The sequence below is a fragment of the Miscanthus floridulus genome, chromosome 8 (genome assembly GCF_019320115.1).
Source record: "Miscanthus floridulus cultivar M001 chromosome 8, ASM1932011v1, whole genome shotgun sequence".
Lineage (NCBI taxonomy): Eukaryota > Viridiplantae > Streptophyta > Magnoliopsida > Poales > Poaceae > Miscanthus > Miscanthus floridulus.
Window position 1 is genome coordinate 112,262,526 of NC_089587.1, and position 144,179 is coordinate 112,406,704.

The window sequence follows — 144,179 nt, forward strand, 5'->3', positions numbered from 1 at the left end:
GTCTCGTAATTTTTCATCAAACTGTGCAATTAGTTTTTCTTTTCGTCTACATTTAATGCTTCATGCATGGGCTGTAAACATTCGATGTGACAGGTATTGTAGCAACTTTTTGAATTTTGGGGTCCTACTAAACAAGGCAGGTGTAGAAGCATGAGGGGAGGGACTGACAGCCTAGCTAAGCCAGTAGATGGAATAGCCGAGTATACGTTCCTTTTCAGTTGTCCTTCAACACCTTATTACTCGGGAGCTCCCAGTTGTGTGTGTGAGCGCGCGCGTCTTGGCATATGTGTGTGATGTAATGCGTCGATGATGATTGCCGTACCTTTTTAGAATTGTTGCATTATTTTAGTAATTATATATAACCTCTCAAAACCGAGTAAATTCAAGATTTCAATCACCACATTTTAAAATTGCAACGTTTCGTTAGTGTTGTTGCATGATGTACTAGAAAAAAAAATCCTACAAACTTTTATTAAAATTGAAAACATATGGGTATCAAATCAGTATAAGTCAATCAACATTGGCAATAACAGTGGCAGCCATGGATCTTAGTAGGTTTTCTTAGAAATCAACCACCACGATTATTATTATTAGAATAGTTTAATATATAGTGCCCTCAATCTGCATCTGAACTATCTATTTATCTATATCTCTTATAAACATAATCCCACTAATTTAGCAACCTCTTAATACAAGCTATCCACGTTATTTTTATTTAATTTCATTCTAAATTCTTCGCGATCCCTGCAGCAACGTGCAAAGTATCTACTAGTTCACATTATAAAAAAATACCCTTAACAAACATCTTATGTTTTCTTCTAAATTACCCATCTATGCCACTATGAAAAGTAATATGAAGTAACAAATTAAATCTTCATTTAAATTACTTACCTATGTCATTATTAAAAAGATAATAAAAAGTAACCTACTAAATTTGCATATGTAAAATGCTCGCACATGCCATTACCAAACATGACCTCAAAAGTGGATTCTTTCATTGCCTTGTCCAATTTTAATAAGAGTGGATGTAAAAACCATGTAGGTTTAACTCATACATGCAACGGTTTTATTTTTAAAAAAGTTCCGCAGCAACGTGTGGTATCTTCTAGTATATATTACTTAAAAACGAAGACATCGTATTGCTACTGCTACACACTTAATAAGCAGTAAACCTCCCAGGAAAAGAGGGCATTAGGAGTAGTATTATAGAGTCAGAAGATTCTCTGGTATTCCACAGAATATTGATAGCATGTGAGGTTTTTTCCACGACAGTAATATCGAGTTTCATTACGACAGTAACGGAATTACAGAGTTCAACATTTTGAAAGTGCTAGAAATCTAAAACTAGAATCCAATTCTACGATTCTGATGACCAGAGGATCGGCGGCCTGTTCAGTTAGCTGATTCGTATCGTTGCTAGTTTATAAAAAAGTATTGCTGATTAATTTGTGTGAAAAAAAATACTATTCTGATTAAAAATTTACGATTATTTATGACAAACCACAGCTAAACGAACATGCTGCCGATCAGCCATCAAGGAAACAAAAACAAGTTACCAAATCAGACACGCCACCCCGCATCCAGCGTTGTCACCTAGTAGCAAAATTGATAAGAGGATCCAGATACAATGTGGTAGTACTACTAGATCAGTAGATCACTGATAAAGCTGATGCACCTAGTATTGGCTATGTTGACTAAGGTACTGTTTAGTTTCCAAAATTTTTATTCCCTATCATATTAAATTTTTGGATCATGCATGAAGCATTAAATATAAATAAAAAATAAAACTAATTATATAGTTTAAACAAAATTCACGAGACGAATCTTTTAAGCTTAATTAAATTATAATTGGACACTAATTATCAAATAACAGCGAAAATGTTACAATACTATTTCACCAAAAATTTTGCTAGCTAAACAAGCCACCTGTTCGCTTCACTGTCTCACGATGAGTGACGCACAATTAATCCTAGCTAAACTAGGGCTGGCCAGCTTCTCGTTGTACTGCGACTACATCTACAGTACATGGTGCTTTGTAATCATAACTACGGCCGGTTTTTGTGTGTATGCTACTTGTCCGTCCGTGGCCTGTTACGTACTAGGCTATCATCAGCGAGCGCGAAACTAGGAGCTAGTGGCCACCTCGCATGCATGGCATGGCAGTAGGTAAAAGATGGGAATGCAGTCCGATAACGCTGAGCGTTCCGATGAGTCGGCATTCAAGAGGCTCCAGTCGAAGCGGGCGGCCATGAGAGAGCTATTCCCCGGCCGCCGCGGTCACGCCGCTATCGCCTAAGGCGTGCGCGTTGTCTGCAAGCCGCTCAACCCGTGTGCCATGCAGCCTGTTCGGCTAGACTTATACGACCGTATACAATTATGGATTATAAGTTAAAATAATGTTTTTTTCTCATATCAAACCAACCAACAATAAATAATCCATGATCGTTTACCACGAAACGAAAGGCTCATGAAATCTAACACCGCGCGCGCAGCACCCGGATGCGCATGAATACATACGCCGCGCGAGCTGAGGGTGGCTCGTGGCCGGGAGCCGGGAGGAGGGTGTCGCCGTCGCGGCCGCGCGCGTACGTCGATCAGCTTGCGTGCTGCCTGCCGGCCGGGAGGGTCGCCGCGCCGAGCCCGCCGGGGGCGCGGTCGGCCGCGGGGGTCCTGGCGTAGTGGCTTATTCGTGTTTTTCGTGCTCGCAGCTGTTGTCCTGATCATGCACGCTTGCTCGGTGGATGTGAAAGGTCCACGATCGCACGGACCACTCGCAGCTCTGCCGTACGTGTATACTCTGACTAAAAATACTGTTTCAGCTAAATTATTATAAGAAAAAAATATTATTTGCAGGACCTACCTAGTACTACAACAGCAACTACCGGCCCACCGAGTCTCATGGATGGCTCATGGCGACGGCGAGCGACAAGATTCTTCTTTGCGCCGCGCGGCTACATGTGGAAAGGGCAGCGGAAGGACTGGGCTCGCTCAGGCAAGCCGGCGGGCTCCGTCCGCCGCTCTGGGGCCCGATCCAGCTGACCAGCTGTATCACCGCCGTGTCAGCGGCAACCGGCAGGCCGTCTGCCGTCTGCCGTCTGCGTCTGTCCGCCAGAGGAAGAGAGGATTCTCCCCGCCCTCGTGCAACACCCGCACGCACGCAGGCAGGCGCAGGCCACAGTGCTGGTGGTGAGTCTGCCGAGGCGGACGTGACGGGCAGGCGCCGCGGGGCCCGCCCGGCCCGGGCCTGGCCTCCCGGAATCCACTGCGACGGCCTGTTCATCCACGCAGTTCTTCCAACCCCGTTCTTCCAAGGGTCGTCGGTCCACTCCACTCCACTTGCTTGTTGCTTTGCTCCCCCGCCCGGGGTTCGAGAGTGCCCGTGCGTCCCTGTTGGGCCCAGCAGGCCGGTGAGAGGGAACCGGGAAGGAAGGCGTTATGCCACCTTTCGTTTCGTCCACTGGCGCTGCCTGCGTCGCCTGGCCGTACCAGTGTCCAGTACGTGTCGACCACCACCGGTGGCCGGTGGGTGGGTGAGTGTTGGGCTGGTCTGCGTGCTTGCCCGCCGGTATCGTACCATACATACGTACGCGGACCCGCACAGACGCCACTGTAGCCGCGTTCGTGCATGACGCCGCGCCTGGCACCCGCCCGGTGTCCGTCACCCACGGACCACCGCCGCGTTCCTGTGCCAGCGTCATGGAACACGAGCGCCGGTGTCCGTTCCCATTATGGCCCATGGGGACGGCGTGCCTCCCACTGTCCGGACTCCGGAGGCGGTGCCGCGGTAAAAAATGTTGTAAAATACCTGGACTCTTTCACGGAAGGAGAAGAGAGTGTGGAATTCTAATCTTGGTCTATTTATAGTAGGTTTTTATTAAACTTTTAGGTCTTGAGAGGACAATATATATGTGGGAGCTCTATGGTATAATTACCAATATTCAGAGGAATAAAGAATAGCATCTCTATATTGTGTCTACTTGTTCTTCTATTTTTATCTACTATGTTGACCATGAGAGATGAAGAGAGAAAGATTCTAACCGCTGGTGACATGGTTTATAACACCACACGTCATGAATCATATACCATGTACTTGTAAGAATAAATCTTGAATGATTACACTAATATGAGCTTTCTATAAATCTTGCAGACCTCAGACTTATCACCTTTGAGAGGCTTATATTTGTTTTTTCTAGCATAATGATTTTTTTGGGATGAATGAATGGTTGGTATTAATTCTGAAAATTTGCATATACCATAATCCTGAAAAATGCTAGGATGCTTCTAAAAGTATTTTGTATAACTATCCGCTATCTTTTTGCACTTTGCCACATGTTTACATGCAGTAAACTCATACGCACATGATGATTCCGGTAATAATAATATATGCATACCTTTATGAAGAAAGAATATCCTGGATTTATCCTGAATGACAAAATTATATAGCATGGTCATTTATTAAATCCTAGTAGGATATTCTACTGTCACTGAAGTGGAGTGGACCTTAAGCATTATAGTTCTTTATATTACTCTCAACGAATGAGTACGTGAACAAGCTAAATCCTGAAGGTCTTATGGGACTCACTGAATGAGAAATTCTAGAAGATATCCTACATTATGATTGCATAAAGCCAGAAATATTGAAAATTAAATTTTCAAGCTATCTGACCATATGGGATATAATGCTGCTCTATAAATAAATACAATAAGCTTGAAGCTTTGTGTTGACACTAAATTCGGCATACCTAAAAATGTGTGAAAACATTTATACCATATTAAATAAAATGGTATAGATGATCAAGTTTTATATGGATATGATATAGGCAAATAAAAAATAATATAACATCGCTAAAGAGGAAAAGGAGATGGAGCAAAAAGAAAAAGGGTACACACACGTACATATATGCATGAGCGTGTTCAATGAAACTAATATATATATATATATATATATATATATATATATATATATATATATATATATATATATATATATATATATATATATATATGAGGTTGGCAAATCATCCGAAGAGCACATATGAAAATAAAATACTTTGTTGATTGACTAAAATAATCAATCATTTTCAATGTCAAAAGATGATGTGGTGATTAGTGGAAAATTAAGAAAAAGAAAAGAAAGCTAGAATAAAGAAAGGAGGATATATACGCATATATGCATGAGCGTGACTATACCTTGGCAAAGTCATATACGCATATATGCATGAGCATGACTATACCTTGCCAAAGTCATATACACATATATGCATGAGCATGACTATACCTTGGCAAAGTATATGTTGGATTTATTATGGGCTAGGCCCATTTATATATTCAATAAATCAATAACTCTATGGCTTGTAATTGTAGGTATTATTATTTGTACCGGATTGAAAGTTAAAAGGACGTTGACTCAACTTAAATGATTGAAATTAATTCGTTTAATTTGAGAGGTTGAGAAACGGACAAAGGCGTGCCACACGCGCGCGCGCCGCCGCCGCCGGCCAGGCCGGGCTCGGGGCGTGGCGTGGCGTGGTGAGGCAGGCAGGCAGGCGGGCGTGGTGTGTTAATTTTTGCACCCACTAACTCGACTTGACGCTTGATCTCCCTGAGTCTCTCGGTCTTCCCGGCGCATGTCTCCGAGGCTTCTCGGCTTCCCTTGCGATTCTTCCAACTCCAGTTAAAAGAGAGAACACATTCCATATGGCTTTCCTCATCTCGTAACTCTGCGCGCACGGAGGAGCGAGAGGGCAGGTGCCTCCGAAGCCCTTGTCGTTCGGGACCTTGCACGGGGGATCGGCAATTAGGTTTTTGGGGAGCGTCTACGCGACTGCCCAAGAGTCTCCGTTTCCGTACGTCGTCTTCTTCCCGATCACCGGCGTCTCCTTCCTCGAGGAAACATTTTCTTCTCCTACAGCATGTCGACTTCGGAATTGCGGACGGGAGGGTATGATCGTTTCATCTTCTCTCAGTTTGTTCCATATGTCCAGTCTTGCCGTTTTATAAGATGTCTTATGTCTGTTTCTGCCAAATATATGCTCTGCGTATGTGCTTTATTGTTACAGTCATGTTGCTTCATATGTAGCCTTATGCTTGTTGCAAATATGAGATGTATATCATGCCAGTTTCTCTCTGTTATGATTTATGAATCAAGTTCACATGTTTTTGATTTTCGTATGTTTCACATGATACATGATCTAGCATGTATTTTCACCATGGATATAATCGATATCATGATTTCAATGATTAATATATATTTATATGTCATCATCATGCTGGTAAATTATAGAATTAAAATGACATGGAAATTGCCTATTATTCTAACAATTCAAAAACCTAATTTTAGGCATTTTTCTATCAGAGGTTTTGCTGCTGTGTTAAAGCTTGATCCTTTTGATGGTAAAAACTTCTTGGTTTGGAAAGCTAAGATGGAATTGTGGCTCACTGGAATGTCGTGTTATCATATCTCTGATGGCAAACCTGCTAACTTGCCTCCTGAGGATGAGGCTAAGTTTAAGGCTAATGACAACCTCTTTCGAGGTGCAGTGATTAGCGCACTTGATCCAAAATTCCAGAAAAGCTATATCATCCTTCCTACAGGGAAAGAGCTGTGGGATGCACTTGTGGGAAAGTTTGGAGTTACTGATGCTGGTAGCGAGCTGTATCTCATGGAACAGCTGTATGACTACAAGATGGTTGAGAATTGATCTATAGTGGAACAGGCTCATGAGATTCAGGCACTAGCTAAGGAACTTGAGCTCTTTCCATGTGTCTTACCTGACAAGTTTGTGGCTGGCGGTATAATCGCCAAGTTACCACCTTCTTGGAAAGACTTTGCTACCTCACTCAAACATAAGAGACATGAGTTCAATGTTGAAGAGCTCATTGGTACTCTTGATGTTGAGGAGAGAGCGAGAGCAAAAGACAATAGAAATAATGTTGAGACCTCTACTGCCAATGTGGTACAGAAGAGAATCTGGATTCCGCAAGTATAAAAAGAAGAAAAACCAGAACAAGCAAGAGAACACAACTAAGCTTGTTCAAACAGCACAGTTTAAAAAGAAGAACAACAACAAGAGAGATGGAGGCTGCTTTGTTTGTGGCAGTGAACAACACTGGGCAAGTGAGTGTCCTGAGCGTAAGTTCAAGCAGGAAAAGAAATCAGCAAATGTTGTCACTACTGATACTAGAGAAGGAGCAACTGGGTTTGGTAATTCTTTACCATTTGTTCTTTCAGTATGTAATTCACCTGAGTGGTGGATGGATAGTGGTGCAAACATTTATGTATGTGCTGATGTTTCTCTATTTTCTTCCTACCAGGTCAAGAGGTCTGGCGCCTTGTTGATGGGAAATGGGTCACGTGCTTATGTTCTTGGTGTTGGTACAGTCATTCTAAAGTTTACTTCGGACAAGACGGTTCCATTGAAGAGCGTGCAGCATGTGCCCTCCATCAAGAAGAATCTTGTTAGTGCGTCTATGCTATGTCGAGATGGCTACAAAATTGTTCTAGAGTCGAATAAATGTGTTGTGTCGAAACATGGTTCTTTTGTTGGTAAAGGATATAATTGCGGAGGCTTGTTTCGCTTATCACTGCATGATGTGTGTAATAAAATGGTGAATTATATTAATATTTCTGATGAATCGGATTTATGGCATTAACGTTTCTGTCATGCAAGTTTTGGTTGTCTTATGCGGTTAGCAAATCTAAATTTAATTCCTAAATTCAATTTGGTCAAAAAGTCTAAGTGCCATGTATGTGTTGAATCAAAATAACCCCGCAAGCCTGACAAGGCTGCTGAGGCGAGGAATTTAGCACCTCTAGAACTTGTCCATTCTGATTTGTGCGAAATGAATGGAATTTTGACTAAAGGCAGTAAAAGATACTTCCTCACGCTTATAGATGACTCCACCAGGTTTTGCTATGTGTATCTCTTAAAAACAAAAGATGAAGCGTTTAATTATTTTAAGACCTATAAAGCTGAAGTTGAGAACCAACTTGAGAGGAAAATAAAGCGGTTAAGGTCCGATCAAGGTGGAGAATATTTCTCTAATGTCTTTGATGAGTTTTGTGTGGAATATGGTATTGTTCATGAGAGGACACCGCCATTCTCACCACAATCCAATGGGATTGCTGAAAGGAAAAACCGCACTCTAACAGAGTTAGTGAATGCCATGTTGAGTACAGCGGGATTATCTAAGGAATGGTGGGGTGAGGCGATTTTGACAGCATGTCATGTCCTGAACAGAGTTCCAATAAAGAACAAAGAGATCACACCATTTGAGGAATGGGAAAAGAGAAGATTAAATCTCTCATATTTGCGCACTTGGGGTTGCTTGGCTAAAGTAAACGTGCCAATCAACAAAAAGCGTAAACTTGGGCCTAAAACTGTTGATTTTATTTTCCTTGGTTATGTATTTCATAGCGTTGGTTATAGGTTCTTAATTATAAAATCTGAAGTTCCTGATATGTATGTTGATACAATTATGGAATCTAGAGACGCTACATTCTTTGAGAATGAATTTCCAATGAAGAATACACCTAGTGAAACAAGTCATGAGACTATAATTCCCCATGAACACGAACTGTCTATTCCAATAGATCATGCTGAAGATTCTCATGTGCACATCCCTGAGGAGGATGACACTATAGTCACTCGAAAGAGTAAGAGATAGAGGGTTGCAAAATCCTTTGGTGATGACTATTTAGTGTACCTTGTGGAAGATATACCAACCACCATTAGAGATGCATATTCTTCTCCTGATGCTGACTTGTGGAAGGAAGCAGTAAGGAGTGAGATGAATTCTATTATGTCTAATGGAACTTGGGAGGTCGTTGACCATCCTTATGGTTGTCAACCTATAGGTTGCAAATGGATTTTCAAGAAAAAGCTTAGGTCTGATGGTACAATTGAGAGGTACAAGGCAAGACTTGTGGCCAAAGGATATACCCAAAAAGAGGGTGAAGATTTCTTTGACACCTATTCACCAGTTGCTCGATTGACTACAATTCGTACTTTAATTGCCGTGGCTGCCTCTTATGGCCTTATCATTCATTAGATAGATGTTAAGATAGCTTTCCTGAATGGAGAGTTAGAAGAGGAGATCTATATGGATCAGCCAGAAGGGTTCATTACGGATGATGAGAACAAGGTGTGCAGGTTGTTAAAATCATTATATGGCCTAAAACAATCACCTAAGTAATGGCATGAAAGGTTTGATAATACTTTAACATCTAACGGTTTCTCTATGAATGAAGCTGACACATGTGTGTATTATCGATATGGTGAGGGTGAAGCTATTATGCTGTGCCTATATGTTGATGACATCCTGATCTTTGGATCAAATCTCAATGTGATTAAGGAAGTAAAGAAACTTCTGTCGAGCAATTTTGAAATGAAAGATTTGGAAGAAGCTAATGTTATTTTAAACATCAAGCTTATTAGAGAAGGTGATGGTGGGGTAACTCTGTTACAGTCCCACTATGTGGAAAAGGTATTAAGTTGCTTTGGTTTTAGTGACTGTGATCCTGCTCCCACGCCTTATGATCCTAGCGTGCTACTGAGGAAAAATCGAAGAATAGCAAGGGATCAACTGACATACTCCTAGATCATTGGCTCACTCATGTACCTTATGAGTGCGATAAGGCCTGACATCTCATATGCTGTGAGCAAGCTGAGCCGGTTTGTGTCAAACCCGGGAGATAATCACTGGCGTGCTCTTGAGAGAGTGTTGCGTTATCTGAAAGGTACTATGACTTATGGTATTTATTATACTGGACATCCAAAAGTGCTAGAAGGCTATTGTGATGCCAACTAGATTTCTGATGCTGATGAGCTGTATACCACGAGCAGATATGTGAGTCTGCTTGCAGGTGGCGCTGTTTCCTAGAAGTCTTGCAAGCAGACTATCTTAACAAAGTCTACAATGAAAGCAGAACTCGCTGCATTAGACAATGCTGGTGCTGAGGCCGAGTGGCTTCGTGATTTCCTGTTGGACTTACCGGTAGTTGAAAAACCGATACCGGCTATTTCAATGAACTGTGACAACCAGACTGTGATCACAAAGGTCAACAGTTCTAGGAATAATATGAAGTCCACAAGGCATGTTAAAAGAAGATTAAAGACTGTCAGAAAGTTGAAAACCTCTGGAGTTATAACGTTGGACTATGTTCACACGTCGAATAATCTGGCAGATCAATTCACTAAGGGACTGTCACGAAATGTGATAGAAAGTGCATCGAGAGAGATGGGTATGATACCCACGTGAAAGTCTACTATAGTGGTAACCTGCTCTATGTGATCGGAGATCCCGTGAAGTAGAGTAGTGAAACAAGCTATAAGTAGATTGAGAGGAAAGTTCCCTATGAACCTATCTCTGATGCATATCTTTCTTTCTGTAAGGCAGGATGGTGTTTACCTTAATGTATTTCGAGAGTCTTATAAAGATGAGAAGTTGTCCTATAGAACATCTTTTGAGAAGTACACCTATATGAGTCAGACTGCTGGTCACATTCTATGGGACTAGGTTATCCCTAAACACTCATGAAAGGCATAGAAGTGTGACTTATATGCTTCAAACAGCGGGGATGCTTATTGCAACCTAGTACCAGCAAAGAATTTGAGTGAATCTCACCTCACACAAAACTGTCAATTCAAGGCATAGTCCATTGTTCAGTTATGACTGAGTGAAACTCTTGTTCTAGGTGGATGTTCAACTTAACAGTCTCCATCGAAACACTGATATATCAAAGAATTGTGATTCTGGAATTATACAGTTACAAACCCTAGAGTTTGGTGGGGATTGTTGGATTTATTATGGGCTAGGCCCATTTATATATTCAATAAATCAATAACTCTATGGCTTGTAATTGTAGGTATTATTATTTGTACCGGATTGGAAGTTAAAAGGACGTTGACTCAACTTAAATAATTGGAATTAATCCGTTTAATTTGAGAGGTTGAGAAACGGACAAAGGCGTGCCACACGCGCGCGCGTCGCCGTCGCCGCCGCCGGCCGGGCCGGGCTCGGGCCGTGGCGAGGGCGAGGCGAGGCAGGCAGGCAGGCAGGCGTGGTGTGGTGTGTTAATTTTTGCACCCACTAACTCGACCTGACGCTTGATCTCCCTGAGCTTCTCGGCTTCCCTTACGATTCTTCCAACTCCAGTTAAAAGAGAGAACACATTCTAGAAACAAAGTTCAGTTGCTCGATGGCTTTCCTCATCTCGTAACTCTGCGCGCACGGAGGAGCGAGAGGGCAGGTGCCTCTGAAGCCCTTGTCGTTCGGGACCTTGCACGGGGGATCGGCAATTATGTTTTTGGGGAGCGTCTACGCGACTGCCCAAGAGTCTCCGTCTCTGTACGTCGTCTTCTTCCCGATCACCGGCGTCTCCTTCCTCGAGGAAACATTTTCTTCTCCTACAGCATGTCGACTTCGGAATTGCGGACGGGAGGGTATGATCGTTTCATCTTCTCTCAGTTTATTCCATATGTCCAGTCTTGCCGTTTTATAAGATGTATTATGTCTGTTTTTGCCAAATATATGCTCTGCGTATGTGCTTTATTGTTACAGTCATGTTGTTTCATATGTAGCCTTATGCTTGTTGCAAATATGAGATGTATATCATGCCAGTTTCTCTCTGTTATGATTTATGAATCAAGTTCACATGTTTTTTATTTTCGTATGTTTCACATGATACATGATCTAGCATGTATTTTCACCATGGATATAATCGATATCATGATTTCAATGATTAATATATATTTATATGTCATCATCATGCTGGTAAATTATGGAATTAAAATGACATGAAAATTGCCTATTATTCTAACAGTATAGTGACAAAAGCATGACTATTACGTGTCATATTAAAAACGCTCGACCGTAAATACATATACGCTTCCATACGCATGGATTAAAAAAAGAGACCATACAAGTACGTACGTGTGTGTACATACACAGCAAACATATAGCACGTATGTGCACGCCGTTACCAGGCAAGGAAGAAACTGTTATGCGCGCTTGGCATATTCAAACATAGTCAAAGGCTCCAAATCGCTGCCGCAAGACCAAGTCATACAACTCCCATGCACGAACTCACGTTCAACGAACACTCGCGCTCTCGTTCAAAAAATCATAGCGCGCCAGGGTCATTAAAAAATACAAAATTAAACTCAAGAGTGTTGGCTACCATTCCCGCCGCTTTACCTTGACATGATTTCAAATCAAGAGAACCGCTGGTTGCTCGGCTCTATAAGTAGCAGGCTAGTGCAAACGTTCGAGCTCTCTCCCACACATACACATACACATACACATACACATACACATACACATACACATACACATACACATACACATACACATACACATACACATACACATACACATACACATACACATACACATACACATACACATACACATACACATACACATACACATACACATACACATACACATATACGCCTGGCTCTCCAATCAAAAGTGCCGCCAGGCTGCTGCCACACACACACATACACTCCCGTAGCATCGGTGCCCGGAACACAACACGTCCGTTCATCGGTGCCCGGAACAAGGTGGGAACCCTAGTTCTTTTTGGACTCTCGGTCTGATCTTCAGAGACGAATCAAGAAGCCCCGCTCCTGTCTCTCTACTTCTCTTTCTGATCTGCGGCAACTTCATCGACAAGCTTCTCATACTCCTCCATTCTGGTAAACAGGGCCAATGAGGGTGGTGCTCCATACATGGACGTCATGTCCTGGTGAAAGGTAAAAGAGCTGGTGACGACCAGCTGCACTGCATGCATGGGCTACACGCCTCAGTTAAAAATGAATGCATTGTGCATATGGGTCTCGTGCCCTGGTAAAGAGTTGGCCAGCAATGCCACGGCCACGCGATGCGTGTGGGTCTCATGCCCCACTAAAGATGTAAGAGGTCCACAAATGTGCCTCGGTGAAATTCGGGTTTGGACACGTGTTGGCTCCATCCCCGTGGTTGAAATTTGGGAACGACGCGTTTTGGCTCCGCCTGGTCGTTCATGGTCAAATTGGTATGGACACGATTTGGCTCCATACCCAAACAAATATGCATATGTTTTGGCCACGACCCCGCCGGCCTATTTTCTTATCGTGCATCAAAGAAAACAAATAAATTACATGCTACGGCCATAAAGAAAGTTTGTGTGCTAATTTATATCAAATCAAAGAAATAGCTATCTGTGCACTAGAAATTATGCCAAAAGAAAAGACAACCATGTACTGCATGTAGAAATCTTCAGTCCATACATATGCAATACGCCGGAAGTACTGCTAGCTGCCAGGCAATTTTTGGCACAAAATCAATCATCATTTCCATGTTAAATATTTTAAACAAAAGAAAGATCAAACACATTGCATGGTTCATCTCCAAACAAACCCTTTTGCAACTTAAGGTTGTATCCTAGTATACTTCATGGCTAGCACCTGCTTGCACGTAATAAAGTATCCCAGTATACTCCCTCCTGCATGCATGTGTGCTATTGTTTGCCGGGGCAACTGCACAAAATATAATATGATGCCAAATTAGTTATCACATCCATGAAAAATAATTCTAGCAATAAATCAAATTAAATAGCATTGTATATATGCTAATCCATTGCCAAAATCCATTGCCATGAGCATTTGCACCTTCTCTTGATAAAATAAATCAACCACATCAACCACGGCCAATCCAGGGCTGCATTAACCCCAAATAAAATACTGCAACACATGATGAGTGCATCATACATGTCAAAACATGCGAATCCATAATCTTGCATGATATAATGACTATGTCAAATTTAGTCTTTAAGATGAATTGCTTGCATACATACATGATACTATGCACCAAAGAAATGTCCGACATACAAATAAATTATTTCTTCCTGGTCGTATATGAATATGTGGTATGGTCAAGATGTCCCATGCTGAGTTAGCTAAATTTAGCGCCATATCATGATCTGAACAAATGACAATATATTCACAAATGCTTTGCATAGATTAACTACATGCATATCATGGGTTGCTGAAAAGCTTAACAAGCTAGCGACCAATCATATAAGGAGTATATGTTAGCTCCTCAATAAATGAAAATGTCATGTTTAAATAAAATAATATGCATCAAGTTCAAGCCTATGCCAAGCATGCATATTCATCCATCCAAGACTACAAGACTGAAGACTTTGTTTTCTTTTTGTAGTTTGTAATAGGAAGCCATATGATGTAATTTTATTCTTTATGTACTCATGTTGGAACTCTTAATTAGGGGTGTTATCTTCGAAGATGTAATTAACATAATTTTTATGCAAATATAAGAATTATGGAAGTATGGACTCGCAATACCTGTTCTTTCTCTTTTGTCCCAATTAAATTTAACCAAAACCAAATTTGTCTCTGCTGACACAGAGACGGGTCATAGCCGCCCGTTTCCCTGCCATCACTTTGTGATTAAAAGTCATAGAAGACGAGATGGTAAATAAGACTTTATCTAATTCTAGAAGAAATATTTCTTGAAATAGAAAGACTGTGAGCATTGAAGTACTAGAAGTATTCAAATTTATCATCCATAATTACTCAATTTCAAGTAGAAATTGAGTTAGAATTTTTGGACAGCATTGTGAATTAGGATATATATGACTTGCATATGTTGTACTCCTAGAAGGATCATGATTACATATCACAACTATAAAGTAGAGCATGCATGAAGCTGCTAAATGTCAAGCATAGAAGCTAAGACATGTAAGAATGGATAAGAATTAGAATATTTAAATGTTCTCTTAAATAAGAGCTTAGCTATGTGCTTATAGACTTGTATGTCTTTAAACTTACTATCCTGAAGTATTAGTAGTAGTGGTGATGGTGCTTCAAGTTTTAGTTCCTGTTGAATTAAGTGGATTATGTAAACTCATAGAAGAGTTAATTGTTACCTTATTAGCTTGAAGACTAATATGAAGCATTTATATATTCTTAGTTGCAATTCTTACTTGCAGTAACATGTGTCAATCTTGTATGAAATAAATAAATTTTATATGTTTCACATATAAATTATTATCTATTTTTGCCTATCTAAATAAGTTTGCAATGATTTATCCACAAAGAAGCCTCAATTAACCATGAAGGTTATAGTTCTTTTTGCACTACTACCATGTAGGTAGAAGGAAAATTGAATTTTCTAGAAGCACATGAACAATTGGACTATATTAGCATATAAACTGATCTTAGAAGGATCAATTTAGCCAAAAATAGTATAATCCATAAACTAAGTATTTAATACTTAAGCCCAGAAACTAGAAGTTTATATCCTACCCTGAATCTGTTGTTGTATATTGAATAGTATATTGGATATGCGAATTTCATGCTAGAACTATTAAATACTAGAAGTATGATTGAATTTTATGCAACATTTGAAATGATTATTCATAAATGCATGAAGCTTATTACTACTTGAAGTAATTATGGCATGAAATGGGGGAGAAATTTTAGGTAAATGCTTAAGAAAATGTGGGTAATATATATTTAATAGGTATAGCCTTCCTAAATCTATCTTTAAGTGCATGTATCAGGACTTAAAGTCCTAGTCGCATCCTTTCAGCTGCGTTAACTTTCTCTACATTGCACTAATTGCAAGTAAGCTTGTAGCTTTGTATTTTATTGTTATCTATTATGTTAGATAGAATATCAACATTCCACATTAAACACGAATGTGTATCACTATGCTATGCTCTTGTTGAGCTTCAACTATCTTCACTCCTGTATGAATATAAGCATAGAAGCTATATTCGTAGCTTGTAGCTACTACCTTTTCCTCTCATAATTTTAAATTGGCTAGCTAGCATGCTAGTTTTCGTTGAACTAAGAAATATTTTGCTTTCAATGCGTTGCATGTATAAGCAATACATTGGTCTATGGCCAAGTAGCCTAAGATCAGGGGGAGTCGGTTAGTCTAAAATTAGCTAAATGGAGAAGTGACCCAATTGATGGGATGAATAATTGTGGAATTAAGATGGTGGATAACACACTTAGATGATTTAGGATTTTTGAAGAAAAGGCATTTCGGGAATTCGGCATTAATGGCAGTTGAAATTTCTAGAAGAAATTCCATGTGATTTTGAATGTTGCGTATTTTATACATTTGAAGTATATGGTCCATTTTTTATGTATGAGTAATTGGATCGATTTTTGGCTAAACAATAAAAAAGTTAGACAATGAAATAGTTTTCTAAGCCATGATATGTGCAAAACAGGGGGAGAACATCCCTGAGTTTGTAGGAATGCTAAACATTCTTAAGTGCACTATATGTATTCTAGCTCGCTGTATTTAGTGAATAATAACCCCTGTGTTAAAATATGTGCGTGAATATTTTCCATAAAACTACATCATAGCATACATGAATGGGCCTCCACTTATAGTTGGAGATATATGAATTTGAATTATTTTAAGCCCATGATAGATATCATTTGAAGTATGCTATTAAAGATCTAATAATGGTATTAGGGGAGAGAAAGCCTATGTTGAATGCCAAATATTATTTTCATAGAAGGAAAATGGTCTTAAGAGAAAAATATTCCTTGAAACTTGAAGCAGGAATAGTATCACGCACTAAATCAAACAATAGTTTGACTAATGCTCTTGTGAAGCATGAAGCGGAGCATATGCCAGATATTTTAGAAAAATGAGAGGAGTAACTTGAAGTTATAAACCAAAAGTTGTGTTTACTAGTAGTAAACTAAATGTTGTATACTATCAAGCTAAAATCTAAGGGGACACCTATGGGTTCTAGTTTAGTGTATACTTGTTAAATGAAATAAGAACAAACTCATCCATTCTCATGAAGAGAACACCTCATGAAGAAGGTTAAGCACCTCATGAACAAGATCATCATGAAGATGAAATCCAACACACTAGGCGTGCACATTATGAGTGTTGGATATGCAGAACAACAAATCATCTCTTGTTTGAGAAATGACAAAGAGATAGAATAATATCACATTGTGAGAATATTGGGAGAAAATAATAGTTGTCAACAACGCTGTCTCTATAAGTGCAAATGTTTTTCTTACGAGAACCTAGATCCGGAAAACAAAGTCCATGGCAAAGTCGCCTATAGCGATTATATCGGGTCAATGAAGAAATCAATTGATGTTGAATCTTCAACTAAGAAGAAATAAATGTTCTGCTATATCTCTGGTAAATGAAATGAATGAATATGAAATATGTAGTTAATAAGTGGATTACGAAGATCCATATAGTTCCTCAACATATGGAAATTAAATCTCATACCAAATATTACGAAGTCTAAGGTATAATATATTTCTGAATGAATATTAAAGTCTCAAGAAGAGCATGTCCTAGAGAGAATAGTAATCGAGTGACTTTGTAAGTGAATAGCACTATCACATTATGTATATCACATAATAATCTTTCATGTAGTTGAGATTATATCTCATAGAAGAGAAATGTTATTCACTAAGAATGAGAATATCCTTGAAAGATTTAATCCATGAAGGATTTACCAGTCAATTCTTGAAAAAAAACACCATTAATACCTGAAGTGGATGTAGACCCGAGAGAAATAAAATGAGAAATGCTAAATACCATGAAGGTGTCATACAAACACTCAGAAAAGTGTATATTGTAAAGCTAGCAACAAATTGTTGATATCCTCTAAAATACCATAGAAGGTATAAGAATAATGGTGACTTTGGCAATTGAATTATCCCCTAAATGCCAAATGCAAGACTAGATTTATTATTTAGTGGTATAATCAAAATCCTGAAGATTTGTATAATATATAATTAAAAAAATCCACTAAGGAAGAATTATAAGTATTCAAACTCATAGTATAAGTTTGATGCACTATCTAGAAGATATTGAATATTGTAAATTATTTAACCCCATAATCCTCTGAAAGGATTTATTATTCTGAAGGATAATTTTTTTTGCTTTGCACAACTAATAAGTGGTCATTTATGCATGAAACATATTGTGCTTGTTTACTTATATTATAATTCATAGAAGAAATGCGAGATAATATTTTGAAAGATATAGTATTGTGGTGTTGCATACCATTATTAAACACACATTTATAAAAAAGTGTGGTTTGAACAATGATGTTCAAATGATGGCTTTATAAGGGGGAGCAATTTGATTGAATATACCTTAAAGGTAATTAAAACCACTAGAATTGCAAAGATTAAGTAGATCATATTTGCTAAAACATTAAAGTTTATGCATAGATCATGAAGATCAATATCTATTCATGAAGAATACATGACCAAGAAGGTTAAATGTTGTACTCTTTTTTTCTATGTGAGTTTTTACTTGAAGGTTTCTCACACAAAGTTTTTAATGAGACAACATGTGCAATGCAATTAACGAATGCGATGTACTCTTTTCTCCAAGAACTGTTTTTTCCTACTGGGTTTTCGGTTGGAATTTTTAATGAGGCATGGGCATATCGTGGTAATTGTCCAAGGGGAGTGTTGTAAAACATCCAGACTCTTTTCTAGAAGGAAAGGAGAAGGTGAAATCCTAATCCTGGTCTGTTTGTATATATGTGCTCTTACTAAACTTTTAGGCCTTAACATAACTATATATATGTTGAAACTCTATGTTGTAATTACCAATATTCAGAGGAATAAAGAATAGTCTCAATATTTTATATGTATTTGTTCTTTTACTTTTATCTACTACGTTGATCACGAGAGACGAAGAGAGAAAGGTCTAACTACTGGTGACATATTTTATAAAAAAAATACCAGAGGCGGCCGCGGCGGGGCCGCAATCGGAACCGGACAGGCTTGTGCGTATATATGGTTCACTCGCGCTTTAGGAACGGTGCATTTCTAGCCAGGCAGCCGTCGGTACATTTTTTTATATATATTTTAACGAACCAACGGCCCCAATGTGCTCACCCTAACTATTGCTAGGAGGATGTTCGGAATGCATGAATTTCACACGAATTATATAAGAATTTCACAAAAATCAGTTTAATTTCATAGGAAAAAAACTTAGGAACATAATTTTTTTCCCATGTTTCAAATAGGCACTAAACCAAATCAATTTTTATAATTGATTGCTAAGGCATGATCCATTGTCAAATAGGCCCTAAACCAAATCTGTCCTAAAGTTGCTTGGAATCAATTCTTTCATGGACAGAGGGATTATTACAACAAATGAATCTTTTGTGTTGTCAAATTACGATCTCCAAAGCACAGCTTTGAATAGTCCATTTTGTTGTGCAATGTCTAAAATATACGACAATGATTTTCTATGAAACTTGCTTTCATGAAACTAATCCACTCATCATTCTCAAGTACCAAAACTTAATCCATACTTAATGTCAAAAGAGAAAGTACTCTTTCTCCAAATTTTGATTTGTTTTCTCTGTGTCTCAACACGTCTGTTCCTTCACTCCCCTAGCATAAGAATCATGACCGATTTTATTAAGAGCATTAATACATGATGAATAAGGATAAGACTTATAATAGGTTTATTGTCCCATAATCCGTGCCCCAAACTCATGACCCGTACCTATAACTTAGAATAGCGCGTAGCCAGCCATGATACAAATTTCAATTTAAAAATGTGTTGGAATAGATGAGTCAAGCTATACATCACGCTCTAATGCATAGGTATATATGCGTTAATACAATCAAAACATTACTATTTATGACTAAAGAGAGTACAAGCAATGGATATTCAAGATTGGAAATGGATACACATATTTTCCTGATTTATTCTTCTAATATTCTTTCAACGCAACAGCATATAAATGCACAAAAATGTTTTGACAAAGTACTAAGATGTCAGTGGTTGCGAATTGAGTGTAACTCAGTAAAGTTTCTTGTGGTGAAGTCTATTTTTCTGGGTTTAAGTATTTGGCTTAGCATGAACGTTTGTATTTTCTTGTATTTATTCCAGAATTCAACAATGTCATTTTTCAGTGTCTATCAACAGCAAAGCCTACAAGACTATCAAGTTCGAAATTTGTGAGTCCAGCTCAGGCCTTGTTTAGATCCCATCAAAGTTCCAAGTTTTTTCGCTCTCTCTCCATCACATTAATTTTTAGCCGCTTGCATGGAGTATTAAATGTAGGTAAAAAAAATAACTAATTACACAGTTTAGTTGGAAATCACGAGATGAATCTTTTGAGCCTAGTTGGTCTACGATTGGATAATATTTACCAAATAAGACGAAAGTGATACTATTCATCAGGTTGAAAAAGTTTTAATCTAAACAAGGCCTCAGTGCTCATAGGAATATGATGCGCATGCGTGTATGTGAGGATCTTCATATGTACTGGGTTAAAAAAAACAATGTCAGTGGTTCAGTGACCATAATGTTGGACTTGAAGTTGAATAAATTCACAGCTCGCCGATAATTGCTCAGATTTCACAACAAAAAACAACAATCATGGTCATACTTCGACTTTCTATACTCTAAGGGATTCTTTGGAGGAAACAATGTCCTGTAGGTCTTGTTGTGACAGCAGCTTTGTAGAAGGCACAAATTCTTCATCACTGGAAAGAATTGCTTGTAGACCCATGGGCTGAACGGAGAAGTGTTCTCCCAGGGCCGCAATGACCCCATCGGTGAAAACTGAACGCGAAGGTATATACTCCTTCATGTGGCACAAGAAATCTGTGTGGTTTCTTGCCTGCAAAGAACATGAGAAATCAACATCAATGATGAGCATTTTAAGTTGGCAATCACCTTTCGTAAATCTAAACTGTAAAAAATGAGTGATACCATATATCTGAAAAGGCTCAGTTCAAGTGTAAAACATACACAACCAGGAACATGAGTGGTACTGTCACAGAAATAAGTACAGTTCAACTGCAAGATTTCCAAAGCTGAAGGTATTTTGAGTACAAATGAAAAATAATGCATTAATGGAGTGTTTCGTTTGGGGAATCAATCCATACTATGACGTGATGCATCATTAGTCTATTCCTCAAATTTAGTCGAATGACCTCATTCCTAATGCTAGTACTAATTATTAGCTCATGGTAATGGGTCTCATTCTATTCCACAAAATAAACCAAAAACTAGAGAGTGAGATGATGATGGACCACTTCATTCTACAAACCAAACACCCCCTAAGTTTCTATATATAAAGAATCGGGCCCATTCCCCGCCATAATCCACGGAACCATTTCCACGCAAAAACTGGATCAAGAATCAAGATAGTTCAGACCTAAGAGCCCGTGGTGAAACCAATATCATTTGCAGCATATGTACCCAGAAAGTTCCAAATGACAGCTCTAACTCTACAGACATATCAATGAAGGTTATATGATAACAACAATAGTCCTCAACTCTGGTCTAGGCCCAAGTCCAACAGTTTGCCCTTAAAAACTTTGCACTCTATCTTCAGTCCTTCACATCACAAACTCAATGATTATTCAGTTACAGCTCGTTCTTGTGTAAAGTGGGTCAATGATTGCACTGAGTTTTGGCAATCCATGCCATTACTAGGCAATACTTCCACAGTCGAAGTTCCACCAGAAATCAACTAGCCAAGCCAAGCTGCTGTCGAAGTTCATCATTGCATCCAATAATTGATCAAATACCAAACTGCTTTATTTCTACCCAGCACTTTTCATCTCATCTAGGTTATCATTCAAGTACAACAACAAAGCACTTACAGTAAAACCATCTAACTTTTTCAGGTTTCAGTATAATGTCCGACCGAGAGAAATCCACAATAGAGCGTACAGAGTCTTGTCTGGAGATAGAATTTAATCCCCTAACATTAGGCTCAGATGTGGTTATGTTCCTTCGTCCAGAAGCTGGTGACATTGCTGTAACTTTGGGTATCCTCAATTTGTTTGGTGAAGCAACTGGGCTCAAGACAAACTTACAAAAAAGCAATGTGCTGCCCATCAGATGTGGTGCCACAGAGCTAGCAGCAATGCAAAACCTGCTGCCCTGTGCACTCACAGACTTCCCATGCAAATATTTGGGGCTGCCTCTATCTTTAAAGAAGCTCACCAAGGAACAAATCCAGCCTATTATTGACCGCATTGCAGATCAACTTCCTGGCTGGAAAGCGGATTTGATGACCAAGGTTGGAAGAAAGGTTCAGGTTCAGTTTGTGCTCACTGGTATGCTCATCTATCTAGTTATGGCATTCGATTTACCACCTTGGGTTATCAGAGCAGTGGATAAAATTCGGCGTGGGTTCCTTTGGAGAGGCCGCAGAGATGCGAAAGGAGGGCATTGTCATGTTGCTTGGGGTAAGGTCTGTCTCCCTAAAGAACTTGGGGGTTTGGGAATTTCAGATCTCAAATCTCTTGGCTGGGCACTAAGTATGAGATGGGTCTGGTTACAAAAAACAGAGCCACATCGTCCATGGGCTAATCTTCCAATTCAAGTGCCTGAACATGTTAGAGCCTTCTTCGCAGTGGCTGTTTATTCTGAAGTCGGAGATGGAACAAAAACCCTTTTCTGGACAGATCGATGGCTTCATGGCCAATGTATCACAGATCTTGCACCTCGTCTTTTCGCCGTCATTCCTAAAAGGAGGCTGAAACAGCGAACTGTCCAGGACACCCTCACCAACCGGACATGGACTTCTGACATAAAAGGGGCTCTTACTGTTGGTGTAATGGTTGATTACTTCCACCTATGGGACATCCTAGCTGATTTCCACTTGCAACCAGATGTTATATTTGGCGGTTTTCTTCAGATGGATAGTATTCGGCGAAGACTGCATACAAGGGATTTTCTGTGGGGTCTATATCTTTTGAGCCATGGGAAAGAGTTTGGAAGACTTGGGCACCACCCAAATGCCGTTTCTTTGTTTGTTTGGTCGCTCATAACCGATGTTGGACAGCGGATCGCCTTGCATGCTGTGGACTCCCTCATCCTGAGCATTGCCCTTTGTGTGACCAGGCTGCGGAGACTATTGATCATCTCTTAGTCCTTTGTGTCTTTGCAATAGAGTTCTGGTTCCGGCTATTTTCTCAGATTGGGCTCCAAGCCTTTTCCCCGCAGCCCACAGAAACATCCTTCCATAATTGGTGGGAAAGAGTGAGCAATGTTGCTAGTGAGATGTTAAGGAAAGGAATTAACTCTCTCATAATTCTGGGAGAATGGACCTTATGGACACCGCAACAAATGTGTGTTCGATGGTGCAGCTCCAAGTGTTACAGGCGCACTTGCTGTAGCTGAAGATGAAAGAAGGTCGGGGTCTTTGGCGGGGGCTCGAGGTCTATCCCTCTTGGCTGCCTTCGCTTCGCGTGGTTAGCGCCCTGCTTCTTTTAGGTCATGTTTAGTTACTGTAACAGGCACTTTGTTTCCCTAGCAGCAGCAGTGAAGTGTGTGTGTGGGTTTAGAGTTGTGTGTGGGGTTTTGTGTTGTTTTGTATGGGTTCTTGTTCCATTTTTATCTTCTTAATATAATGATGCGCAGCTCTCCTACGTTTTCGAGAAAAAAAGGGTTTCAGTATAAGCATTTACAGTAAAACCCATTTAACTCTCCAGGCTTCAGTATTAGTACTGCTCAACTCTTTGGTCTGGCAATCACTGTTAAATTTTTTTCTTAAACAATATATACACGTCGAGTAATCACTAATGCTGGTAAAGTAAGCCATGATTAACCAACTTCAACCTGTTCTTGGACCTTACCAGATCAGGGTGAAAGGGTCGAGATGGCGACTAGAGGGGGGAGGGGGGTGAATAGTCCTTTCTAAAATTAATTGCGTTGGCTAACGAAACAAGTACGGAATTAAAACTATCGGTCTAGCCAAGACTACACCCCTCTATCTATGTTCTATAGCACATTCCAAAAATACTAATTAAGCAACTAAGGTGCAGGGCTAGCTAGAGCTCTCCTAACCAATTCTAGGAGCAAGGTCACACAAACCTATATCACTAGTACTTTAAGCAAAAACAGAGCTCCTACACATGCTAGTAAGCAAAAGCACAAAGCCACCTACGCTCACTAGCAATGCTCAATAACAAGGCAACTAATGCCAAATTAGAGAGCGCAATTACTTAGCTACACAAACTAAGCAATATGACTAACAAGGTTACACAAACCAAATTAGCCACGCAAGGGAGCTACTTCTACGCTACACAAGCAAGAAGGTAACTAGTAAGCTACACAAGCTAACTAATTACACGAGCAACTACACAAGCACAATATATGCAAAAGTAATTACAAGCTTGTGTAATGATGATGCAAACCAACGGAAAGAACAAGGTTGACACGGTGATTTTTCTCCCGAGGTTCACGTGTTTGCCAACACGCTAGTCCCCGTTGTGTCGACCGCTCACTTGGTGGTTCGGTGGCTAATTGGCATCACCCGCCAAGCCCACACGTCGGGCACCGCAAGAACCTACCCCGAAAGTGAGGGTAGCTCAATGACACGCTCAACTAGAGTTGCTCTTCACGGCTCCTGCGGGGCGAGCACAATGCCCCCCACAAAGCACTTCTCCGGAGCGCCGCACAAGCTTCTTGCGGGCTTCGACGGAGACCACCACCAAGTCATCTAGGAGGTGGCAACCTCCAAGAGTAACAAGCACCACCGGCTTGCAACTCGATTACCTAGTGCCACTCGATGCAACCTCACGATGCAATCGCACTAGAATCGCTCACTCACACAATCGAATGATCACTATCAAGTATGTGTGAGATGTAGGGCTCCCAAGCACTACCACACAAACCACCAAGGCTCTAGTGTGCTCAGCTCTCGGCCAAAGGCTGACCACCACTTCAATTTATAGCCCCATGGGCTAAACTAGCCGTTACCCCTTCACTGGGCATTTTTCGGGTCGACCGGACGCAGCACCGGACGCTGCACCGGACGCACCGATCGTAAATACCGGACGTGTCCGGTCGCTATACCGGACGTGTGAAAGGTCCTAATATGGCTAGAGGGGGGGTGAATAGCCTATTTAAAAATCTAAAAATCAACTAGAGCAATTTGATTAGTATGACAAATAGCGTAATGCAAACTTGCTCTAACTCTACAAGGGTTGCAAGCCACCTATCCAATAATTCTAGTTGCAATGATTACTTAGACACACAAACTTGTTATATAATTACTCACTAAGAGCTCTCAACCTTGCTACTCTAAAGAGCTCAACTAGATGAATGTAAATAATAAGGCAAGCTCTCAATTCTAATTACACTTAAGAGCTTGTATCAACTAGTTTGCAAGAATGTCAATAAGTGAGTAGGGTGATTATACCGACGCGTAGGGGATGAACCAATCACAAGATGAATATATAGCCAATCACCGGGAGAATGCCAAAGACAAGAGACAATCGATTTTCTCCCGAGGTTCACGTGCTTGCCAACACGCTACGTCCCCGTTGTGTCGACCAACACTTGATGGTTCGGCGGTTAAGAGGTGTTTCAAAAACCTCGTCCACACGATAGGACACCGCAAAAACCGACCCACAAGTGAGGTAACTCAATGACACGAGCAATTTACTAGAGTTACCTTTCAGCGCTCCGCCGGGGAAGGTACAACTCCCCTCACAATCACCGGAGACGGCCACGAACAATCACCAACTCGTGCCGATTCTCCACCGCTGCACTGAGCCGTCTAGGTGGTGGCAACCACCAAGAGTAACAAGCGAAATCCGCAGCGCAACACGAATATCAAGTGCCTCTGGATGCAATCACTCAAGCAATGCACTTGGATTCTCTCCCAATCTCACAAAAATGATGAATCAATAATGGAGATGAGTGGGAGGACTTTGGCTAAGCTCACAAGGTTACTATGTTAATGAAAATATGCAAGAGAGAGCTTGAGCCGGCCATAGGGCTTAAATAGAAGCCCCCACGAAATAGAGCCGTTGTACCCCTTCACTGGGTAAAACGCGCTCTGACCAGACGCTCCGGTCATACTGACCGGACCCTGGACACAGCGTCTGGTCCACAGACGTAAGCCACGTGTCATTCTGAGTTAAACTTGAGCCGCCAGATCACAAACGGCTATTAACTGACCGGACGCTCCGGCAAAACTGACCGGACCCTGAACCACCAGCGTCCGGTCGTTTACAGTAAGGGTCCAAATCCGGTTTTCTTCGATCGGACGCGTCCGGTCCACCTTGACCGGACACAGACTAGCGTCCGGTGCTAAACCCTAGTCACTGTGTTGCTATGTCAGTTTGACCGGACGCAGAAACCAGCGTCCGATGCATCTCAGGTCCAGCATCCGGTGCAACACCGAAACTGACGATCTCTCTGCCACACCTGACCGGACGCGCCGGTCCACCCAAGATCAGCGTCCGGTCACTCACAGTGACCTCCAATTTTTCTGTCTAGGGTGCCGGTGGCACCGTCGGACTGTCCGCACACTACGGGCGGACACTCCGCCGGTGGAGTTTCTTGCCCTTGCACCTAAACTTCACCACCCTTGATCAAATGTGCCAACCACCAAGTGTATCACCTTGTGCACATGTGTTAGCGTATTTTCATAAACATTTTCAAGGGTGTTAGCACTCCACTAGATCCTAAATACATATGCAATGAGTTAGAGCATCTAGTGGCACTTTGATAACCGCATTCCGATACGAGTTTCACCCCTCTTAATAGTACGGCTATTAATTCTAAATGTGATCACACTCGCTAAGTGTCTTGATCACCAAAACAAAATGGCTCCTACATTTTATACCTTTGCCTTGAGCCTTTTATTTTTCTCTTTCTTCTTTTCCAAGTTTAAGCATTTGACCATCACCATTGTCATGATCTTCGTCATTGCTTCACCACTTGGAGTAGTGCTACCTATCTCATAATCATCTTGATAAACTAGGTTAGCACTTAGGGTTTCATCAATTAATCAAAACCAAACTAGAGCTTTCAACGTGTTCGGTAGCTGCCAGACAGCCACATGTCCCACTGTTGCCTCCAACGGCTCTCTGACAAGACGACCGGACGCACAGTTCAAAATGACCGGACGCTCAGCCGCTGCGTCCGGTCGAGTCCAGTAAGCCTCCAGGGCCGACCGGACGCGTCTGTTAGAAGCTGACCGGACGCTGAGCCTCAGTGTCCGGTCGAGTACAGTAAGCACCCATGCTCGACCGGACGCGTCCGGTCACTCCGGACCGGACGCTGCCAGCGTCCGATCAACAGATCTACCGAACACCGTCTTTGCTGATTCACACCGGACGCGTCCGGTCGCACTGTGCAGTTCAGTCCTGAGCCACATACCGGACGCGTCCGGTCACTCTGTGACCAGCGCGACTAACTCGTTTTCACCTCCAACTTCTTCACCCTTGCTCAAATGTGCCGACCACCAAGTGTATCATCTTGTGCACATGTGTTAGCATATTTTCACAAACATTGTCAAGGATGTTAGCCACTCAACTTGTCACGCCACTTGATCCTAGCGACGATGCAAAGTTAGATCACTCGAGTGGCACTAGATGACCGATATGCAAACAAGTTTGCCCCTCTTGATAGTACGGCCATCTATCCTAAACCCGGTCATAAACTTCTCTACACACCTATGACCGGTGAAATGAAATGCCCTAGGTTATACATTTGGCTTGCGCATTCCATTCCATCTCCTCCAATGTCGATGCAACACATGCACCAACACGATCAAAAATGATATGATCCACTTCATATCATCACGTGATCATATTGGTTCATCGATCTTGACTTCACTTGCTTTTCACCGTTGCCTTCGTCCATCGGCGCCAAGTCTTGCTCAAGCTTCACCGCCACGCGGTCCATCGCTCCAAAGCCTCCGACTTGCCCTTCACGCTTGCAACCAGTCCATCAAGCCAAGTCATGTCTTGATCTTCTCCACCTTGATCACATGACTCAATGTCATGTCTCACGTGCAATGAGCTCCTTCATCATCACATGTGTGAGCTTTGCAACATCTCCAAGCCATTTTCACCTTCATGGCATATGTTGCTCACACATATGTATCTGTGGACTAATTACCTGTATATCTCACATAAACACAATTAGTCCACCTAGGTTGTCACTCAATTACCAAAACCACACAAGGACCTTTCACAGGGGTCACAACTCAACAATTATTGACAGTTCACACCAATAAGGGGCAAAAGTTGACTTCGGGTAGTTATGCAAAACATTATGACACCATCTGACAAATTAACAGAGACTTGTAAAGGGTGTTTAGTGTTTTACAGATCAATTGTTCAGGCACCAGCGATTATGATAAAAAAAACTGGACCTACGGGGGGAAAGCCACCCCCAGGCATTGCATTAAGAAGAAGAACCTTCTCACACAGGTCCAGAAAACCCCCGAACCCCTACCCCACCCATACACAGCAGCACCGTACCCCTGTGAGAACAGGGTCGTTCCTTAGACCTGTGCTTTGGCGTGGGACAGACGAGGGGATTTTTTTAACCCCAGCCTGAAATTCGCTCCCACGGGGAGTCGAGCCCAGGACCTGAGGAATGCTGCTGGGACGCTCTAACCAGTTGGACTAGAGGCCCTTTGGCAGCGATTATGATAACACACTACTGATGTACAGGTTTCCTACATGACTACCTCTGAGTAACATATATCAATACTAAAGATGCTCAAATTTGATAATCTCATTGGAGAAGCTCATGCTAAACATCATTCTCAATGCCTATGCAAAGGATGCTAAAAATCAGATCATAGACATAAACAGATAGGATCATACCAGTCGATATTCAGGTGCACGCTTTGGGATTTTGAGATAATCCATGTTTTTCACATCATAATCCCACAAGAACGACGTGTGATGAACCCAACGATTTTTCGTTGTTGACTGAGCATTTCCGCCAAACTTTCGATGACTAAATGCATAGTCTCAAAAAACATGCATAATAAGTTAATCACTTGGGCAGTATTGCAGATCGTCAGCATTGAAAATAAGTTTCCCAACATATTTGGATACATGCTGGTGACAAGGTAATTAGCGACCAATGTAAATTCGAATTTTGATATCTAGAAATAGATTATGTTAAACGAAGGATAGTAAACTATGTCCACTTAAATGTAAGAACATAAGCCACAATTTTCTATCCTTAAAGGATATACTGGGATACAATGCATTCGAAAATGGAATTTCGTTCACTGTAAGAAACAAAATATTAAGCTGGCAAATGATGAAACTCTGATTTTCCATACCATTCTCACGTAGATGAAATTCGCCAAATCTGTCAAAAACTTTGCCATATAGCTGACCACTCCATGACATTATGTCCCGTGGATAGAGCTGCAGCCCGGCAACGGCATTCTTGTTGCAAATGAAAGTCACAAACACCGTTCCCTGATCAACAATGACGGTGCCACAACCACTGAACCTCCTGACGACCGGCACCTGGTCCCTGAGGACAGGCTGTATCTCGACATGCTCCGACACTCTCCTGCATCACACAAAACCAAATTAGCAAGTCAACAAGGGGGCTGATGCACGATTCAATCATCCTTCCTTACAAAATCCTAGAGTTTAGTTTATACCCAGACACACCCATGACAATGGTAGCAGGATCCGTGCCATCATTGATGACACACCAGTTGTCTGGTGTGCATCGCAGGAGCTGCTCCTCCAGGTGCAGCTACTGCAGGATTGGCATGCTGCTCATGGTGACGAGCCTCATGAGAGGGCGAGCCGCACCGCTCACCCCAGCCAACCCGGCAGAAGCCATACTTGAATCTTGACCAGGGGCAGATCCAGACTAAAATAGTAGGCAGGGCTGAACTCTAAGGAAGACACAAACACATCTCATACATAAAATTTGCTAGTCCAAATCCAAAGCAGATTCATGCGCAAATATATACGTTCACACATTCACAGCGAACTTAGTTCTACAACAATGAACATACCCAACTTATTTGTTTAATACAACTAAAAGTTCATGATCAATCTATATAATGCTGAAGCTACTACAGTTACGAAATATACTACCATGTACATATATTTTAACTCTTTGGCCTAGCATCCCTACTGTAGGTTTGTTACATCTGTTGGAATCCATCAGTTCAGTCCCAAAATCCATAAACAGAGGTTATGAGACAATTTTAATGGATTAATTGGTTGTACAATTTTATAATGGGCCAATAAACAATTAAATATCAAATTTTACATTCATAGAGCACTGATATGCACTCAGGGAAGTACCACTAATATTGACATTGCTTGAACAAAAAAAAATGTGAGCACAGAAATGTTCTTCTCGTCACGTTGAGTTGATTATAATCTTTCATTAAATCACTAATCAATTGCTGAGAATCTACAATGCACAAGTGGGGCAAATTACAGACAACGGAGAACTGAACTTATATATACCTATAGGTACTTCGTGCTTCCAGCATTGCTGCCGCCTGCGGCTGCTCACTGGCTGCAAGACTACTCGGCTGCTCGGCGCCCTGCAGCCCTGCCCGCACCCGGTATGCCTCCTGCTGTGGCGGAGTGCTGACGTCCCGGATGACTGGATCCCGCCCGCGGCGCCACGCTTCGCTAGGCCCCGCCGGCCGCCGCACCTGGCACTCGTCCCGCAGGGTTTAACGGTCCAGGCACTAGCCTCTAGCTAGGTATGGGAGGTGAAAGTGGACGGGGAAGGGAAACGCACTGGGAGGGGGCGAGAGCCGCTTGACGCCCGGAGACGGCGGCGTCTGGTGCCGGGCGGCGGCGGATTGCGATTCGCGGGCGTCCGGGGAAGAAGAAGAGTAAACTTGTGTCACTCAACAGGGCCTCGGTGGTGGTTGTTGGGGAATGGGGACTAGCTTGCTTTCGGCCCAATTAAGGTGGCATCTTTCAGCCCACTGGTTAGGTTCAAATGTTAGAATCACAGAAGGCCCAACTAATAGTCATTGCATTGGAGGATCCAGTATATTTCTTTGCTGCACTGGGACGTGTTCGACAGAATGCTCAGCGGGGCTTGGACCTTCTGCGGCATTGCTTGTATTAGTGAGAGCATAGTTGTCCGGATGCCGTAGTATATAGCTTTATCGGCTCTAGATAAAAAAAAAAAAGCTCAAACTCCAAGAAAAGTTTCTCAAACACTCCGCTCCACCAAAGCTGGATTCACCAAAAGGTGGATCTGGGCCAGATTCACAAATTTGGTAGATCTCATAAAGGGTGCTCCACCAAACTTGAATTGGCGGAGTTGGAGAAAATTACTCACCACTACAGAAAACATAGGGTGTGTTCGGCTGGTATGGTTGTGAAGGAATTTGGATGGTTTGGAGAAATTTGTGAGAGAAAAATACTGTTCCGAATGAAAAAAAAGCAGATTAAGCCGGATTTAAGGGCACGCGAACGGGGTCATACTGTTTCGTTCTAACTTTTCCGCGTCTCCTCTTTCTCGGTCGCGACGACCGCGCGCTCGCCCCTCCCCAGCCACCGTGGCCGGTGAGCCTCCACGGCCACCGCGCGCCCGCCCGGCCCTACGCGCCCCTCCCGGCCACCGCACGCCACTCCCGGCCCCGCGCGCTAGCCCCTCGCCGCGCCCCCACCTCTCTTAGGTCTTCATCTCCGACGAGCCGCCCTAGCCAGCTTCGGCATTACCAGGGCGCGGCCGCTGGCCGCCGGCCGCCGGCCGCCGGCGCAGCTTGCCTGGCCTGGCCTAATTTAGAACGTCTGACAAAAGACTAATTTGCCCCTCAGTACTAAGTTAGTTCTACTGTTGATTTGCTTAATTTAGTAAGGCATAGTTTAAAAAAGGCATGTATGCATGTCATTGATTTTGATTACCAATTACAACGAGTCATTTTAGGCAAAATGATGTTTAAAGGCCTAGGGCCATTATCAAAACGTATATACCATCTGCATCGGATCAAAATACCGCTCGTGCCGGGTCTAATACCGATACATATACCAATTTTCACAACCAATTAAAAATTGTGTTTCTCTCAGTTTAAACCATCTTAATAGCAAGATATCCAAGGTTGTGACAACGACAAGAAAAACTATAATCAATTAATTCATGGAAATTAATAGCAAGGTCTCTACATCTACATACTACAAAAATTGACATAATCTATTAATGATTCATGGAAATATAGAATTTGTATTAGATTAGAAACAGTACAACATCAAATTTGTTTTTTTTTAAGGAGAGGATCTCTACTTTTATTGAAAGCAAATTGTTCAAGTTCAGCAGCTAAAAGACACATTAAATTTGTATTAGAAATTACAATGGCAAATTACCTACCAATCTTAGAAGTTAGAGGCTTAGAGTTGTGGCTGCAGCGTCCGGCCTGGTGCCCTGGCAGGCGGCGGCCTGCCTCTGCTGCCAACGCGGGTACGCAGCCACACCGATAGTGGCGAAGGAGTAGATTAGAGGGAGTGTATTTGTCTCGTGGATGTATATATAAGTGTTATAGGGGTGCATATATAGTGAAATTTTAACCAAATCTATTATCTTTGTAATTTTTTTTTTGAGGCGGGGCATTTGCACCGCCTAGGAATAACATAGCTTGGCCTCTGCACACCGAGATGTCGGCTTGCTTTCCGTCGGCAACTGCGACCTGCGGCCAGGCATGCCCAGTGTTGGTATTTGTGTGCGCATACAGATAAATCCACAAGCGCACGGATACCGTTGTATCTTTCACCTGGGAGTATTCCAATGTATCGTATTTATCCACAGGAATACAATGGTTAAAGAAGTGGTTAAAGAAGTTGATAGTTCACCATTATGTATCTACTCACTAGTATACCAACTGAACTAAGGTGAGGGTAGGTGTTGATGATGATAAGAGTTATGAATAATAACACACCTAGAAGAATTCCATGTTATATAAATGAGCAGTCTAGCTAAATTAAGAGGACAACGGTTGAGTTCAAGGTTCCTAAATACTTCTCTATTACTTTGGTTCTATTCTAGTTTAGACTAGAGGGTATAACTAAACCATGGGTAGATATAGCGATCACACATAATAACACTTTGGGATATCGGAACACTAGCCACAGAAAGAGACAAGAAAGGGACTAGGAAGCTCCGACTATAGTCCTACAAGCACCAACCCAAACGTGGTGGACTACATTGGCCATCAGGGCTATCACCACCTGGGGCTACCACAACTATCCACGGGGTTGGGTGCAATCTCAGGTAACTCATAGTTTAGACACCGCGTGTGGCAGAACCGCCCGAAATAACATGCTTACGGAGGTGCTCATCTTCCACCAGATACTAAGCACCCCAAAAGCAAGCTACAGCGGGCGGTATTCGTCGGGCACTCCCTAAGGGAGAACCTAAAAGATCCACATTTTTTCCAAGGATCCGATAATAAAAACGAGTTACAATACTGGTCTATTCCATACATAAGAATTTCTTAAAAATTATATTATTACATTACCAAATGTTAGAGTGCGGAATAATAAACAACATAATTTAAAATAAACATCTAGCGATAAGAACGATGATCCGTCTGAGCCCACCAGAAGAATCCTTCACACAAGGGTACTTCTCATGCATTACCTGCAACAGGGGTAAATAAACCCTGAGTACACAATGTACTCGCAAGACTTATCCGACTAGTGGGAATAATTTCTCGAGTCCAAGGAATATGATAAGCTTTATGGTTTGCTGGTTTCTTTTGGCAAAAAGCAATACTAATAGTACGTCCTTATTGTTATTATTATTAGCCATATTAAATTTTTATCTATTCAGTCTATTTAAGCACCTGTTCTACTTTCAAGCAAGAGTTGAGCAATCAGTTCCATTTCATCATCTTCCATCTTTCAGTTCTTACTACGATGCTAGAGTTAAGACAAGCCGTACCGACTCGGCGGCGATTCACGAACCAATATGCCCAGCTGGATGTCTCGAAACACACGCCCCACTTGTACCGCAGGCACAAGCAGGACCAACCCATCACCCTCCTGTCCTAAGTGTTCAGGTCCCTATCCAAACTTGGACTCCAAGCCCCCACTCTTAAGTCCGAGACTCAGTACGGTGTAAGGACCTCCACCATCCCCGCCTCCAATCATTCGGTCCAGAAAGAGCCGGATCCACGATAAGAGAGCAACAAGTCTTCCCTGCGCACATACCCAAGTATGTGCTTAGGACAATAGATCTGTGACTTGTCTAGCGTCCGTTGCAATGACCGGTCCTTAACCAACACAGACATGAAAAAAGTGTAACCGAGCTATGCCCTATTGGCCGTAGGACACAACCCCTTACACCCATCAGTGCTTAAACCATATCCCTGCCCGGTCACCATTTTCTTTTCCACCATTTTATCTTGAATGATCATATTTATCACCTATTTGCGAGTAACGATAGGTTACTCACGCTACCGATATCCTGAGCATAGCAATTATTCGACCTATACTAGTAGGACTCATGGATAGATATATTTATGTATGTAGTTTCCATAAAATGCATGTAACGAATCCAGTGACGGTGGCACCACTTTGTGAAAAGGCCCCTATTATATCTTAAATTTACCCCGTAGTACTCTAGACACTAGTCAACACTATTAACATGAGTCACGTATTTCGCATTGAGAACCCCGTATTAGTTTGTATTCGCTCTACCTCACCTTCTCAAAATAGAGCACTGAATAGAGCCACCGGCCGGTGGCGGCGGCAACGGTGTTGTGGGGCCGGGGAAGGCACGGCGGCGATGGAGGCGATGTGCAGGGGCAGCAAGGGCACCAGCAGCTTCCGTGGGCACTGGCGACATGGCCATGAGCGGCCCGAGACACCCTAGCCACGCACCCATGCGGGCGGCCGCACGGCGACGCATGGCATGGCCACGACAAGACGAGCGGCATGGTCAGCAACGGCCATAGAGGCGGGCAGCTACGGCTGGCCGGCAGCCAGGCGATGCGCCCAACATGGACGATGACGGAGGAGGCGTGTGGAGCAGTGGACCAGCGCGGCTGTGGCTTTGCGCGTGAACGGGGAAACCCGAGCGACGATGGGCAGGAGAAGCGGCATGGCAGCCTGACGATAGCGCAGTAGGCGCGATAAGAGCGGTGAGCAAGGGAGAGGAGGAGCAGCGCTGTGGGCACGGAGAAGAAGCAGCGGTTCAGTGTGGCCACGGGGGCAACACAGCGTGAGTCAACGCGGCTCGGGAGGGGCAGCGTAGTAGGCAACGTCGGGGAGAAGCTGTGATCCTAAGTGGGGAAGGGAGGTGTAGCGCAACGATGCGGTGGTGCGGCGTGCGAGCAAGGGTGCAGACGCTATGAGCCGAGCGTTGATTATTCGGCCTCCACTTGGATGCGAACGCAGGGGCAGCGCACAGATAAAGCCAAGGTAGACAGAGACAAGGCCGTAGTAGGCAGAGACAAGTTGAGGCAGGCAAGACAAGCAAGGTCAGAGAGCAGAGAGCAAGTGAGCAGCAGAGCTGGACAGCTTGGCGAAGCAGAGGCGACAAGGACAAGCAAGGACAGACCGTAGAGCCAGGCAAGACAAGACTGAGGCAGCGGAGATAGAAAATAAGGAAGAAAACAACGTGAATGACCCGACCAACTTTATTAATGCCAGGACAGCGCGACATGCTTCGATAGCTTTATAGATCGACGGGACAATGCGAGCAGTAGGCGAGCCATCTTTCTTACAGGCAAAAGACAGCAGCCACGTAGCAGCAGCAAGGACGCTCACACAAGGCACCAGTCGCAGGACTACAGTGGCATGGACGAGATAGCGCATAGTTGCAATGCCAGGCAAGTACGCTGCATGCTAGGAAAATAATTGAAACTGCTACGCTCTCTCTCTCGTCAGTTCGTGCTTGAATTTATAAAGCAGCCAGATGGACAGTTGTCGTGTGTACGTTACCAAATTATTGTAGGGACTAAAATAAGTCCATACGTAAACATGTCACTAGACCAAGGCTATATATATATGTCGTTCTATTTATTAATGGATTTTATTTTATTTATAAAAGTTGCTTTTCCTGCTTAATCTAATAGAACAAATTGTTCACTATTTATTTGCTAGAATTATTGTCTAACATTCCTAAATATCTCGACGCGCTGAATAATTTCACCTAGGCGTTTATGTGAGTCCACAAAACTAAGTCACATAGAATTCACTTATCACATCAAGTATGTTTTAAATCAAAAATCCAAAAAACTCGTTTCGAAAATTTTACTTAGGCCTAAATCTCGATGCTAAACGAGCTCGTAACACCAGAGGTGTTACAGGTATGGGCTGCTATATATAGGCTAGAGGTAGAGTAGCGGCCAAGGAATCAAGGTGGAGTAATGGGCAAGGACTCTAGGAGGAGTAGGGCAAGGAATTGCCACATCATCGATCCGTGTCAACTCTCCCGACCATCGTTGGATGAAATAACCTAAACTACCTTAGAATCAATGGTGTAGATCGTAGGAAGGAGTACGCGGTGGTGGAGAGCGATTGGCCACCCCCATGGGCCGGGCGGCCTCCCTAGTGGGTCGGCCGGCCCACTATGGTGCTAGGTGGGCTCCTTCTGGTGGTGAGGCTTGGGCTCCATCTTGAGTCGACTTTCATAGGTGTCGCGGGTAGAATTACTTATTGATGTCGGTTTGCTTGTTTGGAGTGTATGACAGTGGTACCGAGAGCTGTTTTCTGGATAAATCCTCCTGCAATCATGAAATCACCAAAGCTCGTGAAATTCATTAGTTTTAACCCCTAAACCTTCATTGGTGATTACATTTATGACCTTATACATGTTTAATTGATGGTTTATAATGGTTGTTAACTACTGTCAACACTCAGGCAAGTGTTGGGGATGGGGCAGTAGTGGCGGGCTAGCCGGTGAATGCTAGTGTCAGTCGTCTAGGTTGTGAGCGGCCCACGGTGGGGACATGGAGTGGAGTACTAGTGGGAACATAGGAGGCAAGCGGCGGTCGACGGCTAAGGTTTGCAACCTCGTCGCTCGATACAGAAAGCAGAGTTCGCAGAGCAAAAACGCTTGCGGCACTTGCGAGTGTGAGTCGTGCATGAAGATTTCATTTCTGTGTTGGGCCAAGAGTCCAAAATATTTGGCTCAACGTTTAGGGCTAGGCTAAAACTACATAAGTTTTTTGGGCCACGCCTAGAGCCATGGGCCTATTGGCCCTAGGCCCAAATTCACCCCTTAGCATGGTTGATGTTTAAAAGGAGGGGACAGATGGGGGAATTCTATAGGATATAAGTTTTGAATCATCGATACCTTCTATTTCTAGATGGATGGGTATTACTAACCCAAATATAGTAACCTAGAAGGATTCACTACTACAATAAATCTCTTCCATGGTGTTTGCCAAATGGCCTCGAAGGCGGGCGGGCCAGTTGCCCGTCCATTATTGGGTGTCCGGGCAGCTAGCCCAGCAACCGCCTCGGTTAATTATTAACCAAGGCAGGCATCCTAACGCAACCGCCTCGATAAATCATTAACCGAGGCAGGCATTCTAACTCAACTACCTCGGTAAAATAGTCCCATCCCACTATCATCACCAAGATATAAACACAGGGGTTAGGGTTTTCCACTCCACACTTCTATCTCCCCATCCCACAGTTGAGGCCGAGCGGCGCGCCCCTCACAGAGGGAAAGCCCGACCGCACACCCCTCAGTAGGGAGAGCCCGTCGGCGCCCCTCCACTCTCTCTCCCCCACACTCTCTATCGATGAAATCTGGTCGATAGTCTACCGAGGGGTATACCCATGGTAGTAGATGAATCGGTGGAAGTACGCGTGATACAAACAAGATGGTAACAGAGACACAAGACACAAGACACAAGATTTATATAGGTTCAAGCTGTCAGCATGACGTAAAACCCTACATCTTGTGTTTCGTTATTTTGTATTGATTGTGTATCAGATTCGATATATCATCTAGGGGACCCCTGCCCCTCATATACTCTGGTGGGGTATGGTTATAAGGAAAATATCCTATTTGGTATTATAATATCTTCTTGTAGTCTTACGGTGCACATCGACCAGTGCGGTGCGCCGCACGCCTTGATTTTATGGGCTGGGCCACCTTTGGTGGTACGACCCATGTCTTATCTTGTGGGTACCAGGGGCCATACCCCCACAGCTAGTCCCCGAGCGCCTTGTATCCTTTGAGCAACGCTGTCTTGAATAAGTCTGAGTAGTTTGACGTAAAGCCGACCAGTTTAACTGGTGATCCGAGCAGTGGAAGTTGAAGCCAACAAGTTTAACTGGTGACCTAGGAGGTGAAAGTTAATGCCGACCAGTTTAACCGATTAGGAGACCTCGGACTTAGCCAAGTAAGGCTTGCCAGAAGGATGTAAGGGGCTTAAAATAAAATTTGAAAATTCTTCCACTTAGGAGATGTGTAGCCACTTAGACTCCGTTAATAAGGAGTGTAAATCAAGAAATAAGCGCTACATTCACCGCCAGGTGAAGTGTAGCCACTTAGTCCCCGAGCCTGCTAGAAAATGAAGAATGAATCTTGTAGCAGGGTCAAAGAAAATAAGTCTGGAAGCTTGCCGACGTCATCCGACATGCGCTTATCAAGACCCTAGTCTTGCTACCCAAGATCAGCACCCTGATCCGAACAGCATGGAGCAGCTTGATAGCCCACTGATGAGACGGAGCAAGGTCCGACCACCAAGGGAGTTCCTAGCTTAGCTGGCGACGCTTGGACGAAGAATTCGAACACCGAGAAGTCCCCAGCTTAGTTGGTGACGCTTGCACGAAGAGTCCGAGCATCGAGAAGTCCCCAACGTAGCTGACAATGAAGCGCGAGCGACGAACAGCCCGGCTAACAGGTTGGCGGCGAAGTGAGCACCGAGCAGGAGTGAGCGTCGAGCAATAGATTGATTTCTCCAAATGCCAAGGAGTCCCCAGCTTAGCTAGTAAGCCCCCTACGTAGCTGACGATGAAGCGCGAACGACGAACAGTTCGACCAACTGGTCGGCGGCGAAGTGATCATTGAGTAAAAGTGACCGACGAACAGTTCGATCAACTAGTCGACGATGAAGTCCATAAACCTAGCAGTCTGACTAGTTGAACGACGGAGAAGTCCAAGCACCAGGTGGTCTGACCACCTGGATGATGATCCTGCAATACAAATATGTAGAACAGGTAGTACATGATGTAAAATAAAATATATGAACTCTAGAGAAGAATCAGCAATGGTGACGAAATAGAGTCTACAGCTCGGCGATCAGTTGGTGTGAACACTTATTGTTATTCTGAAGATGTATTTATATTTAATATAAACCGTCCGACCGGTTAGTGTGTAGCTGAGTCTCCAGCCCTAGCTAGCCTGTTAACCATAACACGGAGCGCAGGGCCCGTGTGCGTGTAGAAAGAACAAAGCGTCGCCAAGGAGCCGCTGCCGACCACCCGTAACGTAGAGGGCAGACGCTCATGCACGTGTAGGGAGAAGCCGGAGACAAGGCCGTCTCTGGGGACATCCGAGCGTCAACATGACTGTTCGGGGATTTGCCTTAGAGTTAGTTGTATATCATCTTTAAGATGGTATACATGAAAGAAAATTATTTGGTGAACAAACATGAAGAAAACAGCTCGAAGAAATATCATCGAGATATATGAAGGTTGGAGAATATTTAGAAAATTTTTAAAGCATGACTTATCTTTAGACAGAACGTCTGGTCGGCGGCCTATGTCATTATCTAGTCGGCGTTGACAAAATCACCTGGCATTGCATGCAGGTCGTGATCCTGAAACCTTGCCTTGCATATCCAGCATGCCTTTTTCAATCTTGCTCTTTCCTTGTTGGCTTGTGGTCATTCGGTTGACTCGTTGAAGTAGATGGATACGCCCGGTCAGAGCTCTAGTTTCATGATGGACGCATCTGGGTCTCGAATCATCGAGAGCTCAGCCAAGACTTGGTGCCACCGCCTGACTCGAAAGCCAGTACTTGGGCGCAGGCTGGACTGCTGCAAGTTGAAGGCGGACTCGGCTGGCGCGACATTTGTACCTCATATGCATGGTGCTTTTCTTTCGTCGATCTCATGATTCGGTGTTGACTACAGAAACAATCCAGGAGAGTCAGGAGTTGATCGGTCAAGGCGCTACAAGGTGTGTAGTCATGAACGCCGACGGCTGTGGACCTGGGTGAAGTCTCGACACAAGCTGGAGGGTTGCCATCGTGAAGTACCGGGTTGCCACCGTAGTAGATTGTTTCCGTCGCCGAGTGATATCGAGCCGCTGTTGAAGCACGCCGCCGCAGGAAGTCAGGTTGCCACGAGTGATCTTGAGATCCCATCTGGCCTGCCATGAGATCAAGCGCACACCCCCTACCTGGTGCGCCACTGTCGACGAAATCTAGTCATCACTCTACCGAGGAGTATACTCATGGTATTAGATGAATCGGTGGAGGTGCGCGTGATACGAACCAGATGGTAACAGAGACACAAGACACAAGATTTATACAGGTTCAGGCCGTCAGCATGACGTAAAACCCTACATCCTGTGTTCCTTCATTTTGTATTGATTGTGTATCAGATTCGATATAACGTCTAGGGGACCCCTGCCCCTCCTTATATACTCTGGTGGGGTAGGGTTACAAGGAAAATATCATATTTGGTATTATAATATCTTCTTGTAGTCTTGCGGTGCACGCCGCACGTCTTGATCTTATGGGCTGAGCCACCTTTGGTGGTACGGCCCATGTCTTATCTTGTGGGTACCGGGGGCCATACCCCCACACTCTCCCTCCCGAGCCCCTCCCCCTCCATACTCCAACGGTGGCGCACACGGCTCCCTCTCTGACGTGGAGGCGAGGAGGACCAACGGCACGCCTCCCTCTCCGGCGTGGAGGCGAGGAGGGCCACCGGCACGCCTCCCTCTTTGGCGAGGAGGACCATCGGCGCGCCTCCCTCTCCCTCCGATGGTGTGGCCTCCCTCTCCCTCCGACGAGCGGAGCAGCGGCGGTGCAGATCTGGAGGTTCCCTCTTCTCCCTCCCCCTCCACGGATCCAGCGGTGGCCTGCGTGGGGCGGCGGATCAGGCATGCAGGGGAGGCGGCGCGAGGCTTAGATCCTTCCTTGGTGGTGGATCCGACAGCCCATGCAAGAGATCCATCAGCGGCAGCGCGTCTAGGTGCGGTCTGGATATGACCGACGGCGAGGAGCAGCGGTCCCGGCGGATCCACCGATGGCCCCAGCGAGCAGGTGACCGGATCCGGCCAGCGGGCGCTCGGATCCGGTGGCGGCGCACTAATCCAGCTGTGGCGACGCCTGGATGGGCTCGGCGGGCCCTTGGATGGGCTCGGCGAGCCTGTCCATGGATTTTTCTCTTTTATGTTTTTTATTTGATTAACCGAGGTAGGCAGACAACCGTCTCGGTAGTTAGTTAGAAGTACATGGTGACGTGTTTTATGTGCAGACATATTGTTACTTTCACGATGAATTTAGAAAAAGAGGTGCACTCGTGCCATGCAAATTTAGGAATTGAACTCAAATGCAAAGGTTCTACCATAAAACCCGATTAATTAAGTTACACCTGTGCCATGCAATTTTAGGCATTGAACTCAAACGAAAAGGTTATACCAAAAGAACCCAATTAATTAAGTTACTCTCGGTTCACATATTAGATACATTTTGCATTCCACGAGAGACCTCGGACTGCCCGAGTACCTCGGAGGTTGCCTATGCGCTGAGCCAGCAGTTGCATGTTCTTCGCCACAACATCATGGTGACCAGCCACAAGCCGGGGGGCTTCGTGGTGGAGTTCAAGCTGACACCAGTGTGCCATGCTGGGATGGAGGACATGGAGCCCATGGGCCGGGGTCGCCCCATCAGCCGCTCCCCGATAAGGGGGCGGAGGGTGAGAGACTACCTTCCCCATGTTGCTGAGGAGTGGGAACGACGTCGCTCGCGGTCACCAATGCGCCAAAATACGACAGGCGCGCCATCAGAGCTCCATCAAGCTTGGCCGGTAAGTCATGATCCTTTGGCTGACCCCCACAGGATGACGACTACTCCGGATAGTCACTTCTTCGGGCCCCAGGACCCGATGATGATGGAGGCCAACTGTCACGCGGTCTTGCCGGTGACCAGACCTTGTTCCTACCCAGATGACGGCGGCGAGGACACCCGCTCTACTGAACGGACCACCAACGAAGTCAATAGTAGGGAGATTGATGTAGCGCTGCTTGGCTCTTCTGTGGGCCGAAGTGTCAGCTCGGACCTTGCCGTTGTTCCTGTAACGGCGAGTGCTGCGGCTGCTGAAAATATTGCCGATGAGCATGCTGATTTGCAGGGGGCAGAGAACATCGATGGTTGCACTGAGACAGAGGACATCGGCACCTCCTTCTGTAGGAAGATGTTTAGAAAGGTCCCAAAGCCGCTGCTACCGAGGCCGGACTCACCTCCAGTTGTTCAGAAACAGGCCAGCCGGTCGAGTACCAGACGACGCAGTACGACACTGGCTCCCACCCGCTCCAGCCTGCGTCTGGCCGCTCGTCCATCCCCTGTGCCGGTGGCACAGCGAGCCCAGCAAAAGCTTATGCGCGAGCTGGACTTTATCAATGGCGAGTCACCGGCGCCGGATGCAGCAATCACAGAGTTTGTTGAAAGTTTCGGACAAGACCTCCCGGAGGAGGCAGTCAAGGCAATAAGGGTTGCGGCGAAGTTGGGCAACAAGGAGCTCTGCAAGGCCCTAGCTGCAATAGCAGCAGAGTCAGGGATGGCCGAGATGGAGGTCTGATGATTGTGCTCATGCAGATTTTTCGAGCAACAGTCGGTCATGTTGTTTCAATGGGCTGCACATGTGTTATTTGTGGGTCAGTGAGTTGCCACATCCAGTTTATTAGCGTTGGGGAGTACAAGACAGTGGCTAAGGTATTGCCTTGGAGAATCGGATGGAGCTTTCTGCAAGCAGGTTGTAGGCAGAGATGTCCTGGATGTCGGGAGAAAATGTTTGGGAGTCGTTTTAGGGAGTTAGAAGATGCATATGGGTTGATTGTGGAGGCCAAGTTGTTATGGCCTCTTGTTGTATCCGTAGATTGTGAGTAGTCCATTAAGTTTTTTTTTTCGCCCAGATTGACAGTCTGTTAAACTGGGAAGTTGTTTGCGTTGCTTGCGCATGTAATTCTTTTCTCTCCTTATTAATATATGCCGGCTTTGTTCCGGGTCTTTCAAAAAAAAAAGCATTCCACGAGAGACAACCTACCCTATCGACTAATTAATTAAGTTACTCTCAATTCACATATTAGATACATTTTTCATTCCACGAGAGACAACCTACCCGTAATCGTTGTTTCTTAATGTTGCATCCTAGCCGCCTCAGCCCTCCCCCTCTCCTCTTTTTTTTTTTTTTTTTTTTTTTTTTTTTTTTTTTGCAAAACATAATATCACACAGTTGCTCACATACACACAAAATCCATGTAGATCAGGTTGTTAAAAATCTACTTTATCATATGTTTTAGGAGCAAGTACAATAATTGGCTTATAGCTAAGCTAATTAATATTTTTGCTGATATGGAAGAGAGAAGGAATGATAGAGAAGAAAGCTTAGCTCTTATACAAGCAACAAGCTGAGCACGGGAGCCTGTGCAGTAATGGGCATAGAATTTTATGTGAGAAGAAATAGGAAAAAGAATAGGAGACATGGTGCCACATAATAATAAAAAAAGATTTTATAGATAAATTAAAGACAATTATTGACTCTTATAGCTTGTTGGCCTTGTTCTTATGAATTTACGATCTGGATTAATGGGCTTGCCTGATCTGCACGCACACCTACCTCTGTTTGTTGGCTGTTGATGAATGATCTGTAGGTTGGTTTCCCAGCTAGCACCGTGAGGTTGTTTCACTTTATAATACTACACTATTTTCTTCGTACCACTGAAGTAGCTTCCGAATAATATTGTGCTTTCCTGTTGGTTACCATTATCAGGGCTTTCACGTACGTTGAGTTTTTAGCTAGAAGTCGTGCTTAATTATATATATATAAGCCTACTAGTTCTCGTACTAATACATGTGTTTCCACACTGAACCATGCACTGGCAAGCAAGAAGAAGGAAGCACAAAAGGAACCCCATCAGGATAGATGATACTGATCAAACAATCTCTACCCTTAGCCTCCCCTTCAATTATTAATGTACATATACCAGTCACTCCTCAGCTCTCACTCTCTTCATACCGTGCATTACAACCCGGTCCGAATCTATACCCTCCAGATCGATTAACAACACATCACACAAACTGATCCAGAAAGGAATTAATATCGACGACCGCGCTTCAATGTTTGTCTTCCAGTCCCTATCAGCTCACCAGCCATGGATCACATGACCTGGATCGTCGACTCAACCGGAGAGGGTCTGGATGATGGTGTTGTGCCATGGGTCAGACAGGTGCTGCAGCAGGTTGTCGAAGGGCCCCTTGCCGGTGACGTTGTGCTGGATCAGGAAGGCCAGGAACGCCAGCATGGCCAGCCTCCCTGCATGCAGAATCAATAACCGGATGCATGATTAGTCGTCGTCAGAGAAGGATCGTCGGAAGTGGCCGGCCGGTCGGCCGGCAGCCGTGCGAGCGGTCACTGTTGAGACGGTACTGCTACTACTCACCGTTGGCCAGCTCCTTCTCCTTGGCCTCGGGCGTAGGCGCGAAGTTGAGCGGGTTGAAGACGCTGCCGGGGTAGCCGCACTCGTGCGGCGGCAGGCTGTAGCTCTTGAAGATGGGGTCCTGGTTGACGCTGCCCGGGTTCTTGATGTCCTGCCACCGCCGGATCTCCACGTAGTGGAAGAGGATGAACTCGATCACGAACAGCGTCGACGACGACGCGAAGTACTCCGACTTGCCGGCGTCGTACCACTGCGGCGCGTTGATGAGGCCGGCCTTTGTCAGCACCTCCGGGATGAGCATCCCGGCCACGCCGAGCATCGCCCACCGCCCGTTCACCAGCTCCGCCTGCACGAACCACCGCAGGTTCTCGGGGTCCTCCGCCAGGCCCAACGGGTCGAACCCATTGTCACCCGGCAGGCTGCGCGCGGTACATGTACATGGGCATGTCAGTCGGCTGCCGTCGCTGCGGGCGACTGGCCAGAGTTAGGAAAAGAAACACTGACCTGCCGTCGAGGTAGGCTGGGGAGGGAAGGCCGGGGAGCCACTCGCCCTTGGCCTCCGCCTTGAGGCTGCGTCTCGTCGGCGACGCGGTGCGGCCGAGGCGGCTAGAGTGGCCAAGGAAGGCCGACGACGACGACTTGAGCGACGCCGACGGGCGCAGGGCCGCGACCGGGGGGCGGGCGGTGACGGACGCCATGCTTCGTAGCTTCCCGGCGGGGACTGAGGAGATGGGAGTGGCGGAGGGAGATCGATCGAGCACGTTGGCTTTTGCCGCCAGAGGCAACCTGGTTTGTACTGTATTAAACTGCCGCCTGCCGGGCCGGGGCGGCGGGTGTGGCCAGGGGGCGCTGGCGGCGGCCGACGGCGGAGATACGCCGCGCGGCCGGATCGGACGGACGGGATGCTGCCCGGGATGGGTGTGGCCAATGAGAAGCCGCGTCTCTTATCCAGCGTTATCCGGATGCTGGGATCGATACGGGGGAATCAAATCGAGTGTTGCCATTGGATGGCGGTGTCAGCCATGGCTAGTGCTGGCTGCCACGTCGGACAGGCAGGCGTGACAAATGTCTGGTCCAGGTCTTTCGTGTCTAGATTCTTTATCTTTCGTGTCTAGATTCTTTCAACCGGCGTGTTCGCTGGTTGGTTTTTGGACTGGTTTGGGCTGGCTGGTGCTGGTTTGTTGTGAGAGAAAAACACTGTTGGCTAGTTAAATAAGTCTGGCTGAAACCAACGAGCGAACAGGGTGAACATCTTATTACTGCGCTGTGGTGGCCTGGCCTAGGGGAAAAAATCTCGATGGCACTGACCGACTGACCGACCGACAAGAGGAGTATCTTCCTGCACAGTCAAAAGTTTTGGATTAACAGTTGACTTGGAAGCCAACGGTAGCTCTTGATAGACCTAAGGATTTTGGTGGATTGAGTTTTCGTGACGTGAGAATGATGAGTACATGTTTGATGTGCAAATGGATTGACAAGTTAGAAAGAGGTTATGATAGCATTTTGTTGTGGGCTTCTAAGGAAAAAGTATCTATGTTAGTAGAGTATATTTAAAATCAAAAGGAGGAGTGGGTCTCAGCTTTGGAGGAGCCTGTTACAACTAAGAGATAAATATCATACGGGTAGAAAATTATTAGAGTAAAGAGTGGCAAACGAACCAGGTTTTGGAAAGTTGTGTGGTTGGGTAACACTCCTCTAGAGGTAGAATTCTGGCAACTATTTTAGATATGTGAAGACCCTGAGTTAGAAGTTGCTAAGGTATGGGTGGATAATCAATGTCAATTGAGGTTCAGGAGATCATCGGATGAGTTTCTCATGAGGGAATGGGAAAGATTGCTAGCTATGCTAGATGATGTCCATCTGTCTATGAGAGGCGAGGTGTTTTGGGTTCTAGAGAACTCTGGAAAAATCACTACCAGGTCTTTGTATAGGCATTTGTCTTTCAATTTGGAGGAGTTAAGAATGCAAGAGTGTGTGATTTGGGGGTGCAGGGCCTCCCTAAAGGTTCAATTTTTTCTTTGGATGGCTTACCATGACAGGATTCAATGTGGAGTACAATTGAAGAAGAGAAAATGGTCTAGTTTAGCTAACTGTAATCTGTGAGCTTGTGGAGACTACTGATCATATTTTGTTCCAGTGTCCCATGCATAGCGTCGTATTTGTGGATGTTTTTGGTTGCTTGCTGGGGTGGTCCATATCCCGTTTGTAGAGGTGTTGGATCATATGAGAGGCACGTTGAGAAATATAACTTTTTTGTGGACGCAGGTGCTCTATGGACATTATGGAAGTCCAGGAATGATGTGGTCTTTAACTATAAGATCATGGCTTCCCCGTCGGTGGTTATACACAAGACGATTATGCTGCTCAAGAGGTGGAGACCCCTACTCAAGCCAAAGTCCAAGGTTGTGGCGGAGACAATTTTTGAGAAGCTTCACCAAGGTCTCATCGAGGCGTGAAGTATGGCTAGTGAAGGTGTTTTGTTGATGTGTAATGGTCACTTTGCTCATGGATGGTAGATGGTTATTGCTATCTTAGTCCCTGATTGGTAGAAATCTTTTGAACTGTTGGTGTTAGAGGTATGGCGCCTGTTATGTTGAGGCGCCTAGTTTTCTTTACGCTCTTCTCTTGTAAGCTAGTAACCCCAGTTATGCCTTTTGGATATTGTTGATTCACCTCAATCAAAATGTGTTAGGATTAGTGTGGAATAAAGTTCCACTCAATCATTTTTTGGTGTGAATACGACTGCATCCAAACAAGGCAGGATCAGAATTTCATTAGGCTTTCTAATAAAGTTGGGCTGGGCCTTTGATTAAAAAAAAACAAAAATAGCCTCTTCACATTCAGTACAAACTCTAAAAGATAAATCATTAAAAAAATTTATGTTACAATTTACTAAAGCCTCCCAGGTCCATACTCTTTTAACTAGATAAAAGCACATTTCCATACAAATTGTGTCAAAATTAAAGATTGATTGGAATCTGCATCGGAATGATTCAGAAGTACACATAGGGGATAGGAAAACAACCAACCAGGTAACAATTCCCACCTTGTTCTCAGCGCTCTACCATAGCACTTCTTGCTACAAAAGGCACGGCTACGCCAAAAGCAGAGCGCAGTTTTTTACAAGAAAAAACTTTATAAGAAATCACTGAGGCATCAAAACAGCTCGACATTGAGATCAAAACCAACAATATACCATGCAGGCTAATATGTTAACACTATTTTTGGCAGTTTTACAGACACAGCCAGCGCTGAGGTATTCTTGCGAAGGGCGCTCGCAAGTTGCAAGAGCTACAATGCACTTCCAAAAATTTCAAGATGGCATTTGCGGACCACAATTGTTGCAGGTAACATGTGTGATTGCTCTCTGATAATATTGAACCAAAACTACTTATTTCGGGAAGTACATTGGTTGGCCAGCTGGTGGTGCGTGCGGCGGAGCACCAGGGGGCATGCCATACTGTGGCATCTGCTGTGAAGCCTGAAACGATACTGGCAGGGCACCGGAACTCGATCCAATAGCAGGATAGTGAGGCATGGAGTTGGCCATTAATGGTTGGTTGGGGTACGCAGTCGATGCAGATGCAAAACCCCCTGTCTGCATGTTTGGATTCCAAGCAGGCACTTGTCCAACAGGAGTTGAAGCCGCTGTGCTTGCATAAAAAGGAGCAGCTGGTGCTGATGCAGTGTTGTGCCATGCCACTCCCGGAGAGCTTAGAACTGGCGCTTGTGCAGCAGCTTGCAGCTGCGCGTTAGGGTCTGAAAGAGTGTAGTCCCTACTTCTCTCATCATGCGCCTGAATGCAAACAAAAAGGTAACTGATTAGAACATGGAAAAAGCAGGCAATACTAAGAACCAAGGAAAAAATATGTTGAGAAAGCGTACTGTGTCAAATTGCACGAACAATAGGTATTCTTTTTTATACTAATTGAGCAAAATTCATTATTCATTAGTTCAGAAGGATATATACTTAGATTATTTGCTAATTTACACAGCCTGAAACTACTATTTATACCTTTACATTGAGATCAGTATGACGAGAGTATGACAGATGAAGCTTACAGTAACCACCATCATATATGCAGTGTCCCTCCAAAGCTTGTTTAGCAACGGCTGTGGTTGTTATATCTAAAAAAAAGATTTTGTCAGTGATACGAATCTATGGTCCATCAAATATTAATGCTACAGTGCCATGGCAAAGGGACACCTGCCCATAAAGAATAAATTTTGAGATACTCCATATTCCAGGGACATAATGTTAAAAGTGTGGGTGGAAGGGTATTTAGAGCTTCTTGTTTCATCAAAGCAGTTCAATTACGACTACACCACTAACCAGTACAAACAGTATTGAGCACCAATAAGATTACAAACAGTATTGAGCACCAATAAGATGAGTGTCATTTGAATTGTCACACTTTTCAAAGACATTTATCTCAAGAAGCTAGAGAAGGCCCACAAATAGATATAAAGACGTTTATGATAAGACATGCTGATTATAGACGTCCTGACAAACAATCTAATCCCGGACACGTTAAGCAGGTAAAAATACCTAAATCAGGACTCGGCAAATGTCACAAGGAAAGCACAGTGATGACAGAATGAAAGTTTGAAGCAAGCCTCTAGTAAGAAAGAGAGTATGCTTACAGCAAAAGGTAAAAAATGATCAAGAAATTACTACAGGCAACTTTATAGCTGCGGAAAGTTGCAGATGTCCATTTTAAGCCTTCACGAACTCCAACACCTCTCTGCTGAAGTTTCCCAACTTAGAAACTTATGATGCAAAAAGGGAGAGAATAACAGTGTGACTGGTTTACTCATAAATGTCATTGCAAAAACACGGTACATTCCAAACCAAGTCTGAAAAAAAAAACTACAGGCCTCGATACTTCCAAACAGAGGGAGCAAGATATATAAAGTGCACTCAACTGTGTACAAGTTACAGCGACATGCCAATGCAATAAATTGCCAATTTATGAATGTATCACGGTGCACCAAGGTGAAGAGCATATCCTGTTGGGTGCACTGGTGAGCACATACCTGGATATTGGATTAGAGCCTGCATTCCACTGTTCTTCTCAAACATTGCAATTTTTTGAACACTACCAAAAGCAGAAAACACCTGAAATTATCACATTATAATGTAATTAGCTTGCTTTCAAGTCAGCTCTTGATTTGAAATAAACAAAAGGTACTGGATTATTCTCGTTCTTACAGTGTGCAGAACATCCACCGTCACAGCATATTGCATGTTCTCAATTGATGCTAAAAGTACATTGCTCTCAGGCTCCTTTATCTTCCCATCAGGGCCTACTATGGGCTGCAAATTTTCCATTGAGTAAGCACCAATAAAAATAAAAAAAGGGGAGGGGGAGGGGGTGAAACATCATGAGATTATGAAGCATACCTGCACAATCCCCTCAATTGCCGTTTGGTTCACAGGAAGATAAGGATTGGTGTAATCCCTGTTAAATCAACAAAATAGTATCACAAGGGGTAGATGGTTAATAAATAGAATAACTCTTAAGAAGATAATAATATCTTTTAAGCATTATCAACAGGAAGACGCAAGGCTTGAAGTTTATGCTACTTTCTTGTACCTGCTGCGATGCGACTGAAATTTGATATTCAAATCCTTATGCGCAGAAAAGGTGATGCGCATGTGGCAGGCGCTGATATGTTCTGGAAGTAAATATCTGAAAGAGAGGAGTCACATAAGTAACTTTGTATTGGAGGCCTGATAATCAACAATAGCAATTAGCAAAACTATAAAATGCATTACTTTGGGATGCTTCTTCCATCCAATGAGTTTTTAGCTTCAAGAGCAGTTGGGGCATCAGTATACTGGATAAGCGCCTGTGAAAAGTCCGACCGTTAAGCTCAATGTAGAATAGAATAATGTGTAGGCAAATAGGCAGAAGAAACACATTACCTGGAAACCAGCTGCTTTCTCAAATGTAGCTATCTTGTGAACAAACCCAAATGCTGAAAATACCTAAATTAGGCACAACCAATTGTCAGACAGTTGAGGATTAGCCTATTCTCAACCAAATGGCAGAGTAGCAAGCGCAAGGTTACACGAAGAACAGATGGAGCACATCGGTGAATTGTGCTGGAGGCATGAATTCACAAGGTAGCTACTATACATCAGAAAATATGTACCCAGTGCAGTGTCAGTGGCAAGCCTTACCCTCGCATGTGCAATGCGAGGAGACCGCGACTCGAACCCGGGACCTTGCGGTCACAGGCGGTAAGACTCTACCGCTTGCACTAGGCCCGCCCTTCATACATCAGAAAATATGTAATACAGAGAAAAGTTCCATGCTAAAGAAGCAGAATTCAACAAACAACAAACTTAATTAAAAGGCGTTTCTGAATCTTTTTGTTGATTTGTTGTTCTCAGTGAAGTACTTGCCTTGTGCCCATCTGCACTATTATTCAGGGAAGAATCTAATGCCGACTTTTTGGACTTCCTAACAATCTTATATTTCTTGCCAAGAACCAGGATATACGTCCTAAACTAACAGAGTGCAATCAACAATAGTGTTGCACGTTTTAAGACAAAATTTACTGAGTTTTTCAATAGATAGAAAGATATGGGTCATGTACAATCATTAAGTCGACATGCTTCGAAAAGATGTATAGCAACTGAAAAAAGATTTCCTAAAAATGTTGTTATCATCACCACAAATGTTCAATGAGAAACATATACTAATAAATAAATAAATTTGTACAGACCAAGCAATGCAGGAAGCTGCTCTGACATTTAATTGAATCCATTCATACATATATAGAGAGAATACTAACACTTACCAAATGAATGACTTCTATGGTAACATCATTAGGCTGGACACCTTCAAAAGTGACAAGTAGGACATTGCCAGAAGAATCACCAGTGCCTTTATTGTTGGTAATTTCTTGCCTGTTTGAATATTGGATATATACAGTTTTACCACGAACTTGAGCAGGTTCTGAAGATGAAGCATAATAGGACACCATTGAAATTGCCTGGTTTTGATCTGCCTGAAAATGAGCATGTTGAAGGGAAAACAGTAAGGAACACATTGACTAAGCTGGAAATTCGAATCATATATACAACTAAAAGCTCTGCAAGTTCAGCATACAGTCCACAACTTAAATTTCTTATAAATAAATATTGAAAAGCAATTTTCTTCTACTAAAAAGCGTTTCCTCTTTTGCAAAGAATAATATATCTTTATATAAGCTGTCGTCCCTGAGGCCCCTCATGAAAGTCAACAGATCTTATACGTTACAAGAAGCCAGGAAACGAAGTTTCTGTTGCTAGTAGTTAACATAATATTGATGCTAGTCCTTTTTATCCGATGTTAACTTTTCTGACAACATTATACATGGGATGGAGTGGATTGTTGATTACTAAGAGATTTTTTGTTTCTCATCCTATAGTATGTGGCTAGGCGGTGACTAATACATGCATATATACTTAAAAAAAAGAAAAAATAGGAGATAAGTGGTCAATATTGGAGAGAAAGAGGAGACGAAGGCCCAGTTAAAAGCCCAAGTCTTGTGTTGTAAGCCAGTAACCCCCACTGACACCTTATCCCCTTATCGCCTCCTCTCCTGACCTCTCCTCCCTCTCTCCCTCCCGAACACCCGAACTCCTCTGCTCGCGTCCGCCATCTCGCCCGCGCGCTGCCTCCTTCCCCACCAGCCGCCGCCACCCCCGTCGATGTTATCTCCTCCCCCCACCGCCGTCTGACGTCCGCGCCACCCCCACGCGTGCCTGCCTTGGCGGATCTGCCTGCTGCGACCGCCTTACGTCGCCTCTTACCCGACCGGCCGCCGCTACCCCACGTTACCTCCTTCCCCATCGTCGCCTTTTTGAACATTGCTCCTAATGCATGTCTTAAAGTCAATGCATCTCATCTAATAGTGGCACTTGTTGTTGTAAGTTGGCACCTGAGCTGGAACGGTATGCAACTATGGAAACAGCAGTCCACCCTAAAAGTTTGATCAAATAATATGAACCACCCCCAACCAGCACCCCGACATTCACAAACAAGAAACATCTAAATAGATGAGATCAAATATCATGAATCACCTAAATCATGATCATGCAAGAAACCTAGTGGCTGACAGGTCATTGCTTACAGTTTACCACACTGAACACCATGCAAATCACTAGATGCAATCTCGTAACACCTAAATCGCACTGACAATCGTGAATTCCTCGTAATCTCAATCATTCCTATAGCAGCCACGGGGCACAAATCGCTACCAGTATCACAATCGATCGGAGGAGGGAGTGGAGCGGGGGCTTACAAACTCGACGAAGGCCTGGTTGCGGTTGGCGCCGACGTTGCACATGGTGTTTACTACCCTGCCGAAGGGTTTGCAGAGCTCGACGAGCTCCTCCTCGGTGCATTCCCACGGCATGTTCCGCAGGTGCAGCACCTTGGACGGCGTCTGCGTGTACCGGAATTGCGTGGCCGACCCGGACGGCATCCTTGCTGGCTCGGCTTGCTCTCCGGGGGACGCGGGCGGTGGTGGCACTGCTGCTAGGGTTAGGTTTTGGTGGGGTTTTCTTATCGCGGCGCAGGGGTGGAGCCGCACGGTTGCTGAGGAGAGGGACGGGGTTGGCCTGTTGGGGATTGGGGATTGGGATGGGGGTGGCTGGGATGGGTTTGGTGACGATGCTGAGGCGCATCCGGCGAGCGGGCGCGCGTGTGGCCCCACGTGCAAGCGACGAATAGCGCGGCTCTGCTGCAACCGGCGACGATTGACCAACAATACCTCTCCTTTTAATTATCTCAACTAGAAATGGAAGCGGCGCTCTGCCAATGCCTCATTAGAGCTCAATTTAAGATTGGAAGGAAGTAGAACTCATAAAAATACATGATATTGATAACACTAATTGCATGGTCTATCCATATAATTTACATGAAGACTTGAATTCATTACTACATAGACTGTTTTCCCAGTAGTTTAGAACACCGGTACAAATTTGCATCCAAAGTACTAAATGGGTTACTGATGGTAATAACGAAAAGAGGCAGCCTGTTCGCAAGTTCCTTCAACGCCACAGGTAAAGAGTGGCTTAGGCAGTTCCTGTTCGCAGATGTTTTGGTAGTTTTTCGCCATGCTTAGACGGCCTCTAAAATTCTCTGATGGGAGTAAATTCAGGTTCGCACCTTTCTATGGAGTGACCTGCATGGCACATAGAAGTGCCATAGAAATTTAGACATCTGTACACGTACATCATTTGCATTTGGCAGAAAGATCAACTGATAAAGAAAACAGAGCAAGCTTGTCTGATTATTCGGTTCTGTAGCTAGTGGGTAGTGGCTGCACTAGTTATATATAAACACATCAGATCAAATAAAACAACTAAACATGTGGAGCATATCACTTCTTATTACATTCTCGTATTTCACTATTAAGCAATTTGGACCAAATAAGCCTCACTGGACTGGCCAGCTGCTGAGATCCTCAGTTTCCTCACGCGCCAAGGCCGGGGGATCTTCCAAGAAACCCGCGACGTGCCCTCGGGAGCTGGTGGCACTTCCATGCCATGGACTGATGGACCCTCTGGAGGCTGGTCCTCCCCTGGCAGCCACCACACTCGAGCTCGCCAGCGGTGCCGGAATCTGGCGGCGCCCGAGCAGCCTCCTAGCAGCGGAGATAGATATGAAGAGAACAGAGAAAGAAAGGGTAAAGGAGATGGGTGAGAGAGAGAGAGAAAGGGAGAGGGAGTCGTGCAGTGCCCCGTGACCTATCGTCGAGACCACGCCGCCCCACTTCTACAATCTACACCCGTCCTCACTGCCCGTGGGTCCACGCACCCCAGGGACCACTGGCCAGTGAAAATTCAGTTTTGCACCCGACAGGAGGCGGGATGGGAGCGAGGTGTTGGGCCTGTTGGCTCACGCTCCCTGAACCAGAGCCCCCTCTCTGCATGTGGGCTCTCGCTATACTATGGTCCATCCGTCAGTGAGTCATGTTGGAAATTCGCTTGCAGGCCGCAAATGCGACGACGACGAGGCGCGTGCTCGGACGCTGAAACACGCTGCGCTGCTACGTGTCGATACGGCAAGTACCCCGCGAATCCGTGAAGCGCGGAGGGAGCTCCAATCCTCGGTAGGTTTTAAGATCTGACTGCAATAATTTAAAGAACAAAAACTATTTTCCATACATAACAGATATGTTTTATAGTTAAATAATAATATTAAGAACTAATCATCTTGCTGCTAACTCTACGATGGCAGTGACAATAATATATATAGTCATTGTCACTGCCATCATAGAGTTAGCGCTTAAGATCAGGAAGTCACACCGACAAGTACATAGCACAAATCTCTACTTATTACTATGAAGAAGGAAATATCTGCATTATCCACCCGCTTGCGCTACCTTTTGCTATCAAAATTGCTCCGCTAACGGCAGGTGAGAGCATGAGTGATAGCAGCAAGATGATATCAGTCATCAGCGGCCACAAGAACATACTACATCGGTGGGACAGCGAACAAGCACGACCACATGCGTTGCAACGAATCAACGGAACAGATTACATCAGAGTCCATGAACATCCTCCTCGAACCATAACCAGAAGCTATGCTCTGCCATCCAGACCATGAGGTTTGGCTGCTAGCTGAGGCATTGCTAGTCCAACCTTGCAAAGCTCAAGTTCCACAAACAAACCAATCTTGCATACCTCTATGAAGTACACATTCTGGTTGTTGATCAGATGGTTTAGGATTTCTGTTATGGTTAAGGGGACTACACATAGTATCACATCGTGTATAGAACCCAAGTTGTCTTCTGAGTTTGCAACATACTCCTTGCCCTGATATAGGATTAGGTAATAGATTAGCATAGATATTTATAATATCTGGAAAGGCTATAGAAAGTATCATAAGCAAAACATGAAGTTACAAAAACACATGCAAAATTGCAGAAAGCAAAGCATAGGCAAATTGCGGGGTGCCATGTTGGACTGCTAGAATTAGGACAACTAAGAGTCTGTATATAGTTTTCTAAGGGTTACTGAAAGCTCTAGTTTGGTTTTGGTTAATTGATGAAACCCTAAGTGCTAACCTAGTTTATCAAAGTAATTATGAGATAGGTAGCACTACTCCAAGTAATGAAGCAATGGTAAAGATCATGACGATGGTGATGGCATGGTGATGATCAAATGCTTGAACTTTGAAAAGAAGAAAGAGAAAAACAAAAGGCTCAAGGCAAAGGTATAAATAGTAGGAGCCATTTTGTTTCCGTGATCAAGACACTTAGCGAGTGTGATCACATTTAGGTTAGATAATCGTTCTATTAAGAGGGGTGAAACTCGTATTGAAATGCGGTTATCAAAGTTCCACTTGATGCTCTAACTCATTGCATATGCATTTAGGATCTAGTGGAGTGCTAACACCCTTGAAAGTATTTGTGAAAATATGCTAACATATGTGCACAAGGTGATACACTTGGTGGTTGGCACATTTGAGCAAGGGTTAGAAACTTCACCGGCGGAGTATCCACCCGTAGAGTGTGGACAGTCCGACGGTGCCACCGGCGCCCTATACAGAAAAGACAGGGGTTCACAAAGTGATTGGACGCTGGTGGTGCAGTGACCGGACGCTGGGTTCAGAGTCCGGTCAGTGACAACAGTAAGCACACGGTCTCGGTCTTATGACCGGACACTGGCGTGTAAACTGACCGGACGCTCATGGTCTGAGTCCGATCAGTGCCGACGTACGCTGACGTGAGGCGCACAGAGGAAATGTTGTGTGACCGGACGCCGGGTGAGTCCGATCGAGCATGACCGGATGTGTCCGGTCGTGAAATTTCACGTTTGGAATCTTATTGGAAACGATCGAGCGATGGGGTCCTGTGTCCGGTCACTTTCTAACTGACGCGTCCGGTCATCACTTGACCGTTGAGATCGGGCGATTGGCGTTTGAAGCCGATGACACGTGGCAAGCATCGGGCGACCGGACGCTTGGGTCCTGCGTCCGGTCGAACTGACCGGAGCGTCCGGTCACCCCGTGTTGTACCCAATGAAGGGGGGTACAACAACTCTATTTTGTGGGGGCTTCTATTTAAGCCCCATGACTGTCTCAAGCTCACTCTCTTGGCCATTTGCATTGACATAGCAACCTTGTGAGCTTAGCCAAAGCCCTCCCACTCATCTCCATTATTGTTTCATCATCATTATGAGATTGGGAGAGAATCCAAGCGCATTGCTTGAGCGATTGTATCTAGTGGTACTTGGCATTCGTGTTTTGCTACGGGATTCACTTGGTACTCTTGGTGGTTGCCGTCACCTAGATGGCTTGGAGCAGTGAGGATCATTGAGCGGAGGTTGGTGATTGTCTCTGGCTCCGATCGTGGTGATTGTGAGGGGTATTGTGCCTTCCTCGGTAGAGAGCTGAAAGGTAACTCTAGTGGATTGCTCGTGTCATTAAGTTACCTCACTTGTGGGTAGGTTCTTGCGGTGTCCAATTGTGTGGACAAGATTTGTGCAACACCTCTAAGCTGTCGAACCACCAAGTGTTGGTCAACACAACGGGGACTAGCGTATCGGTAAGCACGTGAATCTCAGGAGAAAAATTGGTTGTCTCTTACCCTTTGGTATTCTTCCAGTGATTGATTTAGTATTTATCTTGTAATTGGTTTACTCCTCTACACGGTGGTATAATCACCCTACTCACTCATTTATATTCTTGCAAACTAGTTGTGACAAGCTCTTTAGTGTAATTAGAATTGAGAGTTTGCTTTGTTATTTTAAGTTCATCTAGTGGAGCTCTTTAGAGTAATAAGATTGAGAGCTCTTAGTGAGTAGTAATATTGCAAGTTGTGTGCCTAAAAATCATTGCAACTAGAATTATTAGATAGGTGGCTTGCAACCCTTGTAGAGCTAGAGCAAGTTTGCATTTTGCTATTTGTCATACTAATCAAATTGCTATAGTTGATTTGTAGATTTTTAAATAGGCTATTCACCCCCCCTCTAGCCATATTAGGACCTTTCAAGTGGTATCGAAGCCATGGTCACCGTTTGATTGAAGGCTTAACAACCTTGGTGTTAAATTATGGCTCAAGTTGTGTTCAATCATGTGGGGGGCAAACCACCGTTCTTTGATAACATATGCTATGATTATTGAAAGAGAAAGATGAGGATGTATCTTGGTTCAACCAATGATCAAGTATGAGAGGTGACCGAGAATGACTATGCTATCATTGATTCTGATGACCCCACCAACCAAGACAAGACCAACAAGCAATGCAATACAATGGCTCTCAACACCATATACAATGCCATTGATTTCAAGGTGTTTGAGTAAATCAAGGATTATGAAAGAGCAAATGAGGTGTGGAGGAGATTGGAGGAAACATATGAGGGCACACCGGTGGTGAAGAGTGCTAAGTTGTACATTTTCAAGGATAAGTTGACAAGCTTCAAGATGAAGGAAGATGAGAGCATTCTAAAAATGTTCCATCGATTGCAAGTGATTGGAAATGACTTGAAGGCCTTGGGAGAGAAGATCAAGGATGATGATGTCTCTCATCGGTTCTTGATGTGCTTACCTCCAAGATTTGAGATGTTGAGATTGCTTATCATAAGAGGAGGATTGAAGGAGATTACCCCTAACCAAGTACTAGGTGATGTCATGACCCGAGAGACATACCGTGTGGAAAGGGAGGGGGATGACAAGGATGACAAGAAGGAAGAAGAAGAAAATAAGAAGAAGAGTATAACATTCAAGGCTAGCTCATCATCATCCAAGAACAAGGACAAGTCCAAGAAAGAATCAAGTGATGATGATGATCTTAGTGATATTGATGATGAAGCTATGACCCTCTTTGTACGCAAGATGGAAAAATTCATGAAGAAGGGGTATGGTGCAAGAAAGAGAAGAGATCACACCAAAAGCAAAGAATATGTGAGAAGATGCTACAATTGCAAGAGTCCCAATCTTGTTGTAGCAAATTGTCCTTACAATAGTGACAATGATGAGGATGAGAAGAAGAAGTACAAGAAGGATAAGAAAGAAAAGAAGGAGAAGAAGGAGAAGAGAATGATCTTCCAAAAGAAGAAGAATGGTGGAGGCTATGTGGTCACTTAGGATAGTGATGGCTCTTCGGATAGTGATGACTCTAGTGATGATGGCAAGAAATCTATCAAAAAAGCACTAGCAAGCATCGCCATCAATAACAAGCCCATTATAGTTGCTCCCACTAACACTTCATGTAGCACTACTACTTCTACTTCACCTTTGAGTGATGGTCTCACTTGTGATGCCTCATTAATGGTGGAAAATAAGACCCTCAAGAAGGAGGTGAATGAGCTCACCCGTGCCTTAGGCAATGCCTATAGTGGAGATGCTCGCTTGCTAAAGTGCTTGGGTAGCCAAAGGTTTTCTCTCAACAAAGAGGGATTAGGCTATACCCCCAAGAAAGACAAGGCGGCCTTTGTCACTCCCAAAGTTAACTTTATGAAGGGCAATGGTCAGTTTTGCAATAGATGCAAGCAAGTTGGGCATGTAGAGCAATATTACAAGATTAACAAGAACAAGCTACCTATTGTATCCTCAATTAAATTTAATTCTTGTTACATGCTTGTTAAGGGTGCCAATGGTGTGAAGGCTAAGTTCATTGGTATACCAATTGTGGGCCCAAAGAAGAAGGCCATTTGGATACCAAAGACCTTGGTAACTAACCTTCAAGGACCCAAGCAAGTTTGGGTATCTAAAAAGAATTGATCTTCTTTTGTAGGTCAATTATAAAGCCGAAATAAGGCATTGGGTGCTTGATAGTGGGTGCACACAACACATGACCGGTGATCCAAGAATGTTCAATTCAATCAATGAAAACAAGAGCAATGGGATTGATAGTATCACATTTGGTGACAATGGCAAAGGCAAGGTTAAAGGGCTTGGTAAGATTGCAATATCCAATGACTTGAGTATTTCCAATGTGCTACTAGTAGAGAGCTTGAACTTCAACCTTTTGTTGGTAGCTCAATTGTGTGATCTTGGTTTCAAGTGCATATTTGGTGTGGATAATGTTGAGATTATAAGTGTAGATGGCTCTAACTTGATATTCAAATGATTTAGATATGAAAATCTATACTTGGTTGATTTCAATGCTAGAGAAGCTCAATTGACAACATATTTGATCTCTACATCTAGCATGGGTTGGTTATGGCATAGAAGGCTTGGTCATGTTGGAATGAAACAACTGAACAAGTTGATTAAGCATGACTTAGTTAGAGGCTTGAAAGATGTCATATTTGAGAAGGATAAGCTATGTAGTGCATGTCAAGCTGGAAAACAAGTTGGTAACACACATCCTAAGAAGAGCATGATGAGCACATCTAAGGCATTTGAGTTGATGCACATGGACTTGTTTGGCCAACCACATACACAAGCATTGGTGGAAATAAATATGGATTTGTGATTGTGGATGATTTCACTAGATACACATGGGTATTCTTTCTTGTTGACAAGAGTGATGTGTCTACAATATTCAAATCATTTGTCAAGGGCATTCACAATGAGTTTGAAACAACAATCAAGAAAGTTAGAAGTGACAATGGTAGTGAATTCAAGAACACTAGAATTGATGAGTTATGTGATGAATTTGGAATTAGACATCAATTCTTGGCTAAGTACACTCTTCAATCAAATGGCTTAGTTGAAAGGAAGAATAGAACTTTGATTGACATGGCAAGATCAATGTTGAGTGAGTACAATGTGAGTCATTCATTTTGGGCCAAAACAATCAACATGGCTTGCTATTATAGCAACCGACTCTATTGCCACCCCATGATGGAGAAGACACCTTATGAGCTTTTGAATGGAAGAAAGCCAAACATAGCATACTTTCAGGTTTTTGGGTGTAAATGCTACATATTGAAGAAAGGCACTAGATTGAGCAAGTTTGAAAAGAAATGTGATGAAGGTTTCTTGTTTGGTTACTCCACTACTAGCAAGGCATATAGAGTTTGGAATTTGGCTAGTGGTACTCTTGAGGAGGTTCATGATGTGGAGTTTGATGAAACAAATGGTTCCCAAGAGGAAGATAAGAATATAGATGATGTAAGAGGCACTTAATTGGTCAATGCAATGAAGAACATGGACATTAGTGATATAAGGCCTAGAGAGGTGATTGATGTTGAAGATGATAAGAATCAAGTGCTCTCTAACACAAATGTGTAAGCTAGTGGTTTTCATGATCAAGTTCAAGTGAGTACTAGTGATGACAAAGTGCAAGATCAACAACAAGTGGCTAGTTCATCATCTCAACCAAGTGATCTATCAAATGCAAGCAATGAAGTGCAAGTGCTTCAACCAACCAATGTTGCTAGAGATCATCTCTTGGACACTATCATTGGTGATATTTCAAGAGGTGTGTAAACTAGATCAAGATTGGCTTTATTTTGTGAGCATTTCTCATTTGTGTCATCCATTGAACCTAAGAAGATAGATGATGCTTTGAAGGATATTGATTGGGTCAATGCTATGCATGAAGAGCTAAACAACTTTATAAGAAACCAAGTATGGGAGTTAGTTGAGAGGCCTAAGTATCATAATGTGATTGGAACCAAGTGGGTCTTTTAGAACAAGCAAGATCAAAGATGGGATAGTAATAAGGAACAAAGCAAGATTAGTGGCTCATGGTTACACTCAAGTTGAAGGTCTTAACTTTGGAGAAACATATGCCCCAGTTGCAAGATTGGAAGCAATTAGGATCTTGTTAGCCTATGCTTGTGCCCACAACATCAAGTTGTACCAAATGGATGTGAAGAGTGCATTTCTCAATGGGTACATTAATGAGCTTGTGTATGTTGAGCAACCTCCCAGTTTTAAAGATGAGAAGAAACTCAACCATGCTTACAAGTTGAGAAAGGCTTTGTATGGATTAAAACAAGCACCTAGAGCATGGTATGAGAGATTGAGAGATTTCCTACTCTCTAAGGGATTCAAGATGGGAAAGGTTGACACCACTCTTTCACCTAGAAGCTTGGAAATGACTTGTTTGTAATGCAAATCTATGTTGATGATATCATTTTTGGGTCAACAAATCAAGATTTTTGTGAGGAGTTTGGCAAGATGATGGCAAGTGAGTTTGAGATATCCATGATTGGAGAGCTTAGCTACTTCCTTAGTCTTCAAATCAAGCAAATAAAGAATGGCACATTTGTGAGTCAAGGCAAGTATATCAAGGATATGCTTAAAAAGTTTGGAATGGATGATATTAAAGCTATTAGTATACCAATGGGGACAAGTGGAAGCTTGGATAGTGATGCTAGTGGCAACATGGTGGATCAAAAGATGTATCGGTCTATGATTGGAAGCCTACTTTATATGACCGCATCAAGGCCGGATGTGATGTTTAGTGTATGTATGTGTGCTAGATTCCAAGTCTCACCAAGAGAAAGTCATTCGAAAGCAACAAAAAGAATATTGAGGTACTTGAAGCATACACAAAATGTTGGATTGTGGTATCCCAAAGGAGTAAGATTTGAGTTGATTGGATATTTGGACTCCGATTATGTGGGATGCAAAGTTGAGAGAAAGAGCACATCGGGCACATGTCAACTATTGGGAAGATCACTTGTGTCTTGGTCATCAAAGAAGCAAAATAGTGTAGCACTTTCAACCGCCGAAGCGGAGTACATTTTGGCCGGTAGTTGTTGTGCTCAATTACTTTGGATGAAGGCTACTTTGTGTGACTTTGGAATTAAATTCAAGCAAGTGCCATTGCTATGTGATAATGAGAGTGCTATAAAGCTCACCAACAACCCGGTTCAACATTCAAGAACAAAGCATATTGATGTCCGCCATCATTTCATAAGAGATCACCAATAAAAAGGGGACATTTGCATTGAGAGTGTGGGCACCGAAGATCAACTTGCCGATATCTTCACCAAGCCACTTGATGAAAAAAGGTTTTGCAAGCTAAGGAATGAATTGAACATACTTGACTTCTCCAATATGTGTTGATGCACCCCCCCATTATATGACATGCCTCTCCTTCGAGCAAAGCAAGGTAAATTTGATTGACATGTCATCCATCCATTGCTAAGGACTTGTTTAGTGCATCTAGTCATTCCTATCATGTCCTAGGCTCATTCATTAAAATCAAACAAATTTGATGCTTGTATGGTACCACTATTGCTTATATGCTTGAAATGATCTAGTGGTAGCATATGACATGTTTGTGGGCTTGTAAACCTAGTGTTTGATCTAGAAAATAAGCTATAAATGTTTAACTCAACATGGTACAAGATAACCCTTATTTGGAGGTGTGAAGAAGCTTGTCCTTGGATCAAACCAAGTTAAATATCTTTTGCAAGTAATCTAGATTGAACCAAATTAGAAAAATGATCCTCATTTCACATGTTTTCACCCCAACCTATCTATAATTTGAGCTCACCTTTTGTGCTAATTGTTGACAAACGGGGAGTGAAATTCACAAAGATAGTAAGATAAGAGAAACAAACAAATGAAATGACATTGTAAGGGGAAAAATAAAAAATGCACACAAGTAGGGGGAGAAAGCTCATAAACTTGTATGTTGCATTTTGATGTGCATTTCATATATTTGCTTGCATAGCACAAGTTCTAAATTTTAATATCCATGCTTGTGTGGTGTATGCTAGTTATATGCTTGAATGGTGAAATGAAAAACTAGCATGCATAGGCTAAAGTAACTAGACTTATCATTTTATGGAAACTAGACCCTTGCTTGTAATATTGATCTCATGGGGTATTCTAGTTATTGTGTATATATAGTTACTAATGGTGCTAAGGATGGTATATTGGTGCACTCCGATTGGTATCACGCTTCAAAGGTCCATCTCTTATACCTTAGCATCATACGGTAGAAATTGTCTCCTATATTTCCTATCTAAGCATATGTGCAAGCTACAATCCAAACTCTTAGCACATATGTAGGGGGAGCAATTGCTACCATTTGGGATTCATGAAACTTGTCCATATCCTTTACACATGGTAAATATGCTTGGGCAAGCAACATGGATTCAATTAAATTTCAACTCATATCTTTGTGAAAGAGTTGTCATCAATTACCAAAAAGGGGGAGATTGAAAGCACTAGTTTGGTTTTGGTTAATTGATGAAACCCTAAGTGCTAACCTAGTTTATCAAAATAATTATGAGATAGGTAGCACTACTCCAAGTGATGAAGCAATGACGAAGATCATGACGATGGTGATGGCATGGTGATGATCAAATGCTTGAACTTGGAAAAGAAGAAAGAGAAAAACAAAAGGCTCAAGGCAAAGGTATAAATAGTAGGAGCCATTTTGTTTCTACTGCGAACAGTCCGACGGTGCCACCGGTACCCTATATAGAAAAGACAGGGGTTCACAGAGTGATCGGATGCTGGTGGTGCAGTGATCGGACGCTGGGTTCAGAGTCCGATCAGTGACAGTAGTAAGCACATGGTCTCGGTCTTATGACCGGACGCTGGCGTGTAAACTGACCGGACGCTCATGGTCTGAGTTCGGTCAGTGCTGACGTACGCTGACGTGAGGCGCACAAAGGAAACGTTGTGTGATCGGACGCCGGGTGAGTCCGGTCGAGCATGACCGGACGCGTTCGGTCGTAAAATTTCACGTTTGGAACCTTACTGGAAATGACCGAACGTTGGGGTCCTGCGTCCAGTCACTTTCTAACTAACGCGTCTTGTCATCACTTGACTGTTGAGATCGGGCGATCAGCGTTTGAAGCCGATGACACGTGGCAAGCATTGGGCGACTGGACGCTGGGGTCCTGTGTCCGGTCGAACTGACCGGAGCGTCCGGTCACCCCGTGTTGTGCCAGTGAAGGTGTACAATGGCTCTATTTCGTGGGGGCTTCTATTTAAGCCCCATGGCCGACTCAAGCTCACTCTCTTGGGCATTTGCATTGACATAGCAACCTTGTGAGCTTAGCCAAAGCCCTCCCACTCATCTCCATCATTGTTTCATCATCATTATGAGATGGGAGAGAATCCAAGCGCATTGCTTGAGTGATTGCATCTAGTGGCACTTGGCATTCGTGTTTCGCTGCGGGATTCACTTGTTACTCTTAGTGGTTGCCGCCACCTAGATGGCTTGGAGCATGAGGATCGTTGAGCGGAGGTTGGTGATTGTCTTCGGCTCCGATCATGGTGATTGTGAGGGGTCTTATGCCTTCCCCGGCGAAGAGCCAAAAGGTAACTCTAGTGGATTGCTTGTGTCATTGAGTTACCTCACTTATGGGTAGGTTCTTGCAGTGTCCAATTGTGTGGACGAGGTTCGTGCAACACCTCTTAGCTGTCGAACCACCAAGTGTTGGTCGACACAACAGGGACTAGCGTGCTGGCAAGCATGTGGACCTTGGGAGAAAAATTGGTTGTCTCTTGCCCTTTGGTATTCTCCCGGTGATTGATTTAGTATTCATCTTATGATTTGTTCACTCCTCTACACGGCGGTATAATCACCCTACTCACTCATTTATATTCTTGTAGACTAGTTGTGGCAAGCTCTTTAGTGTAATTAGAATTGAGAGCTTGCTTTATTATTTTAAGTCAATCTAGTGGAGCTCTTTAGAGTAGCAAGATTGAGAGCTCTTAGTGAGTAGTAACATTGCAAGTTGTGTGCCTAGAAATCATTGCAACTAGAGTTATTGGATAGGTGGCTTGCAACCCTTGTAGAGCTAGAGCAAGTTTGCATTTCACTATTTGTCATACTAATCAAATTGCTTTAGTTGATTTGTAGATTTTTAAATAGGCTATTCACCCCCCCCTCTAGCCATATTAGGACCTTTCAGTTACTCTAAATTAACAGATAGATTCTCATTCTCTAAATGTACTTCCCAAGTGCACTACTTCTGTTCTACGGCTGTAACATTTAGCTTGCACTGAAGAAACTCAAGTGCAAATAGTTTTTATTTTATGATATGCAAATAGTCCAGGCAACCTTTTTAATGTGTAATAATTTTCTACTAAAATCAAAGTGTTGCATACTGGTTTAGAAGAATCAACATAGTAGAAAACTGGTTATCAACTATTGGTTTTGTAGACCATGTAACATATTTTCTACATGGATGGAATTTTCATTTCATCTCAATAGTCTACTATGCAACATCCAGATAGTTTATACCATATTCAATCATAATTCACACGTATCAATCCTCTGGCCCATTGTCAACCATACATTGACAACATCATATTAATCTAAAACCATGCCCATCTTCTTTCCTCTTTCAAGCTTCCTGCTTGTTTTTAACAAGGCACTTATGGCCATCAGGAGTTACCAAATTTCTGAGTCTCTCAGTCTGCTAGCAATCCATCTTAGAGGTTTTGCAAAGACAAGATATTAGTTTCCCTTTTGCCATCGGCACCCTTCACTCACCTCCCATATTGGACAATGTATGACAACGATGAATACTGATAATAGTTAAAAATACATGAAACCATTTTTTAGATGAAAGATTACCTCATAAAATACAATGTATTAGTCAAAAGTGGTCACGGCTCCTAAAATTGTGTCAAAACTGAAACTCAAATCCATCTAACTCATATAGCTCTGCAACCAATTGTTCATGCCTTGTCAATTTACATCTTAGTATAACAATGCTTTCACAATAGATAACTGCAGGTTCAAGATGACAATAACTGAGACCTACAAGAAGGCATTAAGTAAATGGTTTAAGAGTAAGGCTTAGATTAGTTCATACTTTCAGAGTATTGCATTTCAGTAAGACACTACTCATTGTCAACCATTAATGCACCTTGAAAACCATGGTAAAATTTACCACTATGTGGATGACTATTAAGTTTAGGAGGAGCATCATTAGTACACTTAGCTAATATAGCTAACACTAACCCTATCAAAATAAATGGAAACTCTGAAAGTCAATTAACACGAGATGCATCTCTACCATACTATATTGTAATAAAAATACTATTGTAGAAACAAACGATTCATTTTTTTATCATCACACGAAGAAAGTTACAGCTAGAACAAACTTGTATTTAAGTGAACAATCACATACCAGCCCTAATAAATCAAATACTGTTAGATTTAAGTGACCCAGATCTTTTCTCTTGTTCACTACATACCTTAACTGACATTGGAGGAGCCAGGAATATAGGGGATGGTGGAGAACAAAAATGATCAGAGGGAGCACTACACCTGCTATGTGGAGTGGAAAACAAGGGAGATGGCATCGCCTGTGAGGATGGCAGCACGAACACTCGAACAGGAGAAAGTAACAACCGATCTGTAGTCGTAGCCAGCTTCACTTTGCCAAGGTGGTCAGTGCCTGATGATTGAGTCAGGGTGTTGCTCTAACCACGAGAGCAACGTCGCACCCCACCATGGCGTGGCCACGTCCGCACACCACCCTCCCCTGTAGATCGAGGCGTGCTTCTCCGGCACAGCGAGGCTGAGGGAAGATAAGAGATGATGGTGGCTAGGGTTTTGGGCGTGACCCAAGCCATGCACGGGCGTGACCGTGACCTAAGCTGGTGTGCAGGTGCCGGGTGCGGCCGAGCGGCGAGCGAGGCTCTAGACGGCGGGTTAGTTTCTAAAAAGAAAGAGGGTGTTTTTGTGAAACGTGTAGTGGCCACGCGTCAGTTTGTGAAGGAGCCAACAATGCCTCAAATGCTCTTGTTGCAATAGAGTGAAGTGGGTTTTAACAGCTTCTGATTCTTGAAAATAAGAAATGACAAATAAATAAAAATTGGAAAATGCTAAGAGAAGATCACGCACGCTCACGTGGCTTGAGCCTGCACACCCACTAGAGCCCCCGACGCAAGTTCCCCTCCCCACCTTGTACTCTCTCTCTCTCCCTTGCTCGCTCTCTCTCTCCCACACCTCTCTCTCACCGATAACCGACGACTGGCACACTCCTCTTCCTCCTCTATGCCCCACTGCCTCCCCCATGCCCCACCGCCTCCCCGTGCCTCCACACCCCACCGCCTCCCCCACGCTCGCATCCGCCATGGCAGATCCGCTAGATCTGGCGGCGGCGGCGGCGGTGGATCCGTCAATCCGGCGACATGTAGGCCTCTCCTCCTCCTCCCTCTCTCCTCTCTCCTCCTGGATCCACTTTTCTAGGGTTCTAGCGAGCTCTTCCCTTTCTTCTCCAACTCCGGTGGGGTATAGAAGGGCCAGCTGGGGAGAGGCAGGTAGGCCACACGGTAGGAAAGGTCGACGGGCGGTTTAGGGGAACTGGCGGCGTTTGTGGCGGCCGGGCCAGGTCGGGGTGGGGGAGCTCCGGCCATGGTGTCAACGGCGGCGAGGGGAAAGGGGAAGAAGGTGGTGCTGCGTGCGAGCTAGGGTTTTGCCAGAGCTCCGACGAAACCCTAGCTCGCCGCGGCAGGACGACGGCGGCGGCAGGGGCAAGGGCACCATAGTCGGGGGAAGAGGGAGCTCCTGAGTTTTTTTTTGCGACTCAAATCTATGTGCTACAGAGGTGTGCGCGCTGGATGTTGAAATCATACGTGTGCACGCTCTAGCAACGACCATAAAAATTATAGAAGTCAATTCATATAATCCCTCCGATCCAAATTATATGTCGCTTTGACTTTTTTATACATCGATTTTGCTATGGTACCAGATATAATATTGTGTTATGCTTTTATTCATTTAACTCATTAGGCATAATATAATATGATGCTAAGTTCTCTTATACATTTTATGGAGGAACATAAAAGTATGCATTTTTATTTAGACGTGATTACCGATTCAACTCCAAGTGTTCAAAAAAGTAACAGTAATATGGAATATCTCTAATTTGATTAGATTAAAAATCTAAACCTAAATAATTACCGAGGTCCATTCCAACATGATTAGCATATCATCTCTCCATGCACACCAGCCCCTCATTAAATATATAAATATTGTTGTCTCACGGGATAGGATCAACTAACTTTTTCGTAACGTCCAGACATTAGCCCCCGTTCGGATGTCCGTGCCTGCCCCACCTGCTACGCCCGTCCCGCCTGCCACGCATGCTGCTTATCTGCCCCGCCTTTTCCAAAAAAAGCCTACACGCCCGCCCTTGCATGCTAGTGCGCTTACGCATGCAGTTACGCGCCTCATGCCTGCTGATGTGCATGCAGGTGGGGACCGCTACGCCCGTGGGAACTGCATCTCCATGCGTTCGCTTCCTACGTCTGTTAATGTTGCAACATGAAAGCACTTCTGCAACATACGTTTGAAACAGATGAAACATTTATAAGCATACATTTGCAACATACGTGTATAGCAACTAAAATCATATCATGCAAATCTTTAGTTTCTGAGACCACCTCCCAACAGTGCCTCCGCTATAGTCCTACAGCCTTTCCATCACATCCGTTCATTCACAGCCTTCCAATCTCAGCCGTCCGTTCATTTATCCAGCAACAGCGACCATCCTCCCCAGAAGCTTCTGGCCAAACCCGGTCGTATCCTTTCCTCCACCTGCGCAGCTGCGCCTATCTTATCAAAACCCAAAACACCGCCTCACTGCTTCCGCACGGCGACCGCCGCACGCTGCCTCCACCTGCGCCCCTCGCTTCCTCGCTTCTCTCCTCCTCTCCTCGGCCAACGACACTTTCTCTCCCCTGGGGCTAGTGCAGTGCCTCGCCTTGCATGTGACTGCACAGACGAATCGCGTCGTCTCCTCTTCCTTCCCCCGACGGATACAGGAGTAGGTGTGGTGGTCGGACCTGCCCGCGCCGGCGGCTGCGCACCCATAGTCGAGTACCTCACCGCCGTCCTCCAGTGCCTCAACGACCTCCTAATGGTGCTTTGCGTATAGCCTCTATCACCTCCCTAAAATCGATTCGGTTCTTATGTTCCCACATCAATTTTGTTCTCCATCTAGGGCTCCACAGTGGTTTGGTTCTTTTCTTATGTGCCCATATCGATTGGGTTCTTCATGTAGGGTTCCAGATCGATTTGGTTCTTCATCTATAGTTCTGGCTACTATGGCTCCAAACTTTAATTCTTGCCTCCGGTTAGTTCGTTTGGAGGTGACACAGGCACATGTTCCATATTTGTAATTTTGTGTTGTTTCAGATGGATTTTATAGTTGCCGCCTCTCAATACAGCTTCAATTTTTGGTGGAATTCATGTGATAAGGTTACTTGTAATTCTACAGAAATGTTGCCAAATCTGTACGACCGAGTTTAATTGTATAGATTTCATTTGTATGCGAGCGTGGATTACTGATACATGTTTCTGTTTGTCCCTACCTTGTAGGGCTGTAGGTGAGGCACTTATGCATTTGACGGTCCATAGCCTTTACAGACATGAGGGAAATATTTCTCTATGAGCTCGTCAGGTTTGTAGCTTTTGCATCAATCTAAAAATGCTACTTTAGTGACGAAGAAATCTATTTTGTTTGGCTTCTTTTCATCCTTGAACCTAACATATCTAGATGAAGTAATTGGTGTGACAGGAAAATAGTCTCTTCTCTTGTCTTGTTGTCAATGTCAAATATCAGATGAATTAGGTACATCATACAAATCTTTAGTTAGTCTTCTAATTAATGTGAACATAGGATTACAATATCAAGTTCATATATCAAGCACCTGTGATGTGGGGTTTTGCAGATATGAGCCCATGTCTTCATCTAAAAAAAGATCCTGATGCCACTTATCTTTTTGCAGTTATGAGGCAGATGGCATGCAGCTAAATAGAATTAGTGGTCACTGTGTTTATTGTTTGAATGAGTCGCAAGTTTATTTGATCCGTCCATCTTTATTCCAGTTTTACTTTTGTGGAGAACGCAAGCACATCCCATGAACACAAAAGTTTGCTTCAATATGTGAATACTGAAAGCTGGTTGTGCCATATCATTTACCTTGCAGTTGTAGCCTACTTATTGCATATCCTATCATCCTACACTATATCATATAAGATCTTTAGTTTTTGAGCCCCGGATATTAAGTCTTTGAGAAAAAATAGATATGCTAATTTGGGCTGGAACTAAGTACTATTATTATAATGCATGCATCTATCTCTGAATTCACATTGCTATATGCTACCTGAGTGCTTGGTGCATGTAAAAACCATTTTTGCTCATGCACCATCTATTGATGTTCCACTGTCAGCCGACAGCGGTGCAAATGATGAAAATATTTGCTTTTCTATAGCCTGTGATGAAAATGGCATGATGTTACTTGAGAATATAGGCTGATGATATTGCTCAGCGATTAGCATAGTTAACATTAGGATTTGTTCCTCAGACTTTGTGTTTATATGTTTCTTGATTTTTTTGATTTCAGGTTCTAATTTCTAAGATTGCTATTGTTATATAATATATTATCACTATAGATGAAAGACCTTACCTGTTTCTATGATATTTTCAGTAGGGACTCGCAATCTATCTGGTTGTACATGATTATCAGGACCACACCATCCTACAAGAGGCCACGTAACTATTTTTCAGCATGCCTTGCGAATGTTGAAACACTTCTCAGCTTAAAGCCTGAAACCACATCATCACAGTTCTGAAACACAAGTTTTTGTTAACTAAAACCTAGGCTGATTCCCACTGACCAAATGGACCTGCACTTGATCTATTGTAATAGGTGTGGCACATATCCTGCTGAGAACTCCTACTGTCTTTTTTTCCCGCACGTTAGTCCTGCCTATATAGCACATAGTTATCGCTGAACCAAGTGAACATTGGTGTGCTCTGGTCTCCTATTTTGTGGCAATTATCGCCTCTACAGATGCTACATATCTTACCCGACGCATCAATGAGGTAATATGGTAATATGAAACATAGCTTCTGATTCATTAGGCTGCCTAGATAATATACTCATTCTTCCCGACGAAGCACATATTGGTTCTCACAGAGCATAATGTTCTGTTCTCACAAAAGTATTGTGCATATTTCCAGCCTGTTCGTTTGTTGGTTTCAGCCAGGGCTTATCAGCCAGCCAATAATATTTTTCTCTCACAATAAACCAGTACCAACCAGGCTTATCAGCCCAGAAACCAACCAGACGAATAGGCCGTTCATATATGATATATGAATCTTTGTGTTTGGAACTAAAATCATTCCAGTCAAACTAAAACAATACCAGTGGCTCGGCTGTTGGGGACTTCACATGTGCACTTGATTTAGTGCTATTTCATTCCTTTCTTTCTAATTTGGCAGTCACTGCAATGTCTTTGTTTTACGCCTACAGCAGTTGGGCGTACATATGTGTACGTCTCCATTTTCAAGTGGTCGTTAACAAGGTTTGGCCATACACATGTCCGCCTGCATGTATATGCCATCTCTGTTTTTTGTCCTTCTACATGCACATTGTCCATTTCAGCTTGGCTTGACCCTACACTATTTTGGAAGGGCTGTTAGCATATGGTGGCATGGTGCAGATTGTCAGGTTCATTAGGGCCCCGTTCGGCTTACCCCATATTCGGTTTGTTCGGCTTCTTTTTTTTTCAGCCGGAACAGTGTTTTTCTCTCTCACAACAATTCAGCCAGAACAATATTTTTCAGTCAGTTTCAGCCAAAATTCTACCAGCCGAACGGGACCCAGGTTGGTCCGACAATGTTTTTGAAGGGCCATGCAAGATCAGAGGCTCTCAAGTTTCTTTTTTCATTTGCTTCCTTAGCGCCCACAATGTACATGGTTTCATCGTTTCCGAACACATAAAAATATTACATGTTGTTGTGTTGCTGCCCCTAACTATTGCAAACATTACGTGTAAGCGTTTCCTAACACATAAAAAAACATGTTTTATTTGTATTATTGCCCTTATTTTGCTTGCTCTTGCTTTTGTATTAAATTCCCCTTTTCAGGTTTATATGATCATATGATTTTATTGCTTTGATACAGTGTCACACTGACAGCATGTTTATTGCTTTTCCAAAGTGTAACATCGACATGTCTAATTCAGTGAGCATATGTTACTTATAAGTCCCACCTACAAAATAGCTGTACTACTTGAGCTTTTCCACCTCCCAACGTAGTACATCTCTATCTTCTATTTAGACTTTGTTTGGATGCACGTGTATTCACCCCAATCTACATATGTTCGAGTGAAATTGAATGAAACTTAGTTTAATTTCACTTTAACATATGTGAATTGGGATGAATACATGTACATCCAGACAAGGTCTTAGGGTCTGTACAACAATTTAATCTTAGATTTTCTTATGTTATTTGTGCTTAAGCTGAGATGGAAACCAACCGGCAGCAAAGCGCGGGGACCAACTAGTGAAATCTTTAGTTTTTCCCGTCACGCTACTATTCATTCATCATTGTTCCTTCTACAGTGCACACGGTTAAGGATGGCAACGGGATGTACCCGTCGGGTATCGCCGGAACGTTCTTTTCCCCGCTACGGAGAATTCATCCCGTCCCCATCCCCGTTAACTATCTCAAATATAGATTCTTGCCCATCCCTGTACCTGCCGGGCATCGGTCGGGTAACAGATACCCGACAGGTACTGCATACCCGATAAACAAGGACACTTGGAGTCGCAGCTTTGCAATCAAAGACATTTCTTCTTCACCCGGGTATTAGTGTCGGAGTCTCGGAGATGCCAAACAGAAGGAGCAAGGTTGCGAGGAGGACGAGCAAAGGTGGCAGAGAGACCGAACTGAGGAAGCAAGGGGCATGAGCGCTCGTGAGGCAGGCGTGCTTGTGCTGCTGGCGGAGATGATGAGGAAAAATTGAACTAGAGTTCCTAGAACACACAAACTATATATATGATTGTTCAGATTTGGACCAAAATATCTATGTTGAGCTTCTTTGGGCCTAATACTCGCATGACAGCTCAAATAGTCGGGTTCCCCAACGGATAACGGGGACGGGTAAATAGGAAACGTTCCCGTACCCGCTATACCCGTCGGGGATGGATTCTTACCTATTTAGATGCCCGCGGGTAAAGATATGATTCCATTCCCATCCGCTAATGGACGGGCCCGTTGCCATCTTTATGCACGGTCAAGCCCTCCCCCTGTGCACCTAGTCCACGCTCGCAGGCCTAGGCCTAGCCACCCCCACCGGATGCTTCGCGTTCTTTCTCAGGAAAAAAAACTCCGAGTCCAGCCGTCGCCCACCTCGTGCCCTCCGCTCGCGTCCGCCGAAGTCTCCGCCGGATTCCGGCCTTCTCCGCCGGTGCCCGCTATCCCGTTCGATTCATGGGTCTTCTCCGCTGCCGTCCATGTCCTTCTCCTCCTCCACGACTCCCTCTGGGCTGTAGCCCAACGCCGCCGCCGCCCCTAATTGGAGATCCTCATGGCCGCCGGCGACGCCGCTGCCAAGGTCCCGCTCATCTCCCGCTGTCCGCCGCCGCTTCTTCGTCGCCCAAATCCTAGGTGCGGTACTGACCCCTCGCGTGCGCAGCTGCTGGAGGTCGACGAGATGAAGCACCCGCTCAAGGTCGCCAAGAAGATGCAAGGTTGGGGCACCACCGGCCCTGGGTGATGGCGCTTCCCTCATCTTCATCTCTGCCCAAGTCTGGTCCTCCCCAGGGTCGAGGTTTGCGCCTCCTTCTTCTCAGTCTTACATAGGCACAAAGAGGTAGAGGCCTGTGTCAGCAAATGGGATTTGTGTTTCACATGCTGCGTTTTGTTCAGGCAATTTGCGATGCACACTCTATACATTATGATGTGTCTCTTCATCTTCTTTCCAGGCGCACCTAGCGATTGGAATTTCGAGTGTAGGTGAACCAATAACTTCTCTTTTAGTTGCCTTCAATTTAGTGATTCCGAATTTCCAACCATCCTACGGGTTTATTTATATTAAATAGTACTATTACCTTTCTCAGGTACGATTTTTTTTTACAATTGACAAAGCAACCATTCCATAATCTTTGCAGCATATTATTTTATTAATTTCTTGGCGTCAGCACCATTTGACCACTTTTTTGTGTTCCTAGATGCTCTAATGCCGGAGAGGACGACAAATCACTTGGACTTGCACAACCGCTTAGGTTCCAAAGGCAGAGGGAGGGGAAGGTCTTTTATTACAGGTAAAAGAAGATAGCATGAGCGCATACGTATTTATTGGACAAATATTTATAGTAATAATCCGTGATTTAACATTCCACATGCAGACCATTTGATATTGAGTTGCTAACAAGCATCGTTTGGCCTCACATACTTATAGCAATCATGGACATATTTCATTGCTTACTTTTGTATTGTTATGTATTTTGTTGTATATACATGGTGCAGGGTCAATGAGCTTCGGGTTGTACAATTTCTGGATGGCCTATGTGATAAGATGCAACATTATACCTTAAAGAAGGTAGGAACTAAAATTTATAATTGTTTTAGAATTCATTTATTAGTGATGCTGCATCCCTTTTCTATGTACCAAGCGCTATAAACATGCCATAAAAGTGAACTGGGTTTTCACTTTTTAGAGTACTTTGAATATGCTAGGCATTTAACCGCCTAAAATATTTTTTGTATCCATTTGGAATCAGGCGAAAAAGGATGGGTTAGAGTAACAGACTGGAATAGCTTTCAAACTGGTGGTTTTTACCAGCTTTATTGCTCCAGTTTACTCTTCTGATGGCCTGTTACTATATTGAAACTTAGAGGCCGAAGTGCAATGTCTATCCATAGTTTCGAAAAATGCAGCCACCAGGTTCAGAACTTTGTTTTTTTATAGTTGTTGTATGTGCTTGCATGATAGACCTATTACAAGACTTGCGCCAAAAATAGACTTATTACAGGCAATTGAGTTCAGTTATGTAAATATAGAGTCTTGGAGGATGGTGCAAAAAGAGATGGCCTTAGTAATTAATCCAAGGCAAGGAAATGAGCTTGCATTTTCTTATGGTAAATCACAATGCTGAATGCTTGCCAAGCAATGAACAAGCACTGCCTTTGGGTTTGCTTTACTCCACTGTAGTAAAACATTTATCTGTGTGTAAGGACTGTTTCTAAATATGTAACATTTATTGGTTATTGTCATTGTTTTTGCAGAAAAGAAGGCAGCAGCACGAGCGCATTCCAAAAATTGTCCACGTTAATATTTTCCAAGTAAATTTAAAAAAAAATGACTGATTGAATAGAAACATATATTTTCTGAAAGTTGATATGCCTTTATCTGTATGCATATATCAGAAGATACATGTGTAGTTCTTAAGGGACATGCATTCCCTAATACAATGCAGCTGCAGGTAATACATCTGAAGTAAACCATTGCCTTCATTTCCTTCACATAATGTCTCTGTTGTTTTATAACGTATACATGCTGTCCTTCTCTTCTGGTGCCAACAATAACAGCCAATGATGTGTGCTATTTCCAAATGATGAACACCCTTTTTTGTTATGACGCTGATGGATAGCACTCGCTTACATTATTCTGAACATTGCAATTCACTCTGATTTATCTGTTGCCTTGACTAAACAGGCATGGAGGCCTTTGGTCTACCTTTCAAAGGGAATGAAATTGTATGAGTCGTCATTTCAAATGTTTGAGCATGTGAATTCACCGCAAAAAATGATTGCCACAGGCTTGGGTGTCCTGATGCAACACTTACTGTGCCTTTGTAGAAGCGAGATGACAGAGAACTCAAGGTTAGTGCCCTGCTCATGCATTGGTCAGCCTAAGAGCGAACTATCAATTTTAATTACTGCTAATTGCAAATCCAAATTTAATGAACCCTGATGCCTTCTGTGCAACAAAAATACGAATTACGGCTAGCCTAAAATTATGTGCTTTTAGGTTAACTCTACTTTCAATAACATGGAGTAGGTGTTGATGGTCACTAAACACCTATTTTAGCCATCAACAATGCCAACATTTCGAAGAAAAATCAACATAAAATGCAAAGATTTGGTTTATTACTAACGGAATTACACTTGTACATGAAGTCTATTTGAATGCAGGAAAACAATGAAAAATGTGCAAAATATATGACATGGAGGCAGCAGGACGTGGCAGGGCCTCTGGGCCCACACTGCCACACCGGCCGGTGGCCATGTGGCGCCACCCTGTCTCCGTCCACGTCACCGATCTGTGGGATGGCTCCTACACTGCCTCACAAGCGTCGATTTCATGTCGGTTCAAGCGATGGACAAGATTTGTTCACCGTGGATTCATGGGCCCATCGTCATTCACTTGGAGGTCATCAACCGACCTTGCAACCACCTTTTGGACCAAATCTTCACACGTGCTGGAAAGGGAACCGACTTTGGGAGCCAACCATGACCCTACGATGCAAAGTCGGTGCATCGGAGGGCCGCCCGGCGCCACCCGACGCCCAAGGAAGCTCCACCGCCTCTCCACTGCCTACAAATACCTCCTAGCTCCTTAGTGCTATAAATAGAGGTGTCCACCGCAGTTGTAAAGCGTCCGAAGTAGAATAATTCTCTCTACTCCTAAGTTTAGGTTAGTGAGAGTGAGAGTGAAGAAGTGAAGAGCCAGGACCTTGGAGAAGTCTTCTGGAGTCTCTCTGTAAGCTCTTGTAAGCTACTTTTGCTTTCTATATATTTCCTTTAGGACTTGTCTTATTTTTAGCATTTACTTTCTTGCATTAGAGTAAAGTAGTGTTGCGAATATTTTGATCATTTCTTGTTTAGTTAGTAAGTTTCAGATATATGGGATCCTCGTCATTAGTTGGTGCTATGATCTTAGTGCAAGGTTAGAGTAGTATCATTTAGTGTAAGCATTGTGCTTAGACTATAGGGTACCTTGTGTTGTGGCTAATTCTTCGGATAGATAGTGGTAGGTGGTGACAGCCCTGTCCATCCTATGTATTTCATCACGTTGGAATTAGTTATTAAATCATAGGGCTCGTGGTGCTTTGTGTCTAATCAACCTTAGGGTGAGTTTAGGGCAGGTACGCCCTGAAGTATATTCATCGCTTGTCTTGCTAGACAATTGATAGGTTGAATCAGTTAAGATAGTACTTAATTTATCTTGACCTACTCTGTGATCATCGTAGTGTTTCTTTTGTTTTATTATTTTAGTAAGTTTAGTTACTTTCATTTACTCCATTACATTCGTGCCAAGGTAATTCACTAAAAATAAATCAATTATTTGTCAGAGTCATACTACGCCTTCTCTATGGAAATAAATACAATACATTGTATACTTCCAAGTGAAGTGCTACATCGATATATTCTGTGCATTTGCGGAATTAGTCCAATAGTCATAAGAAATATCAACAAGCATTTCTGGCGCCGTTGTCGGAGAAGGCATTGGCCTAAGCACTTGGCTAGCATAGTTTTAGTGATTTTTTTTTCTAGTTTAGAGTCTGCTTGCTTTGTTTATAGCAAAGTCAAGTATGGGTGGATTCAATTTCCCGAAAGATTTTCATGATGATCCTGAGGCTCTTCTTCGAAGGGCGAGAGCTAGTCTCACCCCTCCCCAGAGAAACCCTCCTCCGATCCGTCCAAATCCTTCACCAATTGACCTAGTTGAAAGGTCCTAATATGGCTAGAGGTGGGGGGTGTGAATAGCCTATTTAAAAATCTACAAATCAACTAGAGCAATTTGATTAGTATAAAAAATAGCGAAATACAAACTTGCTCTAGCTCTACAAGGGTTGCAAGCCACCTATCCAACAATTCTAGTTGCTATGATCTCTAGACACACAATTTGCTATGTCACTACTCACTAAGAGCTCTCACACTTGCTACACTAAAGAGCTCCACTAGATGAACTTAAAACAACAAATCAAGCTCTCAATTCTAATTACACTAAAGAGCTTGCTACAACTAGTTTGCAAAAATATAAATGAGTAAGTAGGGTGATTATACCGCCGTGTAGAGGAGTGAACCAATCACAAGATGAATACTAAATCAATCACCAAGAGAATACTAAAGGGCAAGAGACAACCAATTTTTCTCACAAGGTTCACATGCTTGCCGGCACGCTAGTCCCCGTTGTGTCGACCAACACTTGGTGATTCGGCGGCTAAGAGGTGTTGCACGAACCTTGTCCACACAACTGGATACCGCAAGAACCTACCCACAAGTGTGGTAACTCAATGACACAAGCAATCCACTAGAGTTACCTTTCAGCGCTCTGTTGGGGAAGGTACATGACCCCTTACAATCACCACGATCGGAGCCGGATACAATCACCAACCTCCGCTCAATGATCCTCACTACTCCAAGCCGTCTAGGTGGCGGCAACCACCAAGAGAAACAAGTGAATCCCGTAGCGAAACACAAATACCAAGTGCCTCTAGATGCAATCATTCAAGCAATGCACTTGGATTCTCTCCCAATCTCACAATGATGATGGATCAATGATGGAGATGAGTGGGAGGGCTTTGGCTAAGCTCACAAGGTTGCTATGTCAATGCAAATGGCCAAGAGAGTGAGCTTGAGCCGGTCATGGGGCTTAAATAGAAGCCCCCACGAAATAGAGCTGTTGGCTCAATTAATTGGCAGACTGCGCATCGACCAGACGCGTTGCTCGAGTGCACCGGATGCACCGTTCGTGAATACAGGACATGTCTGGTGGGCCGACCGGACATGTCCGGTCGCTCCCAGACTGCCACATGTCCTATTCAAACCAAAGTAGCCGTTGCTGCCCATACTTATATGCGATCGGACGCCCAGACCTAACGCTAAAATAGAAATGACCGGACGTTGAGTCACAGTGTCCGGCCGAGTCCAGAGAGTACCCGAGGCCGATCGGACGCGTCTATTAAAAATTGATCGGACGCTGAGCCTCAGTGTCCAGTCGAGTCCAGTAAGCATCAACGGTCGACCGGGCGCGTTCGGTCACTCTGGATCGGACGCTGCCAATGCCCGATCAAATGTTTCACCGCACAATGACTTGGCTGATTCACACCAGACGTGTCCGATCGTAGAGTTCGTCGTTAATACCGGACGTGTCCAGTCACCATACCGGACGCATTCAATCACTCTATGACTAGCGCAACTAACTCCTTTTCAACTCTATCTTCTTCACCCTTGCTCAAATGTGCCAACCACCAAGTGTATCACCTTGTGCATATGTGTTAGCATATTTTCACAAACATTTTTAAAGGTGTTAGCACTCCACTAGACCCTAAATGCAAATGCAATGAGTTAGAACATCTAGTGGCACTTTGATAACCGCATTTCGATACGAGTTTCACCCCTCTTAATATTACAGCTATCGATCCTAAATATGATCACACTCGCTAAGTATCTAGATCACTAAAACATAATGGCTCCTCCTATTTATATTTTTGCCTTGAGCCTTTTGTTTTTCTCTTTCTTCTTTTCCAAGTTCAAGCATTTGATCATCACTATGCCATCACCATCATCATGATCTTCACCACTGCTTCATCACTTGGAGTAGTGTTACCTATCTCATAATCATTTTGATAAACTAGGTTAGCAGTTAGGGTTTCATCAATTAACCAAAACCAAACTAGAGCTTTCAATCTCTCCCTTTTTGGTAATTGATGACAACCCTTACACAAAGATATGAATTAAGATTTAATTGAATCCACGTTGCTTGCCCAAGCATATTTACCATGTGTAAAAGGATATGGGCAAGTTTCATGAATCCCATATGGTAGCAATTGCTCTCCCTACATATGTGCTAAGAGTTTGGAAAGAAGCTTGCGCATATGCTTAGATAGGAAATATAAGAGACAATGTCTACCAAATGATGCTAAGGTATAAGAGATGGACCTTTGAAGCATGATACCAATCGGAGTGCACCAATATTCCATCCTTAGCACCATTAGTAACTAGGCATACACAAAAACTAGAATACCCTATGAGATCAACATTACAAGCAAGGGTCTAGTTTCCATACGATGAACATAAGTCTAGTTACTTTAGTCTATGCATACTAGTTTTTCATTTTACCATTCAAGCATATAACTAGCATACACCACACAAGCATGGATATTGAAATTTAAAACTTGTGCCATGCAAGCAAATATATGAAATGCACATTAAAATGCAACATACAAGGTTTATGAGCTTGCTCCCCCTACTTATGTGCATTTTTGATTGATCCCCTTATAATGTCATTTCATTTATTTGCTCCTCCTATCCTACTATCTTTGTGAATTTCTCTCCCCCTTTGTCAACAATTAGCACAAAAAGGTGAGCTCAAGTTATAGATAGGTTGGGGTGAAACCATGTGAAATGAGGATCATTTTCCCAATTTAGTTCAATCTAGATTACTTGCAAAAGATATTTAACTTGGTTTGATCCAAGGACAAGCTTCTTCACACCTCTAAATAAGGGTTATCTTGTACCATGTTGAGTTAAACACTTATAGCTTATTTTCTTGTTCAAACACTAGGTTTACAAGCCCACAAACATGTCATATGCTACCACTAGATCATTTCAAACATACAAGCAATAGTGGTACCATACAAGCATCAAATTTATTTGATTTTCATGAATGAGCCTAGGACATGATAGGAACGACTAAATGCACTAAACAAGTCCTAAGCAATGGATGTATGACATGACAATCAACTTTACCTTGCTTTGCTCGAAGGAGAGGCATGTCATATAATGGGCGGTGCATCAACACATATTAGAGAAGTCAAGTATGTTCAATTCATTTCTTACCTTGCAAAATGTCTTCTCATCAAGTGGCTTGGTGAAGATATCGGCAAGTTGATCTTCGGCGCCCACACTCTCAATGCAAATGTCCCATTTTTATTGGTGGTCTCTTATGAAATGATGGCGGACATCAACATTCTTTGTTCTTGAATGTTGAACCAGGTTGTTGGTGAGCTTTATGACACTTTCATTGTGACATAGCAATGGCACTTGCTGGAATTTGATTCCAAAATCACTCAAAGTAGCCTTCATCCAAAGTATTTGAGCACAACAACTACTGGCCAAAATGTACTCTGCTTCGGCGGTTGAAATTGCTACACTATTTTGCTTCTTTGATGACCAAGACACAAGTGATCTTTCCAATAGTTGACACATGCCTGATGTGCTCTTTCTCTCAACTTTGCACCCTACATAATCAGAGTCCGAATATCCAATCAACTCAAATCTTGCTCCTTTGGGATACCACAATCCAATATTTTGTGTATGCTTCAAGTACCTCAATATTCTCTTTGTTGCCTTCAAATGACTTTCTCTTGGTGAGGCTTGAAATCTAGCACACATACATACACTAAACATCACATCCGGCCTTGATGCAGTCACATAGAGTAGGCTTCCAATCATAGACCGATACATCTTTTGATCCACTATGTGGCCACTAGCATCACTATCCAAGCTTCCACTTGTCCCTATTGGTGTACTAATAGCTTTAGCATCATCCATTCCAAACTTCTTGAGCATGTCCTTGATATACTTGCCTTGACTCACAAATATGCCATTCTTCATTTGCTTGATTTGAAGACCAAGGAAGTAACTAAGCTCTCGAATCATGGACATCTCAAACCCACTTGCCATCATCTTGCCAAACTCCTCACAAAAGTCTTGATTTGTTGACCCAAATATGATATCATCAACATAGATTTGCATTACAAACAAGTCATTTTCAAGCTTCTTGGTGAAGAGAGTGGTGTCAACCTTTCCCATCTTGAATCCCTTAGAGAGTAGGAAATCCCTCAATATCTCATATCATGCTCTAGGTGCTTGTTTTAATCCATACAAAGCCTTTCTCAACTTGTAAACATGGTTGGGTTTCTTCTCATCTTCAAAACCAGGAGGTTGCTCAACATACACAAGCTCATTGATGTACCCATTGAGAAATGCACTTTTTACACCCATTTGGTACAACTTGATGTTGTGGGCACAATCATAGGCTAACAAGATCCTAATTGCTTCCAATCTTGCAACTAGGGCATATGATTCTCTAAAGTCAAGACCTTCAACTTGAGTATAACCTTGAGCCACTAATCTTGCTTTGTTCCTTATTACTATCCCATCTTGATCTTGCTTGTTCCAAAAGACCCACTTGGTTCAAATCATATTATGATCCTTAGGCCTCTCAACTAACTCCCATACTTGGTTTCTTGTGAAGTTGTTTAGCTCGTGATGCATAGCATTGACCCAATCAACATCCCCCAAAGCTTCATCTATCTTCTTAGGTTCAATGGATGACACAAAAGAGAAATGTTCACAAAATGAGGTCAATCTTGATCTAGTTTGCACACCTCTTGAAATATCACCAATGATAGTGTCCAATGGATGATCTCTTGCAACATTGGTTGGTTGTAGCACTAGCACTTGATTTATTGCATTAGATTGATCACTTGGTTGAGATGATGAACTAGCCACTTGTTGTTGATCTTGCACTTTGTCATTATTAGTACTTGCTTGAACTTGATCATGAGAGCCACTAGCTTGTACATTTGAGTTAGAGAGCACTTGATTCTTGTCATCTTCAACATCAATCACCTCTCTAGGCCTTATATCACCAATGTCCATGTTCTTCATTGCATTGACCAATTGAGTGCCTCTTATATGATCTAGATTCTCATCTTCCTCTTAGGAACCATTTGTTTCATCAAACTCCACATCATGAACCTCCTCAAGAGTACCACTAGCCAAATTCCAAACTCTATATGCCTTGCTAGTAGTGGAGTAACCAAGCAAGAAACCTTCATCACATTTCTTTTCAAACTTGCTCAATCTAGTGCCTTTCTTCAATATGTAGCATTTACAACTAAAAACCCAAAAGTATGCTATGTTGGGCTTTCTTCCATTCAAAACCTCATAAGGTGTCTTCTCCATCATGGGATGACAATAGAGTCGGTTGCTATAATAGCAAGCCATGTTGATTGCTTTGGCCCAAAATGAATGACTCACATTGTACTCACTCAACATTGATCTTGCCATGTCAATCAAAGTTCTATTCTTTCTTTCAACTAGACCATTTGATTGTGGAGTATACTTGGCCAAGAATTGATGTCTAATTCCAAATTCATCACAGAACTCATCAATTCTTGTGTTCTTAAACTCACTTCCATTGTCACTTCTTACTTTCTTGGTGGTTGTTTTAAACTCATTGTGAATGCCCTTGACAAATGATTTGAATGTTGCAAACACATCACTCTTGTCAACAAGAAAGAACACCCATGTGTATCTAGTGAAATCATCTACAATCACAAATTCATATTTGTTTCCACCAATGCTAGTGTTTGTGGTTGGTCCAAACAAGTCTATGTGCATCAACTCAAATGTCTTAGATGTGCTCATCATGCTCTTCTTAGAATGTGTGTTACCAACTTGCTTTCCGGCTTGACATGCACTACATAGCTTATCCTTTTCAAATGTGACATCTTTCAAGCCTCTAACTAAATCATGCTTGATCAACTTGTTTAATTATTTCATTCCAACATGACCAAGCCTTCTATGCCATAACCAACCCATGCTAGACTTAGTGATCAAATATGTTGACAATTGAGCTTCTCTAGCATTGAAATCAACCAAGTATAGATTCTCATATCTAAATCCTTTGAAAATCAAGTTAGAGCCATCTGCACTTATGATCTCTACATCATCACACCAAATATGCACTTGAAACCAAGATCACACAATTGAGCTACCGATAATAGATTGAAGTTCAAGCTCTCTACTAGTAACACATTTGAGATACTCAAGTCATTGGATATTGCAATCTTACCAAGCCCTTTTACCTTGCCTTTGCCATTGTCACCAAATGTGATACTATCAATCCCATTGCTCTTGTTTTCATTGATTGAATTGAACATTCTTGGATCACCGGTCATGTGTTGTGTGCACCCACTATCAAGCACCCAATGCCTTCCTCCAGCTTTATAATTGACCTACAAAAGAAGATCAATTCCTTTTAGGTACCCAAACTTGCTTGGGTCCTTGAATGTTAGTTACCAAAGTCTTTGGTACCCAAATGACCTTCTTCTTTGGGCCCACAATTGGTGTACCAATGAATTTAGCCTTCATACCATTGGTACCCTTAACAAGCATGTAACAAGAATCAAATTTAATTGAGGATACATTAGGTAGTTTGTTCTTGTTAGTCTTGCAATATTGCTCTATATGCCCAACTTGCTTGCATATATTGCAAAACTGGCCATTGCCCTTCACAAAACTAACTTTGGGAGTGACAAAGGCCACCTTGCCTTTCTTGGGGGTATAGCCTAATCCCTCTTTGTTGAGAGAAAACCTTTGGCTACCCAAGCACTTTAGCAAGCAGGCATCTCCACCATAGGCATTGCCTAAGGCACGAGTGAGCTCATTCACCTCCTTCTTGAGGGTCTCATTTTCCACCATTAGTGAGGCATCACAAGTGAGACCATCACTCAAAGGTGAGGTAGAAGTAGTAGTGCTACAAGAAGTGTGTGTGGGAGCAACTACAATGGGCTTATAAAAAGATTCATCATTAAGATCACATGTTAGTCCCACATCACAAGACATAATCACTTGCTCCTTCTTGGCTTCCTCTATTTTGACTTGCTTGATGAGAGAGGAGTGAGCCTTTTCAAGCTTAGAGTGAGCTTTGCCAAGCTTCTCATGGGCTTCCATTAGCCTCTCATGAGTGGCATTGAGCTCATCAAAGGATTACTCAAGAAATTTGACTTTCTTGCGTAAGTATTTGCACTTCTTTCTCTTCATTTCAACGCAAGTGTGCACTTGCTCACACATGTCCAAGAGCTCCTCCTTGGTGTACTCCTCCTCCTCCTCATCATCATTATCACTCCTACAAGCATCACTTTCATATTCATCATCATCACTCACATCATATTTTACCTTGGTAGGCTTTGCCATGAGGCATGTCGATGGAGTGTCGAAGATGGAGGGCTTGTTTTTGATGGCAATGCTTGCTAGTGCTTTCTTGATAGAGTTCTTGTCATCATCACTAGAGCTATTGCTATCCGAAGAGCCATCACTATCCCATGTGACCATATAGCCTTCACCTTTCTTCTTCTTTTGGAAGGTCATTCTCTTCTCATTCTTCTCCTTCTTTTCTTTCTTATCCTTCTTGTGCTTCTTCTTTTCATCCTCATCATTGTCACTATTGTAGGGACAATTCGCTACAACATGATCAGGGCTCTTGCAATTGTAGCATCTTCTCACATATTCTTTACTTTTGGTATGATCTCTTCTCTTTCTTGCACCATACCCCTTCTTCTTCATGAATTTGCCCGTCTTGCGCACAAAGAGAGCCATGGCTTCATCATCAATATCACTAAGGTCATCATCATCACTTGATTCTTTCTTGGACTTTCCCTTGTTCTTGGATGATGAGCTAGCCTTGAATGCTACACTCTTTTTCTTCTTATCTTCATCTTCCTTCTTGTCATCCTTGTCAACCCCCTCCCTTTCCACATGGTATGTCTCTTGTGTCATGACATCACCTAGTACTTGGTTAGGGGTAATCTCCTTCAATCCTCCTCTTATGATAAGCAATCTCAACATCTTAAATCTTAGAGGTAGGCACATCAAGAACCGATGAGAGACATCATCATCCTTGATCTTCTCTCCCAAAGCCTTCAAGTCATTGAGAATTACTTGCAACCAATGGAACATTTCTGGAATGCTCTCATCATCCTTCATCTTGAAACTTGTTAACTTATCCTTGAGGATGTACAACTTGGCACTCTTCACCGCCAGTGTGCCCTCATATGTTTCATCCAATCTCCTCCAGACCTCATTTGCTCTTTCATAATCCTTGATTTGCTCAAACACCTTGGAATCAATGGCATTGTATATGGTGTTGAGAGCCATTGTATTGCATTGCTTGTTGGCCTTGTCTTGGTTGGTGGGATTGTCGGGATCAATGATAGCATAGTCATTCTCCGTCACCTCCCATACTTGATCATTGATTGAACCAAGATACATCCTCATCTTTCTCTTCCAATAATCATAGCATGTGCCATCAAAGAATGGTGGTTTGCCCCCCCACATGGTTGAACACAACTTGAGCTATAATTTGACACCAAGGTTGTTAAGCTTTTAATCAAACGGCAACCATGGCCCTGATACCACTTGAAAGGTCCTAATATGGCTAGAGGGGGGGGGGGGTGAATAGCCTATTTAAAAATCTACAAATAAACTAGAGCAATTTGATTAGTATAACAAATAGCAAAATGCAAACTTGCTCTAGCTCTACAAGGGTTGCAAGCCGCCTATCCAACAATTCTAGTTGCAATGATCTCTAGACACACAATTTGCTATGTCACTACTCACTAAAAGTTCTCACACTTGCTACACTAAAGAGCTCCACTAGATGAACTTAAAACAACAAAGCAAGCTCTCAATTCTATTTACACTAAAGATCTTTCTACAACTAGTTTGCAAGAATATAAATGAGTGAGTAGGGTGATTATACCGATGTGTAGAGGAGTGAACCAATCACAAGATGAATACTAAATCAATCACCGAGAGAATACCAAAGGGCAAGAGACAATCAATTTTTCTCATGAGGTTCACGTGCTTGCCGGCACGCTAGTCCCCGTTGTGTCGACCAACACTTGGTGATTTGGTGGCTAAGAGGTGTTGCATGAACCTTGTCCACACAATTGGACACTGCAAGAACCTACCCACAAGTGTGGTAACTCAATGACACGAGCAATCCACTAGAGTTACCTTTCGGTGCTCCACCGGGAAGTTACAAGACCCCTTACAATCACCATGATCGAAGCCGGAGATAATCACCAACCTCCGCTCAATGATCCTCGCTGCTCCAAGCCGTCTTGGTGGCGGCAACCACCAAGAGAAACAAGTGAATCCCATAGCAAAACATGAATACCAAGTGCCTCTAGATGCAATCACTCAAGCAGTGCACTTGGATTCTCTCCCAACCTCATAATGATGGAGATGAGTGGGTGGGCTTTGGCTAAGCTCACAAGGTTGCTATGTCAATGCAAATGGCCAAGAGAGTGAGCTTGAGCCAGTCATAGGGCTTAAATAGAAGCACCCACAAAATAGGGCCGTTGGCTCAATTATTGGGCAGACTGCACATCGACCGGACGCGCTGCTCGAGTGTACCGGAGGCAGCACCAGATGCACTGTTCGTGAATACCGGATGTCTCCAGTAGGTTGACCAGACATGTCCGGTCACTCCCAGACCACCACATGTCCAGTTCAAACCAAAGTAGCTGTTGTTGCCCATACTTACATGCGATTAGACGCCCAGGCCGGACGCTGAAATAGAAATGACCGGACGCTGACCCACAGTGCCCGGCTGAGTCTAGAGAGTACCCGAGGCCGATCGGACGCGTCTGTTAAAAACTAATTGGACGCTGAGCCTCAGCGTCTGGTCGAGTCTAGTAAGCACCCATGGTCGACCGAATGCGTCCGGTCACTCCAGACCGGACGCTGCCAACGTCCGATCAACTGTTTCACCGCACACAACTTAGCTGATTCACACCGGACGCGTCCGGTGTGGCGACCGGACGTGTCTGGTCGCAGAGTTCATCGTTAATACCGGACGCATTCAATCACTCTATGACTAGCGCAACTAACTCCTTTTCAACTCTATCTTCTTCACCCTTGCTCAAATGTGCCAACCACCAAGTGTATCACCTTGTGCACATGTGTTAGCATATTTTCACAAACATTTTTAAAGGTGTTAGCACTCCACTAGACCCTAAATGCAAATGCAATGAGTTAGAACATCTAGTGGCACTTTGATAACTGCATTTCGATACGAGTTTCACCCCTCTTAATAGTATGGCTATCGATCCTAAATATGATCACACTCGCTAAGTGTCTAGATCACTAAAACATAATGGCTCCTCCTATTTATACCTTTGCCTTGAGCCTTTTGTTTTTCTCTTTCTTCTTTTCCAAGTTCAAGCATTTGATCATCACCATGCCATCACCATCATCATGATCTTCACCATTGCTTTATCACTTGGAGTAGTGCTACCTATCTCCCTAATCACTTTGATAAACTAGGTTAGCACTTAGGGTTTCATCAATTGACCAAAACCAAACTAGAGCTTTCACCAATCTGTTTAGACATTCCGACTGAACCGGTCTTTTCAGAGCCTCCACCCATTGAACCTATTCATCCTAGCAGTATTGCATCAACCAGTTCTGGTGCATCTGTTAAGGCAATTCATGATTATTCCTTTCCTACTATCTCTAATGTAGCCATAGGTCCTAATATTCTTAGTGGAAAAGAAGAGTTTGTGCTTAAGCCAACATTAATAACCATGGTGAAGCAAGCCCTTTTCATGGCAAACCTTCCGAGGATGCCAATGCTCATCTTTAGAATTTTCTAGAGATTTGCAACACAATCTCAATTAGAGGAGTCCCACAAGACGCCATTAGACTCTGACTTTTTCCTTTCTCATTGCTCGAAAAGGCAAAGCATTAGTTCTATACCAACGTGGGGACCTTGAATACCTGGGAGAAGTGTTCTAACGACTTCCTCGTTAAGTTCTTCCCTGTTGGTAAAACTAATCTTCTTTGTAGTAAACTTTCTAACTTTCAACAGCAAGCCCGAGAATATATTCCTGAGGCATGGGAGCGACTCCAAGAGTACGTTGAAGCATGCCCTCACCATGGAATGGAGGACTAGCTGCTCACCCAAAACTTCTACCATGGACTTACAATGGAGTCCTGACAACACCTCAATGTTGCCGCTGGAGGAGCATTCTTCTCCCTGAAAATGGACCAAGCAAAGGAGTTGATCGAGAAGATGTTGGAAAACCAAGGATGGACTGATGAACATCTCAAAGGTATGACCCATACTTATGAAGTTAATTCTTTATCTATGGAATATCTTTTGAATAGGTTAGAAGAAAGAGCAAATTGGAAAAGAGATCATGCCGCTATAGAATATTTTGTAGCCAAACAGCCATAGGTAAGCCTACCATGTGAAGAATGAGGAGGCATGAATCACACTAGTGATACCTGCCCCAGTTGAGACCTCAAATCTCTTATCAATGATGGTGGATACGGACCACCTCCATATCAACTTTACTAGAGATGGAATCCACGTATAAATCAAGGTAATTTACCCATTCATCCTTCTGCATATTCTTCTCTTAGAGATCTTGTTTTTAGTCAAGCCAAAATTAATGAGCAAACACATAGTAAGTTGCTTGATCATGATAGGATCTTAGGAGATATTCATGCTAGACTTGATGAATTTTCTTTAGCTTTAAGGAATCAGCTTAACTTTAATGAAAAGTTAGAAAATCAACTAGCTACTTTGATTTCAAAATTTTCACATAATGAAAAAGTTAATGCCATAACCACGAGATGTGAAAAAGCCACTTGTGATCCACCTTATCCTAAAGCAACAAAGAAAAAAGTAGTAATTCAAGTTTCGGCTAAAGAAGAAGCCCCCGTTGTGCCTCAAGAAAAAGGAAAGATAGCCCCTCATGAGTTTTATGACACTAAGGTGTTGCCATTTTCGGAGCACAATTAAAAGGCAACATATGATGAACAATTCAAAAAATTCATCGAGGTAATTCAAAAATTATATATACATATACCGTTAGTTGATGCTATGCAGGTCCCCACATATGCCAAGTATTTAAAAGATATGCTTAACAAAAAGAAGCCATTGCCAAGTGTAGAGATGGTGAAATTAACCAAGGAGTGCAGCACAACTATACTCAATTAGCTGCCTGAAAAGAAGAAGGACTTAGGGAATCCTACAATTTCATGCTCAATCGGTGCCTAGAAATTCAACCAAGCCCTCTACGATCTTGGAGCAAGCGTCAGTGTCATGCCAAAGATAGTGTATGATAAATTAAATCATAATTCATTATCCCCAACCACAATGTGTTTGCAGCTGGCCATCTTGTTCTTTCCTCCCCACTCATCTTGTCCTTGCCTCCAACATTTCAAATCCATTCACTCACCCCTTGGCCTCTTCCTTTCACTCATTCACCTGGTAGAGCACATGTGAGAGCATCTAGGAGAGAACCAAAACAAAAGGTGGCAGAAATGCCACTATAGGGGGCCGGCCGGTGCCCTACTCTGGTGCCCTTTGGCACTTTGCTTCCCTCTTCACTCATGTCCTTGTGAAGCTCACTCACTCATTCCACCAGCATTCTCACCACCAAGAGCTGAAGTTCCACTCCCCCTCTCCCTCGTACTCCTCATCATGAGCATATTTGCTTAAGGCACTAAGCAAATGAATTATTAGGGGGAGGAGAAGCATCATAGTGGTGATCCACACATCATACAAGGGAGTAGTCTATTTGTTTTACTAATCCTTAACCCCTCTCTTGTCTCGAGCTTGTCATTTGCTTGTAGGATCGTGAAGAAATTCAAGAATGCCTTGGGCCTTGGAAGTAGCATGAGGGCCAACAAGCACATTTAGTTTCCGTCGGATAGCAACTCCGACGTGGGAAGCCAAAGCAACTAGGACAGCAATGCCATGTTCGTTGACCAAGCAAGCCAAGAGAGTGGAGGTCAACAAGTTGATCAAGAAGAACTAATTCACGTTCTAACAAGTGATGAACAAATCATCTTGGTGGACGAACATGAGAGGCAAGCTTTTTGAATCCTACAAGACCAAACAATTCATCATACCCGCGCCTATGACCACGACTTCCTAAATCGCATAGGTATGATCACTGAGTTCCAAGTTATTTTTCATGCAATAGGATGGGAAAATTTTTGGCGTGTGAATGAAGATGGGTGTAGGCAACTTACCATAGAATTTTTATACACGCTCACTAGAACCGCTACTCATGTCACTTTTAGATTATTCGGTGAGTAGTATACCTACACATGGAAACAATTTAGTGTCTTGCTAGGCTTTGATAAAAATTGCAATCTTAATTTGGATAGAGCCATAGAAGGATTTGATCGAGTTAACTTTTGGAAAGAAATTAGTGACAAAGATATCTCTAGTCAACCAAGAACTAGTGAAATTCATAATCCAACCTTGCGCTTTATGCACCGATGGCTTGCCATGACACTTTTTCCTAGGAATGATCTATGTACTGTTAGAGTTGATGAAATGAAAATCATGTATGCCATGCTAAATAAAACTCATATTTCTCCTATCATTGGCATGGTAGATTATTGGGTAGGAACTTTTCAACGTGATGAATATGTTGAGTGCACCTCCTTAATCACTAGACTTGCAAGAAACATGGGTCTTCTTGATAGGGCTTTAATTAATTACATACCCATTGATAGAGTCACTCTTGATTATGATCACTTCTTCCAAGCACACATGATGAAATTAGATCAAGATGATGATACTTATATCATGACTTATCGTGGGTGTGTCATTGAAATCCGTTTGCCCAACATGGAATATTGGTTAAGTAATGTTGACCAACTAACCATCCCATTGGAAACCATAGAAGCATACAACCGTAAGATTGCAGGTGAAATGCAGGTGACACAGAGGATGACAAGAAGACAAGCTGCTGCTGCCTGAGCTGCTGCACAAGCTCAGGCCGAACAAAATGTTCGTGATGCTCTCAACCGGGGATCGGGTACCCATCTTAGTGGGGAGCTTGGTTTAGCCTACCTAGCTAACAAGAGGTGGGAGGATCTCACTAGCACCATCAGCCAGAACACCACTAGCAGCAGGCACCAGAAGGGGTCTCTCCCTAGGATCAGTAGCAGTATGGATGATCCTAGTTACACTCAGTGGGAGGATCACAACTGCACTCAGCAGGAGGCTCACAGTGGCTTCCTCCATTTGGAGAAGGCCCTTCTCATTTTGTAGGATGCAGAGATAGGCAGCTATTCAGTTTAGAGGGATACCCCCCCCTACTCATGCAGGTCGTCATTCCACTTCAGTTGTTCTTGGAGATTGGGAACGTGACATGGGCTTCATGCAGCACCAGATGGAGGGAATCCACCTCGACACCACCACACTTTGCCATGACTTTCATGCACATGTGTAGAACTTTTAGCAGTACCAACAAGAGACCTGAGGAGAGCTAGCGGCCATACATGCATTAGGTGAAGAAAATGACCATCATTGGGACGATGTTTATCGTCGCATGGGATGGAGACACAACTGATCCCATGACAGAAGCAAGCTTGGGGGAAGAGCCCCCCGCCAAGTTAAGTATTCTATGTCTCTACTTAGTAGTATTTATATTTCTATCTCGCATTTTTAATTTCATTAGCATCTAAAAAAACGTTGCTATGCTCTATAAATAAATAAATAAGCTAGTAACCCATAGTTATGCTTTATTGATTTTAATTTCAAATAAAAACACTCTCACTACTACCTAATAAGAATAAAAGGAAACATCTGTCAGACCAAATAAATGTTGCTCCATTAATTTCTGCACCACCTCATGTTTGCAACCACTGATGTTTTGGCATTGTTAGTATATTTTTGCTTTTACCATGACCTTGAGTCCGGTGGGTCACAAATGCTAGAGCTAAGTTTGAGTGGTAGAATATCATGATTAGCAAAGAATGGAGTAAGTTTTTATCCTGTGTTGAGCAAGGTTTATCTCTAGAGAATTTCTTTTGAAAACATAAAAAGTTGCTTAGTTCTTCTGTGGCACAAAACACCTACCAGAGCCATACATGTTTAGCACTTTGAAACTTCCACATATGCTACTTGCCTTAGTAGTGAGCCTAGTCAAGCCTTGTTGATTTTAGTTGAGCAACTTGTCATGTTCCCAAGATCGAGAGCACATACACCCACCTATGTAATTGCTACTCTTACACTGAGAGTATGCAACCACATGCTTTCCACTCCAAATATTTATTCCATGGCATATGTTTATTCCTCCATTGAAATGTCTCAAAAAGGAGCATGGCAATCTCTAAAAAAAGAAAAAAAAGAAGAAATATAAGGTAAATGATCATTGATAATTAATAATTGAACACTCAGAATGCTCCTTTCTATGGCATTAGCATGACTAAGTAGATACAATAGAGAAATCATTCCTAAATCATTCTTAATTATAAGTCAAAGCATACTATGATTAGTGTTGACGGTCATTAACATCAATTATCAACTGTCAACATATCCTGCATATATACTTAATTCCATCACCAAACATAGGTATAGGGGTTTAAACTGATAAATTCTACAAGTTTTGGTGAATTTGTGTTTTCAGCAGGGTATATTCAGAAAACCATCAAGGAGGACCTATTCGTCAAAGCAAACCATGTTTATCCACAATGAAAACTTAGGAAGACTCTAGAAGACTCCAGAGGGCAAACCACCAAAGATGGGGCCCACCTATCACTGAGATAGGTTGGTCGGCCCCACCACTAGGCTAGCCGGCCTATGGGGCCCACTAGTCAGCCCCCGCTTTGTATGTCAGTTTCCCACCACCTTAAAGATTGCATCTATGTCGTCCTTTTAAGTCAGTTTGATCCGAGGGTCTAGAATTGACACTACCCCCTATATATACAGCCCTGTACCCCCTCTAGGAGAACCATCCCTGAAACCCTAATCCATTTCTTTAAGATCAGAGCCAACAATCAAGAGAAGATTAGTCCTCCATAAGATCTAGTCTTATAAATAGAAATAATGAGAAAGAGAGTGAGGGAAGAGTTTGGAGGAGGTGCCAGCCTATTGGTGCTCTCTCTCTATGGCTTGTACCTTGGTGGATCCAAGTTCTATCTGAGCTTGCCTCTGAGATTTCTCTGGTAATCAACTTTTAATTCAAGTAAGAATCTTGTTTATATTGTTCATCAGGATTGTGACACTTTTGAGTGCTTTATTCTAGTTCTAGAGGGAGTAAAGTATTAATCATAAGTGTAAGCATGGTGCTTAGACTTGGGTTAATCATGGATGCACCCTACATTCCAGATCGATGGTAGCTTGCGAGGGTGACTCTTATAGCCTCGCTGAATCCTTTGTTGTCCACCTCCTGTTTGTAGGCCAAGTAGGACCCGGTTATGAAGGAAAGTATCCTCTGTTAGTGTCTTTCCCTTAGTAATGTCCCTAGTTGAATAGTAGAAGACATAGCTTACCGAAGTCAGAACTAGAGAACCTTAGTTATCCTCTCTATGCTCCTATTTATCCTTAGCCTTGTTGCTACCCCTGGTTAAGTTAGACCGTAGTTAGTCTCACACATTTCCCTATGGATATGATACTTGGAATATTTTTGGGTGAAAGCTACAGTGGTATCTGTGCGCTTGTAGATTTATCTGTGTGCATTAATAAATACTAACAAGCTTTCTAGCGCCGTTGCCGAGAAAATGGTTGCTGAATTAACTACGAACCTAGCTTAACTCTTTATCTTTTGTTTTCTTTTGTTTTAAGTTAGCATGGATAACACACCTATATATCAATATGCTAAACCCACAAGCGCAAGCCTAGGGCCACCAAAATCTTTAGAGCCTATCCTAACACCTGGTTATGAGCTGTGCTCGTGTTTTATAAAATTGATTCAGGAACAATCCTTCTTGGGAGAAGGCAATGAAAACCCATACTCACACCTACAGGAGTTTGAACAGACCTGTGCATGCTTGTATGTCGCTGGCATGTCTGACAAAACCTTAAGATGGAAGTTGTTTCCATTCTCTTTGATGGGAAGAGCTAAATATTGGCACAATCAAACCGTAGGAAGTATGCAAGGAGATTAGGAAACACTATGCTCTAAATTTTGTTTACGTTTTTTCCGATCTCTAAAGTGGTTAGCCTCCAAAAAGAGGTTCTAAATTTTAGACAACAAGAAGAAGAATCTCTTGGCACATTATGGGAATGTATTAATAGTCTTATCACCACTGGCCTAGACCTTACTATTTCAAACCCAATGCTCCTTCAATATTTTTATATGGGTCTTAGCAAGGATTCTATGCAATCCCTTGATCAAGCCTCTAGAGGAGCTTTCCTTCATTTGTCTGCTAGTGAAGCAAGGTCTATGCTTGATAGAATTAGTGGAAAGACTCCCTACACTAGCATTCATAATGAACTCCCCGAGGAAGAGAAGGAATCATCTCCTAATCAATAAGAGGAAGTTTTGATAGCCAAATCACAACTACTCTAATCCCAAGATTTAGCTATCAATCCCAAACCATCAATTTCCCAAAATCCTCCAAGGGATGAAGAAATTTCACCTTTAGAAATCCCTGTTGAAATTAAGGATGATCTTTTTATGCTGATTTTGGGAAAGCTTAAACTCTCTGCTATATAAAAGACCTTCGAGCGAATATAATTTAAATCCTCTCAAGAAGGGATCTCTTAGAAAGCGTCCTTATTCCTATATAGGACATTGGGAAGGACTCAAGGGTGGTATGTCAAGTGATGCCATAGAAGGAGAGCCGAGTCATCTAGAAGCCAATCCTATCTTCTCCCCTTCTATGCTTGCAACCGATATAAGTTTTGAACCCATCCTTGACCCTGATGAATCCCCCGATGCTCTTACTCCTAAGTCTCTTGATGATTCTAGAAATCCATTAAGACATCCAAAGCATAGGAGCCATGAAGACTACAAGGATGACCAAGAAGAGCCACGACAATGGCTAGAGGATGTTGAGAATTTATATGCCATTGAATGGATAGACAAGACCAAAACCTTAAGGTTAGAACCCAAACCTGATCCAAATGGTGAGCTCAAGTCAATCTCCTTAATAAACATGACTCATCCAAGTTTGGAGAAGGCCTTAGACAAGATTAACCTAAGAGTTACCGATCCAAGGGAAATCTTGGACAATAAAGTATCCAATGAATGTCATAGGCATGGAATGATGGAGACAATGTTTCCGCCTATAGACATTCATGAAGAAACAACCTTGGAGCCTAAAAAAGAAGATGACATAGACGAGCATGGAAGTTATTTGATGAACACCTCTTCAAATCCATGCTCACATGAGAAATCTCCTGAATCAATTGATCTCTCTAACATTGCCACACAAGAGATCTTCAACCCCTCATACTCCCTATTCATAAAGACTTTGAAAGGATGGTTGTAGATACATATGTTTATCATAAATATTGTAAATATCGTTGGCATGAATCTTGAGATAGGCACCCAAAGGTTGGTGTTGGAGGGGAAACCACTTCACTAATTAGAAACACAATTCCAAGGTTTCCTAGGGACGAGCTTCTATCCTAAAACAAGCACTTTTGGGTGATAACATGAGGTTTCACCTTTTGTTGTGATGCCTTTGTGAAATGAGCATAGAAATATGATTGTGAAAATATTTCTTCGGGTATTTTTGTCACTAACCATTGTAGGTTTGAAGCAAAAAGAATGAAGGAGGACGGCGCAAGGTATGTCCAACCAATTATCATGCAACATTGAATCACATTCATACATGAGAGTTCTATCATCCAAACTTGATTTTGCTACAAAATTCAAGCTGGAGGATGGACTTCTCTAAAAAATCCTATGCCATGTTTCTAATTTATCTTGGTTGTTTCTACCTTTAAGCCATGCTCAATTTGCTAAATAAAAAACATGCTCTTTCATCTCCATTTGAGTAAATCTCTATAATGCTTTCATACTACCTTGGTTTGCTATAGTATATGCTTAGGTTTTGAAGTATTTTCATATACCTTTTAAATTAGGCATGGTGCTTAGTTTAAACATTTTTCTTGAATTAAATTAGACGAGGTGTCTAGTTTGATTCTTGAACCAAAAGGTGTGCTAATTTTACTTTCAAAGGCGTTTAAATTAAGCATGGTGCCTAGGTTATAATGTCTTCCTAAATCAAATTAGATGTGGTGTCTAGGTTTATTTTTGAGCCGATAGTATTATGGCAGAACCTCCTAAATTATAGGACCCACATGCACCCGTCACTGTCCAATGACCTCTAACGACAATGCATATGTTCCCAATAACTTAAGAAGACTGTCGGGTGTCCACAGGGAACCCTGAACCATCCACGATTTCCAAGCAGGATCCCATTATAGAGTCATTGTAGTATTACAACATTTATTCAAATATCCACATCAGAGTAAAATAGTGGAAGTCTTACAATAACTTAGTTTACAAACCAGTTGTTTCAAACCTTACAAACTAAGTTCGATAAATATTACAAACCATAGTAGTGGAGTGGTATTAGTAACATAATACAAACACACAATATAAGTACCCTGCCCAAGGGTCACACATTCACTTATCATCATCGATTTGAACAACAGTCATGCAGCACGGTCCAAAGCAGACCTACTCATGAGGCTCACCTGCAACAAGGGTCAACAAACCCTGAGTACAAAAGTACTCAGCAAGACTTAACCAAAATAACAATAGATAAGACTCAGGAATACAGGCTCAGGGATTTAAGGTATGGCTTTAGCAATAAACAAAGTTCTTTTGCGTAAAAGCTTTCTAACAAGATTCTTTCTTTCAACATTTGTATCTCCATATCAATCATATATAAAGCTAACATGATCCATACTGAGATCATGAAACCTCATATTAAACTCTTTCTCAAAACTTCCTCAAGTTTCTGTTATTAACTACGATGATGAACAGTGAGTTGAGTCTCCATAACCGAGGAGCAACGACGATTCAAACCGATTAAAACCCAGCTGGGGATTCCCAACCACACGACATATGCAGGTCCCCAACCTACATATACCAACCTACCCTTAGATCCTCTAAAACAAGAACGGGTCTGCGCCACCCGAGAATATAGTACTCCACCATTCCAGCCCATTGCCACGTGGGTACACGCTATTCTCGCCATCTCTCCACTCCCAGTGCGCGAGTAGCCATTCTCGTACTAGAATAGCCAAGTTAAGGCTTACCAGAGTATGTGATCGGTACTACAAAGTCTCACCTCATGCAATTCAATAACGGATGTGTCTTAATCAACACAGGTGGAAAGAACCCGCTCACAATACCTCCATGTCTTGTGGCTCTCTTACACCAAGTCTACCTGGTCTAGATTTATTACTCCACATGCTCATATCTCATGATCATATAAATAACCAGTCGTATCCAAGAAACCATTTATATCTCGCGGGTGATCGGTAATCACCCGACTTTTATCGTTCTAAGCATGGCTAAGTATAAATAAGCATTCTCGGCTTGAAACGGGTAACAAGGTTGATATTGAAAAACAAGGTTGGTAATGCACCAAATAGGTTTTCACTTAACTCCTAATCACTTAATGCAGTATATAAAAGCAAAAGCGATATAACTTTGTAAAACACAAGGTAGGTTTAAATGCATCCGGGGCTTGCCTTGGTTGATGGAAAAGTCAGGTTTCGGAGATGTTCCACAATTATCAAACCCAACCTCAACAGACGGATTAACCTCCTCCTCAACTTGATTGACTACCACGTGCTCACTTTTGTTCACTACACGTAGTAGCAATGCCATGTTTAATATGATGCATGATATGAAACATGATGCTTGACAATGGATGCAAAAATTAACAACTTGAATACAACTTTCCTTCGCGGTACAGTTACAAGCCAACAACTACTTAAACCATTTCCAAAAACTCAAACACTTACTTTAAGTATCAAGAATTATTTTATACTAATGACCCAGGGTCATCACTCAACTAACTATAGAAAGCAAGCACATCAAGCATGACACAAGTTTAACAAGGTCACAAGTATCATAACTTGACCATCAACAAGGGCATAAGCCACACTTAGCAACACATGGAGTAAACAACCACAACTAGCATATGTCTATTTCTGGACTGGAAATAACAGCTTCATGTTTGGATCATAACTAGAGTTATACAAATCCAATAGCCATGCAACAAGACATTCTGGAAGGATTATGAAATTTTCTACAACTCATCTTTAATCATCTTAGCATGATTCTCAAGTTAACTAAGTCAAATATACCCATTTACAGAAACTGGTCCATAATTGACAGAGAGCAGCCATTTCTAAAACCCAACTTTAAACATGCATAACTCACAAACCACAAGGCCAAATACCACCAAATTTTAACAGCAGATAGATACATGAATTATCTACAACTTTGTTATTAACAAGTTTTCCGGAAAACATCATTATCATGATGTAATCCAAACAGTTCCAAAAACTGTTCCGAAACAACAATTGCAAGAAAATAATTATTAACTCATGTTTGAAACATGCACCTGGGCAAAACCATTGCCACCAACATGTTCCATATATCAAATGAACACCAGAAAACATAGTGTCCACCACCAAATAAATTCTTTCAATACATTTCTTAATTTATCTGAATAATAAGTAGAATTAAAGAACATATAACAAAAGTGCACAATAAAATCTACAAAATTTACAGTAGCTTCCACATACTACCAATAGACTACTGTACAAATTTCAGGCCATTTAAACATGTATAGCAACCTCTATGGAAAATACCAAATGCTAATGCAAGAAATCATGTGAGAGCAAGATAAACCAATAACTCACTAATACAACAACCAATGACCATGACATTTTTATCACATATCAAACATCACATGAGTAGCATGCCATAAAAATTTCACTTCATTTGGAGCCCTACATCTGTAGTTATGAAAAAGGACAAATACAACTAGCATTAAAACCCTAACTGCATAAATCCATTTTTACAGCTAAACCTTTAAACTAAAACATGACATATTATAGATCTATTGCATAGGAAATTTCACAAGGATTCCAAAAAGTTCCCATTTGTTATTTTACGATTTTTCTATGGTTTTGTACGAATTATCAAAGTTCAGCAAATTTCAAAGCAAACAGGTCCAAAAGGCACTATTCACATGAGTCTGCGGTTCACAGAAAGGCCCCTCCCTATTCCCGAATTCTAAGCCGAGGTCCCTGATCACGATTTTGAAGAACAGAGGACGTCGGAGAAGATCAATTTCCGGCCAGCTGACGCTTGTAGGCGGCGAGAGAGAGGTACTGGAGCAAGCAAGGACCTGTGCACACCCGTGTGTGGACGAATTGTTGCCGGAGATGGCCGTTGAAGGGCTGCCCACGTGCACCGGTGACATGCAGTGGTGGACATGGCGGCAGGCTACGCTTCGACGTGTCTAGTGGATAAGACGATCAACCGGTTTGCTTGTAAGTATCACGGCACAGAGGTAAGCGCAAAACAAGAGAGAGAAATGAGCAAGAGTAGCCGGAGTAGGCCGGCCATGGCGGAGGCGAGCTCGGCGGCCATGGCGGCTGGTCACGGCGTGAACGGTGGGCGCGGCCATTTCCAGTGAGGCGAGGCGCTCAGGCGATGCGCAAGGGAGAGGCAAAGCTTTCTATGTGCTCAATTTGGCCAGGGGACGAGTGGTGGAGGTGGTGTGCACCGGCGGATGGAGGCTCGACGGCGGCTGAGTTGGAACAAGGAAGAACCAGTGGCAACGTCAACCGGCTCTGGTGTCTTAAGAAGAGGAGAAGAGCATCCCAACTCGGCTAGGGGCAGCTCGGGCTGGCCAACCGGCTGCCTGCACAATGCAGCACGAGAAGGTGCTGATGGCCACGGTGACAGTGAAGAATAGAGAGAGGAGAAGAGAAGAGGAAGACGGCAGGTTACTGTAGCCACCGGCATAATTTTTATTTTTCTCAAAAACACCAAATTGGTTCAGCAAATGAATGAACTCATTTAAGCAAAGTTGTTGAACATAAAAAGATCTTCAACTTTGGTTTAAGGATCAAATTGAAATTCAAAACAGTTTGGAAATTATGGATTGAAACTCAAACAAATGTGCACTGTTCATTCATTTAAATTGATAATTCAAATTAGTTGTTTAGCTATTTTTGAGGAATTAACTAGTAAATAATCCTATTCCAAACTATCCAACCAACTTCACCATTTCAAAATACAAGTTTTGTACCAATTCATAGAATCAAATTTGCCAATTTTGATTTAAGAAAATTGATTTGAAAATTCCCCAAATAACGAACTTTCCAACATTTGAATCAATGACTTGGGCCAATTAACAATTTGTAGAACTTGATATTAGATTCAAATTTGAAACTCACAATTTAACATATTTAACTAAATTTCACAATCCAACTTTGGTACTATGGTGAAGTATACACTTTGCACTCGACAAATTGCATACACCAAACTTTTAATTGTTGAAGAATTTCTTGCTCCATAAAATAACAAAACACTTAAATGGATGTCTTTTGGTAACATGCCAAGAAATGATATCTCCACTCCTATGCAACATATACATGGTACAATTTGAATCATGAGATGCTTATATGCCATGATGCTTGATGATTATGCATGATAATGACCATGATTAAAGTTTTATTAAGTGCTAAACATCTAGGATGTTACAAGTATACTTTAGTGGATACTAGATACTTTGTTGGACTAACCCCTGTTGGAAACTCTCAATTCAATTTGGGTAAGTCACAAGATGAATTCAAATCAGAGATGAAGCAAGGCACATGATGAACTCCAATAACATTGCGCAAAGAAGACACAACTCATTCATCATGGATGGAAGAACTGCATAAAACAATGAATGGGTGAAGCGGAAGGTCCAACAAAATGTCAAAGATCAAAGGGCAAAAAGTAGGCATAACAAAAGGATGAGAAAGAAAGGGTGGAATCTAGGAAATAAGAAGCTCATGAACAGCACAAGATGCAAGGCTAGCCGAATAAGGAAAACTTCAAGCAAAAGGGAAGGACCATCATGAGTCTTCTACCCTTCGTCATATGGTGTCATCGAGCTCCAATGACAAATGTAACATCCAAAGGTAAATCATCAAAAAGCTTTTCCTTGATTCTGGTATGCACATAAACAAGTTTGAGTTACAACTTGCTTGATCCAACCTGATTAACTCAACATGTTTAGTTCTTTAAGATTGTTCCTAGCACCACTTTCTTGATCTCATAGTTTTAACCAAATAAGCTAAAAAGTGCACATCCTATCTCTGGACATTGATGGTCATAACCATGTAAAGATTGATACATTATGTAGATAGACAATCCTTCCATGGATTAAGCAATTCAACCCTTTTTGCCAAATGTACTTAAATGCTATGTTCATGCTCAATATTCTAATCTTATCACCCATGATATAAATGAACAAAGCACATAACATCAACTTCATCTTGTTCAATGTGCCTATGGATAGAGAAGGATAAATAAAGTTTTGGGTCTGTTGGTGTTTTCCCACCGATAGAGCCCATGCACTTGATCTCTACCTTGTCTTTATGAGCAGGACACACTTCAAGCAAAGTGTGGGAAAGATGATTCCCCAATTCTTACAAGTGAAGGTCCTGAACCTATCAACTCAAAACCAAGACAGGTTTGGCGGAAGAAGGTGACATCACCATTAGAGGCATCATCACAAGAATCCTCATCTTTAGAGCGAACCGAGGTACTTGATCAATGAACTTCACAAGAAGTCCGGTTCAAAGAGCTTATAACACCGAACCCTCACCGAAAGAGCTAGCTTGGGGGAGAAGCACTCCTGTGAATCTAGGTAAGTATTCTTTCCCCTTTTGTTTTAGTTTTAGTTTCTTTTAAATATTAAAAAATGATAAATGAAAAACAAAATAAAAATTTATCTTTGTTTTAGTCATAATGTGTGATCTAGTAAAATTGAAAACAAAATAAAAAGGTGTGTCTAGTTTGCTTTAATTTGTTTTTAAGAACTAAATAAAATAAAGAGGACTCAGAATAATCTCTTAAATGGAAATGATGAATAGTTGATCTATTGTAATTCCTTTCAATTACCTAGTTTTCAGCCTTGAATTCTCCCAAGTTTTGGATAAAATTGTTTTGATATAAGGATTTACTCTGAACTTGAAACTCGTGGGTAGCATATGCTTGATCTAAGTCTAGGTAATTGATGGATGTGATATGAGAAGGTCTGAGCTGTTGTTTATCTTTTTCCAAGTGACACTAAAGTTCTGGAGATTTACTTTTTGAAAAACACAAAAATGCTTTATGATGAGTTCCTATATGACAAAGCTTGAATTCCCACCAGAGCCATACATGTTATTTAGGCTAGGAAAATGTCCACTTATATGCTGCTTGTTTTGCATTGAGTTTTTGTCAAGCTTTGTTGACCCTTATGAGAGGTTTGTCATGCTCTTAAAATCAAGATCACGTACACACCACCCACATATGCACTACTCCTACACTGGGGGTAGGCGCAAAAACATGCCATTCCATCTAGATCCACACAAAATGTTTTACTCCTACACTAGGAGAAAACACCAAAAATACTCTTGATAGGATTTTCCACCAAATAAATGCTCCAAGTTCTTATTACTATCTCTGAAAAGTCTTGTTGCAGAAAAGAAGCTTGGGCTATGCAAAAGTTATTCATAAAAAAGAAGAAAAAAAGAAGAGTTGAGAAAAAATGGAAAAGTGTCTGAGATATTTAAAACAATGGGTACTCAGATGCCCGCCTGAAAAAAAGAGAGATGAATAAGATAGCCCATGTTGTCTTGCAAAGTTGTTTCTAAATTCAGAAAGAGATATGTTTTCAAGGAGCATAGTAGAATTAGGTTAGCCATCATATATATCCACCATACATCCACACACATGCACATCTTGATTTGATTGTATGACTTAACTCTCTTTGGATCTGTGGTTTGACTTTACAATATATGTATTGCAAGTATGCACTTTTATGCTTTCTCCACTCCAATGAGCTCCTCAAAAGCCTTAGTTATAGGAAGAGAAAGGCATAACATCACTATTACCTTAGTGAGGATCCACAAATACCACATATATTGAGAGACTTGAGAGTGTCATACAATGGAAGCTCTGAGTTTTATTTTAAAAATCTATAAAAACTCTAGAATAATGGTTGAGCAAAGAACTTGAGACATAGTGCTTGATTTGATCGTTCTGTCTTTCAGTTGCTCAAGACCCAAGTGAAGGCTAAGAAGCCCCATGGTTAAAGGTAATATGGGTAAGTTTGAAAGTCAGATCAGTTTGTTCTAATCTAGACGAGAATTCTTGTTTGAACACATGTGTACTTTTGAGGAGTGAAAATATCAAAGCAACTCCTGATCCATTTGCTAAGTTTAGCTTTGCTCAGGGATGAGCAAAGGTTAAGCTTGGGGGAGTTTGTTTACAATAGATAATAAACATTATAAACCATCAATATAACATGTATAAGGGTATGAAAGTAATCACCAACAAAGGTTTAAGGGTTTAAACTAACAAATTCCATGAGTTTTGGTGAATCTGTGCTTTCTGTAGGGTTTATCTAGAAAACCATCTTGGTGGACCTATATGTTAGAATTAATCATGCTTAAATGTGGCATAAACAACTCTAGAAGGTTATAGAGGACACTAGAAGACACCACCTATAGACCAGCTGGCCCCTAGCCCACCTATTAACCTCTGCCTTGTTATGTCGGTTCTTCATCGCCTCCTAGGTTGCATCTATGCCATCCATTCAAGTCGGTTTGATCTAAGGGCTCAGGATCGATGCTCCGGCCTATATATACTAGCCCCTGCCACCCCCCTGAGGCATCAAACCCTAAACAAGTTATTTGAGAAGATAGAAACCCTAATCATCCTTAGAGCTCCACCATATTTTAGGGCATAGCTAGCTAGGCTAGCTCTAGAGGGAGGCAAGCTTCACTTGGATTCCTAATGTTGTCAAGAGCATGTGTCGGTGCGAAAAGTGACCAACTAGTAAATATTTGTCATTTTGCCATACATTGTGATCGGATGTGGCATAGCACTCAATGACATAGGGTTTATACTAATTCAGACAATATGCCCTACATCCAGTTTGAGTCAGTTGGTGACTTTATTCCTAGGCCCAGGTGCTCGAAGTTTGTTATGGGGTTACAAACGAGTGGGAATAAGATGGGGGTATCATAGGTCCGGTCAGACTCTGGACTGAAGGGCCAAGAGTTACGGGAGCTTCTATGTACGCTAAGTATTGGAACGTATGCTCTATGTAGCTTTAGAGTGTCTAAAGTCAATAGAGAGTGAGTCAGAATGATCCATGTGTTGTCTGTTGTTCGTCGAATCGATCACCCTTTTGGGAGAGGGCGCATCCCCTTTTACAGATGAAGGGGACAACCTTACAAGTGAGAGAGAGGGAGTGTGTGCTACCTAGTTGTGTTGCCCAAGCCATCGGGTACGAGATGGTTTGTCGACGCCTACAATACTGTTGATGCCTTGGTGCATGTGGTTGGTTCCATTGTGTTGTTCTGGTATGGCAAATGTCGGCGCCTACCATACTGTAGGACAAATGTTGGTGCCCACAACACTGTTCGTGTCCTGACATGTCTAGAAGGTTGCATAGTACCCTTCTGACATGGCCTGACAATACTGTCTTGCAGGTGTGTAGGGTACGATCCTCGGTACTATGGTTTGACTTGAGTGCCCTGCCTTACTTGCTCCACCTGATTTCTTGGGTTCTCATCGAGCGGGCATCCCCATTCAGTTGTTCCTAGTTGACTCCGACCGCGTCGGTTGGAGAAGAGCCGCATGCAGAGGTTTGGTGTGTTCCCGGTCAAAGATGTGGGTTAGAGTCGGAAGTGAGCATCGCCCTTCCTTGGCTAGGCCTCCTGGTGGGAGACATGGGTCAGAGTCGGAAGTGAGCGTCACCATTCCTTGGCCAGGCCTCCTGGTCAAAGAGGCAGGTCAGAGTCGGAAGCGAGCGTCACCCTTCCTTGGCCAGGCCTCCCGGTCAGAGAGGCAGGTCGGAGTCGAAAGCGAGCGTCGCCCCTCCTTGGCTAGGCCTTTTGGTTAGAGAGAGGCAGGTCGGAGTCAGAAGCATTCCAGTCAGAGACTAGATCACTCTTACGGCCTGTCATTAGGTATCTAGGCCAACCCAGGAGTTGCGTGTCATTTGCAATATCGTCTACTGGGCTGAGCTTTTGCTAGGAAGCAGGTCCATTAGGGACCCTAGGTCTATGAATCCGATAGGAGCCCTCGAGCCCCCGGGCGATTCGGGTAGAATCATCTAGGGGATTTTTTGTTTTGATAGCGGGTGCGCATGTGCGCACTCACATGTGTAGCCCTCGAGGCCCGGGCAATTTGGGTAGAATCGTCTAGGGGGTTTTTCATTTTGCCAGCAGGGAAATTTTTCATTTTGGCAGTGAGTGCGCGCGAGCGCACCTACGGGTGTAGCCCTTGAGCCCTCAGGCGATTTGGGTAGAATCATCTAGTTTTTTTTTGTTTTGACGATGGGGGAATTTTTTGTTTTGACAGTGGGTGCATGCGAGCACACCCACGGGTGTAGCCCTTGAGTCCTAGGTGACTGGTGAGTCAGTTGTAGGCTGAGCATCTTGGTACTCTTTCCTAGGGCTGCAGACTACTATTCAGGGTGTTTGCTCGTGCTTGTCCCACCTGCGACCTATGCGGTTGGTTGATTTCCTGAATTGGTGTCGGACGACCTAAGCACCCAAGCCCCGTTGGGCCCGGTAGGGGTTGGTCTAGTTTTGTGTGTTTTCCCCATCCACAGTTTCCACAACCGGAGGGGCTGAGCTAATGTCGCTTGCCTCGATGGCTCGAGTGACGCGCTCAGTGAGCTCACTAACGGGCACGTTCGAGCGGAATCTGGGTCCGTCGTTCATGATGGGGTCAGCATAGCCCTCATGTGGCATTCAGCTGCTCCTTAACCTACCTCTTGGTAGATGCCTAGGTCATTCTAGAGATTGACTTAGGTGGCCCGCTGGCCTCCCCTCGATGGAGATTCTATGGGCATGGCTCAAGGCTAGGATCGAACAAGAAGGTTGAGATGACCCTATGTGCTTTTGAGCATACCAGGCGAGGGTCACTAGGGCTCATCTACATATTCTCCCCTAGCTCTGTTTGACACGAGGTGGCCTTGAGTCCTTTGCGGGCCAGCCTTCGAACCCCAATCGGTCATTGCTCATGTTGAATGAGGCAACTACCACTTCATGACGCAACACGGAGCGTTGTGATGCATTAATTGCATATGCGATGCTTCGAATGTATGGGATGAATGAATAACTTGTATGAATGAATGTGTGAATATGTGTATGAGAATGTATGAATGAATGACCATGTATTAGAAAAATAAAGTAAGAGGGATTAGTAGAGTTACCTTGATGACTTGAGTGACAGCATTGAGGAGTTCTCATCGAATATGTCCAAATGGGATCCGTGTTCATCGTTCATGACAGAGTCGGCATGGCCCACATGGGGCATCCCTCTGCTCCTTACCTATCTCTCGATAGTTGCCTAAGCCGTCTAATCGACTCAGGAAGCCCATTGGTCTCTCTCGATGGAGATCCCATCGTTGGCCCTTCCAAGTCTGACTTGGGAAGGCGAAGGGCTGTCTGCATGCAGTTGCACCTTGTTTCCTACACCTAGCATGCGGTAGTGGTGGGCCATACCCAGGCCATGTCTCATCTAACTAGGCACTATTTCATCGGGCAGGGCACGTCCCATCAGTTAGGATGTGTCCCACCACATCCCATCTGCATTGAATGGATGAAGGGAGAGGGTTTTTTTGCCGTAATCCTTTGTCTTTCTCCAACTACCGCATCTCCTCCTTGAATGGGGGAAGGGAGAGGGGTTTTTGCCCCAATCCTTTGCCTTTCTCCAACTGCCATGTCTCCTCCTTAAATAGGGGAAGGGAGAGGGTTCTCGTCCCAATCCTTCACCTATTCTCCAACTGCTACCCCTCCTCCTTCTTCCTTTTCGCCAAGCATGTTCATGTCCCACGATGGTCCCTAAGTAAGAGAGGGTAAAGCGAGGGAGAGGATAACTCATAGATCTATTCATGAGTGTGAAGCACGATGTCGAGCTAGAGGCCATCTGTGGTAGAACCTCCTAAGTTATAGGGCCCACATGCACCTATCACTGTCCGACGACCTTTGACATTTATGCATATGTTGGCAATAACTTAAAAAGACTATCGGGTGTCCTCGGGGAACCTCGAATCATCCACGATTTCCGAGCAGGATCACGTTATAGAGTCATTGCAGTATTACAACATTTATTCAAATATATACATCAGAGTAAAATAGCGGAAGTCTTATGATAACTTAGTTTACAAACCAGTTGTTTCAAACCTTACAAACTAAGTTCGATAATTATTACAAACCATAGTAGTAGTGGAGTGGCATAATTAATATAGACATATCACACAAAATAAACATCCTGCCCAAGGATCACACATTTACTTCTCATCGTCAGAATGAACGATAGTCATGCAGCACGATCCAAAACAGATCTGCTCATGAGGCTCACCTGCAACAAGGGGTCAACGAACCCTAAGTACAGAAGTACTCAACAAGACTTATCTGAAATATTAACTGATAAACTTAGTAATGCAGGCTTAGGGATTCAAGGAATAGCTTTAACAATGGTCAAAGTTCTTTTGTGTAAAAGCTCTTTTAACAACATTCTTTATATAGAAAACTTCTCAAGAATTATATACAAAGCTGACACGATCCGCACTAAGATCATGAAACTTCATATCCAGCACCTTCACAAGCCTTATTCAAGTTCTGGTTATTAATTTTACGATGATGAACAGTGAGTTGAGTCTCCTTAACCGAGGAGCAACGACGATTCGAACCGATTAAGCCCAGCTGGGGATTCTAGACCACACAACATATGTAGGTCCCCGACCTACATATACCAACCTACCCTTGGATCCCCTAAAACAAGAATGGGTCTGCGCCACCCGAGAACACAATACTCCACCATTCCAGCCCATGGCCATGTGGGTACACGCTATTCCCGCCATCTCTCCACTCCCAGTGCGCGAGTAGCCATTCTCATAATAGAATTGCCAAGTTCAGGCTTACCGGAGTATGTGGTTAGTACTACAAATTCTCACCTTATACAATTCAACAACGGACGTGTCTTAATCGAACCAGGCGGAAAGAACCCGCTCACAAGACCTCCATGTCTTGTGGCTCACACACACCGAGTCCGCCCGGTCTAGATTTATTACTCCACATTCCCATATCACATGCTAACAGAATTAACCAATGTTCTATTTAAAACTTGCAGGTGGCAGGTAGTCACCCGACTTTCATCGTTCTACGCATAGCTAAGCAAAACTAGGCATATACGAGTTTTAAAACTGGTAATATGGTAAACATGGAATAACAAGGGTGGTAATGCAACAATTAGGCTTTTACTTAACTCCTAATTACTTAATGCAGTATCGGAAAGCAAAAGCAAAATTTATTTATAAAACACAAGGTAGGGTTGTATGCATCCGGGGCTTGCCTTCGTTGACGGAAAAGTCCGGCTCCTGCGATGTTACACAAGGATTCGATCCAACCTCAACAGACGGATTAACCTCCTCTATAGCTTGATTAACTACCCCGTTTTCACCTTCATTCACTACACGTAATAACAATGCCATGTTCAACATGATGCGGAATACTAAATATGATGCTCGATGATGGATACAAAATTAACAATTTGAATACAACTTTCCTTCGCGGTACAGTTGCAAGTCAACAACTAAATCTTTTTCATAACACATACATCAATTGCCAAGGATCATCATCACTAATGACCCAAGGTCATCACTCAATCCAAAAGTCCAAACAAAAACCTAAATCATTAAAGGTTACTATTTGCTTTTATGAATTAATTATTTAATTCAAAATTATGAAATAAATCAACTTATTCTAATTGAGCTCAAAATTTTAGTACATGTTCATTACATGTTAACTAAGTGGCAACACAAATTTCATAATTTTTGGATAAATAGATAAGCCTAGAAAAATCATGGAAATACATTTATTAATAAATTGAGCAATTTTTATCACATTCAAAAAGTACTGAAAAACATTATTTCATATTTTTCTTAAATACTATACATCACAGAGAGGTCACACAAAAATTTTCATAATTTTTGGAGCTCTAAATAAATCTACACAAAATTAACAAAAATAGACACTATTCATTCAAATCTGAAAATAGAAAAATCATTTGAACGCTGAGTCACTGACAACGGGTCCCACATGTCATCTTCAACCTCCGACGTTGACCACGGCAGCGACGGCTCTGACCAGCGATTTCTCACCGACGGTGAGATCAACGGCGACGGCCAACGTACCAAAATGATCACCGAGCCTAGGCGCATCGATTGACGTCCCTATCAGCACTGATTATGGCCTTACACTAGCTCGTCGTCGGCCATGGCGAACGCGGTGACACGGCAGCGCTACACCGGCGACTACAGACCGATAGCGGTCAAACTAAAGGTCGAGGAAGCACCAGTAGCTCACCCCGAACACGTTGAAGCAAGGAGCAAGGTCGGAGAAGCAACGGAGAGGCGTGACGATGATCTCGGTGATCACGGCGGAGCAACACGTCGTCGGCGATGGTGTACCAGCGACTGCAGTGATCAAAATGAGCAACCAGCTATGGATTAAGTACTACAGCATCGAGATGAAACAGAATCAGCCAAAACCAGGGATGAAGATGCACCGTATAGCTCTGGCCATGGCGAATCGCGCTCGACGGAGGAATTGCCGGCCGCGAGGAAGAAGACAATGCAACTCGAGTTCCCGACCAAGACTAGCTGAATTGGTGGGTTGGCTGGATGCGCAAAGATATGGTGAAGCTGGAGCATGCTTTGCCGAGACGGCAACGGCGCTAGGTCGATGGCAAAAGCTCGACGGAGCTGCGGCGGTGATGACTAGAAAAACAGAGAAGAAAGAAGAACGACGACGACGGCGTTTTGGTTCTTATAACGCGACTCAGAAGCTCAAGGAAGCCATGCAGGAGACGTCTTCGCGCTAGCGCGAAGCCGAGGACGTCCACGTGCGTGCCTGGAACGCCGAAGAAGGTCGCCGGCGGTGTAGCCTCGGCGGTGGACACTGTTCATAGTAATTACAAGTTTGCCATTCGCCAAAATTCTCAAATTACTCTCAAATTTTCATAACAACTCAAAAATCTCCAAAAATAAAAGTTGTTCAAAATCAAAAGTTCTACAACTTTGCTTTTATAATGATCTCCTAATTCAGTCTAGATTTTGAAATGAACTTTTGAATTTGAATAGGGAAATTTAATGAATTACGCCTTTTTGAATTACTCAAAATTTTTCTAAACAACTTGAAAAACTCCAAAAACAAACTTTGTATAACTTGCCAGGCTCTACACTTTTGCTTTTGGGCCCAACCCCAAAATATGCTTAGATTTTGAAATGGATTTTCAGGGTAGGGTTTAAATGTCGAAAAGCGGGGTTTTCTCGAAAAATTCAAAATCCAAACAAATATTGAACTTGAGTCAAACAATACAATTCAACACTCATTACACAAATGTAAACTTGTTTTAATAAATGCACATCAAAGTTTTCACCAAATGCCAAATGCTTTGCAATGCATATGATGACATGTCAGATTTTAATATTTAGACACCCGAGGTGTTACAATCCTTCCCCCTAAAAGAAATCTCGCCCCGAGATTCAAAGCCATAGGGTAAGTAATGGAAAAGGAAATGTGTCGCAAGAACACATACAAACTCTGTCCATAAAACAGCTGAGGTCCCTTTACAAAACACAATTTGTACTACCGAACTCAAATAACATTACTCTATTCTATATTGACGCTAGAAATTCTGGAAACTTTTCTAATAAGTAATCTTCTGATTCCCAAGTAGCTTCCTCTTCTGAATGTTGATTCCATTGTATTTTGTAGAACTTGATTGTCCTTCTTCGAGTAACACGATCTTTCTGATCTAACACTCGGATAGGATATTCGGAATAAGTTAAATCCGGTTTTAGTTCCACTCCAACTTCAACATTCTGTTCAGGCACTCGGAGAAACTTCTTCAATTGAGAAACATGGAACACATCATGCATAGCTGCGAGATGTTCAAGTAGTTTCAAACGATATGCCACTTTTCCATACCTTTCCAAAATTTGATATGGTCCAATATATCGGGGTGCCAACTTTCCTTTAACACCAAAACGGTTAACTCCCTTTATTGGTGATACTTTCAGATATACAAAATCTCCTTTGGTAAATACCAATGGCCTCCGCCTTCTATCCGCATAACTCTTTTGTCGAGATTGAGCTATCTTCAAATTACTCTGTATTTGTCTAACCTTGTCTTCTGTTTCTTTCACAAGGTCAACTCCAAAGAATCTTCTTTCTCCAGGCTCAGACCAACTTAATGATGTTCTGCACCTACGACCATAGAGTGCTTCAAATGGAGCCATTCTAATGCTTTCCTGATAACTATTGTTGTATGAGAACTTGGCCAAAGGTAAGTATTCATCCCACTTATTGGAATAGTTAAGGACACAACACCTTAACATATCTTCAAGCACTTGATTAACTCTTTCAGTCTGTCCATCAGTCTGCGGATGATAAGCTGTACTATACAGAAGTTTGGTACCCAATGAAGAATGCAATTGTTTCCAAAAGTTGGAGACAAACTGTGTACCTCTATCTGACACAATAGTCTTGGGTACTCCATGGAGACTCATGATTCTTGCTAAATACACCTTGGCATATTGGATCGTGGGATATATTGTCTTGACTGGAAGAAAATGTGCTGACTTAGTGAGTCGATCTACAATAACCCATACTGAGTCAAATCCCTTTGATGTCTTGGGTAGACCAACAATAAAGTCCATACTTATATCCTCCCACTTCCAAGATGGAATAGGTAATGGTTGTAATTCACCAGTAGATCTCAAATGTATAGCTTTCACCTTTTGACAAGTGTCACACTTTGCTATGTATCTAGCAATCTCTATTTTCATTTTAGTCCACCAGAATCTTTGCTTCAAGTCATGATACATCTTGTTACTTCTCGGATGGATTGATAACCTAGTAGCATGTGCCTCATCTAGAATTGACTGCCGCAACTCAGGAACTTTTGGTACCACCAGGCAATCCTTGAACCATAACACATCTTCATTATCAATACTAAAGCATTCCGCTTTTCCATTCTTGACTCTTTCCTTGATATGGGCTATACCCTTGTTTTCCTTCTGAGCAGCAATAACGTGATCTCGAATAGTGGCTTCAACAATTATGTTGGTCAAACTTCCTTGTTGAATTACTTCTACATTCAGCTTTTCCATTTCTTGACATAAATTCAAACCCATTGTTCTCACTGTCAGACAATTGCAATAACCTTTGCGACTGAGGGCATCTGCAACTACATTTGCTTTACCAGGGTGATAATGTACTTCCAAATCATAATCCTTAATCAGTTCTAACCATCTTCTTTGTCGCATGTTTAACTCTGACTGAGTGACCACAGCTGCTAACTCCAAGTCATGAGTCGGATAGTGTTATTCATGTTGCTTAAGTTGCCTAGATGCATAGGCAATGACTCGGCCTTCTTGCATCAACACACATCCAATACCAATACCTGAAGCATCACAATAAACATCAAATGGCTTCTCGATGTCAGGTTGGGCTAATACTGGTGCAATGGTTAACAGTCTCTTCAAAGTTTAGAAAGCCTTCTCACAATCTGATGACCAGACAAACTTAACTTGGTTCTTCAACAATTCAGTTATGGACTTTGATATCTTTGAGAAATCTAGAATAAACCGACGGTAATATCCTGCCAAACCCAGAAAACTCTAAACTTGATGAACTGTGGCTGGCGGTTTCCAATCAAGCACATCTTTCACTTTGCTGGGATCAACTGCAACTCCTTCGGCTGATAAGACATGTCCAAGAAATTGCACTTCCTTAAGCCAAAAATCACACTTGCTGAACTTGGCATATAGTTGATGTTCTCTCAAGCGGGTCAGAATAATTCTAAGATGTTCCGCATGTTCTTTCTTATTCTTGGAATATACTAAAATGTCATCAATAAACACCACTACAAACTTGTCTAGCTCAGGCATGAATACTGAGTTCATTAGATACATGAAATGAGCTAGAGCATTTGTCAAACCAAAAGACATTATCAAGTATTCATATAATCCATATCTTGTGGTAAATGTTGTTTTGGGAATATCTTCGGGCTTTATCTTGATTTGGTGATATCCTGATCTCAAATCTATCTTGGAGAAAACTTTGGCTCCGGCCAATTGATCAAAAAGCAGATCTATCTGAGGTAATGGATACTTATTCTTGATGGTCACTTCATTCAATGGATGATAGTCGACACATAACCTCAAAGTCTCATCTTTCTTTTTCACAAAAATTGCCGGACATCCCCAAGGCGAAGAACTAGGTTGGATAAACCCTTTCTCAATCAATTCTTGTAACTGAGTTTTCAACTCAGCCAATTCCTTAGGTGGCATCCTATAAGCTCTCTGAGAAATCAGAGCTGTTCCAGGTTGTAACTCTATATTGAACTGTACATCCCTATCAGGTGGTAGACCGGGTAAATCTTCAGGAAACACATCCAGAAATTCACACACTACCAGAATATCTCTAATCTCTTTGACAGCAGTTGCACAAATCTTGCCCACTAATTTTCTTAGGGTTGGAAGTTGGATAAGAAGTTGAGAATTATTATCAGGCAAACTCACTCTTAAGGTCCTATTCAAAGCATCTATAATAGCCTTATGCTGGTACATCCAATTTATTCCCAAGATTACATCTATATCCTGATCCTTAAGGATAATCATGGTAGTGGGAAAAATATGCCCACCTAGGTTTACGGGTACCTGGTATACTATTTCGTTAGTACATAGACGTCCCCCGGCGACTATATAAAGAAACTTTCCTTTGTTGCCCCAATTGAAATTTCATGCTTCACGACAAATGTTCTATTGATGAATGAATGCGATGCGCCAGAATCAAAAAGTATAACTGCAGGGTGATTGGCAATAGGAAACATACCCATCATCACTGGCTCCCCTTCTGGAATTTCTCCAGCTTGAATATAGAACACCCGTCCTGTCTTCCTCTCATCTTTGCCCTTCTGAGCATTCTGATTGTGGTTCTTGTTTGGTGCCTGACCCTGTTGTTGATTGGCAAGAGCCTTCTGATAATTTTGATTAGCCTGCCTAGGATATGGACATTCCCTAGAGAAATGACCAGTCCTTCCATAATTGTAGCACAGATAGTTGTGACCCTGGGATGTTGGAGCATTGCCACCAGGAGCATTGGTTGACTGTGAACTCGAATATGTTATAGCAGGATGGACATTTGACTGTTGCCTAGCTTGGAACTGCGGTGGACGATAAGGAGGATGATTATGCTGTACTGGATGATAAATCACCCTCTGCCTCTTCTGATTTCCCCCAAAAGATCCAGATGGCACACTCTTTTTCTCAATTTCTTCAAACTTCAGGCTCGGTATCCATTCCGGAATTATTACCGCCTTCATCATCGCTTTCATCGATCATTACTAATTCTTTAGGATCTTCTTCTTCTTCCTCTCCTGATTCATCATCATCGGCAAGGATGACACTGGGGTCCATGGCATTAGCTTGAGGCTCATGATTCGGATTTAGTAGATTGCTAAGCCTATGAACTTCCTCATGTAGATATGTATTATGTTCTTCTAAATCGTCTACATAGAATTCTAGCGCTTGAGTTCTAGCTCTAGCTACATTTTCCGTGTGCCAAGCTTCATTTCTTCCTTCCACCATACGAACTAACATACTTTCGCAGTTCCTATGTGCGGTGGTGAGCTGCCTAAATTGACCCTATAATTCTCCTATTTGTATAACATCCAAAGCCCTATCTCTCGTAGATTGTGCTAACTCCATAGAAACCCTCAATATCTCTGCCTGGGGATCAAGCCTAGTACTGCTACTGCTAGCACCATCATTTCTAGGGGCAAGTTGGTGACGAGGAACTCCTTTGGGTCCGGTGGACTTATAGGGCGTCATCTTGGCACGAGCCATACTGTAGGAAGCCAATTTAATCCAAGTAAGACCATTTGATCAAAATCCAAAAAGTAGCTAAGATGGATTATATTCCTCCAACCAGACTCACTACTTAATTCCAGACTAAGAGGTGAAGGAAGTAACAAGTGAATTATTCATGATGCATGCATCGTTCTTACAAACAAAAACATCAAAGTTTATAATGCACCTAAACAACATTTATTTTTATATAGGGCATAGTATAATTACTACTCCACCACACAAAAACCTTTTAATCAAATAGGGAATGGTGAGAAAGAAATAAGATAAGTCAGAAGCAATTTGGACCAAATTTTCAAGTTAAATTTAGTCATCCCAATTCATTTTGAAGTTTTTGTAAAACAATACAACAAAAACCTTGTAACGATCGCTCTGATACCATTCTGTGGCAGAACCTCCTAAGTTATAGGGCCCACATGCACCTGTCACTGTCCGACGACCTTTGACATTTATGCATATGTTTCCAATAACTTAAAAAGACTGTCGGGTGTCCTCGGGGAACCCCGAATCATCCACGATTTCCGAGCAGGATCACGTTACAGAGTCATTGCAGTATTACAACATTTATTCAAATATATACATCAGAGTAAAATAGCGGAAGTCTTATGATAACTTAGTTTACAAACCAGTTATTTCAAACCTTACAAACTAAGTTCGATAATTATTACAAACCATAGTAGTAGTGGAGTGGCATAATTAATATAGACATATCACACAAAATAAACATCCTGCCCAAGGATCACACATTTACTTCTCATCGTCAGAACGAATGATAGTCATGCAGCACAATCCAAAATAGATCTGCTCATGAGGCTCACCTGCAACAAGGGGTCAACGAACCCTGAGTACAGAAGTACTCAACAAGACTTATCCGAAATATTAATAGATAAACTCAGTAATGCAGGCTCAGGGATTCAAGGTATAGCTTTAACAATGATCAAAGTTCTTTTGCGTAAAAGCTCTTTTAACAACATTCTTTATATAGAAAACTTCTCAAGAATTATATACAAAGCTGACATGATCCGCACTGAGATCATGAAACTTCAAATCCAACACCTTCACAAGCCTTATTCAAGTTCCAGTTATTAATTCTACGATGATGAACAGTGAGTTGAGTCTCCTTAACCGAGGAGCAACGACGATTCGAACCGATTAAGCCAAGCTAGGGATTCTAGACCACACGACATATGCAGGTCCCCGACCTACATATACCAACCTACCCTTGGATCCGCTAAAACAAGAACGGGTCCGCGCCACCCGAGAACACAGTACTCCACCATTCCAGCCCATGGCCACATGGGTACACGCTATTCCCGCCATCTCTCCACTCCCAGTGCGCGAGTAGCCATTCTCGTAATAGAATTGCCAAGTTTAGGCTTACCGGAGTATGTGGTTAGTACTACAAATTCTTACCTCATACAATTCAACAACAGATGTGCCATAATCGACACAGGCAGAAAGAACCCGCTCACAAGACCTCCATGTCTTGTGGCTCACACACACCGAGTCTGCCTGGTCTAGATTTATTACTCCACATTCCCATATCACATGCTAACAGAATTAACCAATGTTCCATTTAAAACTTGCAGGTGGCAGGTAGTCACCCGACTTTCATCATTCTACGCATAGCTAAGCAAAACTAGGCATATACGAGTTTAAAAACTGGTAATATGGTAAACATGGAATAACAAGGATGGTAATGCAACAATTAGGCTTTTACTTAACTCCTAATTACTTAATGCAGTAATGGAAAGCAAAAGCGAAATTTATTTATAAAACACAAGGTAGGGTTGTATGCATCCGGGGCTTGCCTTCGTTGACGGAAAAGTCCAGCTCCTGCGACGTTACACAAGGATTCGATCCGACCTCAACAGACGGATTAACCTCCTCTATAGCTTGATTAACTACCCCATTTTCACCTTCGTTCACTACACGTAATAACAATGCCATGTTCAACATGATGCGGAATACTAAATATGATGCTCGATGATGGATACAAAATTAACAATTTGAATACAACTTTCCTTCGCGGTACAGTTGCAAGTCAACAACTAAATCTTTTTCATAACACATACATCAATTGCCAAGGATCATCATCACTAATGACCCAAGGTCATCACTCAATCCAAAAGTCCAAACAAAAACCTAAATCATTAAAGGTTACTATTTGCTTTTATGAATTAATTATTTAATTCAAAATTATGAAATAAATCAACTTATTCTAATTGAGCTCAAAATTTTAGTACATGTTCATTACATGTTAACTAAGTGGCAACACAAATTTCATAATTTTTGGATAAATAGATAAGCCTGGAAAAATCATGGAAATCCATTTATTAATAAATTGAGCAATTTTTATCACATTCCAAAATACTAAAAAACATTATTTCATATTTTTCTTAAATACTATACATCACAGAGAGGTCACACAAAAATTTTCATAATTTTTGGAGCTCTAAATAAATCTACACAAAATTAACAAAAATAGACACTATTCATTCAAATCTGAAAATAGAAAAATCATTTGAACGCTGAGTCACTGACAACGGGTCCCACATGTCATCTTCAACCTCCGACGTTGACCACGGCAGCGACGGCTCTGACCAGCGATTTCTCACCGACGGTGAGATCAACGGCGACGGCCAACGTACCAAAATGATCACCGAGCCTAGGCGCATCGATTGACGTCCCTATCAGCACTGATTATGGCCTTACACTAGCTCGTCGTCGGCCATGGCGAACGCGGTGACACGGCAGCGCTACACCGGCGACTACAGACCAATAGCGGTCAAACTAAAGGTCGAGGAAGCACCAGTAGCTCACCCCGAACACGTTGAAGCAAGGAGCAAGGTCGGAGAAGCAACAGAGAGGCGTGACGATGATCTCGGTGATCACGGTGGAGCAACACGTCGTCGGCGATGGTGTACCGGCGACTGCAGTGATCAAAATGAGCAACCAGCTGTGGATTAAGTACTACAGCATTGAGACGAAACAGAATCAGCCAAAACCAGGGACAAAGATGCACCATATAGCTCTGGCCATGGCGAATCGCGCTCGGCGGAGGAATTGCCGGCCACGAGGAAGAAGATGATGCAACTCAAGTTCCCAACCAAGACTAGCCGAATTGGTGGGTTGGCTGGATGCGCAAAGATACAGTGAAGCTGGAGCACGCTTTGCCAAGATGGCAACAGCGCTAGGTCGATGGCAAAAGCTCGACGGAGCTACGGCGGTGATGACTGGAAAAACAGAGAAGAAAGAAGAACGACGACGACGGCGTTTTGGTTCTTATAACGCGACTCAGAAGCTCAAGGAAGATATGTAGGAGACGTCTTCGCGCCAGCGTGAAGCCGAGGATGTCCACGTGCGCGCCTGGAACGCCGAAGAAGGTTGCCGGCGGTGTAGCCTCGGCGGTGGACACTGTTCACAGTAATTACATGTTTGCCATTCGCCAAAATTCTCAAATTACTCTCAAATTTTCATAATAACTCAAAAATCTCCAAAAATAAAAGTTGTTCAAAATCAAAAGTTCTACAACTTTCCTTTTATAACCATCTCCTAATTCGGTCTAGATTTTGAAATGAACTTTTGAATTTGAATAGGGAAATTTAACGAATTACGCCTTTTTGAATTACTCAAAATTTTTCTAAACAACTTGAAAAACTCCAAAAACAAACTTTGTATAACTTGCCAAGCTCTACACTTTTTCTTTTGGGCCCAACCCCAAAATATGCTTAGATTTTGAAATGGATTTTCAGGATAGGGTTTAAATGTCAAAAAGCGAGGTTTTCTCGAAAAATTCAAAATCCAAACAAATATTGAACTTGAGTCAAACAATACAATTCAACACTCATTACACAAATGTAAACTTGTTTTAATAAATGCACATCAAAGTTTTCACCAAATGCCAAATGCTTTGCAATGCATATGATGACATGTCAGATTTTAATATTTAGACACCCGAGGTGTTACACCATCCAATGTGGACAAGGTGGTACTGACCGCCTTTGCCGAGAAGGGGCTGCTCCTGCCAAAGGAGGTGGTGCACTGGAGGGCTCCTATGCTAGGGGAAGCGCACCACGAGCTCTGATGCTGTGGCCTTTGGAGGCATTGCCGGCGTCGCCCTCCCCTGCTCCAAGCGTGGCGGGGCGAGCCGGTCGGTCAGAGGAGTGGGTTTGCACCCCCGCATCTTCGAGGCTGGCGCCGACTGCATGACCCACAATGGGGGATGCCCCGCCAGCTGCTCTGGTGGGCGCATCACAAGTCGGCGATCGTGGTGGCTCATGGGCCGATCAGGAACTAGCCAGGTCGACTCCCCCTCAGTTGGTGTGAGGGGGGCGCGGGTCGCGACCTGTGAGCGGTCCTCATCCGGTAGGCTCATTGCAAGTGGGTCGGGGCTTTAGGGCCCTGCCCCTTGCGTCTAGGTATGTACCCATGTTTCTTTTATCTCACAGTTGAGTTTTTTAGTGTGACTGACCTATACTTTTTTCGACAGTGGCTAGATACTAATAGGATTGAGCATCGCCCACCTCCCATGTGGAAGGAGTGGAGGGCCAGCCTACAGTGGGTCATGATGAGCAGCAGGGAAAGTAGGCTGGCGGTGGTGCAGCCTTCCCCTCTAGGGGTTGCGCCCTCCTGGCTGGTCATGGGCTCAGCGACAATGACAGCGGTGGTGATGGCGGTAATCTCGGTATCGTTGGTAGAGGTTGGGTCGGTGGTGACCCTCACGATCCCTCCCGCACTGGCTGCGATGGAAGAGAGGAGGGAGACCGAGCTCCCTGCCTTGACCGGTGGAGGGAAGCATGGCTCGCCCTCTTGGCCAGAGCTAGTGGTGTTGAGGGGCGACGCGACCAGGCCAAAGGCAGAACTTCCACCGATAGGCCATGGGGTCAAGGCAATGGAGATCCCCTCCCTTAGTGAGGCAGGTGCTAGGGTGGAGCCGCTGGTGATTCCACCATCATGGGAGCTGGTGGTGGTCCGGTCATTAGCTGGGCCTTCTAGTGGGTTGGGGGTAAGCCACGACCTGGTGTGGCCCTACCCTAGCGACTCGCGGAAGGTTTGATTCATCCTTCGGGATGAGGAGGAGGTGCAACTCTAGAATGTACTTGGGGGGAGAGGACCCGTGATGGAGTCCGATCTTGCCCAAACCAAGGCGAGGCTTAAGGAGGCCTTAGAGTGGGTCGAGTCCATCCATCAAGCGGTTATAGTCGACCTGCCCCATGTCGTAGAGGTAAGTTTTCTATGTTTTTAGCATTCTTCCTTGACTCCTTGGTCTCTTGCTGGTTGTTTCAGCGTGTTTGCTTCTTGCTTTGCAGGGTTTAGAGGAGATGTCGAGCCGCAAGTCCCATTTTCTTTGGGAGGAGCATGCTCGGATGGAGCGGGAGGCTGTGATGTCATGACAAGTCAACGAGCTTGAGCACTAGCTAGAGTCCGTCCACCACAAGTCCCAAGACCAGGCAGCTAAGGCATCGGGAGCACCAGCGATGGAGTTGCTCGCGGTGGAACGAGCGGCCGTCGCCGAGTGGGCACTTGACACAGTGAAGGTCTGGCTGGCAGAGACCGAGGTGGTAGAGGTCTAGCTAGCAGAGACTGAGGCAGTGCTCTAGGAGTCCCTAGAGGCTCTAGAGTTAGAGCAGAAGGCCCAGTGAGAGGTCAACCAGGAAGTGCTTGTGCTCCGGGGCCAGGTGCTTGGGACAGAGGATTCGAACACTCGGCTATGCAAGAAGGTTACTCTATAGGAGGAAGGACTCTCCATCCTTGAGAACACCCACCTTAGTATGTACCTATTCTACTTTTGGTTAATGCCTTAGTTTTTCCCTTCCCTTGCTTCTGAGCTTGTCGTCCTTCTTCAGAACTGGGCGGTAGGGTTGGATTGCTAGAGCAGGAGCTATAGACAGCCAAGGTGGTGATCGGTTAGAGTGTGGAGGCGCTAGCCAAGTCCCTTGAAAAGCGACATGCTCTCGAGGGGGAGCTCGACCAGATCCACAATGTTGCCTAGGTCATCATCTCGGAGGTGTTCGGGTCAGCGCCGAGCACCAGCACGCCTGCCATCCAGTTGGTGGAGGTCCCGAACAAGGTTCAGGCACTCATCTCCAATGGGATGTTCTATGGGACGTTAGGGGTGTTGACTTTGGTGGTGATGCACCACCCAAACCTAGACTTCGCTACCATCTATAGTGGGTATGCCAATGGCTGGGGCGTGGATGCCATCCATGCGCTCAGGGAGAGCTTGTTGCCATGCGCACAGATGGTGGCCGAGCAAGTCTCCACATAGTGGGTGATGGATGCTCGCCATGTGAGCGTGGCCAAAGGCATGTGTCAAGAAGACACCCCCTAGCCTATGATGGAGTGGAGGCCGGGTCAGAAGCGAACGTCATTCCGCTTCCGACCGAGCCGAACGTCATTCCATTAGAGACCAAGCTACTTTTATCCTCGTCGACCAAGCTGACAGCTGATGCCGTAGGGCATCCCCAATAGAATGCAAAGTAAGAATAGTCAATATGTGTAAGGGATAAGTTCATGGGGGATCCTCCTGTGTAAGCATTTTTGTGTATTCATGAATACAACAATTTTGTTTTGTGATGGAATCACTTCGTAAGGGGAAGCTTGTCCCATCTGTTCCTTATTTTTACCTAGCATAGCTTTGTTTGTTATTCTTTCTTTTTCGCACCTGCCCATTTGAACTATAGGCTACAACCTTAAGAACCCAGGCATGGCCTGTGAGGCTCAGCTGCTCGTAACCATAGTTCATGGCAGGGTGTGATCGGTTAAAATGTTTAAAGCATAAGTTACGTAGGCTAATTAAAGGAACGGACTACCCTTTCATTTGGATAAAAAGTATTTACTATATGATACTAAAAAAGCGAGGTGGTATTGCACCCTCATGGAGCCCCCGAGTGACCCAGGCCGAGAGTGTTCGGGCTAGGGTGCTTGTAGGAGCAAACATTGAATGAAAGAAAGCAGTAAGACCAAATTTTTAGGGGAAGAAATGATGTAGTTGTTCGGTGTTCCAAGTGTTGGTGAAAATGTTGCCGTTGTCGTCCTTCAGTCGGTAGGCACCCAGTTGGATCACTTTGATCACCGTATAGGGTCCTTCCCATGGTAGAGAGAGTTTGTGTTTCTCCTTGGTTGATTGGGTCCTTTGAAGCAAGAGGTCCCTGACCTTGAGGATCCCCCCTCTAATTTTCCTTTCATGGTACCCACGGAGAGTTTGTTGGTAGCGAGCGGAGCAAATGATGGTCATCTCGTGGGCCTCCTCAAGTAGGTCAACCGCATCCTACTGTGCCTTTGTGGCTCAATCACGGCCAAAGGCCTTCACTCTTGGGGTGCCGTGGTCGAGGTCGGAGGGCAGCACTGCTTTAGCTCCTTAGGCTAGGAAGAAGGGTGTGAACCCCGTGGATCGATATGGGGTCATTCTTAGGCTCTAGAGGATCATTGGGACCTCTGCAACCCATTGCCCAATGTACTTGTTGAGTCGGTCAAAGATGCGCGGCTTGAGTCCTTGGAGGACCATGCTATTGGCCTGCTCGACCAGACCGTTGGTACGTGGATATCCGACCGAGGCCCAGTCGATCCTGATGACATATCCATCATAGAAGTCCAAGAACTACCTCCTAATGAAGTTAGTTCCATGGTCAGTGATGATACAGTTAGGGACACTAAATCGGTAGATGATGTTAAGGAAAAACTTGACTACCTCTTCCGAACGAATGTTGGTGATGCGCTTTGACTCTATCCACTTGGTGAATTTGTCCATTGCTATGAGTAAGTGAGTGAAGTAGCCTAGGTCCTTTTTGAGGGGTCCTACCATGTCGAGGCCCTAGACCACGAATGGCTTGGTGATAGGGATAGTTTGGAGCTCCTATGCCGGCAAATGAGTTTATCGAGCATAGAACTAGCATCCCTCATACCTGTGGATGACCTCCTCTGCCTCTCATAGCGCGATGGACTAGTAAAAACCTTGCCGAAAGGCTTTTCTGACCGACGACCTTAGGGCCGCGTGATGTCTACAGATTCTAGCATGGACCTCAAGGTGGAGCTATCTCCCTTGGTCGGTAGGGATGCACTTCATGAGTATTCCTAACGGACTTCATTTGTAAAGTTCATTACCGAATGTGACAAACATCTTGGTGCGTTGAGTGATCCATCATGCTTCAGTCCTTTTGGGTGGGAGAACCTCCTCGAGGAGGTAGGCGAGTAGCGACGCTAACCAATTGGCTTGATCGAGTGCTACCATGGCGATATCGGCGGGCGACATCGTCACGGAGGCACCAGGGCTAGAGCCCCCGAGCGCTAGGTTGGCATTGGGGTGTGTATGGATTGGACCTTCTAGGATGCGGGCGAATGGCTCATGGAGGTCGTTGACAAAGACCCCGTCTAGAGACGGAACTGGCCTGGTAGCCAATTTGGTGAGAAAATTGGTGGCATCATTGTCCTTTTGGGGGATGTGATGTAGTTTGATCCCCTAGAATTTGTCCTCGAGCTTGTGCACCTCCTAGCAGTATGCTGTCATGAGGGGGTTTTTGCAAGATGACTCCTTCATGACTTGGTCGATGACCAACTCCGAGTCACTGTGGATGTATAGTCACGTAGCGCCGAGCTCGATGGTGATGCGCAGTCCATTGATAAGGGCCTCGTATTCTATGACATTGTTTGAGGCTGAAAAGTGGAGGCAGATCACGTAGTGGAGCCATCTCTCATCTGGGGAGATCAGAACAACTCTAGCCCCTAAGCCAGGCACCATTACGGACCCATCGAAGTACATCATCCAGTACTCATGGATGACGTCTAGGGTCGATAGCTAGACCTCTGTCCATTTGATGATAAAATCCACAAGAGCCTGAGACTTAATAGTGGTGCGGGGGATATACCTGATGTTGTGGCCCATTAGCTTGAGTGCCCACTTGGAGATACATCCCACGGCATCGTGGTTGCTAATGATGTCTCCTTGCAGGTATGAAGTGACGACTAGGACTTCATGGTCGGTTAAGTAGTGTAGGAGCTTCTGGGTCACCATCAGCACGGCGTATATAAGTTTTTGCACCTAGGGGTACCGAACCTTGGCATTGGTGAGTACCTCCCCGACGAAGTATATGGGTCATTAGACCTTAAGGTGGTGTCCCAGCTCCTTCCTTTCGACGACTAGGGCGGTGCTTACCACATGGTTGCTTGCCGCTACATAGAGGAGGAGGGGTTCTCCCCGTTCAGGAGCGACGAGGATTGGGACCAATGTTAGTGACACTTTGAGGCCCTCCAAAGCCTATTGTGCTTCCTCAGTCCAGACGAACATGTCTGTCTTTTTGAGGAGTTTGTAGAGAGGCATTCCTAGCTCGCCCAGCCAGGAGATGAACTGGTTCTAGGTGTCCAAACAGTCGATGAGCCTTTATATGCCCTTGATGTTGTGTATAGGGCCCATGTTGGAGATGGCTATGATCTTTTTGGTGTTGGCCTCGATGCCATGCTCGGACATGATTTACCCAAGTAGCTTCCCCTTTGGAACCCTAAAAACACATTTTTTGAGATTCAATTTGATGTTGAACCTTCAGAGGTTCATGAACATTGTGGCCAAGTTTGTGATCAGGTCACAAGCTTGAGCCATTTTGACCACTATGTCATCAACATAGATGGCGACTGTTGGTTTAGGCCGCTCAACTTGGTTAGGCTGATCGAGCAGGTCGATTTGATCGGTGAAGCATTGCTACATGCATCATTGATAGGTGGCACCAGTGTTCTTTAGACCGAAAGGCATGGTTACGTAATAGTATGAACCATACGCAGTGATGAATGAGGTTGTGGGCTGGTTGAACTCTTTCATCATAATCTGGTGATAGCCTGAGTAGGCATCCAGAAAGGAGAGGATCTCGCATCCTGAGGTAGAGTCAACTATCTGATCTATGCTTGGCAAAGGAAATTGGTCCTTTGGGCATGTCTTGTTGAGGCCGGTATAATCAACGCACATTCTCCATTTCCCAGTCTTGTTTTTTTACAAGAACAGGATTAGCAAGCTAGTCGGAGTGATATACCTCCTTAATGAATCTAGCTGCCAAGAGTTTGGCGACCTCCTCGCCTATGGCCCTGTGCCTTTTGTTGTCAAAGCGATGTTGGCGTTGCTTGGCGGGCATTGAGCCTGGGACAAAGCGTAATACATGCTTGACGACCTCCCGTGGTATGCCCGACATGTTAGAAGGTTTCCATGCGAAGACAACACGATTGGTGCATAGAAAGTCGATGAGCTTGCATTCCTATTTGGTGGGGAGCTAGGTCCCAATCCACACCATCTTGGTTGGGATGGTGGGGTCGATTCCCACCACCTTAGTTTCTTTAAGTGGGCTAAAGGCAGTCAAGGAGGTTGGCTTGTTGCAGTCTAGAACTGCTAGGGTCAGTGATTCTCTAAGCCGAGGGAGCATGGCTGAGTTGATGATGGCAGTGGTGAGCTCGAAAGGGTGTGAAAAGATGCTACCCACAGTGATGATGCTTTTTGGTCCTGACATATTTAGCTTTAGGTAGGTGTGGTTGGGGATTGCCATGAACTTGGCGTAGCATGGCTGCCCCAAGATGGCATGGTAGGACCCCAGGAAGTCCACCACCTCGAAGGTAAGGACCTTCGAGTGGAAGTTGGCTCGATTGCCAAATATGATGGGTAGGTCAGTCTGCCTAAGTGGGTATGCCTGTGTCCCTAGGATTACACCGTGGAAGGGAGAGCTCACTGGGTGGAGCTCTGACTAGGGGATGCACATGGCGTCGAGGGTGTCGACATAGAGGATGTTGAGGCTGCTACCTCCGTCCATTAGCACCTTGGTGAGGCACTTCTTGTGGACAATGGGGTCGACGATGAGTGGGTAGCGACCTAGTCTAGTGACGTGGGAGGGATGGTCCCTCTGATCAAAAGTGATTGGAGATTCTGACTAGCTAAGGAAGGAGGGGATGGTCGTTTCGACGATGCATGCTTCTCTATAGCGCACCTGTGCTGGCACTTGGAGTAGATGGCATTGAACCCCCTAAAGATCATGAGGCATTCCTTAGGATCGGGAAAGCCATCCCCATCCTTGCCCACCGTGCCTCCTTTCTTAGCTGCTGCCTCCTTGCCCTTTCCCTCTTTTGGCCTACTAGCCTGTCATAGAAAGCGCTTAAGGAGTTCACAGTCCTTATAGATGTGCTTGATGGGGTAGGCATGGTTGGTGCACGGGCTCTCCATGAGCTTGTCGAAGTGGTTAGGTAGGCCCTGCTGGGGCTACTTGACCATGCAATCAGCTACGGCGACCAATGCAGAGTTGGTCGGTCGACGATGATCCTTCTTGTTTTTTTGCCCCTCTGCATGGATGGGCCCTCATCTTGACCCTCGCGCTTGGCTTTGCCCTTGTCCTAGCCTCCATTAAAGACTGCTTCGACCACCTCCTTGTTGGAGGCATGGTTCATGGTGATGTCGAGCAGGTCGCATGTGGTCTAAGGCTTCAGACAACCAAGCTTATGGATCAAAGACTCACAGGTTGTCTCGGAGAGGAATGTGCTGATGAGGTCCATGTCTATGATATTAGGAAGGGAGTTGCATCGCTTCGAGAACCTATGGATATAATTCTGTAGGGACTCATTGGACTGTTGCTGGCAGCTCTTGAGGTCCTAGGAATTCCTAGGACAGACATACGTCCCCTGGAAATTGCTGATGAAGATCCTCTTGAGATCTGCCCAGTCGTGGATGCTGTCATGCAGGAGGAATTCGAGCCATGCTCAAACATGTTCCCCCACATAGATTAGGAGGTACTAAATGATGAAGTGGTCATCATCCACTCCCCCGGCTTGGTAGGCGAGCCGGAAGTCTTCAAGCCATATACTGGGATTCCTCTCCCCAGTGTATTTGGTGATGTTGGTAGGTGATCAGAAGCGCTATGGGAACAGTGCTCTCTAGATGCATCAGCCAAAAGCCCATGGTCCTGGGCCATCTAGGCTAGGACTTCGGTCGTTGGGTCGATGACCATGCCTAGGGTGCATTTCACCGCTCCCCTCGATGGTCCAGTAGGGGCCCGTGCCGCCTGCTCTCACCGCCCTCTGATGAACATCATCGTCATGCTAGGCCTGAAGCCAATTGTTGATGACGCTGTGAGCATCTCGGTTTGGCCAGAGGCATTCACACATAGATGGTTGGGGTGGAGCGGGTGTCAGGTCAGGCCGTGGTGTAGCTGTGGCCTCCTGTTCCATGCCTAGCGACTATAGAGGTGAGCGGATGAAGTGATGTGACTGGTGCGGCCCCATTTCCCCGATGGGGAGAGAGGCCATGAGTCGATGTCATGACATGGAGCTCTTCGCCCATTGAACGATGGTGGTTTCCACCAGCGCCCGGAGGTTTCGATGGATCACCTGCTCTTGGGGGTCGATAGGCTCTGGAAGGCCACATAGAAGCATCGCCGCAACAGCGATGTTTGGGCTAGCTCAAGCAAACTATAGGGGATCTTTCCCCCCCATCCATGATGTTGCACTAGACCTAGCAGGCGCGACCCTAGGCATCGCTCGCTGGGTTTTGCACGTGAGGCGCAGCATGCTGCGCTGAGCGCACCAGCGTAGGTAGCGGTTTGTTCTACCGCCTTTTTCATAGCTCCTCGCCATGATCCTATGCACAAGCGAGGGCCTCTGCATGAGTGTCTAGAGGGGTGTGGGTCTGTAGAGACTCCATTACCATCGATGGCTATCCTAGAGCATCCGCCATAGCACACTCCTAGGACAAGTGGTGGCTAGGTTTCACAATGTCACCAATGCTAGAGCCGTCGCTCTCAACCTCGTCATCCACGAGGTCGTGGAAAAGAGGTGGGAGCATAGCCCGCCATCCCCACGAATTTAGATGTGAGAGGGGGCAGCGTCAGCACCTTTTAGAGCCCCCGTGTGTATGTGTCTATAGGGGACATGAGGCCATAGGGGAACTGGTTGCATGGCGGTTGCAGTGGGGCAACGGGGTCCCACCAGAGAATCAGTGGAAGATAGTAAATAGAAAGTAAAGAACAGTATGTATGTTACTCATAGTGGGGTTTGAGCCCAGCATGGGCTCAGATCGAAGTGCATGCATCTCATCATTGAGGTCGCTGGGAGGCCTAGAGCCAATGGAGGGTGCTCCTCCTCCAATGGGCGCTAGGATAGGTGCCTCCTCGTGGAGGTGAAGCACGTCGAGCCGGTCGGCGATGAAGTCCAGGCTTTCGAAGAGGAAGGCCTAGGGTGGCTTGAAGACGGGAGGAACCCACATCCCAATAGGTGGGAGTGTGGGAAACTCTAATGAGCTAAAGCGAGTCCTATCACTTGAGCCCGCCAACCGAAGACGGCAGAAAGGTGGGCCATCCAATGACCAAAAAGCGTAAATGTACGGTGTCCTCCCCACGGACGATGCCAACTGTCAGTGCAAAAAGTGACCAACTAGTAAATATTTGTCATTTTGCCATACATTGTGATCGAATGTGGCCTAGCAGTCAATGACATAGGGTTTATACTAGTTTAGGCAACATGCCCTATGTCTAGTTTGAGTCGATCGGTGACTTTATTCCTAAGCCTAGGTGCTCGAAGTTTGCTGTGGGGTTACAAACAAGTGCGAATAAGATGAGGGGTATCAGAGGTCCGGTCAGACTCTAGACCGAAGGGCCGAGAGTGACATGAGCTCCTACATACGCTAAGTATTGAAATGTATACTCTGTGTTGCTTTAGATTGTCTAAAGCCAGTAGAGAGTGAGTCAGAATGATCCGTGTGTTGTCTGTTGTTCGTTGAATTGATCCCCCTTTTGGGAGAGGGCGCGTCCCCTTTTATAGATGAAGGGGACGGCCTTACAAGTGGGAGAGACGGAGTGTGTGCTACCTAGTCTTATTGCCAAAGCCATCAGGTACGAGACGGTTTGTCGGCACCTACAATATTGTTGACGCCCTAATGCATGTGGTTGATTCCATCATGTTCTTTTGGTATGGTAAATGTCGGCGCTTATCATACTGTAGGACAAATCTTGGCACCCACAACACCGTTCATGTCCTGACATGTCTAGAAGGTTGCAAAGTACCCTTCTGACATGGCCTGACAATACTGTCCTGTAGGTGTGCATGGTACGGTCCTCGGTACTATGGTTGGACTTGAGTGCCCTGCCTTACTTGCTTTGCCTGATTTCTCGAGTTCTCACCGAGAGGGCATCCCCGTTCGGTTATTCCCAGTCAGCTCTAACCATGCCGATCAGAGAAGAGCCATAGGTAGAGGTTTGGTGTGTTTCCGGTCGGAGACGTGGGTCGGAGTCAGAAGCGAGCATCACCCTTCCTTGGCTAGGCCTCCTGGTGGGAGACGCGGGTCGGAGTCAGAAGCGAGCGTCGCCCTTCCTTGGATAGGCCTCCTGGTTGGAGAGGCGGGTCAGAGTCAGAAGTGAGCGTCACCCCTCCTTGGCCAAGCCTTTCGGTTGGAGAGAGGTGGGTCAGAGTCGAAAGCATTCCAGTCAGAGACTGGATCACTCTTACGGCCTATCATTAGGTATCTAGGCTGGCCTAGGAGTTGCGCGTCATTCGCAACCTCATCTGCTAGGCTAAGCTTTTGCTGGGAAGCAGGTCCATTAGGGACCCAGGTCTATGAACCTGACAGCATGGCTTGATATAGCTTTTGTACCCCCTCTCTTTTGTATCTCTCATTACATTTATATGTTTGCTACAATTGTTATGACATTGATTCTCATATTACTCGTGTTCCTAGTTATCATGTTCATCGTTTACTTTGATTATATGCTTAGTATAGTTAGATTATCATCATGTTCAAGCATAGGTAGGATCTAGTTATGAAGGAAGACAAGCTCTGTTCTTAATCTTCCTTAGTAATATCCCTTATGTGTAGATATGAAGTTGATCTTAGCCATGACTACTAAGTGTAATTGCACTAATCAACGTATGCCTTGACTTGTAATTAAGAATGACTTAGGAATTATTTCTCTAATTTCTACTTAGCAATGCTAATGCCATAGAAAGAAGTACACTAAGTGATCATTTATCTTTACTTATCATATTTATCTCTTGACTTACCCCTGTTGTGAGTAGAATATTGGTTATGGTTTATCTCTCCATCATACGTATAAGTTATCAATATATTCCTTTTGCCCATCGTTCCCTATGGTAAAAATATAAATAATGATACCTAGAATACTCTCGAGTGAAGTGCTACAATGGTATAATTATTTGTGCACTTGTAGATCCCCTTTCATATATATATTTTTTCTAGTCACATAAAATACTAAAGTACTTCTTAGTGTCATTCTAGAGGTGGTACTAGATAGTACCAACAAGCATTTCTGGCACCATCGCTAGGGATGACAACTTAGTAAAGTGATGCTAAGAAATGTCAACAAACATTAGGTTGCTACTTAAATAAGTGACAAGTTAATAAATACCAACAAAGTTCTAGTTGTATAGGTTTGTGTGACCTTGCTTCTAGAATTGGTTAGGTGAGCTCTCGCAAGCCTGGCACCTTAGTTGCTTAATTAGTACCTTTGTAAGGTGCTAGAGAACTTAGAGGGGTGTAGTCTTGGCTAACCCAATAGTTTTATTTCCGCATTTATTTCGGTTAGCTGGCGCATTTATTTTTTTAGAAAGGACTATTCATGCCCTCTCTAGTTTGCCATCTTGACCCTACAAGTGGTATCAGAGCTAGGTCTCTCATTTATGGTCTTCACCAACCTTAGAGGATGACGGCTTATGGGCTGGATGTTGAGTGTTCACACATTTTTTATGGCACACACTTTACACGATGAAAAAATTGGATCATATGCAATTTTAAGTTTATTTGCCCTCAAATGTGGTGGATGATAGATGTAGGCCTTTCTCATGTGTTGAATGAAAATAATCTAACTCAAGCACAAGAGAAATGCCTAGATCTCGACACCCAAACTATTGACATCATTTATAGATCTTTGGATGATAGCATATTTGGAGAGATCATTGACATGAAAACCGCCCATGAGATTTGGAGTTATCTCAACAAGAAATATGTGATGGTCTCCAATGATTATGATGAGCCAAAGGAGGAGACGCATGAGTGTGTTGAGCATGACCACAATTTGGTGATTTTGGAAGATTGCTCCACATCATGGTCAAGTGATGATGATGATTCTACCACAAGATCACTTGATAAGATTGATGGTGATGATGATGGATCATGCTCGGGCTATGAGAGTGATATTTTTATAGGCTCTCAAACTACATCACATTGCTTCATGTCACAAGGTGACACTAAGGTATCTAATACAAATGTGATTGATCTTGATTCATATGAGGAGCTTCTAAATAGATATGGTTGCATGATCAAAGCTTTAGAAAAAGAGATGGCTAAAACCAAAAATGAAAAATGAAAACTATTTTCTAAAGAACACATGTGAACAACAAAAGCATCTACTTTATGTTACTACTTGTTCACATGAGGAGCTAAAATTGGCTCATGTGGAACTTAGTGTTACTCATGATAACTTGGTACAAGACCATGCTTTTCTCACTAATAAGCTTTCCAATGAAGAAATTAAAACTAGTGAGAACACATCACATGGGTCAAATGATCAATCACATAATGTTGCTAACTCTTGTGATGTAGGCAAGAAGCATGTATCCACCTCTTCTGATGATTTATTAGCTATGCCATGTTTTTCACATATAGATGCTTGCGCTACTTCTATGTCTTGTGAGACTAACATTTTGAAGAACATTGATCTCAAAAGTGAAGTGAAGAATTTGAGCAACAAGTTAGAGAGGTGCTACAACTCAAAAGTCACCTTTGAGCATATGTTGAACAATAAAAGAAGCTACAGTGACATGAGTGACATTGGCTTCAACAAGAGCAAGATCAAAGGAAAGAGATGGGGCAAGAAAAGATATGAAAGAGAGATGAAGAAACAAGAACAAGAGAAGCTCTCTCATTTCATGTGCTTCAAATGCCATGAAGTGGGACATCTTGCAAATGATTGCCCTAAAGAAGAAAAGCTCAAGTTGAAAGAAGAGGAGAGGCTAAACATGTCAAATGCTTCAAGTGTCGCACATGGGATCATCTCACCTTTATGTGCCGAACCAAGCAATTGGTGAAGCAACAAGTGAAGTCTCAACCAAAGCCACAAGTTGAGCAAGAAAAGACACCCCAAGAGAAAATGAAGATCAACCATGAAGATGGTGGTGATTTGATGATGATGAAGAAGAAAACAAGAAGGGGTGGAAAGGCAAGAGAAAGAGCAATGCATCCAAGAATGAATCAAGACACAAAGCAAGTGAGCAAGAACAAAGAAGAGAAGATGAAGAAGATTGCTCACATAAGGTGTTATAGTTGTGACATATTGGGCCACCTAGCTTTGGGTTGTCCAAACAAGCTTAAGAAGAAGGCTCAAGCAAACAAGGAGAAGCAAGGCAATAAGAAGCACCACATGAGCAAGGAAGAGAAGGCTCAATTAAAGAGAAAGTGCTACTCATGCTGAGAAAGAGGACACATGACTAATTCATGTCCTCTAGGTAATAATTCTAAGCCCATTTCAATTGATGATAATATTGTGCTTAGAAAGGATGGTAATGGTACCTCATTGGTTGCTATTGCAAAACATCCCGCTACTCATACTAAAGCTATGCCTAAGTATGTTGCTCCTAACTTGAGAGGACCCAAACTAGTTTGGGTACCATCAATAAGAAGATGATTATTTGTAGGTACCATCGGCATTGGAGGCTTGATTCAATTGAATTCATATTGTTCATCATATGATTGAGTCAAGTATTGAAGCTTAGTGCATATTCAATCCCAATGCCAAGTCAAGACAAGTGAAGTCCAAATGTGCTACAACATACAAGTGCTATTATTCAAGTTGTGGTGATTTATTAGGATTATATAGTGGCTTGCTAATATTTAAGTTGAAGCTTGCTATGAATTATTATGAGCTAACCAAGGTATATTTCTAGTTGATCTTATTCATTTGGGTGCATATGAGTTGATTGAATGAGATATATATGCATACATTGCTTGCTATGAGATGTTTGAATGGATAATTGCTTAGTAATCAAATTTGGATTGATTTGTGTTGGATAAGTTCATGAGTTGACTCTTATAAGTGGATTGAATGGATATATGTCTTGTGAAAGTATTCAAACAAGTTAGTTTCAAGTTTGATTCACTTTTGATGAAGCATAGCTCAATTCATTGAAATCTGTCCTAAATTGCAAATCTGAGTGAGATGTGATCTTAGTCATGTTTGAATGACCAAATCTTATTGGAATGGCTTGAAATTTGTCATGCAAGCTCTAGACTCATGGTATAAGATACTGTAGAAATTCATGAGAATTGAATAAGAAATGCTTCGGTTTTGGAGTGGATCTTGTCAACTATAGTGCAGCAGTTTTCAGCATGTAGCAGTGGTGGAAGATTTGAAATTTGGTAGCAATCTAGAAGTCAAATGAATATCAAATTTTTACAGCTACTAGAATACTTAATGAGTCACATCTCCACCAAATTTCGTGGTCATTGGATCTATACATTGGGAATTATGGATATTTCATTGTAGGATACAGAATCTGCCAAAAAAATGACAAATATTGGATTGATCTAGTCTCACTTTGATTGAAAGGTCCTCAAGTTAGAAACATGTTTATAAGTGATTGAGGCACCTAAGTTTGATTTTGGATTGATCTAGAAGCATGACAAGCAAAGAGTATAAGGCTATTTGATTGTGGAGTGTACTTGGCACATATTTGGTACTCAAATTGGAAGATCAAGATGAAACTCAAGATGAAGATGAAGTTTAAGTTCTAGTGATTATTGAAGATATTTTGGTAGAAAGAAAAGGACTTAAACAAGTAGAAAGAAAATGACTTAAACAAGTAGAAAGAAAAGTACTTAAAGAAAGATTCAAGGTTACTTATCAAATTAAGTCCATCATATGGATCAATCAAACAAAGTCATTTCAAGTGAGTGTCAAGGATGGTTCTTTGGAGAGAGATCACTTCTCCCTATGTGTAGGGGCTTGCCACCTATGTGTAGGTAAACCAAGTGTGGTACTTGGAAGGCTAACATGGAAGTGGTAATCTAAAGGGCATTTGAGATGCTTAGTTGAAGTTATCTAAAGGGTTGATCAAGAGGGCAAGCAACACCCAAAAGAGAGCAAATCTTCAGAATTTAAGTGGTATTCTCACAAGTAGCGCTCTCAAGCAAGCATTGATCAAAAGAAGAACAAGACAATCTCAACAAGATAGTGCACTTGATCTTATAAGTGGTTCTCAAGTCATATGGGTGAAAAATGGATTTGAATATTGATATAGGTCTTCACCAAGCTTAACAATTGGACTTCACATTGCTATTGCAGAGCTTAATTGGAATCTAATGACTATCCTCTACTCCAATATAGCAAAGGTATCATTGTAATATGCATGATCATTTCATCCCTTACTAGTATACGGTTAGGAAATATAGTACATGCTTATTAGGATCATGCATAACAAATAAAAAGTTTAAATTCATAGCCTACCACTATTGCTTGAATGGTTAATTGATCTAGTGGTATGTGTATGAGTTTAGTTCATAAGCTAGTAAACCCAAGTACTTGATTTATTTTGGTTTGCCAACAAGTGACAAGTACAACCTTGATAAGATAACCTCCAAATGAGTGTGAAGAAGCTTAGAAAGGGTTCAAACCAGACTTGGAAACTAAGGCAAATCAATTTAGTTCAAGTCAATACTAGAAGCTCATGAAGATGATAGGAGTACAAGCAAAACACAACAATGCAAATGGATATCGAGTTTGTTTGTTTCAAGTGATATCTAGACTCAATTGATTTCTCAAGTGGTATTCACAAATTGTGTCTAGATCAACTTACAAGTGATATCCTACAAGTGGTACTCATGAAGATAGCAAGTGTTCAAGAAAAGATCATAATTGACAAATCCAACAAGTGGTTCCATGATAGTTGCTACATGTAGTATGTCGATATTATCACATAGTTACAAGTGGCATTCATACACGTGATATCTATCATATCAAATGGTGGTTCCACAAGTGATCCTCAACTTTAAGTGATCATCAAGTGAAGAAAGTTCCCTCACCAACAAGAGCTCAAGTTTATCAAGTGGATGGCCCATGCTATGACATAGGGGGAGGAGCCCCACCAATTGGTATCAAGGTCAAAGATCTTATATGTGGTATCTCAAGAGCTATACAAGTGGTGTCATTCCAACATATATGGTGGTGTCCATCAAAATGCAATATTTAAGTGTCAACCATCTACCCCTAAGTGCAACCCTTTGTATCAAAAGAGGCATACCTTTTATGGCAATTGATGACAAAGGGGGAGAGATAGTACAAAGATATTGAGGGAAGTTGGATTTGGACATGCACATAGACAAAGAGGGAGCAACATTGAGAAATGGAGAAGGATAAAAAATTCTTGGACAAGAGAAACACACAAGAAGGGGGAGCAAGCTCATGAAATCGATTATTTGCATTTGATATGTGCATTTTCATGTGCTTGCTTGCATTGCATAAGTTTTAAAATTTGATATACATGCTTGTGTCGTGTATGCTAGTAATAGAAGTTGAATGATGATTTGAATACTAGCATGCATAGGATAATAGCTAGACACTTGGTATGCTTTCAAGTAATGCTAGTACCTTGCTTCTAATGTTGATCTCATGGGGTATCTAGTGTTTTTTATTCCAAGTGATGTCTAGCTAACCATGGTGCTAAGGATGGTGTTAAAAGTGCAACTCCGATTGACATCACGCTTCAAAGGTTTATTCTTTACACCTTAGCATCATTTGGTAGTAATTACTCTCCCACAATTTCAATCTATGCATATGTGCAAGCTTAGAACCAAACTCTATAGTACATATGTAGGGGGGATCTCATACCACCAATTTGGATTTGTGGTACTTGTCCAAAATCATTTACACATGGTAAAATTGCTTGGGCAAGCAACATGAATCCAAAAGTGCTTAATTTCTATGTCTTTGTAGAGTTGTCATCAATTACCAAAAAGATGGAGATTGAAAGGTCCTTGTTTGGTTTTGGAAATTGAGTGACAACCTAGGTGGACTAATATGTGTTTATGAGAGATACATAGGAGATTAGTCCATATGTGAACATGTGATGAAGGAGCTCATTGCATATGAGACATGACAAGGAATCATGTGACTGAGGTGGAGAAGATTGAGACAAGACTTGGCTTGACGTACCGGTTGCAAGTGTGAAGGGCAAGTTGAGTGATGACTTGGCGCCGATGGACCAAAGCAACGGTGAAGAGCAAGTGAAGTCAAGATCGATGAACCAATGCAGTCACATGATGATATGAAGTGGATCATATCATTTGGTGATATGGTTGGTGCATAGGTTGCATCAACATCGGAGAAGATGGAATGGAATGCGCAAGGCAAAGATATAACCATAGGTCATTTCATTTCACCGGTCATAGGTGTAACAACCCAAAAATCCACACACTAAAAATACCAGCTACAAAATTTTTCTCAAAAACTTACATGTGATGATGAGTGTCATGTATAGAAACCCAACCTAAGAGATGCATTGGGTCTAACCCCAACCCAAGTCAACACATAAGCATGGCATGTCATTTGTTGATTATGATTATTTAATTTCTAACAAATAAAGTGTTGCATACATTGATCATTCAAAATGTGATTTGGATTTCCATTTGAGTTATGATATGCTTAACAACTCCAATGAATATGGTGCACCAATTTGGAACCCAAATTTAAAACCCAAATTTGAATTCAAATCAAGGAAGAAGAAAAAGAAAATAGAAAAAGAAAAAGGGAAGAAGAAGGCCTCGTAGGCTCGGCCTTCTCGGCCCACGCCAGCTAGCCCAACCGGCCTACCAACCCCTGTCCTATCTTCCTAGCATGCGTGCGTAGCCCACGAGCTGGCCCAGCAAGCCTGCGCGCCCTCCGCTCGCCTGCTGCCACTGCCACACGGGCCCCGTATGTCAGCCCTCCTATTCATCTTCTCCACGCCACGCTCAACTGCCCGCGTGACCAAGAGCTGACCACGGTGGTAGGGGCAGGCTAGGGGGTCATGCCCAGGGCATGACCCTATCCCCCTTGCGCCGCGCCCACACAACCCCGCACCACCATCTGATGCGGTGCACATGCCTCCACCGCACGATGCCAGCCACCATGGGAGGCATGGTGCTTGGCTATAAAGCCAGCCCACACGCCACTCACGCCCAATGCCTTAGCCTCTCCCTCAGCCTCCACCGCCACTTGGTGGCCCAACAGTCACACCGCACCAAGAGTAGAGGGCCAAGAAGGAGATCGTGAGAGGAGGATCGGAGCCCCCGCGCGCTGCCGAAGTCACCGAAGCCGAGGGTGACGCTGTCGTTGTCATCACGGTCGTGGGTCGACACTGCACGACTTTCGGAGCTACACAGCCACAACTCGTCACTGCACCGCCATCCCCTCTTCCACAACACCTACGGTGAGCCCCCGGTTCTTCCCCTGCTCACCACCGGACCTTGCTACTTCAGCCATGGCGCTCCATACCGTGAGCGCGTAGGCCAAGGCCATCTCCGGTCTCAAGGCACACAAGCACAGCACACTCACGCGCACACTGCGACCACCTCTGAGCCCTTGGACGCTGTAGACCCTCCAAGCCCCATGGACGCTGAAGCAGAGCACTCGCTCACCGCGCTCGCAATGCCACTGTCGTGGTGTGGCCATCGCTGGCGCACCAGACCACCTCCAAGCACCCGACCACCTCCGAGCACCAGACCACTGGCTCAAGCACCAGACCACCAGCCAGAGCCACTGACCACCATGGCCAGTACCGCTGGGAGCGCCTGGTGCCTCCTTGACTTGCCCGCCCTGTTCACTGGAGCCACGGGAAACACCCACGACCACGCCGTGACCACCCCGCTGGAGCCCTATAGTTCACCGTGCGCTTCATCGTTGTCACCATGTCGTCGTGGCCGTCGGGGAGCCCCTACCGGCCACCTGGAAGCACGAAGCCCTGCCTTGAGCCCTGGACGCCCATGCCGCATTCCCGTGGAGCTGTAGAAGCTTACACGCCCCATCAGGGCGCTTCACCATGGCCGTAGCCACCTCACCAGCACCGCCGTCGTGCCTGGAAGGCTGCCACCATGGCCGGCACACCACGGGACCCTGCACACCATGGTAACCCCACCAATGAATATGCCGAGGCTCGGCGGAGCTTCCACCCACGTCAATTGCACACCAGCGCCGCCATGGAGGCTCACCAGCGAGCATGCCGCCGGTGGGAGCACAGCCGCGGGAGAACATAGGGGAGACTCCCCTCGCCGGCCGTCCGCGCCTGCACTCGGTGCACGTGAGCCGAGCCAAGAGAAAAGATGGTGGACTCGGTCCACCGTGGACCCTGTCTTAGGTCCATGGACCGTGAACCTGTGTCCACCATGAACCACGCACTATGAGCTAGCACTATGGACGAAGCCTAGTGGAAGCCCACGGCTATGATGTGGCAGCATCACAGCTTGCCATGTGGCGGGCCAAGCCTGGCCCAGATCTAGCCCTGTCCAAGCCTAGTCGAGACCCAGCTCATATTGACCATTGATCGGTCAACGTTGACTGTGACCTGGCCCCACATGTCAGTAACATAGACACTCTAGACCCACATGTCAGACGCTGACGTCATGATGACATCACACGAGACCCACACGTCAGAAGCCAACACGGCCGGGGTGACGTCATGCTGACATCATGGTGATGTCAGCTGCTGACATCAGTAGCCCTGGCCCCACACGTTAGTGACCCTAACCGTTAACCTAGACCATTGACCGTAGACTTGCCGTTGACTGATGTTGACCTTGATCGGACCCACATGTCAGTGACCTAATAGCTTTGGTCCCACCTGCCGGACTGATGACGCTGATGACGTCATGCCGACGTCATGATGACGTCAGCTGGACCCCACCTGTCAGTACCAAAACCAAGATGATGACATCATGTTGACATCATACTGACGTCAGCATGCCACGTGGACCAGTCACAGTGTGACACGTGTCAGCAGTGTTTTCCTAAACGCTAAACGGTAAACAGTCGGTCACCTACCGTTTAGCCATTATTCGGGCAAAACGTCCCATTAAACGGGCTAAACGGCCAATTAAACAGGGTAAACGGGTGATTAAACGAAAACGACGCACCACCGTGTAGCGTTTACATGGTGTTTAAACGGGCTAAACGACCGTTTAGGCGAACAGTGCGTGTCAGCCCAGGATTAATTCAGCCTTTTTCCATTTTTCAGAAATAGATTTAATCTTCGGAAATTCATAACTAATTCATATGACCTCAGAAAAATATGAAACCAGGACCAAAGTTCATCTAAAATTGAGCTCTACGCAATGAACCCATGTTGGAGTGCATTTGGCTCTTTTGAATTTTCATTGCTTCTTTGTGCTATTCTATAGATGTCGCTAACGCGACTATAATACGAACGATGCAGACTCTGAGGAGAACCTGATGGACGAGGACTGTGAGTACCATGAGGAGAACAGAGACAACTACACTAAAGGTGCCACATCCCACCCAATCTCGTAGCACCTATTACGCATGGCTAACATAGAACTGCTATCGCTTTACTTTACTGCTACAGTCATATTATGATAGGACTTGCATGGTAGTATACTTACTTGAAGGCCTTTTAGCTTGACGCAACCTTACCCCTGCATACCCTGCTATTAGGCTAGACACACGCTTACTGCTTTATATCTCATTACTTATACTTCTACTACGCTTATACCACATGCGTGGTGGAAACTGGCATTATTTGGGCTATGGGGAGAGTGTCACGTGTGTGACTTGGGTGTGTGGAGGGTGAGGGTTGTGTCGACCAAGTTGGAGTATACGACGAGCCTAGGGCAAGTCTTGCTATGGGATGCTACCTGGGCACCCCTAGAAATGGATACCTATGGTGGGTAACTGGTATATGAGGTGGTCCTGGGTGTGAACCTATGATGGGAGGAGCCTGGGATGGAGGTGCTATGGTGGCACGGTAAATGGAAACCCTGATGAAGACATTCTAGCTTGGTCATCCCTAAGGACTTACTAGTACTCAGATTCACTGAGAAGCCTTACATACCACTCGCCCTATATGGTGCGGGATGACCGGACTACTTGGTAGGATTTTGCCACTACTACTAGGTTGATAGCGGACAGTGTAAGGAGGTACGGGGCATGGAGGATTTCCCCCACACCCTTCCGAGACTTCATGGAGACCTTGTGGACCCGGCTCATGACTCACAGTTTTAGCCACCCCAGACTGGACTTAGGGTGTACCAGGGCTGAATGGTAGAGTGGCATTATCCTAGGCTAGCAAGCGGCCGGTATCAGCCCAGTTGACGACGGTCAGCGAGAAAGGCAGATCTTGTGGTTATGTGAAACCTCTGCAGAGTGTATGGTTGATCGATTGATACATATGCTGACTTGTCGGCTATGGACCTTTCCTAGGTTTCGCTTAAACTAGATAGTGAGATGAGTCCTTCTCTTCTTTCCCCCGTGAGAGAGTGTCGGACGTAGCCAGGGGCTACGGGCCTTGAGACAGTGCTGAGAGGGAGTTGGCCTATCGACTGAGCGATGGTATGGTGATGGTGTGGTGATGGGGGTGTATCGATCCCTGGATCAGAACCTAGCTCGAGAAAAGGAATGGGGTGGAGGGTGTGTGGGATTGGTGTTAAAACTTGATTATACTTTTATTCACACCTGATATGCTGAATGCATAGGAAACCCTAGCCTCATAGGTTCCTTTGATTATATCCTACTTGCATCTAATTTCCTCAAAGCAAATGCTCATAGGGTTGGGAGTGGCCAGTACAAATCATACTAATAAATTTTGGCACATAGGTTCTGCTGAGGAGTATAGCTCTGAGGAGTTTGATGGATAAGGGGTTCGTGCCTACGCTCGAGTTTGGCGATCTTATCTTCAAACTATTCTAAATGAATGCTACTTTTGATTCTGCCAATGCGGCGATGTAATAATTTATGTAATTCCGCACTATTTGTACTCTGATATTATTGTTGTATGGATGTGATATGTGACTGGAATTTGGGTAATATGATCTACAACGGTCTTATTACACTTCGACGCTATGGATTTCCCTTTGCAGAAATCGAGGTCATTTCAGTTGGTATCAGAGCCATACTTGACCATAGGACAAAACCCTTAGGAATGGACGATAGAATAGGACGTGAACAGCCCTTCTTTCGGTTATATACCGACCCTGCATTTACTTTTATGCAAGGCTTATCTAATATTGACCTACTAACACCTATTCCTTAAAACATGTAGATGGCAATGAACAACGACTGGCCGCCTCTAGGACCGCTACCTCTAGACCATGCCAAGCTTACCTTCGACCTATGTGAACTCGGGGGTTTTGCACAGACCCTCTATCGAGTTCTTGTCATGTTAGGTATCCCTGATGAGCTTGTCAAGGTCACCTGCATCAGGAAGCCAACTTAGGAAGGAGGAATCGAAGGACCAGTTGTCATCTTAGTCGAGTTCCCAGCTAGCACTACCTTACCTTCTGTCCCAGCTTTCACCGAGATGACTATAGAGGACATAGTCGAGGAGGGACTACGAGCTATCTCACACAAGGCACTTTGTAGAGTGATGAGGGACCACTACGAGCACTTGAAGACGACAGAGTTCTGTCTACTTCCCCAGGCCCTCGACCTCGGCCTTACCCCTAGTGAGCAGAGTTTCACAGTCGGTAGTGTTATCCTTGCCAAGGAGGACAGATACCTTCGCATCTTAGCTATCCACCTACTGGAGCAGGATAGGTACGTGACCCAGCTAGAGCAGAGGAGACATCAGGACCAGGCCCTCTGGTGGGAGTACTAGGAGCGAGACTTGCAGGGAGCACAGGAGCGAGCTAGTCTACTGGAGACAGTCGCCAAGCTACAGGACAAGCTCAACCATTGAGAAGAAGTCCACAGAGCCGAAGTTGCTGACTTATAGGACAAAGCAGCCGACCTAGGCAATAGGAACTGCTACCTCGACAGCAAGGTCTTGGAGTTGTAGAGAGAGTTGGACGACAAGAAGGCCGAGTTTAACTGCAGAGGGGATAGAGAGAGATCTGAGGGGATTGATATGCTGAAGATCCAATCTTTCTGTAGGTACACTAACAACATATCATTGTAGATGAATTGTATAATTATGCCAAACTGAGTCCATTGGAGAGAATGCATTCATATAATCAACAGAGGCACAATCATTCATCACAATCACACAACTCATCATGCGCATCAATTGACACATAAATGCGATGAACTTAACCAACAACGAGATCTATAGACCGTAATGATGGAATACATCAAAGGCTCACATACGTGGAGCATAATATGTTTGATAGGTTACATCCAAGCCATGGTGGTTCCAAACTTTCATCCAAAACAACAGAGGGTCCGATATTACATCCCAATGATTAACTTATTACAAAGCTACTCGTTCATGCATGAGGATGAACAAAAGACTAGCTCTAGCGCATTAGCTAAGTAGTAAGCTAAACTACGCATCGTCCTCAGAGTCAGTGTCAAAGATCTCTCCTCCATCTTCATCACTAGCAGGCTCTAACTCCTCATCTTCCTCCTCTTTAGGTGGAACGTCCTCAGGTCCATTGACCTCAATGCCATCATCACCTTCAGCCATGATGACACTAGAACCCATCTCATCCTCATCATCAGGTGGTAGGAGAGGGTGAAGTTGATTGTGTAACAGGTGAATCTCCTCATGGAGACGGTCATTGTACTCTTCGGAAACTACCAACTGCTACTCTAGCTCCACCTGTCGTGCCCTCAACACATTCTCTTCATGCCAGGCTTCATTCCATTGGTTCATTACGTGAATCAACATACGTTCACAATTGCGGTGAGCAACTGTCAACCTTTGAACCTCTAGGGTCTCTTGGTCCCATTCCTGTGTTACTTGCTCCAAACGATGCTGAGCTGCATTCCTCTCAGCAGTCACCTAGGCTAGCTCTGTCCTCAGCCTTTCTGCCTCAGTAGGCTCAGGACGGGGCTCATGAGGAGCTAAATGGTGATGAGGCGCCCTGCCTCCAGCGGACTTGCGAGCAGTGAGTTTTGTGCGCGCCATCTATAGCAAAAAGTTGCAATGTAAGGGGAGAATCATTTAAGGGATACAAAATTTAATTAGTTGGGACAATCATATTTTAAAGGAGGGAGTAATGCAAGAAATGCCATGTATGCTTGAACATGATGCATGCACGATCCGTACGTCCTCACAAACCTAGAAAAATTTAAAGGTAGCAAAATATATGGTGGCATACCTACGTTCTCTCGTATATGGTAGCTAGTCGATCTACAACGATACGTTGTTAGTGTACCTACAGAAAATTTCATTTCAGCCCAATAATTTCCCAAAATGCATGTAAAGTAAGCAGTAAACT

General features: G+C 43.5%; 4 protein-coding genes, 1 non-coding gene and 1 pseudogene across 10 annotated transcripts; 2 read left to right on the forward strand and 4 right to left on the reverse strand.

Annotated features, from left to right (window-relative positions):
• Positions 1-20,281: 20,281 nt before the first annotated feature.
• On the reverse strand, positions 20,282-30,649 carry LOC136473292 (uncharacterized; annotated as a pseudogene).
• On the forward strand, positions 20,679-23,745 carry LOC136473291 (uncharacterized). The gene has a single exon (XM_066470962.1). The coding sequence runs from the start codon at positions 21,692-21,694 to the stop codon at positions 22,931-22,933; it is 1,242 nt and encodes a 413-aa protein (XP_066327059.1). The 5' UTR covers positions 20,679-21,691; the 3' UTR covers positions 22,934-23,745.
• Positions 30,650-41,465: 10,816 nt separating the features above from the next.
• LOC136473293 (uncharacterized) lies at positions 41,466-42,843 on the forward strand. Its single transcript, XM_066470964.1, has 2 exons — positions 41,466-41,767; positions 42,092-42,843. Exons 1-2 carry the CDS (start codon positions 41,522-41,524, stop codon positions 42,536-42,538), a joined length of 693 nt encoding a protein of 230 aa, XP_066327061.1. The 5' UTR covers positions 41,466-41,521; the 3' UTR covers positions 42,539-42,843.
• Positions 42,844-43,853: 1,010 nt separating this feature from the next.
• On the reverse strand, positions 43,854-45,175 carry LOC136477165 (chlorophyll a-b binding protein 4, chloroplastic-like). Its single transcript, XM_066475228.1, has 3 exons — positions 44,901-45,175; positions 44,400-44,815; positions 43,854-44,272 (listed from the first exon to the last, which is right to left on the reverse strand). The coding sequence occupies exons 1-3, from the start codon at positions 45,092-45,094 to the stop codon at positions 44,139-44,141; spliced, it is 744 nt and encodes a 247-aa protein (XP_066331325.1). The 5' UTR covers positions 45,095-45,175; the 3' UTR covers positions 43,854-44,138.
• A 2,074-nt stretch (positions 45,176-47,249) lies between these two features.
• LOC136477167 (polypyrimidine tract-binding protein homolog 1-like) lies at positions 47,250-53,045 on the reverse strand. 6 transcript variants are annotated; one of them, XM_066475229.1, is made up of 10 exons: positions 52,695-53,040; positions 51,207-51,416; positions 50,326-50,388; positions 50,176-50,249; positions 49,994-50,089; positions 49,801-49,858; positions 49,609-49,713; positions 49,434-49,515; positions 48,412-48,524; positions 47,250-48,192 (listed from the first exon to the last, which is right to left on the reverse strand). In XM_066475229.1, exons 1-10 carry the CDS (start codon positions 52,875-52,877, stop codon positions 47,788-47,790), a joined length of 1,389 nt encoding a protein of 462 aa, XP_066331326.1. In that variant the 5' UTR covers positions 52,878-53,040; the 3' UTR covers positions 47,250-47,787. The 6 variants fall into 6 exon arrangements, 3 of the variants coding, with proteins under 3 accessions (XP_066331326.1, XP_066331327.1, XP_066331328.1); XM_066475230.1 differs by having other exon boundaries at positions 48,050-48,192; positions 48,459-48,524; positions 52,695-53,045; XR_010763887.1 differs by having other exon boundaries at positions 48,157-48,192; positions 48,412-49,141; positions 52,695-53,044.
• Positions 53,046-88,670: 35,625 nt separating this feature from the next.
• Positions 88,671-88,777, reverse strand: LOC136478620 (small nucleolar RNA R71). Its single transcript, XR_010764342.1, has one exon. It is a non-coding gene; the product is annotated as a small nucleolar RNA R71 (small nucleolar RNA).
• Positions 88,778-144,179: the final 55,402 nt, after the last annotated feature.

Excerpts from the sequence above, each read along its gene's own strand:
- LOC136477167 (XM_066475229.1), bottom strand. The coding sequence starts at position 52,877 with ATGCCGTCCGGGTCGGCCACGCAATTCCGGTACACGCAGACGCCGTCC. Across the intron at positions 49,859-49,993 it reads TTTCAGTCGCATCGCAGCAG|GGATTACACCAATCCTTATC; the intron begins GTACAAGAAAGT and ends TTGATTTAACAG. Across the intron at positions 49,714-49,800 it reads CAATTGAGGGGATTGTGCAG|CCCATAGTAGGCCCTGATGG; the intron begins GTATGCTTCATA and ends GAAAATTTGCAG.
- LOC136473291 (XM_066470962.1), top strand. The coding sequence starts at position 21,692 with ATGTCCGACCGAGAGAAATCCACAATAGAGCGTACAGAGTCTTGTCTG.
- LOC136477165 (XM_066475228.1), bottom strand. The coding sequence starts at position 45,094 with ATGGCGTCCGTCACCGCCCGCCCCCCGGTCGCGGCCCTGCGCCCGTCG. Across the intron at positions 44,816-44,900 it reads CCAGCCTACCTCGACGGCAG|CCTGCCGGGTGACAATGGGT; the intron begins GTCAGTGTTTCT and ends TACCGCGCGCAG. Across the intron at positions 44,273-44,399 it reads GGAGAAGGAGCTGGCCAACG|GGAGGCTGGCCATGCTGGCG; the intron begins GTGAGTAGTAGC and ends TTCTGCATGCAG.
- LOC136473293 (XM_066470964.1), top strand. The coding sequence starts at position 41,522 with ATGGTGACCAGCCACAAGCCGGGGGGCTTCGTGGTGGAGTTCAAGCTG. Across the intron at positions 41,768-42,091 it reads AGCTCCATCAAGCTTGGCCG|GGGGCAGAGAACATCGATGG; the intron begins GTAAGTCATGAT and ends GCTGATTTGCAG.